The sequence below is a fragment of the Trichoplusia ni genome, chromosome 23 (assembly GCF_003590095.1).
Source record: "Trichoplusia ni isolate ovarian cell line Hi5 chromosome 23, tn1, whole genome shotgun sequence".
NCBI lineage: Eukaryota > Metazoa > Arthropoda > Insecta > Lepidoptera > Noctuidae > Trichoplusia > Trichoplusia ni.
Window position 1 is genome coordinate 3,239,690 of NC_039500.1, and position 122,541 is coordinate 3,362,230.

The 122,541-nt window shown below is 37.5% G+C and overlaps 11 protein-coding genes and 1 long non-coding RNA gene across 17 annotated transcripts; 7 read left to right on the forward strand and 5 right to left on the reverse strand.

Moving 5' to 3' along the window:
- Window positions 1-13,787: 13,787 nt before the first annotated feature.
- On the reverse strand, window positions 13,788-24,705 carry LOC113504916 (intraflagellar transport protein 46 homolog). The gene is made up of 7 exons (XM_026887431.1): window positions 22,793-24,705; window positions 20,887-21,025; window positions 19,056-19,224; window positions 16,078-16,244; window positions 14,853-14,956; window positions 14,377-14,489; window positions 13,788-14,104 (listed from the first exon to the last, which is right to left on the reverse strand). Exons 1-7 carry the CDS (start codon window positions 23,072-23,074, stop codon window positions 13,834-13,836), a joined length of 1,245 nt encoding a protein of 414 aa, XP_026743232.1. The 5' UTR covers window positions 23,075-24,705; the 3' UTR covers window positions 13,788-13,833.
- Window positions 24,706-24,774: 69 nt separating this feature from the next.
- LOC113504913 lies at window positions 24,775-31,616 on the reverse strand. The gene is made up of 2 exons (XM_026887426.1): window positions 31,444-31,616; window positions 24,775-31,287 (listed from the first exon to the last, which is right to left on the reverse strand). Exon 2 carries the CDS (start codon window positions 31,177-31,179, stop codon window positions 25,888-25,890), a length of 5,292 nt encoding a protein of 1,763 aa, XP_026743227.1. The 5' UTR covers window positions 31,180-31,287; window positions 31,444-31,616; the 3' UTR covers window positions 24,775-25,887.
- A 6,969-nt stretch (window positions 31,617-38,585) lies between these two features.
- LOC113504922 (molybdopterin synthase catalytic subunit) lies at window positions 38,586-54,489 on the forward strand. The gene is made up of 5 exons (XM_026887438.1): window positions 38,586-38,728; window positions 48,497-48,672; window positions 52,965-53,234; window positions 53,620-53,849; window positions 54,177-54,489. Exons 1-5 carry the CDS (start codon window positions 38,601-38,603, stop codon window positions 54,285-54,287), a joined length of 915 nt encoding a protein of 304 aa, XP_026743239.1. The 5' UTR covers window positions 38,586-38,600; the 3' UTR covers window positions 54,288-54,489.
- Window positions 45,570-48,294, reverse strand: LOC113504920. The gene is made up of 2 exons (XM_026887436.1): window positions 47,313-48,294; window positions 45,570-47,044 (listed from the first exon to the last, which is right to left on the reverse strand). The coding sequence occupies exon 2, from the start codon at window positions 47,035-47,037 to the stop codon at window positions 45,643-45,645; it is 1,395 nt and encodes a 464-aa protein (XP_026743237.1). The 5' UTR covers window positions 47,038-47,044; window positions 47,313-48,294; the 3' UTR covers window positions 45,570-45,642.
- A 266-nt stretch (window positions 54,490-54,755) lies between the features above and the next one.
- LOC113504919 (protein sel-1 homolog 1) lies at window positions 54,756-64,054 on the reverse strand. 2 transcript variants are annotated; one of them, XM_026887434.1, is made up of 14 exons: window positions 63,497-64,054; window positions 62,554-62,675; window positions 62,012-62,102; window positions 61,246-61,469; window positions 60,614-60,809; window positions 60,014-60,162; window positions 59,338-59,463; window positions 58,908-59,030; window positions 58,472-58,577; window positions 57,992-58,140; window positions 57,141-57,306; window positions 56,428-56,593; window positions 55,672-55,876; window positions 54,756-54,974 (listed from the first exon to the last, which is right to left on the reverse strand). In XM_026887434.1, exons 1-14 carry the CDS (start codon window positions 63,759-63,761, stop codon window positions 54,825-54,827), a joined length of 2,238 nt encoding a protein of 745 aa, XP_026743235.1. In that variant the 5' UTR covers window positions 63,762-64,054; the 3' UTR covers window positions 54,756-54,824. The 2 variants fall into 2 exon arrangements, with proteins under 2 accessions (XP_026743235.1, XP_026743236.1); XM_026887435.1 differs by having other exon boundaries at window positions 54,756-54,962; window positions 63,497-64,053.
- Window positions 64,055-64,162: 108 nt separating this feature from the next.
- Window positions 64,163-76,305, forward strand: LOC113504918 (alanine--tRNA ligase, mitochondrial). Its single transcript, XM_026887433.1, has 14 exons — window positions 64,163-64,791; window positions 65,717-65,890; window positions 66,107-66,252; window positions 66,818-66,973; window positions 67,446-67,590; window positions 68,095-68,228; window positions 69,244-69,547; window positions 69,686-70,488; window positions 70,815-70,964; window positions 71,319-71,445; window positions 71,828-72,039; window positions 72,733-73,018; window positions 73,516-73,644; window positions 75,627-76,305. The coding sequence occupies exons 1-14, from the start codon at window positions 64,600-64,602 to the stop codon at window positions 75,753-75,755; spliced, it is 3,087 nt and encodes a 1,028-aa protein (XP_026743234.1). The 5' UTR covers window positions 64,163-64,599; the 3' UTR covers window positions 75,756-76,305.
- Window positions 76,306-77,223: 918 nt separating this feature from the next.
- LOC113504921 (protein CLP1 homolog) lies at window positions 77,224-82,767 on the reverse strand. The gene is made up of 9 exons (XM_026887437.1): window positions 82,510-82,767; window positions 82,205-82,366; window positions 81,208-81,427; window positions 80,716-80,886; window positions 80,400-80,488; window positions 80,115-80,216; window positions 79,703-79,834; window positions 78,801-78,982; window positions 77,224-78,415 (listed from the first exon to the last, which is right to left on the reverse strand). The coding sequence occupies exons 1-9, from the start codon at window positions 82,600-82,602 to the stop codon at window positions 78,304-78,306; spliced, it is 1,263 nt and encodes a 420-aa protein (XP_026743238.1). The 5' UTR covers window positions 82,603-82,767; the 3' UTR covers window positions 77,224-78,303.
- A 362-nt stretch (window positions 82,768-83,129) lies between these two features.
- LOC113504924 (transcription termination factor 2) lies at window positions 83,130-98,634 on the forward strand. Of its 3 annotated transcripts, XM_026887439.1 has the most exons (19): window positions 83,131-83,373; window positions 83,902-84,012; window positions 84,275-84,352; window positions 84,960-85,462; window positions 85,713-86,096; window positions 87,403-87,612; window positions 87,983-88,112; window positions 88,361-88,483; window positions 88,912-89,112; window positions 89,799-89,918; window positions 90,475-90,674; window positions 91,692-91,901; window positions 92,384-92,575; window positions 93,057-93,192; window positions 93,570-93,766; window positions 94,325-94,502; window positions 95,419-95,582; window positions 96,146-96,303; window positions 97,672-98,634. In XM_026887439.1, the coding sequence occupies exons 1-19, from the start codon at window positions 83,220-83,222 to the stop codon at window positions 97,823-97,825; spliced, it is 3,603 nt and encodes a 1,200-aa protein (XP_026743240.1). In that variant the 5' UTR covers window positions 83,131-83,219; the 3' UTR covers window positions 97,826-98,634. The 3 variants fall into 3 exon arrangements, with proteins under 3 accessions (XP_026743241.1, XP_026743240.1, XP_026743242.1); XM_026887440.1 differs by lacking the exon at window positions 97,672-98,634 and having other exon boundaries at window positions 83,130-83,373; window positions 96,171-96,283; XM_026887441.1 differs by lacking the exons at window positions 83,131-83,373; window positions 83,902-84,012; window positions 84,275-84,352; window positions 84,960-85,462; window positions 85,713-86,096 and adding an exon at window positions 86,622-86,848 and having other exon boundaries at window positions 97,672-98,632.
- Window positions 98,635-100,212: 1,578 nt separating this feature from the next.
- LOC113504926 lies at window positions 100,213-102,666 on the forward strand. The gene is made up of 2 exons (XM_026887445.1): window positions 100,213-100,588; window positions 101,850-102,666. The coding sequence occupies exons 1-2, from the start codon at window positions 100,486-100,488 to the stop codon at window positions 102,161-102,163; spliced, it is 417 nt and encodes a 138-aa protein (XP_026743246.1). The 5' UTR covers window positions 100,213-100,485; the 3' UTR covers window positions 102,164-102,666.
- Window positions 102,667-102,762: 96 nt separating this feature from the next.
- Window positions 102,763-107,356, forward strand: LOC113504925 (RNA-binding protein 4.1-like). Of its 3 annotated transcripts, XR_003401592.1 has the most exons (5): window positions 102,763-102,874; window positions 102,955-103,712; window positions 104,902-104,961; window positions 105,770-106,888; window positions 107,211-107,352. XR_003401592.1 is itself a non-coding variant. In XM_026887444.1 (4 exons), the coding sequence occupies exons 1-4, from the start codon at window positions 102,866-102,868 to the stop codon at window positions 107,227-107,229; spliced, it is 846 nt and encodes a 281-aa protein (XP_026743245.1). In that variant the 5' UTR covers window positions 102,763-102,865; the 3' UTR covers window positions 107,230-107,356. The 3 variants fall into 3 exon arrangements, 2 of the variants coding, with proteins under 2 accessions (XP_026743245.1, XP_026743243.1); XM_026887444.1 differs by lacking the exon at window positions 105,770-106,888 and having other exon boundaries at window positions 107,211-107,356; XM_026887442.1 differs by having other exon boundaries at window positions 105,770-107,352.
- A 4,352-nt stretch (window positions 107,357-111,708) lies between these two features.
- LOC113504887 lies at window positions 111,709-115,677 on the forward strand. The gene is made up of 2 exons (XM_026887387.1): window positions 111,709-112,622; window positions 113,161-115,677. The coding sequence occupies exon 2, from the start codon at window positions 113,165-113,167 to the stop codon at window positions 115,268-115,270; it is 2,106 nt and encodes a 701-aa protein (XP_026743188.1). The 5' UTR covers window positions 111,709-112,622; window positions 113,161-113,164; the 3' UTR covers window positions 115,271-115,677.
- Window positions 115,678-116,889: 1,212 nt separating this feature from the next.
- On the forward strand, window positions 116,890-121,341 carry LOC113504888. The gene is made up of 2 exons (XR_003401589.1): window positions 116,890-119,010; window positions 120,967-121,341. It is a non-coding gene; the product is annotated as an uncharacterized LOC113504888 (long non-coding RNA).
- Window positions 121,342-122,541: the final 1,200 nt, after the last annotated feature.

Genomic DNA, 122,541 nt, shown 5'->3' on the forward strand with positions numbered 1-122,541 from the left:
AGGTACATGAAGTGCAGCCAACGTCAAGCGGTAGTGAAATATTAGACGAACAAAATGTTATTGAACAACCAGGTTCTTCATTGGCTTCTAACAAAATCTTGACCTTGCCACAGAGGACTATTAGAGGTAAGAATAAACATTGTTGGTCAACTTCAAAGTCCACGAGGCGTAGCCGAGTCTCTGCACTGAACATTGTCAGATCTCAAAGAGGTCCGACGCGTATGTGCCGCAATATATATGACCCACTTTTATGCTTCAAACTATTTTTTACTGATGAGATAATTTCGGAAATTGTAAAATGGACAAATGCTGAGATATCATTGAAACGTCGGGAATCTATGACAGGTGCTACATTTCGTGACACGAATGAAGATGAAATCTATGCTTTCTTTGGTATTCTGGTAATGACAGCAGTGAGAAAAGATAACCACATGTCCACAGATGACCTCTTTGATCGATCTTTGTCAATGGTGTACGTCTCTGTAATGAGTCGTGATCGTTTTGATTTTTTGATACGATGTCTTAGAATGGATGACAAAAGTATACGGCCCACACTTCGAGAAAACGATGTATTTACTCCTGTTAGAAAAATATGGGATCTCTTTATCCATCAGTGCATACAAAATTACACTCCAGGGGCTCATTTGACCATAGATGAACAGTTACTTGGTTTTAGAGGACGGTGTCCGTTTAGGATGTATATCCCAAACAAGCCAAGTAAGTATGGAATAAAAATCCTCATGATGTGTGACAGTGGTACAAAGTATATGATAAATGGAATGCCTTATTTGGGAAGAGGAACACAGACCAACGGAGTACCACTCGGTGAATACTACGTGAAGGAGTTATCAAAGCCTGTGCACGGTAGTTGTCGTAATATTACGTGTGACAATTGGTTCACCTCAATCCCTTTGGCAAAAAACTTACTACAAGAACCGTATAAGTTAACCATTGTGGGAACCGTGCGATCAAACAAACGCGAGATACCGGAAGTACTGAAAAACAGTCGCTCCAGGCCAGTGGGAACATCGATTTTTGTTTTGACGGACCCCTTACTCTCGTCTCATATAAACCGAAGCCAGCTAAGATGGTATACTTATTATCATCTTGTGATGAGGATGCTTCTATCAACGAAAGTACCGGTAAACCGCAAATGGTTATGTATTATAATCAAACTAAAGGCGGAGTGGACACGCTAGACCAAATGTGTTCTGTGATGACCTGCAGTAGGAAGACGAATAGGTGGCCTATGGCATTATTGTACGGAATGATAAACATTGCCTGCATAAATTCTTTTATTATATACAGCCATAATGTCAGTAGCAAGGGAGAAAAGGTTCAAAGTCGCAAAAAATTTATGAGAAACCTTTACATGAGCCTGACGTCATCGTTTATGCGTAAGCGTTTAGAAGCTCCTACTTTGAAGAGATATTTGCGCGATAATATCTCTAATATTTTGCCAAATGAAGTGCCTGGTACATCAGATGACAGTACTGAAGAGCCAGTAACGAAAAAACGTACTTACTGTACTTACTGCCCCTCTAAAATAAGGCGAAAGGCAAATGCATCGTGCAAAAAATGCAAAAAAGTTATTTGTCGAGAGCATAATATTGATATGTGCCAAAGTTGTTTCTGACTGACTAATAAGTATAATTTGTTTCTATTATGTATAAGTTAAGCTAATTACTTATTTTATAATACAACATGACTGTTTTTAAAGTACAAAATAAGTTTATTTTTGTAAAAGAGAGAATGTTTAAAAGTTTTGTTACTTTATAGAAGAAATTTTGAGTTTTTGTTTTTTTTTAATAAATAAATAAACATAAATAAATAGTTTAATTACAATCAGAAAATATAAGAAGTATGAACAAAACTGTCACGACTATGAAAGTTGACTGGTCTCGTGGTTAATGGCCCTGACTGCTGAGTGCTTAGTGACCCTCACATCGGAATCCAACCCATGAAGGGTTCAACCCAACCAAGACAAATGTTCGTGTGATTAACATGATCATATTTTCTGTGTCTGTTTAATAACAATATTTATCAGTTATTTATTACTAATAGTACTTATAAACTTCGCTAAGTTTGCGGCGAGATGGCGTTGAGGAAATTTGTTAAATCTATACTAATATATAAAGCTGAAGAGTTTGTTTGTTTGTTTGTTTGAACGCGCTAATCTCAGGAACTACTGGTTCGAATTGAAAAATTCTTTTTGTGTTGTATAGACCATTTATCAAGGAAGGCTATAGGCTATATAACATCACGCTGCGACTAATAGGAGCGAAGATACAATCGATCACGTGGACGAAGTCGCGGGCAACAGCTAGTATTATTATATTAAACAAAGTTGCAAATGAATAAATCACTGACTGATTTTTCTTAGTTTCAAGTTTATAAACTGTTTTACATTTTACAAACAATTATATTATATCAATAGTAACTCGAGGTGATTTAATTAATATTTATGATAATTAAATGTTGTTATGATAATTATCTTGCGTGAATATGTGCATTTCCGTATCCGTTGTATGTATTTGTAGTATGACGTGAATGTTTAAGGACGCCAAATGTAAATAAACACTGATATTGTTTTACTTAGTAATTGTGCGTGATGTGGGCGCAATAGTAAAACAATGTTTGTACGTGATGTATGAAGATGTTCAGTAAATGATGAGCTATAGTCATCATATTTCAAAACAAAAACTAAAGGGTCTCTTCCAATGCTTGGCATCCTTTTTGACAATTAAAGTTCACAGTACGAATGGATTTATGGAGATGGGCTTTTGTTTTTTTTCTTTACAAATTCTTTTAAAAACGTTTCAGGTAATGATGTTTAACGAAAAAATTAAAATCGAAACTAAAAAGAGCGTAGAACCAGTTTTGGAAGATATCACTTAGCTCTCCTTAGCCCATGATCTTTGAAATTTTCCTTCAAAATCATAAGCAGTTTTGACGATCTTGAAGTAAAGATAGAGAGGACAACATTTTATTTGGCAACAGCATAGAAATACAACAGAATAAATAAAAAAAAAACAATTAAGCATAAGAATTTCAAAATGTGTACCCTGCAGCTGCACCAAGAAAGCCTCAGTAAACTAGTGCCTGGCGCTGATTTTCAACTAAGCCTGGTTTTAAACCACGGATGTCTTGAGTGCGTTAAATCCTTATTAGTGGTGTATGTTAGATGTTAAGGAGTGTATATCGAAGTCCGTGGTGTTGCAGCAGCTGTACGTGAGCGGCGAGTGCGGCGCGGCGGCGGAGTACGGCGGGGGCGGCGTGGGGGGCGTGGGCGGGGTGGGCGGCGCGCCGGGCGACGCGCTGTGCTGCGTGTGCGCCGCCGCGCCGCTGTCGCGCGCGCTGCTGCCCTGCCGACACGCCTGTCTGTGCCAGCACTGTCTGCGTGAGTAGCCACCTACAGTCATATAGATACATGCTACGTACCAGCTACATGGTTTTTATAGGGGTACAATCCTCGTGGGTCTTCTCTGCCCTGTGGAAGGTAGAGATGTGGACATCTATCGAATTAATGCACTGGAACTCTCTCTATTCCCATTCATTGTCGAGCGACCACTACCTCGATAACACATTGCTATTTAAATGTGCTCTACCTACACCCACCATACAATATCTGTTAAAAGTTTAAAACCAACCTCCTCCCATGCTCGTGGTAAATTTCTGGATCGGCAAAATCGTGTCGCCATCGACATGATAAAACAAGAAGCCCTATTTAAAGACCTTCCTCTGACTGACCTTTACTCAGGCTATGTTCAAGAGTCAAATTTTAGTAGATATCAGCGAAAAAAGGTCATGCAGCCGGGTGAACCTGTCTAACCCATTGACACCACATGCATTAAAAACTTCCGCAAAAAATTAAGTTAATCTCGAAGTTCTACTCCGAAGAGTTCAGATTCATATAACAATGACATGAGTGCAAGCCGATGGTAAACAAACAATAAAATAAATATTAATGTGAATGTCGCCAAGTTTACAGAGTCTGTTGTCTATGCGGCTTGCTACGCGCGGAGCGACGCGGCGTGTTAACAATATGCGTTCGATAAACAATTAAATTTAAACTTCTTTTCCATCGCAACGATAGCTGATATTTATAGTTTCAAAACAGATTAATGTGTAAGAAAATACGAACGAAATATATTATGTTTGACAACAGAAACATAAGATAAAAAAAGGTACTGAATTTTATGAGATCAAATGCTTATTTAACGTTCAATCAACAAACTCAGTTCATCAAGTCCGAAGTTCTGAAATAGCATACATAAAAAAAAAACAAATACAGACGATTTGAGAGTTACAGATATTTTTTTTCGGTCGCTAACACTTGTCCACGTCCATACACTAACACAAAACTTACAAGACATTTAAAGATACTTAACACTTGCTTTTGCTTATGATAACTGGCATTGCACAAAAGTTAACAGAATCTAAGTTAAAGAACTGTTCTGTCTATAATTGTATCACAAAATTCTTTCGCTTCACCATATCGTCCTTATCGCATCGCCGCCAACCTTCAGTGTGTCACCTCTCTAACTACTTAGCGTATTAGTTATTCTGATCGCTATATCCCAGAGATCACGACTTCAATACAAATGCGTTACACAGCCAATGTCAGGAGAGCCTTGGATATGGCCTTAGGTTTAGAGCTGGTAATGGGTTTGGTCCCAGGCAGTTGTAGAAGTAGATTAGTTCTTTGTGATGCATTTAAGGACGATTCGATGAATATATTGTTGGACATTTCTTGGGTTAAGAGTGGGGTAGGATGACAGTTTCTATATAAGCGGCTGAATACCGGCGGCTCGCCCCTATTCAGCTGCCATCCGTCGTGCGAGATAGACGTAAGGTTATAGTTTAGGTTCTGTCATTTCTTTTATAAAGCAAAGGTACATCATTATTTCAGTTCGTTATTATTTTGTGTTAATCGTGTGCAAATAAGTATTTGTCTCATTTATTTTTGATGATTGTTTACATAATTGTAATTTTAGTTTTAAGGTAATAAATCGTGCTTTTTAAAAAACTCTACCCGCTTCTGATTTCTAACATCAGAAGTGGGATAAAAGATTCATTCCCACTAATATCCTGACTTGATTTTAACAGTTTTATTTCAACTGCGAATCACTTAGTTGTTTTATTTTGTCGTTTTTTTTTCATACCCTCTTTTGTTTTTTTTTCTACCGTTAAGTTTGGTGTGTGTGTTCTCTTATTTTTCATGATTCATAATTTGACAATGGATAAACGGAATCGTTCCCGTTCTTCGCACCGCCGTTCGCGCGTGTCTTGTGAAAGATACTCGCGTACCCATCGCCGTACGCGGAATGGTCGTTCACGAAGTGATTCGCGTATTCGGTCACGGCATTCTCGTGATCGCTCGCGCACACGCACTCCGCGTCTCCGACGTTCGCGGAATCGGCGCACGCAAGGATGTCACTCTCGCAGCAATTCGCGGAGACGCTCGCCGCACATTAGGCGTTCCAGTGGACGGGACCGCGGTCACGGTTACGTACCACGTGGCGAGCTGGCGTCGCGCAGTGTGCGCACGCCGCCGCTGTCGCCTGTGGTCCCGCCGCCACCGAGCAATTGTGGATCCTGTAACGCTGTACTGGCGCGACTGGAGGCGCTGGAACAGAGTTCTCGTGTGCCAGCTTCGGAAGGACCAACCACAGTTGGACAAGGTACCGATCAAATTGTGGAGGCAATTCAATCACTGAAATCGGTGAGTACCCATAGTTACTATGTCTCGAACTTTGACCCCAGCATTCATGACGTAGATTCTTGGTTCCAAGAGGTCGATAGGGCCAAGTTAGTTAACAAATGGGACGATCGTGAATGCCTTTCTAGGATAGGTAATTGTCTGAAGGGAGACGCCAGGTCGTGGCTCAATGAGTGGGTGTCTAATGATCGTACGTGGAGTAATTTTAAATTAGATTTTAAACCTCTATGTGTAAAGAAAATCGATTCGGCGGGAATTTTGTATGAAGTCATGTCTTCTAACTCTGATAAGTATCAAACGTACGCCGAGTATGCGCGTAAATCCCTGCTAAGATTACGCATTGTTAAGGGCCTTAGTGACGATTTAACCACGGAAATTATTTTGAGAGGCATTGTTGACCCGCACGTAAAAGCGACTGCGACCAATGCAAACTTGAAACCCTCTGATCTAGTTAATTATTTATCCACTTTTGTAAAGCCATCAAAATTCACAGCCGCAAGTTTTCGGTCAAACGCCCAGGTTAATAACAGCGGTAAATCACAGGGTTTCAGGAAACGCCCAATAGGTCCAGCCAAATGTTTTGTGTGTGGTGATACCGGTCATAAGCAGGCTACATGCCCTAAGCAGGCGAAGCCCTCTACTTCCAAAACTACTAATTCGGATCCAAAGCCAAACGAAAAAGCGCCTAATTCTTCACTTGTTTGCTCTTACTGTAAAAAGTGTGGTCACGATATTAAGTCATGTTTTGCGAAACAACGTATTGATCAGCAGCGTAATAAAAGTAACGTTAATTTCTGTGCCGCTAGCTCGCAACGAAATGATATTGTCGTAGGAGTTATCCAGGGTATTCCAATCGATCTTTTAATTGACAGTGGCGCTATAGGCGTATCTTTGATATCTTCTTCGGTGGTTAAATATTTTACATGCACTAAGAAACCCATAAATCGCGAGATAAAGGGTGTAGGCGAGTCAATTACTCAAATAGATTCATATGTAACATTAACGATTGAGTTGGAAGGCATCTCGTTGGAGGTAGATTTATTAATTGTGCCGAGTGAGTGCATGAATGCACCTATCATAATAGGCACAGATGTGCTTAATAGGGACGGTGTTACTTACGTCCGGACCAAAAATACACAACGTATTGTTCGAAATTCAAGTCTTGTACTAGTGTCTAGTGTGGAGTCAAACGCACAACCAATGATTAATACCCCATTAACTGGGGACAATTTAGTCAAACTAAAAAGTATCTTAGACACATACTCGGAGCACATGATTTCGGGCACTGCGACGTCCACTGTTACAACTGGGTGCATGCACATTCAACTCAACAGCAGTATTCCAGTGAACTATCGACCTTACAAAATGTCATACGATGAGAAGTCGAAAGTCCGTGACATCATCCGGGATCTTATGTCCAAGGGCATTATTCGCGAGTCGGAGTCTCCCTATTCCAGTCCTATTCTGTTGGTCAAAAAGAAGGACGGCTCCGACCGCATGTGCGTTGACTTTCGAGCTCTCAATAAGATAACGGTCAAAGACCGTTACCCATTACCTTTAATCGATGACCACATTGATCGCTTGGGTAAGTGTCGCTATTTCACTGCGCTTGATATGGCTACAGGGTTTCATCAAATCCGAATTGATGATGAATCCGTCCCCTACACCGGTTTCGTGACGCCCGAGGGGCATTACGAGTACTTAAAAATGCCCTACGGCCTCACTAACGCACCAATAGTGTACCAGCGTATAATCGCTTCCACCTTGCGCAGTTTTATAGAACCTGGAAAGGTTTTGGTATACATAGACGACTGCTTAATCCTTTCAGACACTATTGATGACGGACTTCAAACCTTGAGAGAGGTTCTAGCCACTTTAACCGCGGCTGGTTTCTCAATCAACCTTAAAAAGTGTTCGTTTTTGTGTACCGAAATCGAGTACTTGGGACGTGTTATATCTAACGGGGAAGTGCGTCCCTCACCTAGTAAAGTCAAGGCCCTTGTAAACTCTGGTCCTCCACAAAACGTAAAACAAGTCCGTCAATTTTTGGGATTGGCGGGCTACTTTCGCAAATATATCCCCAATTACTCGAACAGGATGGCTTGCATAGCACGTTTGACTCGTAAGAATGTTTCGTTTTCTTGGGGACCGGAGCAAGAGCGCGTCAGACAAGAGATCATTGTTCGTTTGACTAGCGCACCCGTGTTGGCCATATTCGATCCAAGTTTGGCCACTGAGGTGCACACTGATGCGAGTAGCTTGGGCTATGGTGCCGTTCTGTTGCAAGTGCGTAAGGACGGTACTAAAAGCGTGGTCGGTTACTACAGCCAGGCGACCAAGGGTGCAGAGCCAAAGTACCATTCATACGAGCTCGAGACCCTGGCTGTGGTAAAGGCTCTAAAACATTTTAGACATTATTTAATAGGATCTCATTTTACCGTAATTACTGATTGTAATGCTTTAAAAGCTACTCAGAATAAAAAAGACCTGGTTCCACGTGTGGCAAGATGGTGGATTTATCTTCAAGATTTTAATTTTACAATTTCGTATAGAAAAGGTGCCATGTTGCCGCATGCGGATTACCTAAGCCGTAACCCTGTAAATAACATTGATAGGCCGCGTAACTGGGCTCAAATCGCTCAAGCCGGGGACGAGGAAACACGCAACATGATTCAGGCGTTGGAGCGAGGAGAATTAGACGCTTCACGATATCTAGTACGAAATGAGGTGCTTTATTATCAGTACAGTCGTGTTGGAGAGGAGACGCGACTTCTTTGCTATATACCGAAGGGACAACGCCTGAGTCTCTTGCGTGTATTCCACGATGAACATAGCCATATAGGTGCCGATAAAACCTTAGAATTAATACTGAGACATTTCTGGTTTCCCGGACTTAGGGCATTTGTTAAAAAGTACATTCGTCACTGTGTAACTTGTTTAGCGCATAAACGAGTCCCTCGCGCGCCACTTCAACCTATTTCCTCTTGGCCTAAACCTGATGTCCCATTTGACACTCTCCATATTGATGCACTTGGCCCTCTGCCTGTATCTAAGGGCTTCAAACATGTAATGCTGGTCATTGATGCGTTCAGTAAATATTGCTTACTTACGCCTATTTGCTCCCAAGATTTAGAAGCACTGAAACATGTCTGTCAGAATGTCATATCATTGTTCGGTACTCCTCGTCTGATAATATCCGACAGAGGCCGAATGTTTGAGTCCGCAAGCTTTAAGTCGTGGACGCAATCTCTAGGCATTTCACTTCACCATATAACACCCGAGATGCACCGCTCCAATGGACAAGTGGAGCGATATGTTCGCACCGTCTTGAATATGCTGAGGATCGAAGTAGCTTACAAAAAAACTGAATGGGCTGAGGAGTTGTGGCGTCTTCAACTAATCCTTAATCTGACACAACAAAAGACCACAAAAACTTCGGCTCTGAACCTCTTAATCGGCCATGAGAACGCTACACCAGCAATTCGAGTCCTTGTGCGAGATGTCGCACTTAGTCCTGCCTCAGAAAATCGTGAATCGAGAAGAGAGATCGTCAGACAAAGGACGGCCGAACGGCTAGCTAGAAACCAAGCGGCCATGGACTCTCAAGTTAACCGGGATAGGCGTCCCCCTCGTGTGTTTCAGGAAGGAGACCTGGTCTTTGTAATCAAGTATGCCCAGTCCACGGGGAAGCTTGATCATGGCATGCGCGGGCCCTATAGAGTGGTTCGTGTTTTGCCTCATGGGCGCTACGAGTTGCGCCTGGTGGCCGGTTCCTATGGCAAAACAACCTTTGCCGCTGCGCAGTACATGGTGCCTTGGGAAGGCGAGTGGACACCTGAGTCGTGTGCTGGTTTCTTCGAGGGTAAGCTGGTGCCGTTGACCAACTTGTGTGATACCCTTGAAGAGATGTCCTGGGGCAATGTTGCCTTTTGGACTCTATGGAGATGCCTACTATTCATGGGATTAGTAGTGTTGTTTGGCCTTTTGTCGGTGTGGTGCATCCATTGGGTGTACCCACGACCTCTGGAAGCTGGTCGGCTTTGCAAACCGATCAGTCGCTGTGAGATGTGCGCTCATAGCGTTCTTTATTAAGCATGCTAGTCATAGTTATTTTCAGTTATTTTAGTACCTAAGTTGTCTGAACGTTGGTGTTTACTAGAGCTGGAGTTATTTATTTACAAACTACAAGTAAAGATGATTAACTGGGCTACTAAATAACGACGTTCAAACCCTCTAATTCTATTGGTTATTCTAACACTAACACGAATTAACCCGCATGAGAACAACATGGGCTGGTGCCCTTGATGGTTAGTAATAGATTTACTTCATCCACAGACAATGACAATGATGATGGTGATAGCTTAGTTGAAGACCAGCTACTCCAGTTAGAGTCGCCTACACCAGAACCAGTACCAGGGCCCTCATCAAGACCAGATCACCTGGAACCAGAGGCTTCTCGAGGACTTGACATGCCCGATCTGAATTAAAGCCTGGCACCTTCTGGTTTACCTGACGAGGACGTCAGGATGTCAGGAAAGGCCGTGTTGGACATTTCTTGGGTTAAGAGTGGGGTAGGATGACAGTTTCTATATAAGCGGCTGAATACCGGCGGCTCGCCCCTATTCAGCTGCCATCCGTCGTGCGAGATAGACGTAAGGTTATAGTTTAGGTTCTGTCATTTCTTTTATAAAGCAAAGGTACATCATTATTTCAGTTCGTTATTATTTTGTGTTAATCGTGTGCAAATAAGTATTTGTCTCATTTATTTTTGATGATTGTTTACATAATTGTAATTTTAGTTTTAAGGTAATAAATCGTGCTTTTTAAAAAACTCTACCCGCTTCTGATTTCTAACAATATTATATTTAATTAGGAATTATAAATACCCTCGACAGTAAAAACATTCACCCCTCCACAACTTTTTAATGTCCCGACTGATTTTTATGATTAATTTGATAAATAAATCATACAAAATAAACTAAATTGAATTCGCTCAATCCGTTCGATAGCTATGATGACACACAAGAAAAACTTTTTGCGTTTTTTTGCGTTGGGGTTTAATACTATCCATTTATGGATACTGAACCTGGAAATTAGTTGCAAGTATAAAATTTTCGAAAACTTTTGAAAATAACTTCTTTTAATTTTCAGTTATGTGGATGTGTTTTTCCCCTTAAGCTAAAAATATTACGATAACTTATGATTAGACGCTATCTTTCCAAAAAATAAACATTGCATTTATTTTCCTAATTGCGGGGAGATCATAAAATACATTTTTTTTACTCTTACAACAAAAGCTATACTAACCTCGATTTTTTAACCCCTTCCAGCTAAACTGGACAAGTGCCCGATCTGCCGCAGCGTGATCACGAGCTACTTCTGCATCCGCAACGACGACGAGCGCGACCTCTCCGAGCTGAAGCAGCAGCGCTTCTTCAACCGGAGACTCTTCAACCTCTTCCACTACCATTAGCGAGGGCAGACACCTGTATGTATACTATATCCTTCTAAGTAGAGGCGTGTAAAGTAACACTAATAAGTCTGGAATATCAGTCAGCGACCAGGCTAGCTGTATAGGCAACAAAAAATACAAATGTCGTAAATGAGTTTTGAACATAGGTTTAAGGGAGATTACCCATTTAAACAGTTGGGAGGTAGTGACGAAAACATGAAAAAAATATGCTCTCTCTCATTAAATTTAATCAAGCCAGACCAGGAAAGACACTGCATTGATTTACTCATTATGGAAAAACTACATTGCCGTGGAGTTTATGAAAGGCGATAATCCCTTACTTTGTTTCGACGTTTCGACTCGACGTAGTTGGATAGGAAAGATCAGCCAGCTTAAAAAATGACATGTTGACGTGAAAACGTCTATCAGTTAATTAATAATTTTCTACTTCTGGAAAAAGCCTCTCTTATATCCACACGAAGATTTCTTACCATAGGTACTATTAAATCAGCAAGACGATATTTGATAAGTTTTCTCGTTTTCCAGATATGATGAAAGTGACAGGCGGCGCACACGACGCGAATACTAACAATGTCATTGTGACTTGCCACTTTGGTACCAGACAGTGTGATAAATCTAATCGTAAAAACGACTGACAAATACAAATCGTAAAGTGAAGAAAGTACGTAAAAAAAGTTTTTTCAAAGTGAGTTTAAAAGACACGGTTTCCACGAGACTGTTAAGTTAATGTGAATTTATTTTTTAATGTACCAACTGACGTACCACAGAGTATTAAATTGATGGAGTGCTTATGGAAAGTGACGCTGTGCGTTTTATTTAAGTGAATCCTAATGTGAGTGGTTGAGAGAGAGCTGGAGAGCGCTTATAATCTTAAGTAGAATGAAATTATGTTTATGCATATCATTAACGGTTTTCTTGGTCAGTGAAAAGAGACCGATTAAGCTATAACACATTTTGTGTAAGTGTTAGAAACATCATTTTAGCACCAAGCTTTCTGCTTTGAGATTATAATCTACATACCGCGACACTGCCATACAACCACCTATTCAGCACATTATTTATTCTGTAACTAGTAATATTCAAGCACTCCATGAACTTCATACTCCGTGTTATAACCCCATACTGACCGCACATTGCTTCACTTTGAAATTACCCTTTAATTAACACGAATAAGGTTGATTTTTGTAAAGCCATGCGGTTTTTGTTTGAAAATGTGTGGGGTAAAGCCATGTTCAATGGATGCGAGAGTTATGTATGTAAGTGTGGGTGCAAATTATGAAACTGTGATAAAGATGCTTTGTGAATTTGCTAATATGTAAATATTAAGGTATTGTAAATTATATAGAGTGACGACGCCGGCCCTATGAGCGTGACTGTAGGCTGTAACGTAGATTAGTACTAAGGGACTGGTTATTTATTATTAAAGGGCTTAAAATAGTAGATAAATTAAAAAAAATGAAATTAGTAAAATATTAAAGAATGTCTTGTATGTATGTAGTTCATAGGTGTGAGGCAAAACTCCTAAATTCAAGTTGCTCTCAACCTTAAACTTATACACAATAAGATTTAAATTGCTTTGAAAGTTTAACTTGATAAATAAAAAGTCCCTCTTACCCTAATTTTAGGTGACATAATAATTTAAAAAAGTATTTACCTTTTTCCCTAATTTTTTGTAGTTATTTTTTTAGATTTTAGTTATTGAACATACATTTATCAATACTTTAAGATAAGCACTTATTATGTCTTGTGTTTGTTCATTCGTCATCTCTCACAAAGGGAATAAAATTTTTATTCATGTTTTTAGAGAAATTATTACTAGTTTATATTTTAATAATAAATTGTTTGTCACCGAAATTCAATTATTATTGTAAATGTCTACGTTCTTAGGGCCGAGAGCTACTAGTAAATGGGTTGTCAATTCGATACAATTATTTGGGCCTCTTTGAAAATTAGATAATTTATTAAAACTAAATTTTTTGTTAAGAAAGTTACAAAAAATATTATATGTTTGGTTTTTTACATTTTCTTTGTTTAAAAAAGTTTTATTTAAAATGTTTTAGGCTGTAAAATAGTAATATATATATGAATAAATGTATAGTGAAAACCAAAGGGGCCCAAAGTTATCTGAATGACGGCACTCAAGTCTTTTTAGTATATCCTACGCATATAAGAGCTATCCAATATCCAAGGTAAGTCAAAAGAACCTAGTTATACAGTCGCGTAGAGAATGTAATATAATTGTGAATAAAATGTGATTAAATATTTTTCTATGGCTCGCGTGTAAAGTAGATGTATAATTAGTCCTGTGTAGTCTTCCAGGTACCTTAATGTAGATCTCATTTGAGTTACAATAAATATAATTTACATGATCTTGGTTTTTCTTTTTCGTTTTTATATTTAGTTTTTTTCTGCTGCTTAGACAAGTGCATGTGTGTTAACCAGAGCTGTGTGAGAGATGTACAAAAATTACTATTAATTTTCAATAGTCCATGTCAAGATACTTTAAGGTGTCTGTCATAATATCATACACTTGCAGAAATACAGCGGACTGGCACTAGCGCAGACTACAATTAAAACAATAAAACAACGAAATAAAAAATAAACTCCATTTATAATTAACATTAAATCTTAACAAAGTTCACGCATTACTATCACTTCTCTCCTTCTGCCTCTCAGCATACAACTGTGAGTTCTTCACAGCTGAGTACAGACTGAACAGTAGGTGCAACGCTTGTATCCTGTCGTTGAGGGTGTCTCCAGCTATGGGAATGTCGAACAGTCCGCAGACCAGGTCCACGTATTGTGATAAGGAACAGTCCAGTGTGGCTGGAGGGAATCCGACCTCGTTTAATGTTTCCTCCATCGATTCTGGCCATTCCTCCATAAGACTGTCTATGTCTGGCATTTTACTGGAATCAAAATAAGGAAATGGTAAGTAAGGATCAAATGAGTTATAAAGGTATTCGAATTTGAGATTTTTGAACATATTAAACTTAGTTGATTCATTTTTATTGGACTCGGAGTCTAGGAAATTATCTGAAACGCAAATATACACTCAGAAAAAAATGTCCAAAGAAAGAGCTAAATTCTTCGTTTTTATTACGCCTGCAAATGATTTATTAATTTATAAAACACGAAAAAATCCATTGCAGCCCTTTATTAACCTGTTTTCGTCACATACCTGGTATAAGCGACGGTGGGCGCTGGCTTCGACAGATGCAGTTCGCTCACATCTTTTATCCACCGCTCGATCGCCTTCGAGTTCTTCTCAGCATTCTCAATCTTCTTTGTCAACTGAAAACACATAATCATATGTCTACATATACCTATTAATGAATAAATATTTATATTGTTTTTTAATATGTTTCTTAATTCGGAATAAATAACGTTTCCTTCATTTATTAAATCATTATCAATTGACAAATTCCATTCTCACTTTGGGAACTAAATCTGTGGGTCCAATTATTGATGTTACTACCCTTATCAAATGAATCCCAAAACATTTCCCACTTCATAAGTCGCAATACAATCAGAAAATGGATGTGTTAACATCAGGCCATGTCTCCCTCAATTTTGTTTAGCTTTAATCTTAACACTCTTATGTATTTCTAAAGCTTTATACTTCGTCCCTCGGTAAAACATAAGGTATGTACTAACAACAGTGGCCTTAGCGCTGCTGGTCTTGGAGATGGCCCTCAGCTGCAGATGCAGCAGCGCCGAGTCGCTCTGCTCCGCCGCCGGCTCGTCCAGCACGGTCAGACCTGGTAACAAGACATATACTACGATAAAACCAGACCAGCGTGAGGTGGTTCCATGTGGCCCAGGATAGAAAATCCTTTGGGAGATCTGGGGAGACCTTTGCCCAGGAGTGGGACAAAGTGGTCTAGATAAAAAACAAGAAGTTGGGAACGAATATTAAATGATTTATATGTGATATTATTGTATTGTATATTTGTAGTTGTATATGTATATGTCTTATCTCATGTTATACACCTTTTTCCCTAAATTATAAATAAATAATTTACATAAGTTAGTTTACATCATTATGGCTTAGGATACGTTGTTTATGTAAATCATTAAAATCGATATCGTTTAGTAACATTTTAAGCTAAACTTTTCTTTCAAATTTATTAAATGACTGAAAAAAACAAAAGTTCAATATACCTCAAAAAGTATTACATAATATTTCAGATGAAGTACCATAGATGAGGCCAGAATAAAGTTGAAAACAGAACTTCTGAAATAAGACCACTATTCCAATTTGCTATCATAACAAACTTATCGCATATGGTCCTGCACATGCTGCGATTGCACGTCGGCTTCGCTTTGATGATGTCATCTTTATCATGTGAAACTAACCTACATAATTACGATGTGCTAAGTTTAATACTCAGTTATGAATCAAATAAAATCAATCAAATCTTTTTACTGAAAACTTCTGACTAATGACACTTCTTCGAGCGCTAACGATCATCAAATTTTATAAATGGGCTTTAAATTATTGAATTCTATTATAAGGTTCATGGCTTTATAGACCGACTTCCTAAACAGACTAAGTCTGAAAGAGGACGCGAAATATAGGAAACTGTTTTGTAACGTATTTTGAGGAGAGGTCTATGTTCAGCAGTGGACAGCGGCAGACGTGCTGGTAGCAAAGTTGAACTATCGATAATCATTATTACTGGTCTTCCCTCGGGTCACATCAGAGCTTGTAATAACTACCGCACATTGGAGATTTGATCCTGGTTGCAAATCGAACCTTTTCAGTCAGGATTTTACTCACTGCACCAAAAGTGCTTAACTTAATTTATTTATTTACTTCTGAAGTAAATAAACGTGTTTTTTTGTGTCGAGAAGAAATGCAATTATCGTTTATAATTACCTAAATTATCAATATGCTCTAAGACATGATCGGGTAGCGGCGCGGCGCGGACGTTGCAGGCGGGCGTCGTGACCTTGATGAAGGCGTCGATGTCGCCCACCGCCGGCACGTACTCCGGGACAAACGGCTGCAGCTTCAGCTCGATGTCTATCTTCTGAGGAGTGTACCTGGAGGTAGAAGTACAAGAAAATACGGTTAACGTTAACAAAGAGTGTCGTTACACTTTTTGTAAGTCCAGAACGGCTGAACTGATTTTGACTGAAAATTGCTAAAAAAATGTCGTTTTAGTTAAGCTATTTTAAGTCCAGAACCGGCTTTAATTCGGCGGGAAGGTAGCTTAGAACCAGGCGAACCATAGCTTAGAACCATATCTCGACGAAATGCGAAAGATAATGCGCGTCTTCTTCGTCTTAACTCCATCCTTATGTCTGATTTGGGCCTTATAACAAGTAAGAGGTGTGTCATGTAAGAGTATGACAAAAATCTTTCAAGACCAAGAAGTACCTTTGAAAATTTAAGAGTATCTACAAAAAAATGATACAAAAACTTATTGTTTGGCGGCTAATAAAATATTACGACTTACATAAATAATTATTAATTAACAATTTCAGCGAATAGACACAGAAACGTCGCACATTTATAACCGCGATCCATTACGTTAAACTCGACTCTTATGTAAAAGTCACAATTGAAAGCGATCTGAAAGCTTACGTGATTCAAAAGTGTCGCACCAGACAATAGGTACAGATCTTATCTGGTGGATATTTCTCTTGACCTGCCACTTAGTATACGACTCAGTTAAATAATCCCACAGCTCTCTGAGAACTGAGTTTAATGTCCTGACGGCCAATGACACGTGCGAAACTTCAAACTTGATTTTTTTTATACATGTATATTTTTTATGTGTGTTCTTTCAGTACGTGTTATTAAATCGTTGCTGTAATTCTATTGGGTCTACAATCATTGACGACCGTCGATTATCAGGCTTCTTTACCCAGATGGTAAAAACGGAACCTTATAACTGAAGCTTTGCTGTCTGTGCGTCTGTGCGTCCATCTTCAGGCCGTAACTTATAAACTGTGGTAGGTTGAACAAATAATGTGAAAATTTCAAGTGTCCAGCTTTCGTATTTTTTGAGATGCTGCCAGGTGGCAGACAGAAGGACAAACAGTAAACGGTACAACTTAAAAATTGATTTATTATTCAAGAATGAGAGTCAATACAGCGTATTCAACACGCAATTACAGATTAAAAATCTCATACTGCCTACTGGCGTACAGAACAAGCAGTTACATGAAACCTTACATGTACAATTGCTTCCTCTGCGTCAATAATTACAGGGACATTTTATTTTTCATCACTGTGAGTCAGTTACTGAGCAATTTTATTTCTAATAAGACTCAGTTACATAATATGATCACCTAGTTGACAAATCACATCAAGAATTTGTAAAATGGCAAATGGTACGATTACTACATACACAAGTTTAAAACCGGGTTTTCTATTGACGTTAAAAATAGTAAAACTGCCACTTGTCTAATATAACTGCGTAGTCAAAAACAACACAAACATTCAAAACTATTTAAAACAAAGGATATATAATTAGCTGAACTACTTCTATTTGTATTCAGCCTTGGAAGCCGATACTAAAATCACACCTAGGCCGTGAAAATGCCCCGTTAGCTAATCAGGTCACTGCTATCCTATATCTCGGACTCAAGTCCCAAGCGTGGGCGAACACCCACGCGAAGCCTTGCACTTACCTACTGCAACGAACCCATATTATCACAAGAGCTAAAAGCAACTTTATTACAAAGAAATAGAGCTGATTTTCGAGTCGTTCATTGCAGAAGATGTAGCCGTTTCAATGGGGCCAATTCAATCTAATTTTATTCACGTAACTAAATTAATAGAACACTTTCTAATAAGCCGCTTATTAATATTATATTTCAATAAGATATCGTGTGTCTCGGAAGTTGTTATAAGAGGAATATTGATCTTATTTGCAAGTAATTGTGAGCGGAAATCGCGACATTCTTTTTTTTTAAGATGTCGCAACAAGTGTATTAGGTGACTGTTTTATTCATATCGAATAGGATTCGTAACTTTGACGAAATAAAAACATATTGGATGGAAAATGTCATTTTGGAATATCGTAATTTTTGAAGAGAGAGACAAAGCATTTAAGTGACCGGATTTTTGTATAGATGACTGAGATTTCCGCAATTTTAAGCGGATAGTAGTGCTTTAAAGACATTTATTCGACAACAAACATGACCAGGCGAGAAAAATCATAATATTAATAAAACCAGCAGGTTGGTTATTCCAGATCGAAATATTTGGAATCCAGGTTTCCTCATGACGTTTTATATAATTACATTTTGCCTGCGTTGTGATCGAACCCGCACCTAATGCATAGAAACGCAAGGCTAGCACAAAATTTAAATACAAATATCATGAGGTGTCCAAAAAATTGCGGACAATGTCGAAATCGACTCTATACTTGTCATTTTCAAACTTCTGAGCGATTCGCATGACCGTTAATGTTTGTACAGATGACTAGGTGTCACATGTCGACTGGAACTGAGCCACTAGAGAATGTAATTTATTTTATCACTCGAAGAAATTATCCATTATTTGGACCATAGTAATCAGTCGTCGTTAAGTCCGATCTAAGATTCAATTAAATTTCTATACTCTATTCGTTTAAGCACTTAAAAGGTAAACAATCTTAAAATAGATTTAAAATTTGGTGTGTCTTTTTACAAACGCAATAAATAAATAAACGAGAGACTTGTTTCAGTTGTCAATTAGATTTGGCAATCTTTAGTGCTGTTTTCAGTTGCGTTTTATTTTTATACTTAAATACGCACTTTTGAAATATAATTGATCTGGGCCTTACCAGAGGAACGGTATTCCGTCATTTTACTTTGTATATACTTACACTAAACATAAGCTAAGATAATCATAGCACTTACTTCATAATATACTGAAAGATGTTATCCATATCGGGAGACACCTTCAGATCCTGGAAGTGCTTGGGGTCGTAAGCTCCTTCCGCGGGGATGACGACACCGCCTCCTCGCTTGCGGCCGCTGCCCAGCAAGGGATCCATGCGCTCCGGCTCCAAGTCACCAGAGTCACTATCTGAAACATTAAGAACTAGGTTAGGAAAGTCGGCGTCAGCGTGCTGCTAAGGTGTTCGTTTCGCCGTTTCTTCTCTCGCAGAAAAAGCACTTAGGAAGCAGTAAAGGGCGGATCTGGGTGCTGTCCAATGTATTTTGACGTTAAAAAGTGCAGCTGAGTCGCCTTATTTGAATAGTCTTTGGTTTTGAGTATTCAGGAGTTGAGACAAAGTAACAAACTTACAGACCAATTCTAACCTTAGCACGATTGAAGCATGTCAAGATAGTCAACGTTATCTATTTGAGCTAGAAGGACCGAATTATCAAAATATTTTTGCCTTTGACAGACCTCATTTGATATCCTAAAGCGACAGGATGAAATAATCGTCTATATTTGGGGAAAAAATTCTAAAGTATAATGCAGGCAAAAATAATTTAATCTACAAACTTGCTTGCACAGAGTTGAGAATATGGGTATATGAACATATGACAGGGTTTTTGAACATAAGTAGACTAGTATCTAACAAATCTACTTATGTTCAAAAACCTCTAACTAACCAGATCCAAAGGGCTTGTCGGATTTAGGTAAGTAGAGCATAAACTGGTATTGTTGAGTTCGTCTCAGTTTCCGACAAACCGCAAACCGCACTGATTTGTTACAGAATTCTTATTTGTATACCGCATATAGGAGTGAAGGATTTTACCAAAAATTTATGCAAAAATTGCAATTAGACAGCGACAGCTGATGGACTTTGTTTAAAACTGTCAATTTTATCTAGGTGGCATTGAAGAGAAATAAATTTGGAGATACATACATTTGATAGTCCAACTGTAATCATATCTATAAAAAATAATTTAAGAGTTTAGGAGACAAATTAGTACCACGAAGAATTAAAGCTATAAAAGGTTAAGTACCCAAAATCAGCTTTTCAATGCCCTCCAGACATTCTCAGACATTCAGAGACATCCAGACTCCCGTGTAAAGTCTGAACGATTAATCTTTGAAAAAGGATAAATATACTTTATTCTCCAGTTCTAACTGATAAAAAAATATAATATCAAACGAAATGCATAAAGCTCTAGGGAATTCAAATGCTAATACGCAAAAGTAGGTCCCTTTTTGCTAAGCCCATTAAGATTTTAATGCTTCTATAAATATTGTTGCTTCTACAGATGATGTTCCGATAGCGTTTGTAAGCGATTTCGCCACGATCTGGTGTAAACAGGATTGTTCGACAGATGAAAATAGACTACCATTAAACTTTGGGAAATTGTTTGGAGAAATTGTAAATATGAGCGTCCATCAGACTCAAGAGTACTTCACAACGGGAACTTCAGATTAGGTTTCGTAGACAATATCGAGATGCAATTTGATTTTGCAACCTAGGAGCGTGGGCTCTATCAGTACCCACAGACACAGCGGCGTAAAAACCGAATTAGTTCGCACTTAATAGGTACCTTTTGACATCGATATTACAAAATATCTTAAGAATGAGAAACTTAATTTACTCAAATATGTGTATGCTATACATATAGAATTAAACGCAATACAGACAAGATCCATTTTTCCCGTCGTACAAATATATTATCTGGTCTATCTGTAACTATGATTTTCTTTTCACACTTTTACAATAAATATCATATCACTAGCTAAACTAAATTATAGCTAAATATTTAAGCAAACCTGAATTAGAAGAATCATCTCGCTTGGAGACAGGCCTGGCTCTGCCGCTGCTGGTCTCCTTCATCAGCTCCGTGCGGTTCGGCTTCGGCACTTCGGCGGGCACCGGCTTCTCCGAGACCTGGGACTTCCTGTCGGGAGACTAAGTCACAAAATACTATGTTACAAAACATATTAGGTCATTCTAGTGCCAGAGAGTTTATCTATTTGACCTCCGCCATGATCAATAAAGAGTTTTGAGTATTAGCCTTTGAATAGCAGTAAGTTCATGGAGATAACTCCCAATCATAAAATCTGTTTTACTGTCTTTGACGTTCCGCCGTCCCAGTATTTATGAGGTTAAAACGGTTTTCCTTCCTCAAAGGAACATTAAACCATTTTTAACTTTACCAGGAATTATAACGCTGATCATTGAACCCAATTCCAAAATTGTCTATGTTTACACTAGGTATAAACAAAGGAGTAGCCAGCAGGTGGCGCCACGCGAGCTATGGCGGAGCGGCAATATGGCCGCTATTCTAGTGGCTGTCTAGCTGAATTCCTTGGATGCCATGGCGCAAATAAATGCATGACGCTTGTCTACGGTACAAATAACTTCCTAGAAGTGAAAACTAAAGTATTGGATCGTAACTAGAGCGGGAAATCGGTCTTGTTAATGATAATTTATAATTATAATGTTAATCATTTATTTTTATAAGATCATTATCTAAGTATCTCTAGCAAGTTGATGTAAAAAGACCAAGCTTCAATGGAGGCAGGTTCACTTTATTGTTTGTTATTTTTTTACCATAAGTACAGGTTTCTCTTACGAATATTAAAAAATAACTTTAATACATCTTTCCAGATAAACTGTGCTTGGAAACAATGATCTTTCGAATTTCAATTCAAATTTTCTTTAGTACTACATAGGTAGACGTGTTTATTTTGTAAACGTTTCTAAGACAAAAGCTTATAGAGACGACGTCACAACACGCGGAAAGAAAATAATCCATAAATAAACATCACAGTCGACTTACCATTTAAACATACATTGTCGAGTATTATAAACAGATTGGCAGAGAACTTTCTAACTTCCTACATTATTCTTAGAGAAATATACAATTCTATGATACATAAATGCAAAATATTTCCTATTGATTTTCAACCTACTTCAAAAAAGAGGTAGTTCTTAATTATTCACGTGTATTGTTTATGTTTGTTACTTTGGAGCTTCGGACTTGACGTACCGATTTTGTTAATTCTTTTTAAAATTTTAAAAATTTACGTTTCAATATGTAGCTATGATTGGCCCCATAAGTTCCATCGAGTTTGGCCTAGTAGTTTTTATTTGAAGTCTGTTGTATGTTTTTGTTGTTAAATAATATGTATTACATCCTACAAATATTAACTATACCACTACCATCGCGGCATCATAAAGCTACAAGAAGGCAATAAGCTCATTCAAATGAAACTAGACGCACTAGAGAAGTAGAGACGTATTGTTTTGAAGAGTGCCTAAAAAGGCTAACTCGAAATAAAAACCTTTTTTGATTGAAAAAGTAAAGGAGTTAGTCAATCACAATCTAATTAAAAAAATAAAGTGTCATTTCTGGTTACAAAGTTTGTTAGATATCTCTATTGTTTATATGTAGCGAGAAATACCTAACCATTTGGTAGAATTCAACAATATTATTTTAATGCCAATTGACCTACTAAGATTAAATTAAAATTGTTAGTACCAATGATTAAAGAATGCAGACCGAGAATACGAAACGTAAACAAATTGCATAACCTATTTTTATCGATTTAAATTATTTGCACTCGGTTACTGGGTCGAGTGTTTTTGTGTTTACATTATAGAATCTACACATTTAAACCGGATTTAGGATACTAATGATTACAAAATACATCAAAATATAACTATATTTACCTGATCTTCACCAGAGCCATTTTCCAAAAACTTGTCGGCGTCGGAATCCGTTTCACTATCGGAATCGAAGTCATGCCTCGCCGTGTGCCTCACCGGGGGATTGAACTTGGACATCGTCGCTTTGACCACTTCCTCCTCACTGGAAGGACTCTCTATCTCTCGTGCGTTCACCACGTTAACCGTCTCGTCATACATCACTCGTGCATACTCGTTAGCGGCCCCCTGATCGCTACGATCGCTACTCAGTAAAAACGTTTGGCAGTGTTTGTCACAGGTCGCCATGGCAACGACACAGAACCTCCTCGCTTGGAAACTCGTTGAGGAAAGGCGGGAGTCCCATGGATGGCATTTTTTTGTCAAAATAGTAGTGGCACAGCCTGGTACTGATTAGGACGACATAAAATACATATTTCACACATTTATCAACGTATGCAGGGGCCAATATTTTGAATACATCTGCCGGGGCCCGTCGCAGCGTTCGCGTGCAGTTTAATGGTAATTTTATTCTCCCATTGGCACTATCGTGGCGCAGTGTAATGATACATACATAATTAGAGTAGAATACTCACGTACCGTGTAGTAGTAGTCAAGTAGATTAGAAATCCAACCTAACACTGATCTATAAATTAGCAAAACGGTGATAACTTTTTAATTAGCGCAAGAGTACTACACATGTAAGGCGTGATTTTACGACCACGAAATAACATTCCGCAGTTTCACTGATCTCATCAATAAACGCTCATAGAGTTAATGTTTTTGGGGCCTTGTTAATTCGGCAGCGTCCTCAACATTCTTAAAGGAAAGTTTGGGGTTAGAAATGGTTGTGCCAGAAAATGCAGGTGTCTCCTACATAAACAAATGTCGACCTGTTTGGCTTTGTTTCAACTTTCTTCGGTTTGTTTTAGTTCAGTCCTGGCACGGGTAAGGGGACAAGTTTAATTTTCCCCAGACAGGGTATTGTTATCAGAATTACTTTGGCGAGTTAAAAACCCGTCGACACAAAAGAAAAGTCTAGAAATTGGGTTAAAATAAACAACATTCTACTAATTAAGATGACGAAATAATGTATTGTTAGGATACCGAATTGAAAAAAGCTACAAAAACGTATTTTTTTCCAAAACTTCACAGCGTGTGAGATTTTTTGTAAATGCATCCGTAAAGCATGCAACCTAGTGTGGGGCATGTCTTTCTTTTTATAGCGGTTCATTCATCCTTGACCGGCTTAAACCCTAAGTTATTTATACAAAAACAAGATTTTAGGCCAATACCGACACACTGCTTGCCGAAACGAGTTAAAAGCTTTCTTCGAAACTAAAATGTACTCTGCATACTTCAAAGAACTGCTAATTATTAGCAAAACGTTGTGTTTAACGTATCCTGCTTCCTTATAGCGTTGTTCTAACATCCTTGTGTAGGAAGCTTTAGGTCTACGAGAAATATTAAAATAGCAGCCATCATTGGTCCACTGATTAAGATCACGTCTCCCGACCGTGATAGCTGACGACATTAGTTAACGAAGTAGGTATTGTTCCAAATCTTCTCAGATTGGAATAGCGTGAAAAGGCTAAATGTATTTGTGAAGTAAAAATAAAATGACAATCGCGAGGTTACACCATGATATCTCATTAAGATTTGAATTTATTAAGTTGGCGTTGCAGTTACAAAAAATTATAGCAAAACTCGTTCATAAGCAAAAATATTATTTGAAATATTGGTTATATACCAGCCGGCTAGACTGAAAGTTCAGTGAACAGACAGAGATAATCGTAAGTTATATTTTATCAGCATAACATTAAAGAACATGCTAAGCTCAGGAAAATCTAGATCTAGTCTCCGCTGCTGTTATAGCACGAAGCACAGTAAATCGTCTACAAAATGTACATTAATTTAATTTTATAGTCCGCCAATACCAGATAAAAATAGACAGTATTTAAATCAATTGAGGAAGCATTGACAAAGACATAAAAATAATAACACAAGTATAAAAATGACAACTTTATTAACTAAAATAATTACTCATTTCTATATCATACAAAAATAACTGACAACAACCCGTGCATGGAGGACCGTATTCATTCACATTCAACAATTTAATGTCACGGCTGAAATTAAACCCTAATGTAGAGAAACCCAGAGATCGGTACGTAAGAATCTTGCAATGTCAAACTTAAATCAATAGTAATCATTATAAAAGCTGGTCAAATATAAAAAGTGTTTTCACAAACTTGCATCAGTCGATGCGAGGCGGATGTCAAGACGTATAAACATGAATCCCAGTTTTGTGTTGCTATTGCTATTCTACAAACAGTCTCATCTCGTCTCATTAAACACACGATAAACATAATTAAATCTAAACACCAAATTCTAGATCAAGTTTTCACAAATATATCTACAAAAATATCATTACGTGTACTTATATTTTCCGAAAAATATTTGCGTAAATTTATACATACAAAATAAATATCTGGGGACTATAAATACAACAGTTTAAACATGCGAAAAATATATACTATTTCTTTTCATTATTTCGAAATCTGTGTCTAGATATAACTTTATAATTCGAACTATAGAGCACACTTGCTTTATTATGGCCAGCATAATATGAAAGTGCTGAGTTATGATTATAAAGATTGAAATATTACGCGATCTCGTTATACATTGTCACATGATTAGAGAATTCAATTTTTATCACATTTTGCAGTCTTGGAGTAGACACCTTATAGTGGCCTGGATAATTAATCAGGGAAAAAGAACGTTAAAAATACACGACATACTAAAATAAGACATTATAATGAAGACTTCCTTAGGGGAACCTTTGAACATGGCAGAATACATTAACATGATTCAAATAAAACGATAAAAATAAAGATAGGAAAGTTATTTGAAAAGTTGGCAAGGGAAAGAGTATTCACTGTGAAAGGTATCCAAGCCACTAACTTACAGGGTATAACAAACAACAGATAAACGTAGTACACTAATATGATTTGGCACAATATCGCAGAGACTAGTCTCAACTTAGGCTACCTATCTCATGATAAGCACAAAAGCAAGTCTCGGAGTATCCGCCTAGATCACAGACTCACAGGGGAATTTGTTCAGCCAACCTTATTGATGAGCTCATCGAATATGGCCGTTAGCTCCTCGTTCGCTTTCGTCTTCTGCGTGAGAGACTCCTCTAGCGACGCAATATGGAGTTCCTTCCTCTTAATCATGGCGTTAAGCTTCAATATCTCCACCTCATGCAACTTGCTCATCTTCTCTAACTCATGATTGGCATGATTTAGTTTAGAAGTCGCGTGTTGTTTTAGTAACTCGTAATTTTTCTGCATTTTTGACAGGTTTTCCTCAAAGTTGGTAATGGATTTCATGTAGGCGTCTTCGTTCGCCTTGCAGTTGAGTAAGATTTGTTTACTCTTCTCATACTTGCTGTGCAGGTCATTGAAGGACCCCTCCATGCTGGCTAAATGGGCGATTTGTTCGTCCCTCTCATTGATTAACTTAATTTTTTCCTCAGCGTTCTTCTTTTCTGTTTGCGCTTTTTCGGCGATCAATGTTGCTATCGTTCTTTCATATTCTTCGACAACTGCGGCCATGCTTTTATTCATTTTTGTCTTCTCTGCGAGCCTATCGTTTAAGTCATTGATCTTCTTCAACCTGTCTTTATTTTCTACTTCTAAACTTTTTAAGTGTGTTTCTAATGTAGTTAATCTTTCTTTTAATTCTTTGCTTTCGTTTCTGAGAGTGTAAACATGAATTTCCTTTTCTGCTAATAGTTCTCTAAGCTGCGCGAGGGCTATTTCTGCTTCAGTTTGCTCTCTGCTCACTTGAACTGGGGTTTCGTGCAGGGAACTATTACCGCTCAGTGACAAGAGTCTGTCGATAACAGCCATGGCAGGAGAGGTGAATGTGATAGAACGCCTGTTTGATCTGTTAGGAGTTATTGTTTTGTTTCTCGGTGTAACTGGGTTGACGGCGGGAGGTACTACCATCATTGGTTTAGATACTGTGATGTTAAGATCTTCATTGTAGTCTTCGCTCATGTTCATGTCTAAATCTTGAGTAACGTTCAAGTTAGACGGTCCAGCGATGGGAGATACTACTTCTGGTTGTGGTGGTATCACAGGTTTAGTAGGAGTACTTTGCTTCTTCTGTAACTTCCCTAAAGCCGCAACGACAGAATCGGTTGCAACCGACGACATACGCTTAGCAAACAAGGGGTCAAACTTTAAGAACAAGCTTTCTTTACCGCTGTCAGCTATTGTGTTACTCTGATTTTGGTTTAATAGAAACTCGAAAGCCTCGGCATCAATGAACAGTTCACCTGAGTCAACGTTTTCTGCATTTTTGCGAGCTGGCAGGTCATGGAATTGCATCATGTCTATATTTTCATCTTCAAAATCTGACAATTTGGCTTCACTGTTCAGATCTTCCGACTCAAGGAAGGGACCTTCAATGGTATCTTCATCTTCTGTATTAATATCTCTTGAGGTTGCATTTCTACCTTCAGTAGATTTCGATGAAACAGTGGTGTTACTTAAATTTTCAAAAGCTTCTTTCTCGATGTGTTCTGTTTCTATTTTATCATTTGCCAAAACAGCATGAGTTGTATCTAAGTTATTTTCATTACTTTTTTCTTCTATAGATATTTTCGGAGAATAAGTTACATCTTTATTAATTTCACAAGAATTTTCTACTTCAGAACCGGGCGGTGGAGACTGACGCATTTTAGATTTTGTTACAAAAGGATTAAAGTCCATGTCATCAATTTCGGGCAAGTTGAAGACGTTCCTGGTGTGGATACTCTCACTGGACGAGGTTCCTGCTGAGAAGTAAGTAGACTGTTCTGACGACGAAGTTGTTTTCAACTCCTTAGACAGCGCTGTTTCCGATTCAGTACTTTCTATAGCTTCCACAGCAGGTGCCAATTCAATTTTATCTTCATGTTCAACTGTCAACTCTGATTGTAGTATTTCTTTAGTGGCATTTTGCTTGTCTTCTAGGACAATTTTGTCTTCTTCAATAGTGTCATTTTTTGTATCTAAGGCAACGTTGGTGACTGGTTCGAGAATCACGTCGCCGGAGGCAAATTTTTCAGGAACCTTTTCAGCTGTATTTTCTTTAGCTGTACTATCATATGTTGAGTTAAATTTCCTCTTATGAGCAACAGGTTTTTTTCTTTCAGGTTGTGACTTCCTTCTGTTGGCCATTTCTTTTTTCGGCATAGGCTTTTCGACAATTTTAGGAGTGGTTTTAATTTCTGTCACTTTTGCAGGCGTGTCTAGCGGCGGGGACATCCTGATATTAGTTTTTGTTGCAAATGGGTCATCAATTTCATCGAAATTAAAGTTGTAGCCTTTGGAAGAAATCGGAGGAGATGGAGGTGGAGTACGTTTCGCTTTACTTATATACTCGTCTTCAAGCTTTTTAATCACATCTATATCTTCAGGTTTCACTTCAGCAACATTTTCAGCAATAACTGACACGAACGGACTGTCGTTTTCAGAAAGTACAATTTCTTCTTCTGTAGCTTTGACATCATTCTTGTCACTCTCACTTACATCTGTAGGTACTTTAATAGCTTCGTCTGGAACAGTATCAGGCTGAATTTCTGTACCTACATTTGGTTGTACTTCTGCACTCATATTTTCTAAAACAACCGGCGAATCAATAGAATGAGTTTCAGTTACAGGCAAAGCTGTTTCTTCATTCGATGTTTCAATAGGCAACTCAGTAGGAACTATATCTGCTGTCACGTTAGATTCTTCACTTATCGGAGCAGTCACAACATCAGATATAAGTTCTGGAACCTCATTGTTCCCAGCATCTGATATTATCTCAGGACATGGCGCTTGAGACTCTTCCTGTTCAAAACCTATTTGCTCTGGCAACGCATCTCCTACTTGTGGAAGTTCATGGGAAGTATTTTGTTCTACATTTTCTGCATTAGACATAGTAATTGTCTGATTAATGATGTCAGGTAATGGTTTTGATTCCATACTTTCATTGATATCCATAGGCACAACTTCATCTGGATTTTTAATGATATTTAGTTCATTAGGTGTGTCATTAGCGTTGACGGACTCTGTAACATTATTCATAATGTTTAATGCTTCTACAGCTTTTGAGACATCACCTTGCTCCTGATTTATACTTTGGGTATTCGAAATGGGAAGGACCTCTGGTAAGTCATCTAGCTCTTTGTTTTGTAGTTCATTGGATATTGGTTTTTCGTTGCTTACATCTGATTGTATAACTTCTTGAATTAGATCTGCTTCAGAGTGAATATCCTCCATTTGATTTTGTTTATTACCATTATCTATTACTGCTATTTCAGGTAATGCCACTACAGGTGACACATTTTCAACAGTAATATTAACATTTTCATCCAATTTCACCTCTTCAATTATACCACTTTGTGTCTCATGAGATTCTGTTTTCGCTTGAATATGGTCCACAAGGTCCAGTGGCAAATTGCAAGGAGCAGGGACTTCAACTGCAGCACTATCAGGAACATCTTTGTCAATGTCATCTTCGTCAGGTAATGGAATGTCAACAGGTAAATCAGTCAGTATTTCAATAGGACTAGTTACAATATCATCAGTAGATAATGGCTTTGTTATGGCTTCATCTAAAGGTGCAGGACTAGAATTCGTGGGTTCTATAGTTTCAGAAACATGTGTGGTATTTTCGACAGTTTCTTTCATTTCATTAGCCTGCTGTACAAGTTCAGTCACTGAGATGGGTGTTGGGGTTTCATCCTTGATAATTGTAGAATCAAGAATTTGGGCAGCACTTTCTGACTGAACTAGAATATTTTCGAATGTCTGAGTGGCATCAGTGTCTGTCTTAGATTCTGTATGCTCTGATGGAGCAATAACATTTATGGTTTGATCTGGAATAACTGGTTTCACACATTCACTTGTTTCTGATGTTGTAACATCAAGCTCCTTAGGTTTTACACTCTCAGTAGATACCATGTCATTACTTGTAGCAGTTTCAATTTTATCCACTGTTGTATTTGTTATTTCAGGAGCCAATTCACCAGTTAAGTTAAGATTAGTGTCAGTAGTTTCAAGTTGGCTACCACCAGATGTGTTATTCAAAGTTTGTGAAATTAAATCTTCTGGTGTAATAGAAAGTGTTGCATCTAGAATATCCTGGGTTGTGTTCAGTATAATTTGCTTAAGTCTAGAAGCACTTACATTATTATTTGGTTTATTTACTTCTGGTGTTGTATTAGTCTGGTCTACTTCATCAACTTTAGGTGTTTCATCTTTGTCTTCAATCACCATTGTGGAATTCTTAGTAAATGTTGTCTCGCAGTCAACAAACTCGCTGTCAGATTCGGCAGCTATAGTGTAGTCAGTTTTATTTGCTTGTATGTCAGTCATTGTCCTATCCCTAATAGAGTCATTATAAGAAATATCCATATATTCAGTTGTGGAGTCCAAATCATCTTGTTTTTCTGTCTTCAATACTTCCACTATGTTTTTCTTCACTTGAGGTTGTGCATAAAATAATTTGTGTATCGGAATCCTCTCTTGACTGAAAAGAATAGTTGTTTCATCTTTCCACTGTAACTCCTTCTCAAGGTCATCATTAAACACTATGCTGTCTCTGTTTGGGCTGCTCCTCTTTGTGGGACTTGTTTCTTTCTTCCGATGAGCAGCTAGTGGTGTTGATGCCTGCATAGCTTGTGATTCACCCTCATTCACTTTTGAAGATCCTTCCACAGGGCTGAGTATTTCAGATTTAATTGCATCATCACTCTCAGTAGGTGGTATAGGGCTTTGAGAGGATCTGAACATGTTAAGAACACTTTTAAGCCCCCTCATTATAGGAGAACCATCACTCTTAGGAACATCTTTAGTTGGTGTTGTTGCTTCCGGAGTGTGGACTGCAGATGATGATGAGCTTGGCAGAGACAGATTCTCATCAATATCACTGGGCCCACTAACTGTCACAGTAATATCTTGTGTGATGGTGGCATCGTGGGGCCTCAGTGACAATGAACTCCGGCTATTTTCTACAAACTGTTCAGTAGGACGCGTTTGAAGTGGTAATGTTTTAAGAGATTTTATTACACTGTCACTTTTTGTCATTGTGGAATTCAGTGAGCGTGATAAGTTATTGTTCTCACTGACTGTGACATTTAGGGAACCACCGCTTAGCTCTAGAGGTTTGTTGTCTAGACAGTCGGCTGTGCAGCTTCTAGTCATAGGTGATGAAGCAGGAGTTATAGAGTACCTGAGTTTCATGTTAAGCTCCGACACGTCCAGCTCTTCATAGCCCTTCTCTGTGAAGGGCAACACATTGTTGTGATGTAAACTGTTCTCTTTGTTATCGAAATCACTGTCAATATCCATCGGCTCCACGTGGTGAGCCATCTTTTAAGTCCACTAAGCCAAACACTTGGATTTTCACTCGTCACACACTACACGAAGATTCAGTCACTATGGTGCCCGCACTCGATAGTCAATCCTCGACGCGTCAATCTGGAGTCAGATACAAAGAAAAAAATCAGTCCAATGTTTACAGTTAGCCGATTTCAGATAGTTTCACTTAGATTTCTAATACGTAGTATAGGCGGCGACGCGCGTATGTATGTCATTTAAAAACAAAAATGTCGGTGATGTGAACACGCAACTCACTCTGAAAATCTATTTTTATCCTTTTTGTGCTGCACGAAAGACGACGTTCATTTTATGTAACGCGCGCGCCCGAGGGAATCTTGCCAATATGCGATGCAGAGCTGTTGAACCCAACCAAACACAAATACACCGCCCGCTCCGAGACCGTTTGAAATCCGGTAACTTTTTTATAATTTGAAATGTCAGTTTAGAAACGGGGGTGTTCACACGGTCGTACGTTTTACATACTTTTCACAGTATATTCTCGATATTTCAAAGTAACAGATACTCTCGATAGGGATAAAAATTAAAAACTGCAAATAATTATGAAAATATTGTTATCTACACATAAAAAAACACTGTTACCTTAGAAATAGAGGGAGATAAATTTAACAGCTGTAAATACTCCAGTAATCGTAGTAGTAATTTAATTAAAAACTATTATTTTTTAATAAATAACATAAAAAAAAATATTAATTTACTACCCGATTTATTTAATCTCCTGTAGCAATAGTCGATGCTGGATTAAGAGAACGCGGGGCCCGTAGCGAATTCGACTAACGTATACCCGTTAACCGAATTTGCCAAGTTGGTTTACTTTAATTCTCAAATTATAATTATGAGCCCTGCGTGGATGCACAGGGCCCTCCTATTCGCGGGGAATTTGCTACTTTACTTTTATAGAATATTATAATAAATCAACTTCGTTAAGTACGTACTTGACGAAGTTGTTTATTATAAGATTATGACTTAGAAATGTACAAAGATAAAGGTCTGTAGAAGAAATACAGAAAGCATTTATTATTTAATGTATTTCTGAGAATGTATTCAACCTCTGTTATACAAACATTACAAAGGAAACTCGTGCGTAGTTGGCTCAGTCCCCTATTACTAAGTTTTATTTATTTGCATGTTATTGGCACTCGCCAATAGACATTAAAACTTACGAATAAAATTGATGATAATGATGTGCCATTATTTATCACGTTGCTTATAACAGTATATGAATAATTAATTAAGATACTCGTTAATAAAAAAGCTGTTATCAACATACGTAGTAAAATCCGAGCGTGCATATACCTCCTTACCTTATGTCAAACTTGAAAGCGTGTGTTTGCGAAACTAGTTACATACAATTCTTGCTAGTTGCTTTGTACAATTATGAAGACTCTAAATAATCTGAAGAAGGATATTAATTCTTTAATGGATACAAAATTGAAATAAAATAAGATTTCTCATAATTTTCCTGTTAAATGTGATTCGTATTAAAAAAATATTTTATTAATGAAACATTCTCTTCAAATTTAGGACTACTGTCGCCGTCAGTTTGATAGCCGGAAACTGCATAGTTTTTGTTGTTGTAAATACTTGCTGATTTGTTCAGTTAAATAAAAATCTCGTGCTCAAAAATGCATTTGTAAGTGACATACGCTATCTCAGAGTTTTATTTTGAAAAGCAATTGGCCTATTGTGCAGTAGGTTAGTATTGGGAGGCTGCCAGCCTGAAATCCAAACATCCAAACTCCCTCAAAGGAGGCAGAAGTTTACATTATAGCGCTGGCATTTTTTTTTCCCGAGGCCATCATTGTTGATCGTTTTTATCACTTAAATATCATACCTATTGGTTTTGACTTTTATGCATATTCTGTTATATGGAACTGTTACTTGAAACCTAGTTTTTACACCGCATACAGTGCTTCTCAAGTAACTTAATTATTAGAATAATAAAAACACACACCCTTTGCGTTCATATTACTCTAATTTTCTAAAACATCTCTATATAATGATATCTTATGATGATATTAAAGTTATTAATATGTGTCTGTTTAATTACGTACTTATTACTAACATACTTAAAGTGCGATTAAAGCATTGTTTATTAATTAGAAATTGAGTTGCTCAAATTAATACTGTTTGATTAATGCTCAATACTGTCTGTAACTAAACAATTTTACTTCACGGATGCAGTTACAACAACTATTTCAATTTGACAGTAAATTAATTAGTTTAATTTAAACCCATTACGTATTGGTGTCGCTACACTGAGGGTCCCGTACAAAGCAAATAGTTGAATCGTCTAGATATTATGACGACCTCCGTGGTCGAGTGGCGTACTCACCGGTTTCAAGGTGTCGCTAGCTCTGAGGTCCCGGGTTCGATCCCCGGTCGGGTCAATGTAAAAATCCACATTTCTACATTGTCTCGGTTCTGGGTGTTTGTGGTACCTTCGTTGTATCTGAATTCCATAACACAAGTGCTTAAGCAAGTTACTTTGGGTTCAGAACAATGTATGTGATGTTGTCCGCATTTATTTATTTATTTATTATGGTTCATGAGATACACCGTGTGGTAAAAGACCTACGGATAGACGGCCAAACGCTATCAGCTGAGCCTTAGTAAAAGGATACACAGATGATGTATTTCTGTCTCTGATACGACAAAAAAATCAATAAAAGCTGATAAGCAACGGTTAAGGTCATACATAAGTGAGTTGACAAAAAAAAAAAGCCGATATGTATTTTACCCGAAAGGAGTGTCGCAAGTCCGACTCGCGCCTCATCGTTTATTACCCTTTGGGCCCGGAACTCTAAAGACAGTCGGAAACGAGTTTTTAATAAAATGCGATACCGAGCAAATGTAATTTGTATGTCAATTGAACGATAACGTGACGACACAGTACTGAGTAGACCGACTGATAAGACTTTACTATCAAGTTAAAAAGCAAGGCAAACAAAATAATTGCATAATCGTGACCAAGCTATATGCAGTATGTTATCTTGTCTCGTAAATGTAAAATTTTCTAAAACTCTAAATTGAGGTTCTCTCGAATGTTCTCTCTAAATTACGGATAGGTAGATTTCATATATTTTTTGGATATCTTATGTTTTTTCGTTAGGTCCCCCTTTAAAAAGCATTTTTTTTTTCTGTAACCAAAAAAAAGACTCCCGCATTAAGGAATTGATTCTTTGGGTCGCGGGGTTTTTCCACAAACATTCATGTCACATGCACAAAGACACCCAGATTTAAGGACAAGAATTCGAGGATCACACAAATGCTTATCCTACGCGGGGAAAGAACCCGTCGGGCTCAGTGGGTTTGTCGTGGTAACCTCAACAACTGGGCCATCCGTCAAAGTGCTATTATAGTGATGACATTCAGTTTATTGTCTAAATTAGAACTTCTGAAATATTTCGTTAACTCACAATACTCGCATATTAGAAGGAAGACAATTTTATTAAAATACCAATCCCTTGCTTCACTATCTTACGCAAAATATGACAAACAGATAGATATTCTATCGTATTATAACTATCGTGAGCATGACAAGTGCAACTCGTAATCAATATTTATAATGCACTTTTAAGCTTTCTGAATGATAATTGTAAAAAGTATTATTGTTGTGTCTCATTAAATGTAATTTAGATAAGCTTTGATAAGTGTTTACTGCGGAAGAGGTTACTACTGTAGAGAATGTTTTCAGAATGAGATAAAAATAAAGATAAAGTACATAAGGGATAGACATAGATAAATTTGAACAATCAGCAAAAAATGTCTAGAAACTCTATCAGACTTCTGAGACTCCCTAGAATGCTCCTAAAATATGCATAAACAATAGGTTAGTATTGCCATAAGGTAAATTAGATATTGTAGATAGATATTTAAATTTGATTTTATTCATCAATTGTCGCTTCTGACCGTACGAGCCATTTATTTTCTATAGGCACTTGTTTTTAATCCCACAGGCAGTATACTCATGATTTGATGTGTCTACGGTGGATAAAAATTGTACCTTGAAACACACATATGGTCAGTACTAAAAAAAAAAAACTGGTTGTTATAATATGGCTGTATACCTAAAAAGGTATCTTAAGTTATTGTCGAAGAATCCGAGTAAACAATTTCTGTGTAACTTTCCAAACAAGTCATTAATGTTTATGCCTAAAATCGAAACTAAAAAAACAAAACGACACACCTCAAAAATTGTAGAATTAATTTTGTTTCAGAATATACATGGGTAATAACCACTTGTGCAAATATCATTTCATTAAATTAATTTGTGTTTCAAACTACTTTTTACTTATTTATAATTTGAACATGACTTTTCATTTTCACGTGGTATTTTATAATAATACAACAACACAATCAAAATAAAACAGATGTCGGCATCAATTCATAAGCCTATAATGAATTTTCTTTTTTTCTTCTTTTTAACCCACAACGCAAAAAGTGGGGTTCATAAGTTTGTCGTGTCTAACTATCTCTCTGTGACATCATACAAACAGCTCCTGAACGGATAGAACGATTTTAATTCAGTTTTTTTTTTAATAATATGTTTATGTGCGAGTATTCTTAGACGTGACAGATAAAAATCGGCCATCGTGACCAAGCTATATGCAGTATGTTATCTTGTCTCGTAAATGTAAAATTTTCTAAAAACTCTAAATTGAGGTTCTCTCGAATGTTCTCTCTAAATTACGGATAGGTAGATTTCATATATTTTTTGGATATCTTATGTTTTTTCGTTAGGTCCCCCTTTAAAAAGCATTTTTTTTTTTCTGTAACCAAAAAAAAGACTCCCGCATTAAGGAATTGATTCTTTGGGTCGCGGGGTTTTTCCACAAACATTCATGTCACATGCACAAAGACACCCAGATTTAAGGACAAGAATTCGAGGATCACACAATGCTTATCCTACGCGGGGAAAGAACCCGTCGGGCTCAGTGGGTTTGTCGTGGTAACCTCAACAACTGGGCCATCCGTCAAAGTGCTATTATAGTGATGACATTCAGTTTATTGTCTAAATTAGAACTTCTGAAATATTTCGTTAACTCACAATACTCGCATATTAGAAGGAAGACAATTTTATTAAAATACCAATCCCTTGCTTCACTATCTTACGCAAAATATGACAAACAGATAGATATTCTATCGTATTATAACTATCGTGAGCATGACAAGTGCAACTCGTAATCAATATTTATAATGCACTTTTAAGCTTTCTGAATGATAATTGTAAAAAGTATTATTGTTGTGTCTCATTAAATGTAATTTAGATAAGCTTTGATAAGTGTTTACTGCGGAAGAGGTTACTACTGTAGAGAATGTTTTCAGAATGAGATAAAAATAAAGATAAAGTACATAAGGGATAGACATAGATAAATTTGAACAATCAGCAAAAAATGTCTAGAAACTCTATCAGACTTCTGAGACTCCCTAGAATGCTCCTAAAATATGCATAAACAATAGGTTAGTATTGCCATAAGGTAAATTAGATATTGTAGATAGATATTTAAATTTGATTTTATTCATCAATTGTCGCTTCTGACCGTACGAGCCATTTATTTTCTATAGGCACTTGTTTTTAATCCCACAGGCAGTATACTCATGATTTGATGTGTCTACGGTGGATAAAAATTGTACCTTGAAACACACATATGGTCAGTACTAAAAAAAAAAAACTGGTTGTTATAATATGGCTGTATACCTAAAAAGGTATCTTAAGTTATTGTCGAAGAATCCGAGTAAACAATTTCTGTGTAACTTTCCAAACAAGTCATTAATGTTTATGCCTAAAATCGAAACTAAAAAAACAAAACGACACACCTCAAAAATTGTAGAATTAATTTTGTTTCAGAATATACATGGGTAATAACCACTTGTGCAAATATCATTTCATTAAATTAATTTGTGTTTCAAACTACTTTTTACTTATTTATAATTTGAACATGACTTTTCATTTTCACGTGGTATTTTATAATAATACAACAACACAATCAAAATAAAACAGATGTCGGCATCAATTCATAAGCCTATAATGAATTTTCTTTTTTTCTTCTTTTTAACCCACAACGCAAAAAGTGGGGTTCATAAGTTTGTCGTGTCTAACTATCTCTCTGTGACATCATACAAACAGCTCCTGAACGGATAGAACGATTTTAATTCAGTTTTTTTTTTAATAATATGTTTATGTGCGAGTATTCTTAGACGTGACAGATAAAAATCGGCCAAGCCGTTAAGAAATTGTGTGGGGGGGGGGGTGAAAGTTTTGACTCAGGGCTCATTGCTTCTGTAAAATTATGGTACAGCCGACGTACCGCTTTCTATGCGCAACTTGGTGGGGCACTGCCGAGCCCCCTGAATTACAATAGCAAGACAACAATCTTAATTAATGTTAAAGACACTTTAAAGGTCTACAATGAAATGATAATTAGAAACATTTGAACTTCGCCTTCCGAGATTCCGGGTTTTTTATATCTCGTATTAAAAAGAACTTAATGTCCAAGTTGGAACTACTGTGTCATATTCACAATTAAGATATTCAACATTATAACATTAATAGCCTTGACGCGAACGTTCTCATTACCGGCGACCACAACGCATGTTACGTAGTTTGCGTAATTCGCATACTCGTTGCGTCATTATTAACTTGATAAGCTGAATGATGACTGTCGTCAAGTAAGCGTATTGCCGGGGTTTTTGGAAATGACCTACTATGTAATATTTGTATTTTGTTGTTTATTTTTCCGTACACAAAAGCTAAGAAAAGATCTGTAATTCTATGGTTCCGCTGTGTGTCCCTTGGACCGTCTGTCACCACGCAGTATGTCATAATCCATTATAGATAAATAATTGATATCTTCAACGATGATGTAGTTCTGTTGTTTTAACAACAAATAATAAACATCAAACGGTTGTACGGAACACTCAATGCCGCCAGACAGACTTGCACTTGACCGGTTTTAATGTAACGATGCCTGCATAGCTACGTATTGATATAGGTCGTCTCGAAATTGACAAAGGCTTGCTAACACGTAAGCGCGGTAATACTATCTATCGTGTCTTAAGGGTGTACGCTTTCTAGAAAGTCGTCTAGATTCAGTATCTCACCATGTGCTTTGAATTTAAACAAATAATTATCTTTATCTCAAGTCTTCACAATCCGCATGATGTGAAACGTGATCTCTTTGTGAATATGTTTTATAAATAAGACTACCATTCAAAGTTCTGATTAAAAAGCAGCTAGATATAGACCAAATAATTTAAGATCTATCTATAACTACTAAAAACTCAGTCAAAACTATTTCACCTTGTACGTGGCCTCATAGAACTATAACCGAAATGTACCTTGGCGAAGCTAGAACTTTATACAATTGTTATCAGTTATTTATTATCCTTTTATGTTGTCCAAGGTCGTGAGGCTGGAGTACGAGGCGTACGAGCCGATGGCGCTCAAGTCCATGAAGGCGATCTGCGAGGAGGTCCGCGACAAATGGGCCGCCATACACAATATAGCGATATACCACAGGTTTGTACCACCAGTTACCATCAAATACATAATTCTGCATGTTTCATTCACTTGACTGCACGGATACCCGAGTGGTAAAGGTCCCTAATTTAAAACCACTATGCGCGATGTGTCACGATTTCGATCCCCGCGATGGATAAACATTTTTGAGATTCACGAATGCTTGCTTTTTTAATAAATAACATCTACCTAATTGAACTGGAACTTGAAACGAAATGTAAAAACCTCTTTTCCAGGGCACACTAGGTTAAAAATAAGTATTTAGTGGGTTTCCCATTTCGATGACTGGTACTCACTTATTCAAAGAACTTTACCATGACAAACATATATTTTAATGCGGTCTCATACTCGTTATGGCATACAACAGGTTTCGACATACCTACCTATAATAACAGCATGACAAGCACATTTTGACTTTAGACTTTGATCTCAAAACCAAGAGGAAAAGACGAAAATAATCATTTCTTAAGGTCAGAAACACTGGAAACAAACTAGGCTTGTTTTTTATATTTTTATAGACATACAATGACAAGCATTTTATTCGCATGTTTCAAAATTGATGTGGTTTCAAGTTATGTCAATAGAGGCTTGTTGAAACAGCTTCTTTCTGTCACGTTTATGTTGGTGACGGAACAATATTATTAGCATGCATGGCGAAACATCTCGTGTAGCATCTTGCGACTGCGTATAATATAGAAATAAACAAAAAGACAGCACCCTGTATATACGAAGTAAGTACCAATAATAAGCACTTTATGTATACAGGGTGCTGTTTATTTGCTTTTTTATTTGAGGTTGAAAAAGTGTTGCTCAACAATGTTATTAACATTTAACTAAGAAAGGAGTAATGATACAGTTTTGGGAAATGGGAATATTAATTTTAAAACCATTGTTTTACGATTCAAATTCGTTTGATTTTTATTCAAAGTTATAAACTATAATTATTACAGGAATCAAAAGAGTAGGATTACAGATTTTCGGTGCTTCTCCTAATATCATCATCGGCCTAGCCTTTTCCCAACTATGTTGGGGTCGGCTACCAGTCCAACCGGTTTCAGCTAAGTACCAGTGTTTTACAAGGAGCGACTGCCTATCTGACCTCCTCAACCCAGTTACCTGGGCAACACGATACCCCTTGGTTAGACTTGCTGTCAGACTTTTTGAAGCTTCTGACTACCTGTAACGACTGCCAAAGATGTAGGAATAACAGCCGGGACCCACAATTTAACGTGCCATCCGAAACACGGAGGAACTCGTTATACAAAGATGGTCACCCATCTACGGACCAACCGCGTCAAGCATAGCTTAACCTGTGATCGAATCACTTACGCAGTTATAGCTTAGCCACGAGCTCCTCCAGTTTAATCCTCCGCCAGTTTAATATAATTAATATGTACAGTTCACTTATTACCAATATGTATATATTTTACTAGTAATGCCAACCTAAGCGGAAATGTAAGATTATCAATCAAATTTACCTTAGGACTTATTTGCGTCACACTGTTTGTCTCTCACGTTTACGAATACATTTGCATTTAATTAACAATATTAAGTTGTAAATAATAGTGACGGAGAACTATTTAATTGCAATTAAATTAGATGCAGTTTCCGGACTTGAAATTTATAAGATTTAATATTATACTTAATTATAGCACCCCCTCATATATAGTTCGGAAGGCACTTTAATTTGTAGGGCCCGGCTGTTATTTATTCATCTTTGACAGTGGTTATGTGTAGTCAGAAGCTAGAATAGAAAGTCTGATTAGATTACCAGTCTAATTAGCAGGTATCAATTTGTCCAGGTAACTGGGTTGAGGAGGTCAGATAATCAGTCGCTCCTTGTAAAACACTGGTACTTAGCTGAATGCGGCTAGACATGAAGCCGAAAAAGGCTAGGGCGACGATGGGCAGTAAAACTGATCTTTGCCAGTCGTTATCCACCGTAAGGAATTCAAGAAACCTGAGAACTTTTCAAGAATGATGTAAAACCACGTGACAAAAATAATTTGAAATACCATCGAAACAAAACTAGACTTTATTAATTCGTAAAAGAGTTCATTTTCGTTTGAATCAATGAAATCAGCTGTTTACCCAAATTACTAATGTACAACACTGTAATAACTGCTTAAGTGGTTAACTTGTTACGAATCAACGCGTTATCTTACTGTCCAAGGTTATATTCATTTATCAATCATTATGTTATTTATTCACTTAATATTCTTATTGCATATTCTCGAATGTTCCGTTTGTATTGGAAATATTGTACTACAGGTCACTGACCTGAATTGACCTAATATTTATTTATTTATTTTTGCATAGCCATTGCATTATTGTATTGGCTAATCGTTGACTCGTCGCCTTTCAAACTCCTGTAGAAAACAAGACAGGACAGACTTATTCTTTAAAACACACTTTCTTTTGTTTTAAATGAATTTGTGAAATATTACGTTAATTTTAAAACATCAAGCGCGGATCCACCGTAGTGGGCCTGGATTCCCTCCCTTATTCGCTTGTGACGTCATATTTTCATATTCGACAATAACATATTATGACATGTATTCCCATTCGCAAGACCAGTCTTGATGCGTGGAAATAAATAAAAAATATGTTGTTCTTTTGTTCATAAGTTAAGATTGTTTATGAGCGAGTTAAAAATCTGATCAATACTGATTCAATTATATTACATTTTTATGGTAACTACGGTGAGAAAATTAATTATTAAATGATGCAACGGCAAACTCGCGAGTCGAACTGCTGCGTCAGCTCATGATGAAGGACTCCGATTGTGGAAACTAGTCGGGCAATCCCGATAAATACGCGTGACTAGACAGTTGCATCATTTCATATTATATTAGATTTGTTTCAAGTTATTGTATCGTGACCTCAAATAACCCCGATTTTATTATTGTTCAGTGATGCGTAAGAAACACACTAATTTAAGTATTCAATTTACTTAATAATAACAACATTAAACGTTCAAATTATGCAATCGATAATATCCTGCCTTTAATTAGTTAAATTAACTAAACATCTATACTTCTATACTAATATATAAAGCTGAAGAGTTTGTTTGTTTGTTTGAAAGCGCTAATCTCAGGAACTACTGGTTCAAATTGAAAAAACATTTTTGTATTGAATAGACCATTCATCGAGGAAGGTTTTAGGCTATACCATCACGGTGCGACTTATAGTAGCGAAGATACAATAGAAAATACAGGGCAGGTATAAGTCATAACGTATATCTTCTAACGCGGGCAACAACTAGTTATTTCATAATATTACAAATTATTTAGTCAGAACTAATATCTCTTTACCTTGAGCTGTCGCAGAGGCTTGCTATCGTCCATCTTATTAGCATATTACATAATTATATTAAGTATACATGAGGATAGACCCTAGTTCATACTGTACATAGTTGACTGCTTCATACCTAGGTGCTAACGCTAGCACGTATGACGTATTTTTGCTGCCGTTACAATAAATACTAAAAATAATAAGATCAAGTTTTCAATTCATATGCAAAAGAGGGGAGACATGTCTACTAGTTATTAGACTTGCGCCCCAATTCTGCTATTTACGCACAATAATTGGACATTCAGTACCTACGGGGCGGAACACTCAAAGTCAATACAATGATATTCCATTATTGTGTTGGCAAAATGCTAAAGAGAATAGGAAGAGTCTAAATTTAATCTGATTGCCATTCATTCAAAGGCCATTGTAAATACTGTAAATAGTAGTTGGTACTGTAAATAGTAAATAGTAGTCGTGAGCTTTACTACAATTTCAACTTTTCGTCTAATATTTTCTTTAAATAACTATAGACTTCATTTAGGTAAAACTTTTTTATATTTATAGTCGCCAATATTAATTTGTCGCTGTAGTCGATGTTATAATTAACATTTATTGTGCAACTTACAAATTCGAATGGCAATTACTACAATAAAATGCATTAGTAATTGTTTGGTTATGGTAAATAAAAAATAGAACGTTTTTTTTTAATGTGTCGATGTTAAAAACTTGTATATTAAATATTTTTCATTAAAAAACCATTCCATTACATTAAAGTAAAGATTTCATTTCCGATATATCGCAGAAAATAACAAAAAAATACTCACAATGTACTTACTCATCGCACGATTCCAGCACCAACGGTAATAGCTCTTAATTCAGCAGAAAATTACATACATCCTCCTATAATAGTTATTGTAATTTGAACTTTATGTGAAGGGAATCAAGTTCAAAGTTTAATGAGGTCCTTCTGCTTGGTAATGACGAATAGACTGCATATGAAATGACCTTGATTCCTCGTTTCTCTTCATAAGTACTGGTTGATATTATAGGTATTTATAATACGCTGTTGTCGTATGCAGATTGCAAACCATACTTACTTTATGCTATTATGACACTAATGGATATTTGGTTGATGCTACATATCTATATCTATACTTCTATACTAATATATAAAGCTGAAGAGTTTGTTTGTTTGTTTGAACGCGCTAATCTCAGGAACTACTGTTCCAAATTGAAAAAAATATTTTGTGTTGAATAGACCATTTATCGAGGAAGGCTTTAGGCTATACACCATCACGCTGCGGCTAATAGGAGCGAAGATACAATGGAAAATGTGAAAAAAAACAGGGCAAGTATAAAATTATAAATCATAACTTATATCTTCTACCCACGAGTACGGAGTCACGGGCAACAGCTAGTGCATGATATTTATGTAGAGGCAAATTATTGTGTTCTTAGGTACCAGGGCCCCTATTCTGCTATTTTACAATGACCAATGAATGAATCGCAATTGAATTAAAATTTAAATAATTCCTATTCTCGTATTTTGCCAATACAATAATTGGAACTCAATTGCATTGGTACCTTGAGTGTACCACCTCGCACTGAATTTCCAATTATTTTGTAGAAAAATGCTTAAGAGAATACGAAAATTATATTTTTAAACCAAATTTCATTCATTCATTGGTCATTGTAAAGAGCAGAATAGGGTAGTTGACAGTGAGCAAATATTTTGAAGATTTCTATTTTTTATGGTAGCTTAATATTTGTAAATGTGAAAAAACGATCACATTGATTAAATAAATCATGATTATTTAATATTTTTGAGAAATAACATTCCAGAAATACTGTCATTAGTCACGTGATAACGAACGCCTATTTTCGCGCGCCAACGGCGCTTGACGTCACGTGTTGCAACACAAAACAAACTTGACATTTGACAATATCCATTTTAAAAGATAATTTGTAAAAACTTGTTATCCACTCAACCAAACAGTTCTTTGTTTACCATATCGTGACAGTTTGGCGTGTTTTTTAGCCATAATGTCAAATAGTTCATAAAAACATAAAATATAATATGTTACAGATTGAATTTTACTGAAATATTCATATTTCAGCTAAATTAAACCATAGGGCACACGATGAATTAGTCAACTACCCTATTGGGGCCCAGGTTTATAGATCCACGTGTTTAAGTGGCATTCTTTTCTGGTATCGAAAAGAGATACTGCTCCATACGGTGTATTGCGCTGTCACGCTTTCACATAATAATGTTAGGTAGTTTAGGAAGAGGTGGATATCAGTAAAATCTGATAATTTTATCATGGCAATAATCATATCAAAAGTAAATAAATATGTTAACTGTAGTCACTTCTTTTATACCTATCCAATATAGGCACATAAATAATAAACGCTGCATTCGCTGGCCAAAGGCTTGGTTTAAAAAAAAAATAACTTTAGTTTAGAACGTTATTTAAAAATATACATAGATGTGTACCTACTTGCCTTGCCTTGAATGGTCGACGCTTCGCTGTTGTGCGACAAAGATGAATTATTTTCCGCGCGCAGCCCCTCTCTTTTACCCGAGGTGACGAGGTGTTTACCTGGGCGTACGCGGTTCGCGCGATATTGCACTCGCAAATAAAATTTCGAAAACAGTTCACACTACTTTATTTAGTCAGTTGGTTCAGTCCTTTGTTTATTATTTCTATTATTTATTAAACAGTTTGTCTGTGGACATGGGGACTAACTAATCAATTTATTAAACAACAAGCTGTTGCCCGCGACTTGTCCACGTGGGTAGAAGATATAAGTTATGATTTATACCTGCCCTGTTTTTTTTTCACATTTTCCATTGTATCTTTGCTCTTATTAGTCGCAGCGTGATGGTTTATAGCCTAAAGCCTTCCTCGATGAATGTTCTATTCAACACAAAAAGAATTTTTCAATTTGGACCAGTAGTTCCTGAGATTAGCGCGTTCAAACAAACAAACAAACTCTTCAGCTTTATATATTAGTATAGATTTAGCTTATTCTATCTTAAAACTAACAATATATTGACCTTTGACAAACATGTATTCAACGAAAGGACGCTACTCACATGCTTGCCAAAAGGTAAGTCTTTAAAGTTTTACAAAAAGCTCTTTTATTATTAATATTTCTTATATTATTGGTGGGCAGGCTGTTAACTAAGTAAGGTATCCATTTACTAAGTGTTTACACTTTATGAGCTAATTTTGCATAAATAATTTCTCCATATTTTGGGTAAAATAGCGCAAAAGGTCTCCGCACCCCACGACTACTAATGAGACTTCTTAAGTTACCCACATAATTTTATACTGGCTCTACGGTTGAAATAAATATTTTATAATGACTTATTAAATTGAGAAATCGAAATTAGGATTAGAGAAGTAGGCAATTAAGGGTGTTTCTTATTTAAAATATAAGCAATATCTTGTAGTGAGGCAAATATTAAAAAAAAAACAACAACTACGCAACTATGTACCTTTTTTTGTTAACATTTTCAATTATTAATTTAAATGAAAAACCTTTTTTGTTACAAAATAGAACAATATATTTTAGAAGATATTAAAAATTATGCGTCAGGTAGTGACGAAACGTTACGGTGTGTCATCTTCCATTAACTCACATTTCACAAAGCAACTAGTAACGGCAGTTGGCTTTTCATCATCATCATCGTCATCGTCATCATCATCATCACCATCTGTATGACTGTCAACATCGGAGTCTTCATTCTGAATAATCAATTCTTCTGTTAAAGCATCAACCACGCGATCACTTCGTTTGTACTCCTCTTCAATATTTCTTACTTTTTCGCATAACTCACTCCACTCGCTTGCACCCATTAATTCCAAATTTTCTTTAATTAATTCAGTCACTCCTTTGATGGTCCAAGTAACGTTCTTCCTGGATACGTACCCTTTAATCTCAACCCATGCCATCTCAATCGGATTCAGATCTTTGTGATACGGAGGTAGTTGTATTACGTCATGGTTATATTCAGACAATATTTTGCCTATTCTGAATTTCTTGTGCTTGCCCTTGTTTGATTTTATAAGGTCGTATAGCTGAGGTTTCAACATATCCTCACTATATTCAATGCCTTTTTCTGTTAACCACTCCTGAAGTTCCGATATTTTGGCATTTGATGTTGGTGCTTGTTTGTTATGGTAGTAAGCGTTGTCAACTACCACAACGGAATTACGTGGCAGATTTGGAATTAACTGAGTTCGCAGCCATTTCTCATAGTTTTCTAAGTTCATATTGTCGTTGTAATCGCCTGTCTTAATACCTGCTACAAATGTGAGTAATGCATTTGGAATAAAACCTGTCTCAGACGCGGCATGAACAATGACTACCCGCTCTCTTTTTGAAATAGGTTTTTTAATACTGTTAGTCGACTCATCTGACGAGGCTGCGGGAGTTGAATGAGAAGAATCTATATATGATTCACCCGTATATACTATAAGCCTTCCTTCATGTCTATACCGGCTCATTCGTTTTAAATATTCGATTCTTTTTAATCGAATATTTGAGGTCTCTATCAGCACTGGCCTATTAATTTCCGTATTCTTCCATTTGAACCCTAAAATCTCAATAATTCTCCTCAAACTTCGTTCGGAACCTTGAAAATTTATATCTTGCTGCAGTTTTCTTCGCAATTTTTCTACAGTGGGCAATTCATTCTCGGTGATATGAAAATTGTGTATACACCTTCTAATTACTCCCTGTTCAAAGTCATCAACACCCGTGACAGGTTTTGCTCTCGGTCGCTTTTTTCCTGGTGTTCTAAATGTAGACATAAACCCATCTTCGCGACTTTCTTTTATAATACGTCTCACAGTTGCAACAGATGTGTTGGTAGCCTCGGCTGTTCTTTTTTGAACTTGTTTTAAATTGCTGACTCCTTCTTTAGCCTCCTTTTGCATAAAACAGTGTACATGGTAAACCAGTTTTCTGGCTTGTCCATTTAAAACAGTGTTTTTCCTTGACATCTTATACCTAAAAATAATTTAAATTAACATGAATTGTACAAAATAAAAACTTATAGCACATTTTGCTACAAGGCGGGAAAGTTTATTATTGCATTCGAGGCGCGATACTCATACGAGCGACGAGCATGATAAGTAACGAAGAACAGTTATAACAAATGCCCGCGTGTATCAATAAACGTTCCCTTCCGAAGACATAAAATAGTTTTGCCATAATTACAAACTATCAAATTCTTATTAATAATAAATTCACATAAAATATTTAAATTGTAACTTACCATATAATTAAAACATTGCCGTTTAAAGTTGGTGTCAAATTAACTGTTCGGAAGTGTACGCGTCGTGGGGTACGTACAACTGCAGCAAAGAACGAATCACGACTGACGGCTATGACGCGATCACGCGATGCGCTGCGGGCCAATCACTGCACTCAGTTCGCCCTGCGCCTCACATACCGCAAAAGGGACCCAAAAACGAACTTCTGCGCAGGTGAAGGTCAGCGCTCAATATTCGCGCCGGTCATTGTACCACAAGCCCGTGGGATCGAAATCGCAGCACCTCATGTTTATGGCACACGCGGCGAAAAACTAATCTTGTTTAGGATTTTAAAAATAGTTAAAACGAGTAGAATAAGTAATGGGTTCGCAGTTACTGTAAAATAGAATTTTAAGTTTATACTGGCAACTTTATATTGTATTCTATTGGCTATATTTTAATTTGAATTCTCAGAGATTTTTACCAGTGTTTTACAAGGAGGAAGAAATTGTGACATGCAAAAAATATTATTGGTCTAATGTTTGAACTTTATTAGTGGAGGATTAAATGAAATAAAGGACCGCGTTCGTTCGAATGAAACCAAAAATAGTCTACGTCATAATAGCCAGCGATTTTTTTTATATTTGTTGACGGTTGCCTACATAATAGCTAAAAAAATGTGTTCAAACATAAGTACTTATATGACATGGAACCCAATAGTCGCTAAAAATACAATATTTGGTATCCCACTGTTAATATTAGCTGCCAAGTCTTTCCTGTTTAATAAATATGCTATTTTATAGTGGCAGCCGTTATTTAGTTATCATAGATCTTATGTTTTGTAGCTCATTATAATATAATTGTCGCTAAAATATTTAAGAAATACCAAATTGTTTCTTTGGAACCATGAACCAATTTGCCTATATCTGATAAGTGGGCAGAGGACCATTCCTATATACATTATAGAGGGTTGAGCTTTGACCATAAGCTTGCACAAATAATCTAGATTCTATAATTTAAAATCCAGTTTTCCCATATAAATTTCCCTCTACAGTTTCTATGCTATCAAGAAAATTTATAAAGAAAATAACGGGACTCACTGCAATGGATTCGATTCAACAACCTCATGCTTACAAATACATGATGAAACCGCAAATCCATCTCAATGACCTACTCACCTATTCATTTTAAACATTATTGTCTGCAGGTTAGGCATAGTCCCTTGCAGGGAATCATCAGTGGTGATCGCGGTCAGCAGCCCCCACCGCCGAGATTCCCTCGACGCCGTCTCCTACTGCATCGAGCGCCTCAAAGCCAGCGTGCCCATCTGGAAGAAGGAGGTGTACGAGGGCGACGCGCCCGTCTGGAAGGAGAATGTCGAATGTGCGTGGTCAAGCAAAAATAACTCTTGTAACGGTCAGAGAGTAGGCTGATTGTGTAGTTAGCGCTTTTTCAGCCTACCACCATCTTTTAAAGTGTTATTATTATTAAAGTTGTGGATAAGAGACATCGCTCTATGCCTAATAGCGCGTTGTCACTCTTCCACAATAATATTACTTTGACAGATGGCGCTAGGTATTCAGGGTCTTTTTTGAGTATAGATAGTTTTGATTATCAAATTTGATTTGGAGTCCCTTTGCGATAAGATTGATTGAGTATTGGTCACCTTGCTAGAACACTGCTGGTTGGTGATTATAGCTGTATTAAATCATGATTGTCATTATAGATAGTGACGATACTTCTTTAGATCCTTTAAATGTCAAAGGTCCATAGATAGGATTGAAAATTATCTGTTCATAAAAAAGGCCCTTATATAAAAATATCGAATTTCTTGTTTAAAGCCCATAGTAAGTTTATTTTCTGCTTATGAGTTGCAATTCTTGTGGTGATCTTAAAATTGGCTGGTTTCATTGATCCATTGTTTACTTTACTGCATGCAATTTTTTAAACTGTTGAATATTTATAGTTATTTTGGTTTATAGGTTGTTTAGCTAAGCTATCGAATTGTATTTATTTATATCATGTTTTAGATAATATTTATTTATATAGGATACTTATTTAGAATTATTGGACACTCTTGAGTGATAAAACTAAAATGCCTTTGGAAGATTTGAGGAGAAATTGGAAGAGATTTGTTAATTACTTGGAAAATATACGATCTTACAATAAATTTAAAGAAAGGCTGTGAGGTGGATTTTATAAAAGGGTATATTAGGAAATATAGTAAGAATACATAGTTATATATGTTTTTAGGTATTTTTAAATAATTATATTTATTAAATAAATCTGTGACAAAAATCCGTGTTTCGGAAGGCACGTTAGATTGTGGGCCCCGGCTGTTATTCTTACATCGTTGACAGTCGTAACAGGTAGTCAGAAGCTTGAAAAGTCTGACAACCAGTCTAACCAAGGTCGCCCAGGTAACTGGGTTCAGGAGGTCAGATAGGCAGTCGCTCCTTGTAAAACACTGGCACTTAGCTGAAACCGGTTAGACTGGTAGCCGACCCCAACATAGTTGGGAAAAGGCTAGGCCGATGATGATGATTTATTAAATAAATATGTCGGTCGCGTTTGTTTCTTCATTTTGTAGTATCAAACCTTTAAACACCGTAGGTCACCGGTACCGATAGACAAAATTCTTATTGCTTGGCAATAAATATGTAAATAAACATAGACTTTGCAGTTAACATTATTCACCTAAATAAATAGTGCACTGGACTATTCTAGATAGACTTTCAATATGTATGATAAGCGATACGAGATGTTGATGGTACTTTAAGACGAATCTGAGTGTCTTATCAGTCAGTATCATTATCGGAAGGCCAGTTACGTCACCTTAGTACGACGTGGGGTAAATGTTAGATAAGAGAGTTACTAAAATATATTTACATGATGATTTATTATTAATGGTCGTTCATAATTTAGACCTCCTATATCTTTTTCGAGTATAATTATTTTTAGATAGAATATTCTTTACTGCACACCACATAAGTACAGGATTGGTTGATAGTTACATGCTGCCACAATGGCAGATCAAAGCATGATAATCTAATTGCTCTATGTCTAGTAGTCTCTAAGTCTAGTAAGGGCCAATATACTACTTAACTAACTAATTGGGTTAAATATCACCGGTATGAACACGCTCTCTGTGCAGTCAAAACTCCTAAGTCCTACCAGCTTAAATGATAAAGTTGGAGACAAAAAGGCAGACACGTACAAATTAGACGATGATAAGATTCTTTTTCATCCCGATTTGTAGTTTCATTCATAATAATGATTTTTAAATCTTTTGAATGGAACTTACGCATGGCATCACGAATGTGTTACGTCACAAGCCTCCTCACTTTAAGTTGACTCAGTTTATGTCTCTATTTCTTTTGTTCAGAAAAAGGTAAATTTACGTTACCATATTTCTAAATTATCTATCTGACGGATTAAATGGGGTAACTCTTTATACCCAGTCATCATCATTATTAGAGGTGGAAACATCATCCCTGTAAGTTAGACGTCCATGCGTTGCCAGTAGAAGTCTCCGTACCCTTGAAATAACACTGTGTAGTTAGTCCATTGCCACGCATTAATAGTCCGTTGTAACTTTGTCAGTCAGCCAAGATATTCGTCTTGCGATTTAATGACGTAGTTTATCGCATGTTTGCCCGTTCATTGGCAAAATGTTATTGTTTTTACTGGTTGTAGGATTCTGCATGTAGACATAAGTTTATAGTAAAACAGTTCTGATTAAAAGTTTACATACAATATCTGTTGAGTATGTGGGTAGATATGCTCAGTCGCCAAATTAACTTGAAATTCTTCTAATTCATTATTCTAAATCACGAATCGCCTTTTATTCTAAATACTGAATCATCTTTTTATATAAATCCTAGCTGACCCAGCAAACGTTGTTTTGCCTAATAAATTATTTCTAGTTGTATGTATTTTTTAATGCCACATTATAAAAGAATAAAAACAAACAATTTCGTCCAAATTTTTTTTTTTTTACTGTGAGCAACCCTTAACACTTAGGGTTATGAAAAATAGATGTCAGTCGATTCTCAGACCTACTGAATACGCATATAACCAGATACTTCTTATTCATTATTCAAAATCATGAATCACCTTTTATAGATAAAGATATATGAATGATTTAATGGAAGAAAACTTAGCGTGCATCAATATGATCTAGAGGAATGCAGATGGAGTCTTCTGAAAAGCTTGAAAGAAGGTTCTATAAGCTTCTGTTATGCGTTTTATGTGATAGCAGCTGCTTCAGAGATCTATAAGAAGTTTGACGCTGAAGGATAGAAGCAAATTCATATAACGCAGTTCAATTAGGACTTATATATGTTACTAGTATTTAGTATACTTTAACACAGTAAACATATTTTATGATCTGTATGTTTTGTAGATTTTATATTATATTTATTTATACATATGTTTATATTTTATCGCCAATGTGTGTGTTGTTAAAAAGTTTGGGTGTTGCAATTTATTTGTTGTATTTTTTACATTTTGTTTGGCAAATAGTTGTAAGTAAACAATGCAGTAATCAAAAATAAAATATACTATTGTTTTTAGTCGTTTTCATTGATAACCGTACCGAATGGATAATGTGGTGGGTCTTGGGGTCAATGGGGTAACGTACTGTGCAGTTGACCTGTTATAACTTGACCCAAATATACATTGTTGCAGCTCTTGTGGGTCCGGTCATATGAAAATGAGTCCTAATTGTAAAGAAATAAGGACGAAAAATTAATGTCACTTGCAACGCATAACAATACTGTTTGAAGTTTTTCTTATATTAAGTTCTTCTTTATATTATAAAAGATTTCCAGTATAGATTGAATTCTAGTGCCTACCTATTGTAAGAATATCCTTTCAAATAAATAAATATTCTATAAAATAAAATAAAACTCAACTAAATCTCAACAGACCAGCTTCGTAAACAGAAATGAGTCACTTTTTACAATTTATATCTAGTATAATAAAATTCCCTTAAGTACAGCAGTTTAGTACTCAATTGATCTTATTCTTAGTACTCAACATTTATAATGAAGTAATAAAGACTTAACTAGTAACTACTTCAGTCTATTATTGGAATTTGAACCTTATGCTCATTCTTTTAGAGTGTAAAACAGTTAAAAGCCAAGTAAACTATAAATAATCAAGAAAAAAAATTATAATTAAGTATAGCAATTTATGTTAATCGCAGAGTATTATGATGACATATGTGCAGAGTCTGTTGTTATTTCAAGGTCTATTAAATGTAGGTTGTTTTGCGTCTTGCATCAAGAGCGTACGTCAGAAACTATTATAATATTATTTGCTTAAAAAAGGTTTCCTCTCGCCTATTTATCGAGATCGCCCGACTAGTTTCAGACTCCATCCAATTAGTAATTATCTGACACGGCGGCGGTTAAGCGAGTCGAACGCTCGCATCCCTGCCGGGATGGTTGGGTCCGAAACTAGTCGGACAATCCTGATAAATACGCCTGAGAAAACTACTCTTAAACATTAACGAATCTACCTCACAAGAGTTATCATAATAATACATTGCATTGATTGGAAACAGAGAAACTACTTTCTTACCTCATGGATAAATAATGAAACAGCCTATATTATAAAAACTACTTTCAACATATTACACAGACACATAATAAATCCACACAAAATTGCAGGCACAGTACCAGACTTGCGGCCTATACCCATCCCGGAGCCGAACCCCGCTCCCCCGGTGGACAAGACCCTCGTCCAGATCAACGTGACCAGCGAGGAGTTGCAGCAGAGAATCCAGAACTTCATGGAGAGGAAGCGGGAGCAAGTCAACATCAGCAATATACATGACTTCATACCGGACGCTGGCAACACTGATGCGGGAGACACGGAGACTTGTGCTAGAGTTAGGACGCAGTTTGTTAGGAGAAGCGATTCGAAAGGACATTTGAAAAGTAAGATTTCGTCATATTTCAGTCAGTCAGACGTTTATTATTCCAGTCAGATTTTTAACTACGCTACAAAAAAAGTGTATGTAAGAAAATCGTTATATTCAGTCTGTAGAAAGAGTTAAAGCCTCCTTCGATATTTAACTGCGGTACTATAGAAAGTTTAATTTGTAGAAAAGATAAGAATTTAGTATTGACGTTTTAATTTAATAAGCATAGACCATTTTGAAGATATAAGTTGATTATTTAAAAACCGTCTTACGAATAAAACGTTACTACAGTCTATTCAAATAATTCAGTACCTATCATTTACAGCACTCGAAATCCTTTTTAGTATGTCTGCAAAAGCCACTTATACATCCTTTAAAATTACCTAGTTTTTTTTTTCTAGTAAGAAAAGTCCACAACGAATGGGGTCCCCAAACGGTGTCTACAGCTCATTTTGAACCAGAGACAACGGAAGCAAGTGGCCTACCGTCCTCCATAGCCGAGCGAGTGGTGGCCATAGAGAATTACCTCAACATTGGCCCCGTGTCCAAAGACATTTTCAAACGGCTGAAGGAAATGGAAGATAAGATTGCGTATTTACAAGCTGTGTCGCCGGAGTATGCTCAGTTTTGGGTAAGTACTTTATAACTGTTTTTATGTTCAGCCCACTTTTGGGCAAGATATGTCTTATAGTAGGCCATTTGTGTTGTATAACATAGAGTTAGCCACATTTTATACCAAATTTTTCTATTTGAAATTGAATTGAAACCTCACCCGAAAAGGATGTTTCAATTGTGAAATATTTTGGTAGAAAATCATATGGTATCCCTAACTTTTTCAATTAAATAGCCCAGTCACTACCCAAAAGGTACGAAATTATTCTCAATACTTATCCTATCATCAGCTTGTTTCCTACTCACAATTAGAGATAACTGCAACATTATTATACACTCTTCACAGAAATCTTCAAAAGACAAAGATGATATAAAGCAAGAGAAATTAGTGGACTACGCTTTCTCAGCGGATGACATCGCAAGGAAGATTGAACAGCTGGAAAAGGGAATGATGTGATCATGAAATTTAATTTGAAGACATGATGTTAGACTTTTCCTAAAGTTATAGCAGTCGTGGAAGAGCGAGACAGCATACTAAAATGCATAGAGCAGCATCTCTTTTCCACAACTGCAATAAAAGTACTGTTAAAGGTGGTGAAGCCCTTTAGTGTTATTGTATACAATACTTATTTAAGTAATAAATATCAGCTTTTATTGCATATTTTGTTTTCTTTATTGAAACTCCACAGATGACTATTTTAACTACATCTATTGGTATTCAAGAAATTTTAAGGTGAAATTACTCACTTGAAACTACTAATGACAAGACAAAATTTACGTAGCTTTAAAGTCTATTTTTGAGTGTTTTAAAACTTCACACAGTTCATCGCCAAATACAAATCGGACGTACATTTTTACCTCTACCTTCACTAACACAAAGCCCGCAATCATGCAAACAGCGTAGATTAAAAATAAAAACGTTGCATTAAGATTAAATAAACATCACATTTTATTTACACGAGGGTTCACATCACTTATATACACAGTATATAGTCTAGTGCGCGGGCTGCGGGCCGGGCCTGCGCAGGTACACGACCAGGCCCAGCGCGCCCAGCAGCGCCGTGATGAGGTACAGGTCCCAGTTGGACACCAGCGGCGACTCCCCGGACAGGAAGATCACGGCCAGCGGGCTCTGGAAGAAGGACTGATATTTATTGTTACTTTATATGGTCGGTGAAAAAATTTCCATTTTTTCAGTCTTCGGTTTTTTTTTTATAAAACTAGCTGAGATTCCGTCCGCGTGTCCATAGTATTCCATTTTGTGGGGGTTTATATTCTGAATAAGCCAAAAACAAAAATTGTAATTTTATTCAAAATTATTGGTTTTTGAATCGTGAGCGGACCATAATGCAAAAGTATGTTTAAAAGAAAGTGAATTAATTAATTGCGAGTGATCTTACATTAAATTAAATATTAATTTATAAACAATGTTAAACAACAAAGACACAATCGTAGCGCCAATACAATTTCACTTACGTCAGCAACTAGTCAGGCGATCCCGACAGAAACGCATGGGTAAATTAAATAAATAAATGGCAGGGGCTCCGCCCGATACAAATCGAAAATAATCCCGTTGGAACATTAAATATATATAGCTATAACGGCGGTCATGGGTTCGATTCCCACCCAGGACATTTTTATTAGATGAACACGATCATTTGTTGTGTCTGGGTGTAATTTATCAATAAAATGATGTACAAGTTTAGAAATATACAAATAAGTTTATCAGTTGTCTAGTGCTCATAATACAAGCTTTGCTTCGTTTGATACTAGATGGCGTTGTGTGAAAGTTTCGCACAAAGTTTCGCGATTGTAATATGAGTAGGCTTAGCTAATCTTACGTCAAGTATATTCTGCAGCGCGGTGGCCGCGTTGAGGCGGGCGAGCGCGAGCGCGGCGGGCAGGCGCGCGTCGGCCGACGAGTCCGCCGCCAGGTCGTAGCAGCGCTTGGCGAGGTGCGCGTCCTGCGCCAGCCCCAGCCCGCGCTCGTGCATGTAGCCCAGGTTGAACGTCGCCTGCGCGTTGTGCAGCTGCTCTGATGCTATCCTGTTGGTGGTTAACACATGTGGTTTGGGTATTACAGAGTTTGATAGGGAATTAAAATTTGTTTTTTTTTTTTCGTTTTACTTATTTCGTCGTTTTAACTTAATTGAGGATTCTCAATTCTACTGCACCTATACATATTTCGTTCGTTTGTGATCGCCGATATTCTTGCGCTCCGCCGCTAGTTCGACGTGAATACACACAAACATCTCACGCGTTAGATATAGCTGTGAGCGCGCGCGGGCTAATCGCTAGGTTGCCCGCTGCTTAGACCGCATGTGCGTTTCGTACGCGAAAACTTGGATATTATCCCATGCGTTGACACGCGGGCGTGGTCACGAAATATCAAATATTTCGTGACCGCGCCCGCGTGTCAACTAGAACAAGTACTAAATCAATTCTAAGATTTTTGTATGGATCGTAAAAGTAGTACGTAACTCTTTGCAGATTTGATGAGTGAAATTCAACTGAAAGCTTTTCACTTACAATTCTTACGATGGGTCAAAAGGTTATTCTTATGTCAGACAAGAGCGTATAATGATACAATATCGTACCTGTAGTGGTAGGCGGCGGCCTCGAGGTCCTGCGGGGTCCCGAGCCCGTAGTAGTGGTAGTCGCCGAGCTTGACGCGCGCCGCGCCGCAGCCCTGCGCCGCGCCGCGGGACCACAGCTGCAGCGCGCGGGACCAGCGCTCGCTGCCCGGGAACAGCCGCACCTCGCCTGGGGGCCGGGAGGGCAGGGCACGCTTAGTATGGGACTAGCGGGAAACTAGCCGCGAGGATACATTGAAGCTAGCCAGAAAATACCAGGAGTCTAAATTGAAGCTAGCATAGTAAAACTAGTCGGAAAATAGTCAAAACTAGTTAGAGTCTAGATTGAAACTCGACAAATACCTATATCCTTTTAGACGGAAACAAGTGGGATATCTCAATAAAAAATCAAAATCAAAAGATTTTATTCTAATATACCGTTTAGCAGGAGCTCTTAAAACGTTACAATAACGAACCTAGATGCACGCTTCCAAAATTAAATTTCTATGTCTACTAATCGGCGTATACGTCAAGCAATATAAAAACATGTAAACCTGTACTTAATAGGCATTAATATGAGAAACTATGCTATTCCTGTTTTGCTTTGCCCAAAATATATGTAATGCTATTATTGGTATACCAAAGAAATAAACCTCCATAATTATTAAAGCAACAACCCTTTACCCAAATCGGTTATCTAGGTAATCACACATGGTTGCCCCTCTCAGCACACTCACCATTATCGAGTAAGAAGGCAGCATTAGTCTGTGCCAGCTCGTACCCTCGCTCGGCCAGCGCCAGGTACTGCAGCAGCGAGGAGTCGGAGTCCCGCGCGCGCCAGGCCGCGTGGGCCAGCATCAGGCGCGAGCCCCACGACCCACGCTCGCACACGTTCTTGAACAGCTGGTAATGTATATTGTAGATTAAGTGAGGCATTTTTGGTGGGTATAGTTTTGTTTGACGGAGTAGAACATGTTCTTTAGTCGGTAGATAATCATCGGCCTAGCCTTTTCCCAACTATGTTGGGGCCGAACTCGTTATGACAAACACGGTCACCCATCTACAGACCAACCGCGTCAGGCGTAGCTTAACCTGTGATCCATTCACTTACGCGGTTATAGCTTAGCCACGAGCTCCTAATATTTAAAAATTAATGTTCTTAGTCGGTATATAATAGTAAAAATAGCTCATCAAGTACGACACTGAGGTTTTTGTATCTACTTGGCTGAAGATCTACCAAAGTGGAATGGTTATATGCTCCCCGTCTTAACTACTTTCAAAAACTACTCTATCTCGCCATCAACATAAAACCAGACAGCGAGATACTTTCGGGTAATCTAATAATCTCGGTTAACGTTACAATTGTGTTTATCCAAGTTTTTTTCCCAAGTATATTGGTATCGGCTTCCAGTCTCACCGGATACAGCTAATTACTAGTAACGACTGTCAAACATGTGTGTTTATAACAGTCGAGACCCACAGTTTAACATGCCTTCCTAAACAAGTAAACACGGAGAAACTCTTAATGACACAGATGATACCGTCCGTACCAAGTCTTACTTAACCTGTGATCGCTACTAGTACTGACCTCGACGGCGGTGGTACAGGACCTCATGACTCCGAGTCCCTGCGCGTGCATCTGTCCGAGGTGGTACAGGGCCAGCACGTGGCCTGTCTGCGAGGCCAGGGAGAAGTACTTGTTGGCTTGCTTGAAATCGCGACGGACGCCGATACCGCCTGCGGAACAAATAAACAGGGGTAAGTAGAGATGATTTAGGTATTTTTTGAATATTGTTAATTTATTTCAATCAAGTGTGAATTAGACTCGTGCAAAGAAGATAATATGTAATTTGTGGGTAACCTAATTTACGACTTTTAAAACGTTATAATAACTGTAGGTGCACTGAAGGTACAGTGAAACATAACACTTTTAGCGACTCTGACACATACCAAACATTAACATCTTTTGGATTGCTCTTAGCGTTCTGAATATCTACACTTCTTAGTGTACGATTGTATGCAATTCAATTCAAAGTCAACAACTAGTTTTTCAAGTGTTATTGCTTACCAAAGTACATAAACCCGAGATGCAGTTGTCCCTCCACCCATCCTTGGTTCGCAGCCATCGTGAAGTACTTGAAGGCAGCTGACGTATCCTTAGGGACACCGCGACCCTAAATGAGAAATTACTTAATTTAAACTACAATAAGCACTTTCACATTAAATCGAATTTACTATTTGTAGTCAGGACGTCATCCGAATAGGTTGGGTGAATTACGACTGTGTATGAAGGATTGCAACGTATTGCCAAACACCTTTGGTTCAGGTTTAGTCAGTAAAAGTCTGACACCACCCGTTCCCTCCACCGAGGGAGCGGGTGTCCTTGAGGATTCCCCCGCCTTACCGAAAAAGAAGGTAAAAAGATAAGGTTTTGATGAAATTATTCTGTCGAAATTAAAGGTAAAAGGTTTAATATTCAGAATATTTGTCGCAGATTAGTTTACCTGTAGATACATGATGCCCAGTCCGCTCTGCCCCACCGGGCTGTTCTGTTCTGCTGCCTTACGGAAGTACCTCAGCGCTGTCTCGTTGTCAGCCTTGATGCCGTCACCGCCTTCTAGGTAAATCTAGAGGCAAAAAGTTTATGAAACTAAATTCGACCGGTTAGTGATGAAAACATCGTTCAAAACACGGATGAGGCTCTTATTTTAGACTGCAGTGGTGGTAAATATTTTTTTCGAAACTAACGTGCTAGAAAGAAGAATCAAAAACAACTAAAGAAACATTAATGACAGACTTCGAATTCTTTGCCTATTACAAAACTAGTCGGCTATTTTGCAACTATCGGTATGAAAATGTATTTTATCACGTATTTAATACGATTTCGTCTCGGGATTGAATTTTCATAAATTATTTTGAGCTATTTTTGAGTACCTTTCCAAGGAAAGCATGTGCGACCGAGTTCCCAGCTTTAGCTGCCTGTTGGAAGTAATGCAACGCGCGTCCGATGTCCAGCGTGACGCCGCGACCGCCCTGGAAGTGGAGCTGGCCTAGACCGATCTGTAAATACATAGAATAAAATAAGTAAATAAAGAAGATTTTGTTTTGCTAAGTACCTACAGTAAAACACACATCTAATAAGGCACTGTTGACTGTGTTATATTCAAATCTCGATCGAGTGGAAAATGAGTTCTCTTCCCTTCCAGGAGAGCTGCAGTAGAGAGTTTGTGATCGAGTATGTGTTACACACACATACTCAATCACAAACTCCCTACTGCGACTTTGAGTTATTGAATACGAGTATGCTTGCACACAAACACACAAAGGTCCAGTGCGCGCGTTTGAGTAGGTGAGTGCGTGATCGTGTCTTGTGTTGGTGAGATTGTGTCTGCATGTGTATGAGCATTTGCACGCTTACAAGCAGCTTAGAATTGAATTAGCTTTTCGGGTTGAAACGCTAATCAATTAAAAATAAAATTATTATACACTTTTGTTACTGTTAATGTAAATGTATCCGACATAGCCCCATGTCCTACTCTCCGACTAAAACCACCTCGAGGCACTGCTTAATCCAGAGCCACGGGACTCTGTCAGTCTGTCCGGTAGCTACCTGCGCCTGCACGTCCCCCTTCTCAGCCAGCAGCTGGTAGTACTCGATGAGGTCGGTGTCGAGCGTGCCGGGCCCGCCGCCCTCCGCCTCGTCGATGAGCCGCGTGCGTTGTATGGCAGGACCGCCGCTGAATGTCACCTGACTTGCCACTGTATGGAGAGGGGGTAGTTTGGTTATAATATTTTATATTTGTTGATAGGTTTAGAGATCAAAAAGAGAGGGAAAATAGTTCGTGGAAAATTCGCGAGAAACTCAGTATAGTAGGTATTTATGATTTTTAAATAAGTTTGAACCCGTCACCCCTCCCTACCCTTCCGATATAAAAACTAAATCGCTACCGTATTGTTACACCACTAAAGCAGGAGTTTGAAATCTTTAACAAACGTTAAGACTAACTCACAATCTCACCCTCGGCTTATGTTGAAATCAAAAACTATTCGCCTCAAACCATTGTAAACTGTTTGATGAGGTTTTTATTAAAGCATAGTCATTTATTTACATTGATAGATATAGATACCTCTTAAATCTTAAAACAATTCCCTATCCAACACCACTTCGTACTATTATCCAGTTAAACCTCAGTATTACATAATCCGGTACCTTTGGAAGCCACCTTCATATACAGGTCCATGGCTTTGGGACAGGAGCTGGGCACGGTGTTGCCGCTCCAGTAGCGGTACGCGAGCGCCATCTGTGCGTAGTCACTGTCTCCTAGAGCACCCATCGTGTAGTGAACCAGGGCCTTAGCCTGGGACACCGGGACTGCGATACCGGTTGCGTAGAGGAAGCCCATACCCTGGGGAATGTTTAGCATGTTAAAGAGGAATTTGAATTTATTGCGCGAATTTCTCTTGTTGAAAAGTAACTGGAATTTATGTTGTTAGTTTGCGCGATTATTTCTTGGACGCTACAACTAAGTTCTAAAGAGTTAGTGAATTAGAAGTTTTATTTGAGGATAACTTCGGACTTTCGTAATGTATTTTGGATAGAAGAGTTATGGATTATAATTAATGATGTAGGCTCTGAATACAGTCTAGTCTGTTAAGGAGAATCTCAATTTAATCTGGTCAATATTTTGTTTGAAATAGGTGAATTGGTTTTAAATTAACTATTTCCTCTAGGTTAATAGACACTTAAAATAATGGAACCATAAAACAGGCGTATCAAGAAATCTTAACACAAAAAGAGGAAATTTTATAATAATGAAGATGTTTCAGGAAGAAAATACTTACAGCATGAGCATCAGCATTTCCCTCTTCGGCGAGCACTTCAAATATCTTCTTAGCCTTCTCCAGGTCCAGCTCTACACCTTCCCCGAACAGGTAGGACCAGGCTAACTTGATCTTAGCCGGCACGTAGCCGGTATCAGCGGCCTGTTTGATCTGCAGGATGGCGCCGCGCAGGTCCGGGGAGCGACGGTTTAACTTCGCCATGGCAACATCGTAGAGCTCCTTAGCTGTGCGTTTTATAGTTGTGGTTAGTTGTTAGATATTGTGTAAATGTAATACTCTGTGGTTGAATTTTATCACTTATTTGCATTCGACATAGGCTTACAGCTATGCACATTTGCGGATCTTGTAGGGCACAGCAAATCACTTAATTCTCTACTTGAGTTTTGCTATATTTAAGCTCTAGTATAAGGAATAATCACAAAATTTTCTTATTCTGAGTGTCACTTTCTGAACTTTGATAAAATCACGATTGCAAGTGATGTTCACTGGTTCAATTTGAATCGTATACCTTTAAATCAGGACAAAATTAATTCAATTTGCTAAATAAAAACTGCTGTATACATGCCATCATGCTTTTTTATTAGTTTTTATTACTGATACATAATAACAATGGGATTCTTTTTGAATTCCAATGTTATCTTGGAATGCTGACAGAAAAAGTAGATAGTAGACTATTCCTTTTCGCTGACAAATGACAGAAAATCAAATGTTTAACTAAGAAATAAAATATTTGTCTATAAAGAGAGAAATTGTATAATTTCTTTACCTTCTTTCAACTCAGGAGACAACTCCGCTTCTTCTTCTTCTGGTAAAGGAGGCAGCGTGTCCAAGATGTCCTGGGGATTTTCTTCCATTTTCTGGAGAATGAAACAGAATTTTAGGAAGAACTTTTCTTCAGTCTCTTTAAATGATAATTTTAAGATGAATTTACTAGTTTTAAATCTATTGTAGCTATCTATAATAGCATGAACAGTGTTATCAGTCAGACTGATTTCAGTCTGTAATAAACAGATTAAATTAAATAACCTTGATCTAAAAAGCAATTAGCCAGAATTACTTGGAAATTGACAGACTATGTGACAGTTTTATTATAATTTAAATAATTTTTTTAGGACATGAAGTCTTGCAGTGGCTTAAATTATAAAGGGAAGCTTTAAATTAAGAAAGAAATGTGATAAAAATCCTTTATACCTCCTTGCTTTGACTTAGACAGAAGAGCAATATTTTAAATTGATAAATCTATTAGTGACAGACTCAGTAAATTCTCAGGTATCCAAGTATTATTGGGCAATATAAAACCTTACATACCTCAGCATCATTTTCAGTGCTTTCCCCAGACTTGGGGTCATTGATCCATGCTGTCTCCGAGTGCCTCAGGAAACTCTTCTTGAGGAGCTTTAAAGTATACTCCATTTGATCTAAATGACTATCTGTAATGTAAAGATCTTTCTTTAATTTTATGGCTATTTTTTATGAAACAATCTATACTAATATATAAAAGCTGAAGAGTTTGTTTGAATGCGCTAATCTCAGGAACTACGGGTTCAAATTGAAAAATTCTTTTTGTGTTGAATGACCATTCATCGAGGAAGGTTTTAAGCTATAAGCCATCACGCTGCGACTAATAGGAGCGAAGATACAATGGAAAATATGGAAAAAACTGGGCAGGTATAAATCATAACTTATATCTTCCAACCATGTGGACGAAGTCGCAGGCAACAGCTAGTGTTAGAATAAAATGCAATCTACTGGAGTAAGTTAGCTGTAGCATAGAAAGGCCATTGTTCTCTTTCCAGTTGAATACAAATGGAAAAATGTAAAAAACAAAATTGATTGTATATATTTGGAATTAATGTTATTAGGCTAATAAATGAGCACATTGATAATTATATTTAAAAACTTGTCAATAAAGTTACCTTAACTAGCCTTTGCAAACTTCTGTTCTTTACTTGTATAAGCCCAATTTTAAATGCTATCATGTCAAAAATAGGTAATATAAGTTAAGTTGCTAATTCCTGTCTAATAGCATGATAAACTAAAGACAGAAGGTTCATATTAATTTAAGAATACATTAGGAATGCTATTTACAACATATAGCATTACAATCAACAGATAGCAACACATTGGATATCTAATTACCCATTATACGCCACTAAGAGATAATTAATATTGTATAAATATGAACAATTTAGAAAACAAGCAGCACTCAAGAGGTTGATTGACAAATAAAAAAATCCTATTGTAACTTTACCTTTATTGATTTCTTCTTCCTTTGGTACATCTTTAGAACTCCTGAGGGCTTCTGTATACTCCTGGAGGTTCACAATTTCCCTGTTCATAGCATCTTTTAGCTCTTTGAAGTACTCCGCACTGACCCGATCGTATTTACTGTCCGTGCCTTCCGCTGGCTCCTCTTCCTCATCTTTCTCAGTTTTCTTACGCGCTTCGGGACCCAATAACTCAGCGGACGACAGTATAACACATAAACACAAGATATACAGTTGAAACCGCTTCATTTTTTCAATTTTAAAACACGCATTTGACCAAAAGACTTACGTGTCCCAACTCCACTCCTATAATAACACTATTTTTATAACTTGACTTCTGTTTGTTGTGAAATAGAATTGTTAATTATTACCTCTAGAAAACGTACACGTGTACAATATTTATTTAGGCAACGCGTTCTGCTCGTATGAAATAAATTAATTACATTATTTTGCTCGAAATTTCCCGTTTCAGTGTAATCTTTTTAGCTGTCAAAAATCGGCTGTCATGTAAATTGTAAATCAGAAATCATCGATTGATTAAAATCTAAAGTGTTGTGATTTCTGCTTTTCACTAAAATTATAAAACGTAAAATAAATTAATTCTTACGTTAAATATTTTTATGACAACCTTAAAATAGAATATTTAATGCATTTATTCTAATTCAACAGAATAAACCTAAAGTGTGCCTTTGTCGCTAAAGCGTTTTGAACTTTGTTGTAGTACCTACCTGATGTAGATTTAACAAAATTATATTTCACGGTTATTCTTTAGAAAAGCATTGAATTTCGCAAACACAGGACTCATCAACACTTCAATTTGAAGATTTATTTTAAAAGTTTAAATCTAGGAAACTTAATTGTACTTGGCTGGGTAGAAAGTAAACGATACCTTTGTGCTGTCATTGTCAAATTTATAACGTCAATGGTATTTATGACAGGTGTCAGCAATAGCCGAAATTGTGCAAATTTTATTGAAAGTCCAGAACTGTTGATCGTTTCAAAGTATATTTGTAAATAAGATTTAATACGATATTGAATTCAATTTAAAGTTTCTTTTCCACTGTTTGTAACTGTGGCATAACCTAAAATGCTGCGGGCACCGGTGAAAAGACATATTTCACACAAACCCTGGATTCGTTTAAAGTCTAGCAGCAGTTTCATAAGAAACACTTTTATAGACTATTTTGTGGAGAACCATGGCCATACGCGTATTAAATCTAGCTCTGTGGTGCCCCTGTATGACCCCAGTGTGCCTTTCGTCAATGCTGGTATGAACCAGGTAAGATAACTTATAAACTATAATATATGTTTACAAATGTAATCTTTGAGCCGCTGCGTTGATTGCCAAACGTAATTTATGCAACAATTTCGTCTCACCTTTATATACTTTACTATTAAATAAATACAAAATAGTTAGCGAAGCTAAAAAAATATCTACTTACCTACCAAATGAAGAAAATGCTACTTAAGCTTAAATGGGCCTCTAACTTTTTCGTAGATATTTCTTATGCTAAGCACAAGGACAGTTTGTAATCCTCTTATAAAAACTAATCAATCAAATAGTCATGAAGTAAAGAGATATATTTACATAAATATATTGCTTGAGACACACATCATACTGATATTCAAATTTGTTTACATAACTTGTATCAAAATAAAAATGTTTGCAAATCACATTAACAGAAACATTATACAAATTGATATGTAGAATAAAACAAACTTCTAAGTATCACAGATAAAATAGTATTAAGAAAAAAAAAAACAGTTTAATAATATTGTAAAGAAAAATGATTGGGAAAAGCCCAAAAACATGATTAAAGAGTATGTCAGTTGATTTACAAACTAAATTACTGAGAGTTCTGACCAAGAATTTGAACACAAAGCTTTATTTGAAATCAGTTGAATGTTTAAAAAAAATATTATCTAAATTATGGTTTCGTTTTATCTAGCCTCTTGTATCCCCCTAATCCTTACACAATGCTCATGGCCATCTATTCCTAATAAAAAAAACAATAAATTCCTTCTTATCTGCAATCTACTCACCACTTTGCATGCTTTGGTATTTGGTAAACATTTGCTTGTCTCGAAAGGGACAAAATGTATGTGGCACTAATTTATACCGACAAACTCTATGTACCTACATTTTACCCAAATAAAGAATTATTATTTTCTTATTTGCACATGCAATCTTTTTTGATTTTCAGTTCAAAGGAGTGTTCCTTGGTAAGGTGGCGGCTCCCTGTGCCAGGGCAGTGAACTCTCAGAAGTGTGTGAGGGTGGGCGGCAAGCACAATGACTTGGACGTAGTGGGGACAGACGGACACCATCACACATTCTTTGAAATGCTCGGGAACTGGTCCTTTGGTGATTATTATAAGGTTGGTTTAAATATTGTAAAAGCAATGAAGAAAGAAATCAATATAGAATTAAATGATAATAGAAAAAATGTTTCTGTAGTTTGTAACCATTATTATTTTTGTAATTCTTAATGAAGTTTTAATATTTATTACCGTGTAGGCTATTTCAGCAAACTTGTTTTTTTTATTATTATTAGTAAAGGTAATAAAAATCAAATTTTAATCATATTATTTCAGAAAGAGGCATGTAAAATGGCATGGGACTTACTACTGGGTCCATATCGTCTGAAACCTGAGCGCCTGCTGGTGACATACTTCTCTGGTGATGCTGCGATGGGTCTCAAGCCGGATCTGGAGTGTAGAGATATTTGGAGAGAAATAGGGTAACTGTTATTTAAGAATTTTCACTGAAAATAGTTTCTGAATTGATTGACAACAAAGTAATCCATGACTTATCGACTACTCACATTTACAGCCTATGTTCGTTGAAAATGGTTTTGTATGTCGACGTTCACGCATTCGTTTAGCTTTTTCATGCATACGCGTACTACTTCGTATAAGGTCGTTTGTTTCAATCGTGTCGTATTTTTTCTTAAGGGATTAAGATATAGTAGTTACTGATGTTCTTTATACACTCTTTACCAATGACTGTCCGTTAATCCTCCAGAGGGTGTAAGAGAATTTCAGTTAAAAACAGTATTTAATTTTGACAAAACGTAATGTGTTCAATACAAAAGCATTATACGAAATATTCATAGAAAACACCCAGGCTAGTAACAAAAACATGTTACAAAGCAAAATATTTACAGGGCTTTTTTTAATAAAAATCAACATAATGAATGATATTTCAAAAATAATTTACTTATAACTTCACAAAGCAACATCTAAAAAAAGACTATTTGAATCTTGAGTAATTTTATTATCCATATGGTTTTCCTTTGTTTCCAGTGTCCCAGACAGCAGGTTAAAAGCCAAACCCGCTAAGGATAATTTCTGGGAGATGGGCGCGACCGGTCCGTGCGGGCCCTGCACAGAGATACACTACGTCAACCACGACGGCTCGCTCACCGAGATATGGAACCTCGTGTTTATACAGTGTAACAGGTAACCCAAGAACCCACCACCAATTTCCTCACCAAACGAAACTAAGAACTTCTTCATTGCGCTTTCATTTGAGTTGCCAAAGTAAAATTGCAAAAATTCAGTTGTTCTTCCCCGCTTTCAACCTCCAAAACTTTGAAACGGCTTTACCGACGAAAAGATAGACATACAGACGACAAACAGGATACCCTCCATTTTTTGCGACGGGGCCCCGTCGCAATAAACCCCGCGGGGTTTGACAATATCATGCCTAAAATAGTGTAGTACCACTTTTTTTAGCCTATGGGCAAAGTTATAAAAGAAAAGAAAAAGTTATGCTAAAAAGTAATAATTGATAAATTATCTCCACATATATTAATAAAAAAAAAAATACTGTAATATTTTAAGGGGGCTTGGAAAACGGCCTTATTTGAAATGAACACTTGATTTGAATTACGATAAGTTGATCATGATGAATATTATTTGCCTCATACAGAGACGTCGATGGCAAAGTGAAGAGCCTGGACAAGTTCCACGTGGACACCGGCATGGGGCTGGAGCGCATGGCGGCCATACTGCAACACGTGCCCTCCAACTACGAGACCGACTTGTTTCAGCCGCTCATCACCGCTATAGAGAAGGTACTGTCACATCATTTATATTGGCTTCGGAGTTTATTTTCATTGCAGTGGCTGATTTTTTATGGTCAAATATGCTTATCTGATCTTACATGGATTTACTGTATGTCTATTTTTATGTAATGTGATTTTTAAATAGAAGGACTAAACGGGCATTTGGCAAGGTGAGGGTAAAAAAAAATGATTTTCATTACTAAGGGAATTCGATAAAATTTTACGTAACCACGTGCCACAAGCGATACAGTGGCACTTAAATGTGTAATTTAATTAGTGTTTACAGTTATTTTGGGCCAAATTCGTAGTTATTCCAATTTGAAAGTAAAAAACATTCAACTTTTCCACATCCAGGGCAATATCATCTGTAAGGGTGCCAAATTAAATCTATGAGGAATTAATGGCGTAGCGCCACTACCATATCTCCTACTGCCCTAATTAGAACACCTCACAACTACCATAAAATGGTAGTACGGTTTAAAGTACCCTGAATAACAGGCCTGATATTGGCAGAACAGCAAAGACGTGATGGATTATACGCGCAGCTACCGCGCGGACGCCGAGCTGGACTGCGAGTACCGGCGTCTGGCGGACCACGCGCGGATGATCAGCGTGTGTCTGGCTGATGGCGTGTTCCCAGCTTCCAGGTACTTAGGTTATAGGCAGCATGACCTTGCTGGAAAACTTACTTTAAGAAGGTGGAATTTTAACTATATCCCCGACCCGTGAGTCATATGTGTGTGAGATCTTTTCTAGTGATTAACTATTTTGTCTTTCGGCGGAATTGCGAAGTAATTAAATACATAATAAAGATAGGTAAAGGCAAAGATGTGATAAGTTAGTCGCTCCAAGCCTGAGACAGATTGCTAGCCTGTCCGGATAAAGCAAGAAAAGTAAATGAATTACAGAAATTAATAAGCATTACTTCGAATTCTATAGTCCGATTTTTAATTCGAGGCAGAAAAATGACAATTGCAACTGTCATTTATACAAAAAAGGGTGACCCGCTACAAGTGATGTTTGGAAATCTTACTACGACGATGACATTTAGTCATGTTTTATTTTATTATGTATCAAAAATTTAATATTTCTATTAATTGAGCTTTTATAATTGTAAGTTGATATTAAATTTGTTTTTCATCCAACCACTGCATAATGTCAGAATGCATCCAGTTTGGAGTTGGATGCGCTCGACTTTTCTTGCATGGTAAGGTGCTTCATCTTATACCAGCACCGCATTTGGCTTTAATTTTATAAATTTAAATTAATATTACTTTTTTACATTTAAAAACAGTCACCTCTTTTGATTAATTGTCGTAAATATATTTTTTTTATACAGAGTTAATTTGATATCTGAATAAAAAAATGTAAGCTCGACTAACTTTTGATTGTAATAAGTCGATTCTAAGACATCACTATTTATTTGGAGTTAAAAACCTGCCACACTGGAAATGTCATTTTACTGCCTCGAATTAAAAATCGGACTATAATTGCTATACATGTATTTTTTTGTAGTATACAAACTCCAAGCACGTGTTTCTCAGCCTAAACATATTGAACTTAATCTTTAACGAGTAATGTCTAGCTGATTTAGCATTTACCGGCTGCTTTTACTAGCTTTGCTAATCTACGCTCCACTACTACTTGAATTATTTCTTGCAGCCTAAACTTAAAACAAATCATGAGGAAGACGTTCAAGATATCGACAGACGTGTTCCAAAACCCTCAACTGCTGAGCATCTTGTACGACGTAGTCACAGAGACCCTCGGTCCAACGTACCCTGAGCTGGTCGCCAAGGAATCTCAAGCCAAAATGATCATAGAGCATGAGGCTCAAGCATATGCGAAGATGCGAGCAGGCATGAGGAAGAAGTGGAAGGAGCTGGTGGCCAAGTACCCTGAGGTGCAGACCTTGAATGAGGTGGAGCTTCCAGGGTTCGTGCAAGGATATAAGGAGTTTAAGGAGGTAAGATTATGTAGTTGGAAAAAGCTGAGGAGATTTTTTTTCTTTAATGGAGAATATTTTGGTTTCGACTGTATGTCGAGTTGAGGGGAGTAGAGTAGAGCAGAATGTCCTAAATATTCCTTTTCTTTTCTATCCCAGACTATGGCCAAACAAAAAACAAACGTAATACCAGGAGAATTGGTCTTCAAGTTGTACGACACGCACGGCTTCCACGAGGACATCATCCAGCGCATGGCGGACTTCAACGACATGACCATAGACAAACCAGGCTTCTGGAAACTCCTCACCAAACACAAGAACAGACACAAGACGGCTCACAAGGAACAGGCGACCACCTCCAGCAAGGTCATGTTCAACGAAGCCATCAAAACTCTCTTCGAAAACGGACACACATGTACAAACGATTCATACAAATATGATTACACAGCCAACGGAAAAACAGTACAATTCAAACCTCTAAAGACTCAACTCATAGGCATACTAAACCAAGATCTAACTTGGATAGACTACCTCGAAGCAGGCGAAACTCAGCCTTATTACTTAATTACAAAAGATACAAATTTCTACTGCGAGGAGGGCGGACAGGTCGCAGACGAGGGCATGATATACGTCAGCAAGAACATCGCTTTACAAGTCGACAGTGTGTTCAAAATCCGTGATTTCGTTTTCCATAAGGGCTATTTCGCCGTGGGAGATGGCAACGCGTATCTCAACGCTAACAGTGACGTGACCTTGGAAATTGATGAGGAGAAGCGTCTGAAGGTCATGAGGAATCACACCGGAGTTCATTTGTTGAATGCGGCTGTTCGGAGGGTGTTGCCCAAGAGTGTGGTGTGCGCGGTGGGGTCCAGTGCCACGGATAAAGGTCTCAGTTTGAATCTGATGGTGTACGGACAGAAGATGACGCAGAATGTGCTCATGGATGTACAGAATTTAATTAGGTGAGTGGTATTTAACTTTCCTTGTTATAAAATATGCCATGATTTGTTTACTATTTATTTTAGAAACTCATTGGACTTTAACCTAGAGTGTGCCAGAAGTCGACTTTTATTGATGTACAATTCTTCCCATTAAACAACTCATGGTCTTAAAGCAGATAATTATGTAAATTTGCCTACTTTAATAATGAGTTCTCTAATCATAATTAAGCTCACAAATAGATACCGAAAACTCGAACTTTTTTATTTATAAATAACGCAACTAAAGACGTCAATGAGATAATTTTATAACGACCGAGGATTGTACCATATATTTTATTTTTATACAGGGAATCAATAAAGTGCGACGCGCCGATAGAGACCCGCGTGCTGGACAGCGTGTCCCTGTCGCAGGAGGCGGGCGTGGTCACCGTCCCCGGCGAGACCTACCCCGAGCATGGCCTGCGCCTGGTCACCGCGCAGCCGCCGCTACTGTCCAAGTAAGCTTCCACATAGTACAAAACTAGCTGTCCTAATACCGTTCCTCCTGTTACAAGTACCAAATTACAATCAAAAGTCATTTATTCAAATAAGGCTACTAAGAAGCCGCCCAATTTCACCTATAGATGTGAATCTAACTTTAACATTTGACTGCATGGGTAACCAAGTGGTAAAGGTCAACACACCAAACGGTAAACCCACTTATAAATGAAAGACGAACCTGAAATAAATGTACAGATTATTTACCATTACATTCATGAATAAAACTAAAAAAAAACCATTTTCTTATAAAACAGCTGTCTATCTAGCACGATATCAAACACATTTCTTTACACTCTTCTCTGTGACTACAGGGAGTTATGCTGCGGTACGCACGTGCCTTCCACCGGTGTCCTTGAAGAGTTCTGCGTGACGCTCGTCAAGGGAGCCGGGAGCAACTCCCCCACCATCCATGCCCTCACAGGGGATGATGCTAAACAGGTAACTTAAACACAGATAGAATGTCTGCAGAATCATTATAAATAGTACCAGCCTATATGCACAACCTCTTCGTGAACTGGGAGAGAATGCCTCTGGTGTTAAGTTCGCCATTATACTTATTTGGGTAAGAAATATTAAAAATATAAATATACGTCGTGCTGGGTACAAACCATTTCTCATCAGTAGTGTCTTAGATATGAGAACAATACTGCTGAAGGAAATATAGCTCTTAAATGTTATGCTGACTTAGCTATTGTGAATTGTAATTTGTAGACAAATAGCCGTGTCAAAACGACAATTAGTTTATCGTACATGATACGACTGGACAACAAGCGCATTGACTATCTATCACATATCTTAATTTTAACCATTTTCCACCCAGGCTCGCGAACTATTCTGCCGGGCCGAGAAGCTTGACCAAGTGATAGATCTGATAGACCCTGAGCGCAAGAAGGAGGAGGTGTCGAACATCAAGCGGGAGTTGTCGCAGCTGTGCGGGGCGGGCGGCGCGCCCTACGGGGAGTACGCGCAGTGTCTGGCGCTACTCGACAGCTTCGCCAAGAGGGAGGTCAATAAGAACGATGTGGCACTACAGTGAGTAACTTTTTGAGGGATTTTTTAATTCATCCGTTCTTTCCACTTTTGAGATTGTTTTTTGTGAAGCAAGGTTTCAGAAGTGTTTGCTGTTTTTTATCCTTACTTCAAACTCTTCATGAATGCGAAAGTCATTCGTCTGTTTGTCTCCCAGACTTACACGTGATTGATTGTTACCAATGTCTAGAGTCCGAGAAAGGAAAAAAGGACTGTAAGAGACAAAAAATCATAATTTTGCAGAGCTCATTTTAAAAGTCTTAGTACTCCCATTGAGCCTAAATATTATTTCCCACCGTCCGTAATATTTTTTCTCATCTTCTTACGGGAATCTATATCTATACTAATCTATACTTCTATATCTATACTAATATATAAAGCTGAAGAGTTTGTTTGTTTGTTTGTTTGAACGCGCTAAACTCAGGAACTACTGGTCCAAATTGAAAAAATCTTTTTGTGTTGAAAAGACCATTCAACGAGGAAGGCTTTAGGCTATAAACCATCACGCTGCGACTAATAGGAGCGAAGATACAATGGAAAATGTGAAAAGAAACAGGGCAGGTATATGTAAATCATAACTTATATCTTCTACCCACGGAGTCGCGGGCAACAGCTAGTATGAGAAATAACACATAACGTGTACTGTGTTGAACTATGTTGCTATCATTTTCCTACAAATGAAAATTTGTCTGACAGAGCGATAGCAGAAGCTGAAGTCAGCAACGTGATAAGCGAGGCCGCGTCAGAAGGCCGTCGCTTCGTAGTTCACTTCCTGCGCTGCTCGTACCTGCTGCAGGCGGCCGGCGTGAGGCGAGCGCTTGCCCCCGCGCACAGTGGGCTTGCTGGGCCGGGCCCTGCCCACAGTGGGCTGGCCGGGCCGGGCCCCGCGCACAGTGGGCTGGCCTCACCGCCCCCGTCCCTGGCCACGCTGGTGCTGGGCTGCGCGGGCGGGGTCGTGGTCGCCGTCTGCACTGTGCCACAGGTAACACACTGATACAGGCTTGTGCCGGACAGCAAGTACGTATTGCACGCGCGCTTCAAAGACATGTCAAGACTGATGCCTGCCTTCCTCGTACTCCTCGTAAGAGGATGAAAAAAAAGAACAAAATATTCTTGCACTGATTAAGATATAATAGCCTATAACTGTCGCACCGTTAGACAGCGAGAGACTGCTGTTAGACGGACTGCTTCTTATAATACGCTGAGCTTTCACTATTTATTTCAATGTTTGAAGATTAATTCGACCGAAGAAAATCAACAACATTTTCACGTCAACATGTTCAATGTGTTTCCCAAAGAAAGAATATTATATAAAAAAAGCGTAGTTAGTAGTCACCCATTTATAACCAACCTAATAACTTTAAAAACTTCGTAATTTTTTACACAAATTGTTTATTTTTTCCCCCGTAATCCCCTATTTCCCAAGTTCCAATTACCAGCCTACTCTAGTTCAATATGTAACCCAGTCTATCTCCCTAGGACATGGTAACAGAGTCGTTCTCAGCGCGCCGCTGGCTCAGCTGCATCGCGCCCGTGTTCCAGGCGGACGTGTTACCGCCTGCGAAGGATACCTCACCCCTCACGTACGCTGAGATGACTGAGACCAAGGTACATACTGAAAAAGAAAAAATCTATGAAAAAAATATATTATCATTATTTTATATTATCATTATTTACCCACGAGCGCCTTGTTTATGGATCTAACTAAAGCATTTGATTACGTAGATTTAAAAATATTAGAATTTAAATTGGAAAACCTTGGAATAAGGGGTAATGTCTTAAACCTAATAAAATCTTACTTAAATAACAGGAAACAAATTACTAAAATAAAAAAGATCTGCCCTATTACTAAAATCGAGGTAACATACTTATCTTCGCCAAAACTTATAAAATATGGAGTACCACAAGGCAGTGTACTTGGGCCTTTATTATTCCTAATATATATTAATGACATGCCCCAAGTTACGCCACATCCAATGACTTTGTTTGCCGATGATAGCACTGTTTTGTTCAACAAGCAAAGTCAAGTAGGTTTAAAAATTGAAATTGAACAGAGTTTAACCAATATAATTAACTCGCTAAGAGATAATAATCTTCAAATTAATTTAGAAAAAACTAACATTATTTCTTTTAAACAGAGAATAAAGTACCCGGACCTTGACGTACGTTACGAAAATAAAAGAATTAAAGAAATCGTGCAATCAAAATTTTTGGGCCTATGGCTGGATGAAGGAATGACATGGCGTTAACATACTGAACAAATTATAAAAAGAATTAACCAATATCACTATGCATTACATAATTTAAGCAAAATTGCAAACCGCGAAACAGTTCTAACTGCTTACCATGCATATGTGTCCTCGTCGTTACGCTATGGCATAATTTTTTGGGGAAACTCTTCAGATCGAGAGCTAGTTTTTAAAGCCCAAAAAAAATGTTTGCGAGCAGTGTGCAAGCTGCAGGTTACTGATAGTTGTCGGCCGTACTTGATAAACCTTAAATTATTAACTCTTCCATCTATATATATACATGAAGTAGCTGTGTTTGTAAGGAGAAATTTTAACCTATTTGAAACCATTAATTCCAAACGCCACAAATACACACTTCGCATAAAACCACATAAAACAGCTCTATTCTCAAAGAGTATATTAGGTATGGCTCCAAGAATTTTTAATAATCCACCTTTACTCATCAAAAAGACTGAAAATTTTAACAACTTTAAGAAACTACTCTTAGAATTTTTAATTGAGAAGGCTTACTACTCGGTCAATGAATATTTAAACGACAAATTTTGAAAAAATATCATCCTTTTAAAATGTATAGAATAATATCCGATTTATTTAAATAACTTTCTTTAATATATAATAATTTTGATAAGATTTTGATAAAAAATTCAAAATAATAATATGATGATTATTATACTATAATATACTGTAATATAGTATAAATTAATGATAACACATATGTTATAAGGCCGCATGTATTAATATAGTATAAATTAATGATAATACATATGTTATAAGGCTGCATGTATTAATTTGATTATTACAGTCAAACCATATTTGTATACCTTCTAAGGTGAAACATAGTGCAACTAAAATGTAATTTTCCACCAAGTGTACCACCTATGTTTAACAAATAAATAAATTTGAATTTTGAATTTTTGAATTTGGCCTTATTCTGAACAACATGACTAAGATCTTTACTGATCTAAACTAATTTGGGGATAAGGAAAGGGCTTGTGACGTAATGATTCCGCCTCTTTGACATGTTAATTAAATTATAATTTAGGATAAAAAATGTCACACACGCCTTACATAGTGAGGGAACCGGCGTCAGAGATGTTTTCTGTAGTTCCTTTATATTTGGAAGCCGCATTATTCCATACCTACACAAGTTACTCAAATGCCTTTCAGCAATAGGGATACTAATCAATCTGTGATGTTAGACAAGTGTGAAATAACAAATAAAATTGCTTGTATCTGAAGTGAAAACAATCAAACTGTATTGTGTTCATGTCAAACTAACATCTGAAGTCAAGTACCTATACTCAACATGTCTACTCATTCTAAAATATGATTTATTTCTAGGTGAGCCTAATAAACTGCGAACAACTAGTCCAGGACGCGATGCGCGTCGCCATCAAATACGCGAAGTCTCACACCAAGGAGGCCCGAAACGAAGACGCACAGACTACCATGAATATACAACAGAACTGATTAAATAATAATACTAATATACGTAAACGTATCATGATGAATAAACAAATCGATTAAACGTTTAAATCGATTTATGATGCTATTCGATTAACAATCGTTTACTAATGCCTTATACATTACCTGTGGGTTTTAAATGAAGATATCGATTTTATTGTTTGTGTACTTTATGTTAAAGATTTTGAATACAAACAGTCGTGTACTACAATGTTGAAAACGATTGAATCGATTAACTTTATCGATAAAAGCTTAACGAATTGTATTTAGATATTCATATAGCTTCATCCGTATCATTTGAACTTATAAGACCTCTGTTCGCCGGCAATTTGATTCAAACAACCACAAGGCATTGCGAATTTAAACTTTAATACCTTTAAATAAGGTTGATTTTCAAAGTTTTCGACTGTACGAATCTGAAGTCGGATTTTTATAGGTAAGGTGCTTTACAACTTGTATTATTTATTGATAGCATAATATTCAAAGGTTTAGTTTTTAACCAATATTCTTCTTTTATTTGTTTTATCATGTAGAACTATTGTATTATGCAAAATATTTTTCTATTTTTTATAAATTTTATAATCAAATAACGTAACGAATTTTATTTTGATTCAAATTACAACACAAACAAAATAATATAATAATATATAAATAATTTGTAAAATTATTCTTAATTTTGATATTATTCGAATTTGATTTGTATATCGTGAATTTTAATTTTTAATACTCTATAATACAATTTAAAATTTGGCTTAGGCCGCGTTCCTATCGTATTTAGCCGCAGACGTACTGTTGGCTAAGGTTATGCATTGTGTGTGTTTCAATACACCTTCCCTTTATCACACAGCAAGCAAGGTCCCTTTATCACCAAATCGGCCAATTTTACTAGCTCATTACACCCTATAGTTGATGCGCCGTATGACAATAAGCGTTTCAGATTCTAATATTCGTTGTTATGCAAATTCATTTCAAGTAGTGGTTTCTTAGGTTTACGCGAATGTTAGACATTGAAAGAAAACTGACCATGATACCTGCAAAGGTGTCGAAACGTCGGGAACTAAAGTCTAAAAATTAATCGCGATAAAATCCGTAAAAGTAGTTTTATTTCAATTACTTCAAGTGATCAAAAATCTGTCCGATTTCCTTTACTTTAGGAGTAATTCGATATTTCAAAGCAATCGAAAACTTTCGTTTGGCAACACTACGATTGTCTATCAAGCGTATTCACATATCATACGGCGTATCAAGTATACAGGTCTAAAGGCGTTCGTGACCAAAAATCAAATTGTGTAAAAAAACAATGAATTAGGGTCTAATTGCATCCTAGACATAGTCATAGTAACGTAAATCGTTTTAATGTTTGCCTGAGTCTGTCACCTACATAGGTAAGTTTTTGAATGAAATTCAAAATGAATAGTTGTCTTCCTGTAAATACATATTAGCTACCTCTATTTTTGTAAATAAAACCATTTGAAAATATTATCTTTTTTGTTTTATTATTAATTATTAGCAATTGTACAAGTTAACTCGTAATTTTAAGAATACCTTCTTATTCAGTCAAAATATTTGAAATTCCTAAGATTAGGTAGAAAAGTATTTATTATCAGTAAGGTATTTAACTGAATAAATATAATCAATTCGTCAGATAATTCTCTAAAAATATTGGATACACGCAATTAAGATGGCGAAATGTATGGAAGTGGGAGCTGGTGACGTCAATTGCTAGTGAAAAGTTTGCTAGTAAATGACGTCACTCTGATTTGAAACCACTTTTTCAAATCTTTTTTTTCTTGAAAATCTATCTGACGGACTAACTATATTTATTTAGTCAAATACTCTACTATTTAGTCTAATCTAAATATATTTACAGTCTGTTTGAGATCCTTAGGGATCGTATCACGTACGGTACAGGTAAGCCGGCCCCCCTTGCTACACAAACTCATGCTTTTTCTCCACACGTGAACATATGCATAGAACAATGATAAATTTGATAAGTACAAAGAATATACAGTATTATATTGTAATGTAAATATCTAAGGATTATATGGGTGATATAATTTGTAAGTTAAATAATATACTTCATCACTACAAAATTGAATCGCTTATTATAGCACTCCTGTGAGGCGTTTTTTTAATTGTAAGAATGTTTTATTCACACGTATTTATTGAGATGGATTCGCCCGCGTGACGCCGGGTCTCTTTTCCTAGTAAGGACTTCAGTTGGCTCCAACACTCATCGAACAATCCCGATAAATACCGAAGCGTAATTAAACCGTACTTTAACAAAGATTCAAATTTCGGATCACTTTTCAAAAGTAATTACTACAACTACTTTTATATATTAAATCTCTACATAATTTCTGTTGGTATACATCAGCACTACATTAAACTAATCAGATAAATGTAATAAAATAGTCACATCTAATTAAGTCCAAGTCCAATCACGTGTAGAGTCACTTTTAGCACAAGTTTACTTCCTGTGTAGCGAGATGTTGGTGTAGCGCCACCCCCACGGCTGGGAGTGGGCGTGGGCGGGGGGGCCGTGCAGCGAGGACTAGTGGTTGTCCATGTATTGTAGGTCGGAGAGCAGCAGGACCGTGCTGGGCAGAGGCCGCGGCTGCGGCGACAGGATCGTCAGCGTCTGTCGCTCAGGGTCTACGGCAGTACTGAGGAATTGATAAAGATATTAAAATCAAGGTTGCCAACAGCTTCGTCACAAATCGAAAATGATTTTTAGGGAATATTAAATTGGGATAAAACTGCCAGTTTGGTATCCAGGTTATATTCGTTTAAAGGTTTTACGTGAAGATTACCAAACATTCATCTATGTTTACAAACTTTTGCGCTAGCTTCGCGTTTATGTCTCATTTTTTAACAACAAGAAATTTTGGTGGTGATATCGAATCATATTAAAGAAGCTATTTATGATAGATAAGCCGTCAAGAATGTTTATTTTAATTGAGGGAAAGTGTTTTTTTTTTTCACGTGATTTCAGGACATTATATTTGCAAACTTATTATATTGATAGAGATAATATGTAAGTGTACATACACGCAGACGAAGCCCGCGAGGTTGGTGTGCAGCACGTCGTCGTCGGGCGCGGCCGCGAAGCTGACGGCCAGCAGGCGGTGCTGCAGCGCGGGCGAGGCCCACACCGCCACCAGCTTCGTGAGCGCGTCCTCCGCGCGCATGCCCAGCGGCATGCACGAGTCCGGCAGCGACGGCGCGCCCACCTGCACGCAGCGACCACATACACCTGTGTAGCTAATCTTACAGGTACCGGCACGGATCTTGAGTACCTGCGCTCGAGAAATTTTTTGGGTACCTTTTGCGGTATGAAGTGAGGCGCGGGGCGGACTAATAATGATAATAATGCAGTGATTGGTTCGTAGCGCATCGCGTCATAACCAGCCCGCGTGATTCGTTGTTGCATGCACCTCAAGACGGCTCAAGATTGGCATTTTTTTTGTCATGAATTTACGATGCGCATAACGATCCCCACTCTTCCGCCGAGCGCTCAAGATCCATGCCGGTAACTATACATGACCACGTAAGGTGACACAGAGGGTCGATGACATAGTAAAGGTCGGGACAGGACCATGGAAAATGGCACGAAAAAAGGTAGCCGTATGGCCAGCAGTTGCAGGATAAAGACTGTGGATTATGATGACGATGATGATGATGACGCCAACCAAAACTAAAATCTATCAGCAAAATGTTAATTGTTTAACTTTCGCGTTTATTCAAACAGCCATGAGTAGAATTGCGAAAAAAGTTTGTATATGAACGTGATAAATGTAATAATAATAAATATCACTCTAGGGTACTCCAACAAATACAAGAGAACACAAACTGCGGAAATAATACTCGTACTTTCTTCATAGATTTTGGCCGCAATGCAACACAGATGCAAAAACATTTTCAAGTCTGAAGCCAAGTTTTAAAATTCTTACCTTATATATCTTGAGATCTGTGAACTTGACATCGAAGGAATGCGGGTAGTAAGGCGTCCGCTTGCCGTAGAAGTACTCGCGGATGCGGGCGTCACGTGACTCCGCCCGCTGGGTCGATGATCTTTCTACAACCTGGACGAAGAACATTTTTTCTTTAAATTGCAAACAAATAACAATTTTATAAACGATATAAAGCATCGCCTTCAGGGAATACTAAAATTGATTGTTTGTCTGCCAAAATGACGATAGCAAACTGTTTTTTTTTTGTTGCAAAAATTACGTTAGGCAAAGGTGAATTCTTATTCATGAATTAGCATGAGAAAGAGCATGCCGGGTAAATAGAGTACTAGGAATTTCATAAAGTTTCGATGTTTAGTGTGTAAATATTCATTGTGTAATTAAATATACTAACGCCGCCACTCTTTGGTAGGTAGACAACTTTGACGAACTTCGGCATGTCTCGTTTGAGCTCGTTGTATAGCCTCTCGTTATCAAGCACCAGTATCACGTCGACCTGCAAACAAACAGATTAATAAGCAATACAATTTACAGATACAACAATTTAACAATGTTTTTTTTTATAATTGGAGTCTTTTTTACCTCGTTTTTTCTACATAATGAGTTATTTTTTGCGTTGATTTTTCTATCTATGCGATTATTAACATTATAATAAAAATAGATAACTAATAACATGTACCTCAAACGCTTGCGCGGCATGTGTGAGCACTTTGTATCCGGCCCCTTTGATCCAGCCGCAAGTGTTGATAATAACACCTGACGTTGATGCTGCAAAAATAAGACAACATGATTAATATCGTCCTTTCATACTAATGACTCAAATTTTGCAGCCTCATCCAAAAACAAACAGTGGCAGGAAAGTTAGCTGCATTAAAAAGTTTTTTCTCCCTGGCAACAATAAACCATGCTAGTATTGCCATGGGCCAAATATCAATCATTTTGTTTAGCGTCAATTATTAGGTCTTCAGTATTGAAAACATTGTCTATCTACCGACCCTTTTTATTATTCTCGCATCTCTCGGCAATAACCTCAGCGAGCCTGGACACTATAGTGTTGTACAGCTCCAGGTTCTCTCCGGGAGAGCTGTGTCCAAAGTGGTAAACTAATGGAGCTTGCTGGCTGAAGCCCTCCTCGATGCTGGCGGGTCGCTCCACTAGCAGAGCTCCTGAAAAGTTTCGTTCATTTGGTTCAATTATTTTGTAGCTTATTTTTTGTCTTTCATAATTTGATAGGAAGAATAGTGTTGGAGTTAAGTTATTAGCCTCAAGCTTATGCAGCATGAGCGGTGTTGCGTGTAAAACATGGTTTGTTTTCGATAATTTATAAAGTCGCGACAGCTTATGAATAAACTTGATTAAAAAATAATTTTATCAAAAATTACGTAGATGTATATTTTTTAAAGATCTTTTTGTTTTTCCGTGAAAGTACCATAGTGTTTCGCAAATACAAAGAAATATCTACAATATTAGCTGTTATTCCAACTAACCAATGGTCCCAGGTACACTAATATGTCCTTGTCCGACATCCAGGTCAACATATATTGGTCTGCGGCCCATCCTCACTGCATAGTTCAGCAGGATACGAGTCAGAGTGGACTTGCCCACATCTCCAGGTCCAACCACCATCGTGACTGGTCCTCGTGTGGACTCCTGCTCTGCTGATACCCTTTGCTGTTCAAGAGCTGCATGTACATTTAGGTATACAACCTGGAAATAATGAAATACAATTAAAACTTGACTGCACAGATAGCTGTCAAGTGGAGGGCACAACACCAAGACCACGGTAAGCAACACGTCAATGGTTCAGACCACATATAATTTATGAATAAGTATGTATATTCTCAGTCTGGTAGCCTTTGTTCATGCAGCTTTTCTGGACCTACCTGTGACACAAGGACGAAATTTAACACAGCAGGAGTAAAAATAAAGGTAAGCATAATGGATTAAATGATCAAATATATAATTTTGAGCCATAATTTTAATTTTTCTGTTCCTTCTTAACCTCAGATTAATAATTATGGAACCATCTTACAGTAAAATAATTATGTTATTTTTTAATCATTGCATACATTATTCAATATCCTCTTATGATTTTTTTTATGATTCAGCAGCAACTTATAATTATGATGTGATAAGTTAAGTTTTCTAACAGATTGAGATAAGATAATGAAATTCTCTCGCAACATAGTTAGCATATAAGTTATAACAAGACATGCAAAAAAAGCAATTTATTACTTCTACAATAAAACACTTTACACTCTTTGTGTGGGATAGTACTTTTTGATATTATGGTTAAAAATTATAATTTTTTTGTCAAGTTTTAAATCAACTTCAAAAAGTTTCATTTGCTAGAAACCTAACTACTTTGATTGTTTAGTTCTATGTTATGATATATCAAAGATAATGAATACAACAGATCATTTATATTAACAAAGAGGTGGTTTTTTAATTAAAATTTACTATTATCTTTGTATCAATTCTTACCATAGGTGTTTCTTTTGCCACATAGCTGACTTCAGTCCTGCCCCTCAGCTCTACTGTACAGCCGTGCCATGTGAACACAGCGACCTTAGCGCCGGTGTGGAACTCATAGGGCTTCCCTTTCACCAGCTCAGTGCCAAACAACTCCGCATAACCACTTTTGACCTGTATACAGTAAACACAAGAAACTTAACCTTAAAAACCGCTTCTCATTGATAAATAACCCTGCAATATGCTGATATATGTTGAAATCCGGCAACATATTGTCTGTTAACACGTTTAAACTTGACAGTTTCAAGGAACATTACCTCCAATACAACTTTTTCGTTCTTCGATTCAACTTCAAATCGTAACTCCGAATCGGGGTCCAGTTTAAACTCTTGTAATTGAACCTCAGTCATTTTCTGTTTGCAGTGCCTTCAACTATTATGTAAGAAATAAGAATTATTCTATTTCTGAACAGATGTTTGATTACAATCCAATTTAACTCATCGACAAATGCAGTGAGAGCACTGTGTAGTATTTTCAAAACACGAAACACGAATTATCGAAAAGTCCAGTTTAGTTTTCTGCAATCTTTAGCATAGAAGGTTAGATACTCATAAGGTTCAAACTTTACATCATGCTTAAATACGTAGATGTAGCTACTGGAACGAATGGTTTGTTTGACGTTAAAAACATTGTGTTATTGCTCTATTAATACTAATCGATTTTCTGAAAACATGTTTGCTTTTTACACTTAGATAGTTTTCCATGAAAAGTTTTTGCGATTATTATATTGTCATATCCAAATAATTGATTAAGAAAAAAAAATTAAAGTTGAACGACCATAAATGCAGCAGAAAATTAATAAGCTATTAAAGTCAACATTTTGAGCAGGGCCGTGACGGCAATAACAAAACGTCAAAACGACAATTCACTTTCAAAAATTGTTTTGAATAGGTGGTCTCTATTTATATTTTTCAGTTTTGAAAATTAATGTTTTGTGAAACAAAATAGATTTATTTAGTGAGACAGAATGGAGAATTCATTCTTTGAATATCGTGACAGAACGACAGCTGATAGCGACTCTGATACAGAATTTATTGACGATAGTATAGCAGAAGACACTTCTGCAAAGAAAAAAAATCACACAGTTTTTGTTGCTGAATCAGAAGAATCCACTACCGATGGTACGTATGCTTAATACCTTGTAAAGTTTAATTTAAATATATGAATTTGGATCCCAAACCTTAGCTATGTATAAAATTCTCTGCTGTGCTATTACAATGTGGCTCATCAATACAAAATGAAAAGTAATCTTTATTACGAGAGAGATCTATACAGTTGAGTACACCCTTTGCACATAAAGAGTGTAGATTGAAGTGATAGTAACATATGAATAAACAATTAGCCAAATAGAGAATTGTAAAATACCAAAAACAGAAATCTAGCATGAGGTTAATATTTTAATTAATGTTTTATGACCTGACTACCTTCAGCACTTTAATAAGTATATAATGACACAAAACTAAAAATAATTTGTTTACTATTCATAAAAAATCATTGCGTTATTTTCTTAGTTATTTTAAAATAATTGTGAATAAATTGAAAGGTTCTGTGGATTGCTAAATCAATATTAAGTTCTGAAAACAATTTTCTATAGTTCTATCAGGAAATCATAAGTTACATTGTATAATAACGAAAATAAATATGTTTAGATGAAAGTGGTTCTGAAGAGGAAGAATCACCAAAACCTAAATCAGCAACCAAATCAGTTGTGAAACGGAGCAGTGTTGCTGACAGCCATGTTATATCTAGCAGTGAGGATGGTGAGTATACTGAACTACAGCTGTTATGGTACTTAACAATTGCACCCCAATGACCCAAGAACATAATTAAAATATTGTCAAAAGATAGGATATATAGGATAAAAACATTTTTGAAGTTTTGCAATTTTAAGGCCTAAATATTAAAAAAAAAGCTTTCTTCTACTTGTTGTTATTCCTCAATACTCAAATTTGGTACAACCTTTTAAATGACTTACAATCCCATCACACTACTTACATTACGATTTTATATCATTTTATGTAGAAGCCAGCAAAAGGGGCAGCATTCGGAGACAATCGGAGTCACCCAACAAAGTAGTATTAAGCTCTTCAGATGAAGAAGGTAATAAAACTAAATTTATAATAAGAGAATTAAGAAATTTACTCATCAACACAATAAGAAAAACATTAAATATCCATTATGTTATAGACATAAAAGCTTCCTTTTGTATTTTAAAATAATCTTTAACTGACATAATTGAACCATGAATGCAAAGCAGGGCTGTTGCCACAGGCAAAGCTAAACAAAGTATGTGAAGTGCTATCCCACTTTCTTCTATTGCAACTGCAACAGTTTTTCTTTAAGATTTCATAATAACTGTGCTTCATGTCTCTCACTCTGCTAAGGTGTCAAATATTTGTGATGCAAAATATTCCCACATTTGCTGAACGAAACTATTTTCGTTATCATTATTATCAACCATTTGTGTTGTAATACAGGGCAAAGGACTCCCTTCTATGTATTTGGGTCTAAATTCTGTGCTTTGAAGTTAAAGGTGAGAAGAAGGCACATGCACATCTCACTCTTAACTGAGAGGTTAATTGATTTTGAGGCATTTTCCGTGGGTATAGCAATTTCTTTATCCTTGCCTCTAAGGATACTAATTGGCTGAAACTACATAATAATATTATTCTATTATTATATTATTAACCACAACAAAACTTCACAGAACAAGTATCCCCAGAAATAATCCCAAAACGACGACCGCCAATGAGGAAGGAATCTAAAGAAAGCATCGGACCCGGCATTGGACGGAAAACCAAAAAACGTATAATGCAGATTGACTCAGATACTGAAGACTCTATAATCATTGAACATGACAAGCATAAGAAACTATTATGTATGAAGGATACTCCACTGAAAATCGTTACCGCAAAAGAACAAAACACAGGAGAAAATTCAGCAGAATCTTCTAAAACAAGTAATAAAAATGTGATGAGGTTTTCAGACAGTGATGATGATCAAAATGATGAAAGTAATGATGCTGATAAGACTACCCCATTGCAGTATGATGGGAGTGACAGTGGTGGAGAAAGTGATGCTAATAGCACAGATGATGAAGGTCCTGATGAGGACCAGATGGTGATGTCCAGGGCTACTCGCATGAGTATCATGGGTATCATACCGAAAGACAATGAAAGTGATGATTCAGATTATATACAATCTGATGATGTAAGTATCCTGGAAAAATTGTTATTGTACCTTGCCCATATGTTTTAAGTGTGTATGTTCCTAAGCTCCTAAACGGCTGGACCAATTTGAGTGCCGTAAAGGAGCTTGGCAGAACGAAGTTTGCCGATTAACATTGTCATCATTTTACGGTTTTATTTTGTGTTTTTGTCTTTCTCCCTCACACTTTCATTCTTACACTCATCAATTTGTGCAACCAAGCAGTCAGATCTAATAAAAGACTCCTTTTCAGAGCCCTCGAAACTCAAACCAGGGCTCCACAGTGAGCTTAACAGACCTGCCAGAGACCAGCGAGCCAGGAACACCTGTGAAGCCGCAGGAAGACGCTGACTCCTCAAAACTAACCTGCTCCCCCTTCTCAAGTCCCCTCCATGACATCACTAACAACTCGCGAAATAACGAGTCAATTAGTGCAAGAAAATCCTTAGAAAATAAGGACGAATGTGTAATAGTAACTGATACAGGGAATAATAAGCCTATTACCCTAAAGGATAAAGTGCTAAATAAGTTGATAGCGAATAGAGCGAAGGAGAATTTCATACAGTATGACGATGACGTCACGATTATAGACAATAAGCCAGAGATTATAGCGCTCAGCAGTGATGATGACGATGATGTAAGTATTGCAGTAATTCCTTTTTATCTAGACCTTCTAAGAAACAATTTCCTTGTCTGTCAGTTTCTTTTTCTAATGTACCTCTGACTGTAGGCAGGTTTAACAATTTTTCCAAACTAAGTTTATTTAAATGGAAATGTTGTTTTGTATCACAATGTCTCTTTAATATTAAATGAAGTAGTGTGTGTAAATAAAATAATAAAATTATGGTGCATATATTGGATCCATCATAATGGATTCAATTTCTCTCGTATTTTAAGTAAGATTGCTTTATTCAATCGTAACAATTCTTTTTATTTTTGTAAAATGTATTTAGTTGATCTAAAGTGATACCCTAATATTAATATATTCACTAATTACCTACCTACGAATTCCATCTTCGGTTTAAAATGTAGCCTCGTTATTATTTATCTATACTATATTTTTGGTTTACATATTATTTTATATTTTCCTTATGTAAATATTAATTTAGTTTATTTAACCTGTGATTGCATCATTTTAAAAGTTGCGAAAAGAGGGTAGTTAGAGAAATAAGTACGCGATGGCTATATCCGTAGCAGTTTAAATGTGTCATGGTTGCAAGCCGCTGGACGGAAAAGAAGAAGGAATATAAAGAAACGTGATAATTATAATTATAAAATAACATATTTTAGTGTAATTGTGACTTTATTGAAGTGTTATAGTGTTATTTGTTTAAAACTTGTCTAGTTAGAAGTTTAAATGTTAGAAAAATGCCTCGAAGTCCGAAACCAGTAAGTAGACAAAATGCGTGTCCTTTCACATGTTTCATTAATTTTATTACAAACTTGCATATTTACAACAATGTATCTACGAAATTGAATCATAAATCTTTATAAATTGAATAGTTGTAAATTCTGAAAATTGACTCTTATTAGCAAAGTTTATGCTTTCCGAAAGTTAGTGTAGCAGTTATAAAGAAATGAAATGAAATCATTTATTCTGTAAGGAGGATATATCATCACTTTTACATGTCTTCTTTTTTTTTGAGAACCCTGGAGTCGACTAATATTGACTAATAGACTATAATTATTTACCATTCACATATAGAGAAAAACACAGAAATGTTTTACTGCTCACTACATCTTTATTCGTCATTATTAAAAAGTCATACGCGGGCGTTGAAACTTCTACGATATGTCTGTAGGTTAGAATTGGTTACCTCAACCACTCGGCTATCCGTGCAATCCAGATTTCGAGGCTATTGCATTGAAATTGATCCAAAATCCACTGTAATTTGTGCCGTCTTATTACCCCACATACTTTATACAACATTATAAATTACCAGGTTGGAGAAGTCAAGAAGTCTCCAAACCCGAGAAAGTCGCCCAAGCCTAAGGTCCCTAAGGATGAGCCTCAGACAGTGTCCAATTCCATCAAGCAGTACCTCGCTCCCCCGAGCTACCCCAACCAAGAAGTGGTGTACGTCAAGAAACATGTCCGAGAGAACGAGTTGATGAAACTCGAAACGTTGAAGGCTGACCTGAAGAATATTAGAGTGAGTTAAAATTAACAAACACTATTTTTTTATATATAATAAATGTCTGATTAAAAAAAACATAAGACTAGACTAGACGTCGCTGTGGGAGTGAGATGGCGCATTACACCTTGTTAAGCGGCTTCTCTCTTTTGCCTTTTTAGAGGTTTAATTTCAACGATGTGCGTGTAATTACTCCCTATAGAGGTATAGCCTCTCCCCTTTTCTTTCCTCTTCTAATTACATCAATCTGTATTCCAAAATAGCATTCTGCATTATACTACCGTACAATCACGAACGTAGTTTCTCAGTCTTGTTACTGGTCTAAATTAAAAAACTAAGAAAGCTTCTTAGATTAAACCCGTAACAAAATCTATGTTGTACGTGACAGTACCTCCTCGAGGAGATGGATGTAGACTCGCTGCCGGACGGCGGGCGCATGCTCATCACGCGCCTCTCCAACCTGGAGGAGCAGGTCCGCCACCAGGGGGACAAGGTCGCCAACATGGTCGTCGAGCCAGGTACTGAACCCTCACTGATACTATTAAAGATTTCGTCTTATCGAAGGTTTCGAACAAAAAAGCTGAGAAGAAACATGTCTATCACAAAAAAGTGTAAAGAAAACGTTCATAATATTAAATGAATGACGTATTCGATAGAAAGTATTTACTTCGTGCTTTATAATTGTGTTTAACTTATAACATTTAATTCTTTTTATATCATATCCGCCTTTTTTGTAACAGTTACCTTTATGTTTTGACCGTTTTAGATAATCCAACAGCGGCGGACATTGCGAGAGACGGTTTCGACGCTAAAGACAAGAAGGGTCTGACTTGGGACGAGATTCAGAAAGCCAGTAATGCTGTCCAGCCACGCATGTTCGGGAAACAGGGTGAGTGCTCCAACACACTATTTAAGAATATGGCTAAAACGTTATGAAAAGATGTGCCTCGTCAGCTCATGATTGAGGATTTCTGATAAATACGCGTGAGTAAACTGTTGCGTCGAAAGTTACTATTAAAATAGTAATGGTTTTAGAATTATTTCTGAAGGACTGACTATGAAGTCTTTATGTACACTTTTGCTTAATACGTCTGGTTTTCGGATTTAATTTTCATACAAAGATCCCTGAGGTGTAAACAAACATGGATGTTGACATTAATAGTAACTGTGAAGAGGCTGGCACCTGAGGAAAGTTTCATCAGGACGTCGTAAATTCAGTTCTAAGTCATTTGAGATAGATTTTATTTTTGTCTCGCTGGTTTCATTATACCTACCTAAAAAAAGATGGGTACTCAAAAATGAATATTTGTACAATAGCCATGGCGACCCACATGGCCGAGCGCAACCTGATCCTGGACCGGCTGCGCGACCTGTACGAGTCGCTGGCGTCGCGGCCGGCGGACAGCTCGCAGGCGCGGGCGCCGCGCGGCCTGGCCAGCTCCCTCATGCCGCACCAGCTGCACGCGCTGGCCTGGCTGCGCTGGCGGGAGACGCAGCGCCCGCGGGCAGGGATACTCGGTATGGATACGTGGATAATATATCTATCCCTACTAATATTATAAATGCGAAAGTAACTCTGTCTGTCTGTTACGCTTTCACGTCTAAACCACTGAACTGATTTTAATGAAATTTGGTACAGAGATAGAGTTGACCTTGAGAAAGAACATAGGACAGTTTTTATCCCGGACTTTTGAAGAGTTCTCTTGGAAACGCGATATAACTGACTCGACGCGGGCGAAGCCGCGGGCGAGAAGCTAGTACACAATATAAGCTTGATTTTAGCCAAAATATTGCCTGCGTGAAAATAGGGTCGGATGTGATCAAAGATCTGACCATAATACATGAAAATCGATTAGGTGTTTAAGCCTCAAAGCGTAATATACTGGGTTATAATATTCGTTTAGACTGATCAATGATGCAGTTTCACGAATCATTTTCAAGCATAAGGTTGCGTTTCCATCAGAAATGTGAGAGGATGCGTAGCGATCCCTCGCCGTCTGTTAAGAACCATTAGAACCGCTTCATTTCCTTCGCTTCGGTCAGCACAGCTCTGGTGGTAACTCAGCGGACATCCTCGCACGGCACATTTCCACCGCACATCTCTTTTGGAAACGCAGCCTTAACCTATTACTAACAGAAGATAACCAGCTAATAATCGATCTGATATTCTTACTCTATGTATTTTTTCGTTTTATCTCCACTAGCTGATGACATGGGTCTGGGCAAGACCATTACGATGATAGCTCTGATCGTGAGCGACAAGGAGGACCGCATCGATGATGACGATGAAGATTCCGATGATGATTACCCAGCGAAGGGCAAGCGTGAGTAAACACTACTCGTAAATTTATTGTTTAGTATGGATTGTTTATTTTCATGTATTTTATTTTCCTTTAAAAACAGCCTTAGCAGAGCCTTTTAGAGCCCGAAAAAAAGACACAAGAAAATAGCTATAATTAAAGAAAAATCTGTCACTCAAACAATCAAAATATCGCAAATACTTGTAATTACTTGTATATAATTAATAAACAATTTTGCTTTGCATTCGGTATTTGCCCTCTGTAACTCGAATACCTGTATTGTAGAAAGTCTGATTATAAAGCAGGTTTTTCAAAAAAATCTAGACTGAATTGTGTCTGAGGCAGTACTCCATAATCCTTCAAATTCGATAATCCATTCCCTTGTAAACCGTTTGCCGTATTACTGCCTTATTTTGTTAAAGCGGGTGAATCCTTAATAATCCTTATGGACGCCCACTCCTTCGGGGGAGGAAATGGGTAGTGTCAGACTCTTACTGACTAAACCTGAACTGTCGTGCTCCGTCATCCGCGTTTCATGGGTCTAGTGTAACGTCGCCTGGTTGCCCCCCCCTGCCCGCAGTGCTGCGCGGCGGCACGCTGGTGGTGTGCCCCGCGTCGCTGATGCAGCAGTGGGCGGGCGAGGTGGCCAAGCACTGCCGGCCGCACGCGCTGGCCGTGGAGCTGCACCATGGCGCCGCGCGCGCCGCGCAGCCCGCCCGCCTCGCGCAGCACGACCTCGTGCTCACCACATACAACATCATGCAGAGGGATAATGAGAAGGTAACGGACTTGTATATGCCATGGAAAGCTGAGTATAGGTCACCACTGCAAAGTCACTGTGCGACGTGATACGACGTGTGACCGACGAATACTTGTTCGGAATCTGAGTGCGTTTGTGTAAGTAACTTGAATGTTGTCACAACAAGGATTAAAGTGGAGGGTAGGCGATTACTGTTTGGTTGTTTATTAGTTACCAAAAGCTGGCTTGCCTACTGGCTGGCATTCCCAGCTAAAAAAAACTCACTTTTTGGCCTTAAAGTTAACGTTATGCTAAAACATTCCCTTTAAGGGAAGGGACCTCTTGCCGGCAGTGGTACATTTATAAGCTGATATTATTTCATATTATAATACCTCAACCGGCAAATTTCCATGGCGGACAAATGAAGTGACGCTTACGTAAATATACTGTAAAGATGTAATTTGACAGTATCATCTCGGGTTTTGTAATTTGTGACAAGTCTCAAATATTTGAGTACAAATATAGTGATTAAATTTCGCGTGGCTTGTCATTCGTCCACCTGTCGTTGCACTCCCGGTATCGCTATCGGAGCTTTTGGCACGAGCCCAGTCAGAACAGAACAAACATTAAATAATTAGGTCGACTTACTGCTCAGTGCATCAATCTTGAAGCCTTTCCAGATGCGCTTAATATATTTTATGATTTTGATGACAAGCATACTAATAGTCGACAATCTATTCTCCCATTTAAAAAGTTTTTGTTTTTGGCAATGGCATGTTTCTCAGTAAAGAATAATTCGTTGATTAATTCAATTCTTTCGACGAGACACTAATAGGAACTAAACCCTTCCCCATTCGGTTTTCTGTTATAACAAAAGAAATATTAGCCATCGAGCTTAAGCAACGCTTACGCTTAGTACGGTGATCAATTTGATAAGTGATAATTTTGTTGTTACTATTTTTTTTCTTTAGCCTCTTTGTACGGTATCCGTACCGTATCCGCCTCTTTGTAGTCACGCGAGTCTAACAGTCTAACACCTCACCTCCCTGGGCACCCAGAACGGCGTGCTGATGCGCGTGCGCTGGCGGCGCGTGATCCTGGACGAGGCGCACATCGTCCGCAACCACAAGTCGGCGACGTGCGCGGCCGTGTCGGCGCTGCGGGCCGCGCGCCGCTGGTGCCTCACGGGCACGCCCGTGCAGAACAAGGACCTGGACCTGTTCGCGCTGCTCAAGTTCCTCAAGTGCTCGCCCTTTGATGATCTCACTGTGAGTCGCTACGCTACTGTATATATGATAGTTTTTTCAGAGTGAAACGTTTTTAATGTTACCCCAAGTCGAAGGCACAGCACGGGGATATTTCAGACTTCCAACTAAAGACACCCAGGGCCTTAGTCCTTTGAACTCCTCCTCGAAGTTTTTTTTTTATTTATTTCTATCTATAAAAAAATCTCAAAACTGGAACACGAAATTTTATATGGTATTAATAAATTAATCATTTCTCTTATCGTGGGCGGACAAGTAGAGATTCGAGAGACCCTTGTACCTCTTCTGTTTCATGTTATATTTGTGTACATAAACTATAAGATCAATAAATTACGTTTAGAATTGTAGATATTTCTTTAGAAATAAGCAGCACTCTTGTACATCATATTTGTAATGTTGTGTTTTGTTTTTTTATTAAATAAATAAGAGTCCATGATAATCTTATTTATTGCTATTGTATGTATAAAACGTATACATCCCCACAGATGTGGAAGAAATGGATCGACAACAAGTCCCTAGGCGGTCAGGAGCGCCTGAACACGATCATGCAGTGCCTGCTGCTGCGGCGCACGAAGGTGCAGCTGCAGCAGCGCGGCCAGCTCGCGTGTCTGCCGCAGAGGACCGCGCACCAGCGGGAGGTCACGCTGTCGCAGGCCGAGATGAATGTCTACCAGAAGGTACCTTGGTACTTTAAGGAACTTTGGGTTTCGGTTGGGACCGAAAACAAAGTCTTGCAGGATAGCAATAGCAAAGTGGTTGAAGTCACTAAATGCAAGGTACCGCGAATTCGATCCCTGCTTGTCTTGTTAGTGCTTGCAATTTAAAAAGTTGTGAAACCCGCGACACAAGCATTAAATTCATAACGCGGGAAAGTGGAGTGTCTGTTACTTGTTCACGGCTAAACTGTTAAACCAAGTTGCATGAGAATTAGTGTGGATGAAGCTTGTATCTAAGCTAAGCTTATACAAAATACGCATACTCATATGCACTAAAACGATAAGTATAATTTACTTGAAGTGAAGCTGCGTAGCTAGTGGTTCTATAAGAATAACGTAAAGCCATCGCAGGATACATAAAAATCGAAAAAGCGATGCTTGTTTCGTGACGGGTACAGTGTGTGCAAGAACTTGTGCCTAAACAAGTTGTTCTTCTTAACAGGTGCTAGTATTCTCCAAGACACTGTTCGCACAGTTTCTCCACCAGCGCGCGGAGAAGAACGCAGATGCAAACTTTACCGCGCCCGCCAAGGACAGCGCTTACGCCAAGATGCATAAGAAGATGATCGCTTTACAAGGTAATACTTAACTAAAACCATTAAATAATGCTTAACACCTATGAGAATTATTGCGTTTCAAGTTATTTTTTCGCGAACTATGACAACAGCAGCAGCATAAAGTGGGTTCAGGGTGTCGCAAGTTGGAAATCGTAGATGCACCTGACGGAAGCCTCTGGCCAGCAGTGTGATACTATAAATTACTAAAAAAAAACCTAACTGCTTTTTTTAGCTGATCAACCTTATTATGATCGTAAGCTAACTACGCCAAAGCAAAAATTTTGCTCGGTGTGACGTCAACTACTGGTGTACTTTACGTTAACAAATGAAAATGCTTAGCAGCAATAAAAAATGGTATATTAGTTTACCAATACTTATCATTCCACATTCCTACGCAGGAGCAAAGCCAGTGAAGTCCCACGAGATCCTGGTCCTGCTGCTGCGGCTGCGGCAGGTGTGCTGCCACTGCGGCCTCATCGCGGCCATGCTGGACGAGGACGCCGCGCCCGACACGCAGGACGACCCCGCCGGGCAGGACCTGCTGGCCGAGCTCAACAAGCTGTCCATAGAGGACGGCAACAAGAGCAAGAGGAAGGTATGGCGGTTCTGGAGATTATTATGGCATTTGCAAAATGTTTTATCACGTTCTTAGTCCAAAGTTTTTATTCTAAGGACGACGTTCTTCAGGCACTTATGTTACAGTAATGGCATAAGGTGCATGGTTCTAAAATCTCATGCGTAAGAAGACGAAATGGTGCGAAATTCCATAAGGTACTTTAAAAAAATAATGTCTGCGATTAGCGAGGGCTAGCAATCAACCCTGCATATCGATTATCGAGTCTTATATCGTGTGAGTCAAAAGCAATACACTTTTCCGATTCTTTCCGAATTGTTTCCGAACCAAACCCCTTTCAGTAGGAAAATACCTGACTTAGTAGTAGACAGTATAGTAACACTGTCTATAAATTTGTAAGGCGTTTTTGGGATAGTCACCAACGTTAAAAAACGTCCAACGTTCATCTAAAACTTGCTTAACTCTTGTGCACGTTACTTGTGTGTGCGTGTGTAAGAGAGAGAGAGATAAAAGAATTCAGTCTCTCTCCCACACAACAATATCCTTCAGAATCGACTAAGTAGAAATTATCTCATACAGAGCAGGATGTCTGACGCGGACGAGGATGACGAGGGTCCCGCTCAGGAGGGCACCACAGCGGCCGAGGCCATCCGCTCCGTCCTGTCGCCCAACAACCCCGTGTTCCAGCTCACCAGGATGTCCTCCAAGATCAAAGCCGTCATGGACTGTCTGCACAACGAGGTGTTCTCAAAGAAAGGTGGGTGTTGTTAAGGTTTTGTATTGTTATATAGTCATACCAGCCTATGTGACTATAGTTCCTTAAAAAATAATATATTCGATTCAGCGCCATCTAGTATCAAATAACGTTAAGCTTGCTTTATGTGTAGTAGATTTATAAATAGAATTACTGTTTCTTAAAACATACAAACAATAAATAAATTACATATTATACCCAGACACAACAAAATATGATCTCGTTCATAACACAAACCTTTGTCCTGGGTGAATCGGAGTCTCCATCTCTAGTTTAACAGTCATGACTATTATTTCTATTATTTACTAGAACAGGTGAGATATGATGCTACTTTATGAAGCCATTCTTAAATTTTTAGGACTAGAATCTTGTTCATTTGACATCTGCTTACAATTAAGTATATGTTTTGTGAGTAGTTGTTCCTAGTGAGGAACCTAATGCCTATTGGTCGAAAAGTTAATATCGAAACATGTTCATATCGCAATGGCTACTACAAGCTTTTCGGTTGCCTGAAAAAAAGAACACTAATTATTACCACCAGCTATTAGTGTCTTATAGAAGAGCAAAGGCCTCCCTCCATTTCTTCCATTTATTACGGTCTTACAGACTTAAAAGGCTAGCAGAGGCCAATTTCGTGCGAAATAGTTGATGTTACCAAGTTTGCCCGCCACCTTCTTCTGGGTCTTTTTTTTTGGTTAGGCGGGGGAATCCTGATCTACACCCACCTACTCGGGGGAGGAAGCGGGTAGTGTCAGACTCTTACTGACTAAACCTGAACTGCCGTACAGCGTCCCCTTATTTAGTAGGTGCGCGGCAATGCATAGCATTTCAACACGCACACCTTTTGGGCCTGCCGTTATTAATTATTTTGTCTAAAAATGAGACTTCTTTACAATATATGTCGTGTGTCGTATCCCAGGCGACAAGGCAGTGGTAGTATCTCAGTGGACGTCAGTCCTGCGCCTGGTGGAGAGCGAGCTGCAGGCGGCGCGCGTGCGCAGCGTGACGCTGAGCGGGAGCGTGCCCGTGCCCGCGCGACCGCCGCTCATCAACGCGCTCAATGATCCCAACTCCGATGTCAAGGTAATGCGAAATCTCTACATGATTATATTCACAAAAAAATGCTCTCGTTAGGTATTCAAAAATACCGACTTCCTCAACAAGGATTTGCCCTGTATCACGTCAGTTTGGTTGTGTTTACCCCACACAACCAAACTCTGAATAAGCACTCGTAGATTACACAAAATTCCTGTTCAACGTGTTGTTCGAACCCGTGACACAGTAAGCACAGTGAGTTACACATGGTTACTAATGCTAATGTAAGCGAGATCACGCTATATCGCGTAGAACGACTCCACATAGAGCGCCATTTTACTTCAAAACTGCTACAGTTTACTTCAAAATAAAATAAGAGTCAAAACTATAGCATCTACTATGAGTTGGTGATACCAAATTGCAGAATACAAAACGTTGGTTTCCCCACGGTGTATTTAATCAAGCTCCAATTGTCCAAAGAATAATTTAAAAAGCACAAACAATAACTAGAAATTTCATATTTATTCCCTGCATTGAGATCGAACCTTCAGCTTGCACAAAGCTACCACAATACTCCTTACTTCCTAATAACCATCACCACACGTCCCCAGGTGATGCTGCTGTCTCTATGCGCGGGCGGCGTGGGGCTGAACCTGTGCGGCGCCAACCACCTGCTGCTGCTGGACCCGCACTGGAACCCGCAGCTGGAGGAGCAGGCGCAGGACCGCATCTACCGCGTGGGGCAGAAGAAGGACGTCAATATATACAGGTAGGCTGACCTATCTCCGGTTGGGTTCCGGAACTAGTCGGACAATCCCGTTCAATACGCGAGAGTAAACTGTTGAATCATTTAAAAGTGAATAATTCTCACGACAGTTACTAATAAAAAAGCTAAGATGGTCGCCGCTGAGACGCTCATACACAAAAGCTCTAATGAACTTCATAGCTTACGTAATTTTCTGTCACTAAGTCGAAATCTTAAGACTTAAAACGACATATAAAACTAGTTTCTGGAATTAAATTCAGACTCTGTGGTACACAAACGTTCAAATCACATGCTCAAGACTCCCAGACTCAGATCAAGCATTCATAGACCACTGAAATGCTTGTCCAACTCGGGAATCAAACCCGCGTAACTTCACGTGCAGTGGATTTGTTGTGGACGTACACCACCCGGTAATCTTTGAAGTCAAAAAAAAAAAAATAATTGTTGTGAAATGTGGTGACATAAAATATCCAAAAAAAAAATTATACTCGAAAATGACCCACTTATGGAACAAGAACTAAACAGTGTAGTGTTTGCCGTAAATAAACTGCAGGCAACGCATTCTTCTACATCCGTCGAAGTACGGTAGCAACAAAATAATTTCAAAACAGGACATACAACAGTTTTTTATAATTCAAACATTCGGTACTTAGCTTTTTAGTTAGCATAATGGTTTTTTTTTTGTTTGGGAAAATGCGTTTTTGACTGGCTTGATAAAACATTAATTTCATTTTACTTTAGACGAAAAAAAATCTCTCAATATTTGAATTACTATAAACATACGACCCACATTACTTTAGGAATTTGGCGTAAAATAAAACGAAGTTAAGAGTACTGTCTCTTATTCACAAAAATCATAGTGTCCGCACATATATTGTCACCCGTTACAAATGAAAGTCATTGTAATAGCGCGCCGGCGTCGCTGCCAACACGTTATCATGCCAGATATCCCCGTCGCCGGGAAACATGCACGCACACAATTACCCCATTTATTTACATACATATTACATGCAACGCCCACTGCACGCACTGTACAACAAACTAAAATGTACAATAAAAGCTGTGAAGACTACCAAAATTGAGCTTTTCCTCTGACAGAACTTTGTACATCTACATAATATTCAATTTATAAACGTTTATTTATATATCATAAAAGCTAATTATATTAGTTTGTCATTTTGGAAAATCGCCGAAGTCGGATTCAGAAAAAGGCCTTCTCTTCCCCATCCTTTACCCACCTATATTTTTGTAGCACAAAATAATATAAACATCGCCCTACCTTCAATACTAAAACATTGTAAATAATAAAAAACGAGATAACAATAAATTCAAATGTCTTCTATATTGTTTTTATGAATATCATTTCTCCAGATTCATGTGCGTGGACACAGTGGAGCAATCCATCAGAAAGCTTCAGGAAGCCAAGCTGGAGCTAGCTGAGAACGTCCTAACCGGAGCCAAGAACACCAACAACTCCAAGCTTACCATCGAAGATCTCAGGGTGCTGTTCAATATGGGATCGTAGGCCACGAAGGAGAATTGTCTAAGAAGTTTGTATAATGACCTCTTATGGTACTAGAAAGATATAAAGAAAGTCAGTTTTAACTCTCAAAAGAAAATTGTGATCATATGAACTCTGGCCGTTATGGAGAGAGGTGCTGCTACGTGCAGTGTATTGCGCCATATTGCTCCCACAAGCTCATGGTCTATGTATCACTTGTTATGTAAAGACAGATACTATAGAAAAACTTGAACCAGTTTCAATGACTCGTGAAATATAATATTCTCCTTTAAATAACATACATTCCAGATCATTTTAGGACATGTAAATAATGGTCCATTGTCAGAACACTAAGATTTTAATTGTTAAATTAAGCAAGAAGTTAAACAAAATAGTCAGATCCAAACAAAAACGAATGCCTAATTAGTTTTGTGCCCGTGGGGATTCGTTATAGACCTTCAGTTAGATATCAAAGTCATAATTAAGGTTTTAATACTCGACAAATGCAATAAAGACTGAACATTGTAGTTTTTTAATAATAAAAAAAAACGACTCCCTCTCTGTGGAAATTCATTGTAATTGCGCGGGGGTTTCATAGATTCAAGACATATGCGCTAAGACACGGAACTTTAACCCTTTGAACTAAATAATATAAGTAAATCTTAAAAATGACTAGGATCCTGGCAAAAGTATTTGTGTGCTAAATATGTTTAAAATTAATCCGATCAGTTTATATGACAATTCTCAGTTTAGAAATATATATTCGCCATATTGATATTACTTCACTTCTATGGTTTTACAATTTAAATATTTTGGTGGACAAAATAAACTATACTGTTTAATTTTGACATTTCTTGCTTTAAAACATTATCATTTAATTACCAATTCCCTATCTAACTATTAATACTTTAATAATAAAATTATTTTAATTTCTCTATACTTTAATCCTAATTGTAAATAATTATGTCTTTAAAATATATAGGTATGTTATCCAAAAGTATGTATGCGCAAATCAATGTTTACAGAAGACTTCCTTCTTAGCGAAAACAACTTGCCAAAATAAATAAGCATTAGAAATAAATCCAAAGGAATGTTACAGTAAGGGAGGTACACACTATGGTGAAATAAATGAACACTGGTGAAGATTTATATTATCTTTATTATTTAAGAAGGCCATTATCAATATTGTATGTATCGAAAGATTTGTTAATTAGATGTATTTTATTTTTATTCTACAAAATATATTTCGATAGATGGCAGATATTGAATAAAAATGAGGTAAAACAATTGAATATTTGTTTTAAATACATCTTTAGTGTTAATGAATCGTGATCGTCCTTTTTAGTCATAATAAAGCTTTTTTAGCCATATGCCATAATAAAACTACCAGAATTTCATACAGCCATAGTGTGAATCGACCTTTTTACTCAGCGGAAGTCTCAATCGCCTTTAACTGAAACCGCAATTTTCTAATTCATTTGACATTCAATTTCTATGAGCCAATGTTATGAATAATGTGAAATATAGGTTTAGTTGATATTTTACGAACACAAATATTTTATAAGAATTGTTTTAATAAATGATTATTATAATTTTATCAAGGTTTCATTCTAAAATCCTTCAGTGACTTTTTAATGAATAAATTAACTTTTAATATTTGTTAATATAACACTACCGTGCTATTTATTATACGGATAATACCCAAAGAAATATTTTTTGTAAATTCGGCATCTTATACCTTAGAAAATTTATTTCGACTTGAAAAGTTCAAACATCAAACGGTTTAAATTTGATGAACTGTATGTACACGCACCGCCTTGACGTTCACGGCCTCATCAAAAGCGATAGTTTAATTCAATAAAAGTGATCTATTTCTACCACATCTTCAATATAAAATGTAATCTATGATCTTTGAAGTCCAAATATTTACATTGGCCATTGAATGTGGAATAATTGGTTAGGATAAATCGGTTCACTCAATGATATGTTTATTGTCTGAAAGCCGGCTGAGGGCTGACCGGTTCGCTATAAAAATATATTCGTTTATTTTAATACTGGCTTTTTTTTCTTTCCAATGTTTTTGCAAATGTAAACACTGTGATTATTTTAATCTAGTTTACCCTTAAAGAGTTGCGAGATAGTTGCTTCGCCAACGGTGATAACAAATATATATTTTTAATAACTAGGGAATTACTGAATTACTTAGTAATCGAATATTACTATTAAAACTATCTGTAAGCTAGTTAAAATACTAAGGTGGAATTTAAAGGGGTAATACAGCAAGCTATGATAGATGTTAGCAATACTGCAGAGCTAAATTTTAAAATTGCGTTGACGAAACAGCGACAAAATTATCATTCATCATCATGAGAGTTTTGTTATTTGAAGGAAAGTCTTTGCTCTGAGCAAAGACTTTCCTTCAAATAACAAAACTCTTAGTCACACACCCCTGAACCCAAGGAAGGAAAACGACGATCATTCACAAAAATTACTTCAAAAAATATCACTCATGACGGCAAGATCATTCACCGTCGCAGACATAACACACAGAGTTATCTAAAAATAAAATAGGAATCACGGCCGAGCACAGCGGCAGACGAATTATTACCATTTCACAGTCGGCAAACGTTTCGAGTGCTGCGAATGTTTTTTTATAATAAAACTTGTATTTATTTATTTAAATTATGAGTATTGAACGCAGATCGTGCGTGAACCAGGCGCCGCACGTCACTAAGCGCCTAATGGCTATAATAGTGTTGTTAACAGGCCTGCTCTGCCTGTTCGGAGGTAAGACGGACATTTTTATTTACTAACACACGGACGGTCGTCGTAAATTATAATAAGGGGCGTAACACTTGTGCCGGTAAATGTACTCAATAAATAAATTATAAGAATGCTGCTGTTATGTCAATTACGACACATTTAGTAAAGTTTATTTTTGAATAGAGTGTAGCCATTAAACATGCTGTATATTCGTGTCACATTCTTCAGGGTACAACACGTACTTTTTCTGACATCATGTCTGAATCAGCGGCTCGCTAATATTCTTATAAAATGTTAATTGGGTACTTTTTAATGCCCCTAGCTCAAATTGATCGAAATTCCTTTTACAATAAAACATTAATTAACGTTTAAACCAGGAGTTCCCAATCAGTGGTCCGAGAATGATTGGGCTGATGGGGTGTAACGGGGTGCTGAGTGTGCAGTGTGCAAATCATATAACTAATGGACGTTCACGGATAGCCTAATAAATTCTGAATAGAAGGAAAGTTCGCAAACGTATAGGGCGGTTCCCATTTGGTTCCCTTAACTTTTAAACACACATAAAAGCCGTAGTGACCAAAAAAAATTACTATAACAGCCATGCCACAGTCACTGCTGGGCCTCAGACCTCTCCCCGTATTGGGAAGGTTTTACATTTGTTTGTCTCTTAGGTACGTATTTGTGCGTCCTCATTGTCGCCAGTCTGACTCCTACTTGCCCGGGTTTTTCGGCGGTTCAAGAATATTTTAATTTACGCCTACATTATGATCCCTGCTAACAAGAACAATATAAAAAGTGGTCCCTGGCCAAGAAAAGGTTGAGAACCACTGATATAAACAAATACCAACTCACTGAACTTTACTACTTGTAATAAATCATGTCGGTAGGGCATTTAACTCTAATTAAACACATTAATCTGTTTAATGGTGTTATTAAACTGATTTTAATATAGGTATTACATACTGCAGTACCTGTAGTTATAAACAGATTTTTAGCACCTACTTTTTAACTTGATTCTATGTTACTTGCTCATAATAGGCCTTTGAATAGCCTATTTACCTTTATTGCACCTATTTTGGACCTACCTAAACACACTGATAAGGTTTATATAAATAGATACGTATAATAATATACGTTGTACAATGTAATATACTTACCCATTACTTATGTACCTACTTAATAATAACTAATCACTTACCTAAACCTAGATTTTAGTTCAGAGCATGCCTCTCTAAATTATTTATTTTCTTCATTTTTTACATAGCCCGTATGGTGTCTTTTGCAGGTTACCTGCTGGGTCGGATGGCACGCGCCACACCGAGAAAGAGCAACGACCTCCTGACATACAACCTCACAATTATAACGGACAATCTATATAAAAAAGCTAAAAGAATACCGCCAAAACTTGTTCACCAAAACGATTCAGATAAAGTACAGAATAAATTGTTAGACATATTCAACTGCAGCATACCACAGTTTTGTGGCACTCTTAATAAATATAATCTGGCAGAGTTCGTCAGGAATTCCATCAATTTCCAAGTGACTAAATTAATGAGATCCGTTAATAACGCGTCCTTGTATTTAGACAGTCTTAGCTGACATTAGAAATAGAATGTGTGGTTAGCTCGGTTGTAATTTTAATATTTAATTAATACCTACCTACATCTTGTGATTTCTTTTAATTATGAATGTTTACTATGTAAGTATTATATTAGAACAATGAAAGTAACTAAGGTATTTTTAAGAGCGTATCCATTTAAGTGCTTGTTTTAAATATAAATTTTGTTATTCAGGTTTTGCAGATAAATTAAATTCTCCCGCATTTTTGTAACTTTCAGCTCTGTAATGCGTATGTTTTCTAAAAAAACATCATTATTCAATGCATATCTATTGAAAACCGTAATTTTAAATTTAATTTTAAGAACAATGTTATTATTATTTATTTGTGCAATAATTAAAAGTTGTGATTAAAAGTAAATGTGTTTTATTAACTTGTATGTAAGCGGTGTTTGATCCATTGTTTAGCACGGCTTTTTATTGGTCAATACAGACTGCTAGCGTTTGGTTACCAGTAACATGAAATGTCACAATATATTTCTTATCTGTGCCGGTATTACGGACCAATGAAAAGAGAGTGTTTCATGTGACGTTTGATGCCGGCGTCGGGTGAGGTCAGCGTCATCCGCCGACTTTCAAGTTCCGGTCCGCCATTTTAGTCGGGACGTAGAATTATAGCGGTGCGTAAAAAGATTAGTGGTGAATTTAATACATTGGAAAGTGAAATAAGTGAGATATTAGACAATGGTGCCGGTGAGTGATAGAATAAGTGCCGCTTTAACAAAAGGTGTGGTTATTTTTACGGGTGTTCATGTAATTTCGTTTCGTTCCAGCAAACCAAGGTGTTCGTCGGCAGCCTGCCGCAGGGCTCCAAACCAGAGGAACTACGCAAATTGTTTGAGCGATTTGGTGTAGTCACAGAATGCGACATAATGAACAGATGTGGCTTCGTGCACATGCAATCCGAAGAACAAGCTTCGTCGGCAATTCGCGCGCTCAACAACACAACATTCAACGGTGGCGTCATCTCAGTAGAGCGAGGCCGTATCAAGGAGCGCGGTCAGCGCGGCGGTCCCGGCGGCGGCCGCGGTGGCGGCATGAGAGGAGGCATGCGCGGGGGCATGGACAGACGCGGCGGTGGACCCATGCGCGGCGGGCCTCCGCCCCGCGATTCCCCTTACTCGCGTGAGCGTCCATCGCACCCGCGCGGGCCTCCGCCTGGCGCCCCGCCACAGATGGCCCCTCGCCCGATGCCCTACGAGCGGGCGGAGCGGCCACCGCCACCTGCGTATGACGACCGCTACAACGGTTACGGCGGCGAGGACCGTCGCGGCTTCGCATTGATGGAGCGCGGGTCTCGGGACCCGTTCGCAGCGGCGGCCCCCATGTACGCGGAGGAGCGGCGCTACGACGAGCTGCCTCCCATGTACGCGGACGACCGGCGCGCGCCCATGTACGCGGACGAGCGCGACCTGATGGACCGGCGCGCGCCCATGCGAGCCGCGCCGCAGCCGCTGCCCTACGAGCGCGCGCTGCCGCCGCGCCCACAGCCCATGCCCAACGGGGACATGTTCAGCAGGCGCTCACCCATGTAAGTTACATTATCACCATTGTCTCTAACAACAGTCTCCTGTTTTATTTGCTTTAGATTCATATATCACATTTCTCATAAAGATACTTGAGTCATGAGAATGGCATTTGTTTTGATACATCATTCTATATCAGCATTCTTTGCAATGACTCATACAAGTTATCATTCTCATGACTTCCCAAAATGTTTATTCTTAGAATTGATCTTAACTTTAAATGATATTGATATTTTCATCATGACATTAATTATAATGATATTGATCAGGTTTATGCCATCCAATGTTATTGTGATTACCTCCTGGTCTTGTTCACATCCACACATGACAGTGGAAACGAAATCTTAATATAGTGTAGAAAGATTTGAACTTAATAACATGCCTAGGTAAGTTTAAAGTCAGTGAGTACCTGACAACAATCCTGTAAGTGCAATGTATAAAATTTTCTGTATTATGACACAAAATTGCATGATCTTACTTTAACATAGTAAAAGTAATAAGTTCAGTTCAAAAGTCTTTATTTCTCTCATATAAAATTAAATTAAGTACATGCCCCGCAAAACCGCTTACACAGTTTGACTGCGGTAGTAGTAAGTAGTAGTCAAGTAGTCCTTTATCCTCTCAAAACATAGAATTTCAGTTCTCAGAAGTATATAATAAATATTTTTTTCATATTAAACCATAAAAAAATTCCATTTACAGTGTTTAGTTTTGCTTGCTTTATCTTTAGTTATCCTAATCTGTATCAAAGCCAGTGCATTTAATCAATTCTATATGCATTGAATTTCATTATTCATAATCTAATATTATTTGTATAAAACAATATGATCTAAAAACATGTCTGTCAAGAATGTGGATTTCTAAATCTAATTTCTTTTCTATAATGTTTAAGAAAAGGAATTAAAATTAAACATTTGTGCTTCTCTTACATAGGGAAGGGATTGAACCCCCAACATGGCCTATATGATTGGTTTTGGCATGCTGACCTCAACCACTTGGCATCTGTGTAGTCAATGCAATTTGAAATCATTTTCCTTAGGAAGGTTATGTATTAAAGTGATAATTGTGTGGTAAACCTAAAAGCTGTTTACCAACTGATAATGTGTAAGGTTTTCTTAATACCTCAATCCTGCTATTCCAGTTTCTTTTAAGTGTTCCAAATGTATATTAATAGTATGATATGATTGTTCACAGGCGTGGAGCGGCCCCCGGCGGCTACGACAGGGACCCCTACCAGTACCCCCCCATGGGCCGGTAAGATCCTGTTCATTATAACTATCTCAGTAACAGTTAGCATGGAGTATACAGACATTACTAGATCACTTGTTTTCCTGTCTGTTTGTTATCTAATTCTCTAAATAACAGTTATGTTCTATGCATTGCATTCCATATGTTTCCCTAAAAAGTACAGTGGTCTTAGTCCAATATTATTATTAGATCTCTTTAGTTTTAGTAATCAATCTATTATAGTGATGCTTACAACTTACAGATAGAGTTCTTTAATTTAACAAACAGGAAAACTGTCTCTATAATAAATACATTTTATTTGCTTGTTTTTAGAGGTGACTTGTCTATGTAACTTTATGATTGCCTAATTAGTTGAGTATCATTTTGAGTTCTTTTGTAATTTTAAGTGCCCTTTAGCTGTGTACTCCTTGTGAACTGTTACTTACTCGTGAGTTATGATATAGTCACCATTAAATTGGTTCTATCTCGCGGTGCAAATAAGTTCCACTTGTCAAACATTTTTCAAACGTTGTCAAATACTTTCAATGCAGCTAAATTACTGCTGGACTCATAAAAAAAGGTGATAACGCTTTTGTTATAATATCAATGTTGCATCGACGCTCGCTCTCGGGAATCCGTGGAACGCCTCTTAGGTTGTAGTGAATTCGTTGTAAATAAATATATCGTTGTTTGTACGTACAAGACGGTTTTGTATTTTATTTTAAGTATGATTTAGTATGCGTTGTGTATTAGAGGCGGATCGAGTCGGTATTCACTATGAGCTAAGGCGTCGGCGAGGCGAGGGCGACGCGTGACGTGTGTTGTTTGTGCGTAGCGGCGGCGGGGCGGCGCGCGGTAGAGAGCTGGGCGGCATGGGCCCGCGCCGCTACTAGCGGCCGCGCACTGCGCTAGGCTAGGCGGTAGGATACCACGCGACACGAACAAATACAGTACAGTACCTAGTGCCGGCCCCGGTCAAATCCGCGACCGCGATCCGCGAGTGTTGCGAGCGAGCGTGCGACCGTGTCGGACACGTAGCTTGTAAGTCCAGTTCGAGTGAAAAATTATGTGAATCACTTTATAATGTAATAAATGAGAGATATATTGACGGAACGTTTTCATTTTACCTGCTCTTTGACGATATGCTCCATTGTAACATAAGATCGAAATAGTTTTGTATAATTGATTGGATTGATTTCGTTAATTATAAGTTTTACTGTTAAGGTGCATTTTGTTTAAGATGTATATTAATTTCTTTTAGATTAAATTCCTTAAACGAAAATACCATTTACTTTAATTACTCCTTCCGGCACTAAACTCTTCATGCATGACATCCTCAGACATCTTTGGCTTGAATACTGCTTGTCCTTGGTTGCGGTACTTCTGTTAAAATTTATGGTTTCATTACAGGATGCCCATATATCGCACGGGCTGACAGATACGTTAACATTCATAGATTGAGTGAGGGCAGTGATCTCTAAAGGGGTGCGTTCAGTTTCACTAAACGATCTTCATAAAACTCTTTGATAAGATAACAATAATACATCTTAAAATACAATTTCGTAACGTTGCGTTTAGGATATTTTAAACCCCGTCTTAAACCAGCACTTTAAAAAAGCACATAGATATACCAGTTATTGATTGCGTCCACGTAATTTTGAGAACGCACCCCGCCTGCCTCCAAGGCTAGCATACGTGATCACAGCACCCTAGCCCGGGCGGAGCGGTGCCGCGTATTGCGACATCCTCGGCTCTGTTAACACACATGTCTAACGTTGTCGAGCGGCGACACACATGCCACAAAGTGCGTGCGAGTCCTTTCAGATAGTTAGATGCGGCATGACGATGACGAGCTTACGGCGGCGATGCGTAGTCGATGCTAAAGCGACGGCGTTACGCTGTATACGTTAGGCGACAACGACAGAAGACACAGGAATACGAAAATTTACAAATCGTAAGTACGGCTGTAAGACGTTGACGGCGTGCGTTAGAGCCACGAGCTCGCAAGTTGATCTACCGAACCCATGTGCAGAATAGCGAACATTCCTACAACGTTGCACATCACTATTAAATATCTCGAGTATGTTTTGTTTCGGGCACTCATGCTACATACGGCTGGCGACAGGTTATGATAGTCGAGCCAATTAATGCGTAATACACGTTAAAAACCATCTTCAGTTTGATGTGCGTAACGTAAACTATCACTTGTACACTAACGTCAAAATAACATCGCCGTTATGTTGCTATGAATCTCATATAATTTCTGTGTTCAACAGGCTCTGGGCGCCTGGCTGAAGAAGATCACACTGGGAACCAACAGGAAGAAACTTTATTTTGTATGATACTGGCCTGCTCGCCCTCTGTGGGGCGTAGGAGACATGTCACATTGTGTGTTGATAAATAAAACGAACTGTCAAATTCATTTGTTTCATTTAACTTAAAGAAACCTTCTCAAAAACAATTATTCCTTACAGCATTCATACTTCCTACAACGATAAAATAAATAGTAACTGGTATTCGTTGGGCACTATTTAGTATTAACTGAAGTTCATAAAGATGCCTAACTCAATATCTTAAAAGAAAATTATTTTTGAAGTACAAAAAATGACATGGAAAATAGACTTCTCATAAAAAAAATCGAAACACTTTCGTTTTTATTGTTTTTGTCCTAATTTTTTACAAAAGAGAAATAATTCCATTAAAAAGAAAACATTATCGTGTAGCTGGCAGTTTGGTCATTACAGTAAGAAGAAAAAAATCAAAATTCGAAATTAGAATTTCATTTGTTTATCCTATAAATGAAATTAATCACTGTTTTGAGACAAATGTGTATTTAGGGTTGGTTGTTGTCTTTAAACCTCATTGTTTCTTATTTCATTTACTGTGACTTAGGGACGTCTGAATTTTTTTTTTTCTAAAACATGGATACTTCGCCCGCAGAACCCGCCCAAGTGGTGGCATTACTGGATTCTAGACTTAGTCAGCGTGTTGTGGCTGCAAGATTGCATCTAAGCTTATCATCTGTTCATAGAATCTACAAACGCTATCGGGAAACTGGTTCGTTCACGTGCCGTTCAGCATCTGGCAGGAATCGGGTCACTTCTGAGCGAGGTGATCGATTTATTGTAACAACTTCTTTACGAAATCGACGCCTTAACGCTTTTCAACTGCAGCAGCAGCTTCGCCTTGTACGAAGAGAAGCTGTAAGTGACTCTACAATAAGAAGGTTGAAGGAACGCGGATGAGCACCGCATAAGCCAGCGAATGGGCCGAAATTAACTGCAGACCATCGAAGAGCGCGCCTTAACTTTGCACGCGAGCACCTAACTTGGTCATACCTTCAGTGGAGCAAAGTACTGTTTTCTGATGAGTGTAAAATTATGCTGTATGGTAACGACGGAAGGAAGAAGGTCTACAGAAGAGATGGAGAACGCATTGCACAATGCTGCATTGAAGAAAAGGTCAGCTATGCTGGCGATTCGTGGACGGTTTGGGGAGGAATCAGCGCCGACGGTAAGACAGAACTTGTCTTTGTGTCTGGGCCACGGCTGCCTGCACTAAACTCTCATCGTTACATCAAACAGTGTCTTGAACCTCATGTGATGCCCGATGCACATTTTATTGGCAACGACTTCATAAACATGCACGACAATGCTAGAGCTCACACCGCGGCCGTCGTACGAGATTATCTTACCGAAGTCGGTATCTTCATTATGGTATGGCCAGCAAGAAGCCCGGACATGAATTGAACATCTATGGGATGAATTAAAGAGACGAATTCGAGCAAGAGATCCAGCCCCAGAAACACTTAGCCAGCTGCAATATGCAATCCAAGAGGAATGGGATAATATACCACAACATGTGATCGTGACTCTCATCCGATCGATGAAGAACCGTATGGAAGCAGTAATAAGAGCTCGCGGAGGGAATACAAGTTATTAAATAAACGTTTCTTATTTTTTCATTCATTTACGCGTGTTGTTTTACCCATTTCCTTCATATTCCATACAGGGTAAAAATTACTCATTATACAAAATACGAATCCTATGAAGACTTAATTTGAATTCAGAACATTAACATTAGGATTTAAAAACCTCATACTACTCACTATTAAATGACAGTTTACATTTATTCCTAAATATACACATTTTTCTGATAATCCTTATCAAATCATAAACTGCGAGGCGTTTGATGAGAAGTGTATATAGTCAGTATCAGCACCAACAATGTTAATAAGATCCCATTTTAAAATCTTATATAAGGAATATTCGAGGTTTACCATGTATATGAGAAGCTTTTTCTCACCAATATTAATCCACTTTTTCAAAGCGTTAGGGTGCTTACACACGTTATTTTAGGACCGAAATAATTTTAAAATTTATAATCTTGGAATTGGGGACGGGACAATACTTATAAATTTTTGGAGGCACTGTATTTTTACCATAGCAATCCGCTGATAGTTTCAACAAGGCGAAGTGATTGCTGCGGCTAAGGGTGCGTCGGGGTCACGTTACCAGATTTGTCTCTGCAAACTAGCGTCGTGCGTCGCGTCGAGCGGACGCATAAGGCTGCACCTTAAGGCATTTTAGAAACTATCAGCATTCAGCTATTTGTGACATCAGATAAGAAAGAGCGCTACAAAATAAAAGATTAGGATACTAAATATAAGGAAATAACAATTCTGATTTGTTGCGATTTTTAAAAAATACTGCCTTAAGAAAAATGCAGTCCAGTAATTTTTTCCACCTTGGTAACACTGTTTATAAACGTTAATATTGTTATTGTTTGTTTGATTCGTTTTGTAGTCGCACGCATTTATGATATTATCATTGATAGCGGTAATAATAGTGTTAAAAATGGAAAACCTTAGCTGTGAAAGTTGCTCAAGTGGTGTCTGTGTACAGAAAATAAAAACAGGTGCGTTTCTAAAACTGTCTTTCAGCGAGAAAAAACAATTTATTGTGACTGGCCGTTGCAAACCTTTTTTGAACCTAAAGCAAACAGAAGGAAAAGTCAATAGGAAATTTAATGTTAAACAATATGAATCATTTAGTTGGCTGACGGGTTGCACTCATAGTAATCGCTTGTTTTGTTTCCCGTGTTTGTTATTTTCGAGTAATAAAACCGTATGGAATGACGCCGGTTACAGCAATATTCATAATTTTCTTTCCGCGGCAAAAAAACACGAGCTCTCGGAAGACCATTTAAATTCGTCTCTTAGCTATGCAACCTTTGGAAAAAATCTTGCTGAACTATGTTTAAACTCACCAAAACGAACCGAAATTGATAAACATAACGTGGAAGTCGACCGGAAACGAAATATTTATCGGCGATTTATTGATATTGTTTGCTTTTTGAGTAAACAAGAACTCTCTTTTAGTGGGAATGACGAAAATACTTCGAATTATTTGGAGATGGTCAACTTGCTTGCGAATTATGACGGGGTTTTAAATGAGGATTTACAAAATAGTTCTAGTTCTTTAACCGGTTTGTCTTATCAAAATAATAAAATTCAGAATGACCTAGTCTCAAGTGTAGCTTCAGTAATTATTGAAACAATAAAACAACAAATCGCTGAAACTGATTTCGTTGCCGTGATGGTAGATGAAACACCAGACGAGAGCGGTAGAGAGCAACTAGCAGTTATTTTAAGATATTTTAACAAGTCACAAGTGAACGATCGTTTTATTAAATATATTGACGTAAGTTCTAACCAGGGACCGGCCGGATACTCATTGAAAGGGTTTTTGAAGGGGTTTTTTTAAGCGCTTCAAGAAAAAACCCTTTGACATATGTTACACCTTCGAACGGATTACTGGAACCCTGTTCCGAACAGGTTACCCTTTACTACCCTGTAACACTGTAACAGGGTAACCCACTCCAACCTAAGACAATGTAATATGCACTCTTTATCATAGACATTAGTTTGAAAATAGTATAACCACGAGCGCACGTGACATCTTACCGCCCAGCGGCGCCATTGTTGCATTTACCGAGCGACTTGTAAACATGGAATAAAAATCATTGTAGATATGACCTTACAGTTTAATTTTGCTGGTCGCACATTTCAAACGTTGTGATATATATTTTTCGTGTCTATACTTGTACACCAGGGTCGATAATTTTTAAAACCAAAAAAAAAATAGTAGGATGAAACCCATTAGAAAAGTAGGGGAATATTATAAAAATGAAAGGAAAAATAATTTACGGGCGATCTGAGGTCGGGAAGGGGGTGGGAGTGACGTTTGAAGAGTAAAAAACGGTTTTTCTCGATTTCCGGCAAAAGTAAAATTCGTATCAAAAAAAGTCAAATGGCAAAGTTGTAGGTAATAAAAAGATCTAAAACTTTTGTGTTCACATTTTTTTCACATAACCTCAAAATTTATGTGAAAGATCCAAAAAACCAAGATTTTGGTTTTTTATTTTTATCTTTTACAAAAATTTATTTTTGTAACGAAATTTGGTGAAAGCTTACTTTTTTTGTGTCCCAAATACGCTGTAATTTATTTGATTAAAAATATTTATTTTTTCACCTTATTTTGAATTAATATAAAAAAACACTCTAATTTTCAATCGAAAATTCACCCGTCAAATCTTCTCAGAAAATGCAAAAAATGAAAAAAAACTTGATTTTTTTTTAAATTATTATAAATAATTTCATCTAAAAAAATTGATTTGAGGTTTTAGGCTAGGTATATAAAATTACGCTGCAACTAATAGGAGCGAAGATTTAATGGAAAATGCGGCAAATACGGGGAAAAATATTAATCTTCGAGGGCTTTCGTTCAAAAATTCCTAACTTATATCTTCTAACCACGCGGACGAAGTCGCGGGCAACAGCTCTGCCGTCCTAAGAAAGAAGGGCACAACTAACATTTTTATCTAAATCGAGTTAAATACATATTCGGAATCAGGAAAAAAAGGCCTATCTGCCTAATTTTTTGTATATTTCTAACAATAAAACAAACAGAGATAGCATAAGCATAAAGGGCACAACTGTACCATTTTTTAAGATTTTGTAAAGAGAAAGGTCACATTGTGATATATGTCTCCTACTTCACATTTATGTCTTTAATATATTTAGTTGAAAAGGCATAATTGGCGCACATTAAATATGAAGGGCTTATGTGGCAATTGTGCTATTTTTTTAAACCAACACCTTAGCAAGAAGTGTAGAAAGAAAGTCACAACTGGCGATTGTGTCTTTACTATTTAACCTACTCCTTAATATTTTGTATAAAAATAGGCACACTGGCAGTTATGCCTTTACTACTTACCCTACTTCTTAATATTTTGTAAAAAAATAGACACACTGGCAGTTATGCCTTTACTACTTACCCTACTTCTTAATATTTTGTAAAAAAATAGACACACTGGCAGTTATGCCTTTACTACTTACCCTACTTCTTAATATTTTGTAAAAAAATAGACACACTGGCAGTTATGCCTTTACTACTTACCCTACTTCTTAATATTTTGTAAAAAAATAGACACACTGGCAGTTATGCCTTTACTACTTACCCTACTCCTTAATATTTTGTAAAAAAAATAGACACACTGGCAGTTATGCCTTTACTACTTAACATCTCTACAGAGAAATGAGGTGAGGGGAGCGAGGTATGAGTGAGCTTACGCCAGTTGTGCCCGGCGTGTCGAGACGAATCCACGCGAGTCAGTGCCGCGCTCTGGTAAGATTATTTTTGTTACGTATTTCTATCGCCCATTCTATAATATAAAGTCTATCAACCTAGTAATTTAAATAACTTCATATTTTCTTTGTTTAATTAATCTTAGAAGGGTTAGTATAATAATAGCGAAATACAAATGTCGAAGCTGCGCCGCCGCGCCGGAGGGTCGCGTGCGCGATAGTCAAAAAACGACCGTTATTTCTGCTTATTATTGTGTGGGTAGATGTCGTTAACTAAACGCTATTAGTTCACGACATCTACCCACAGTTTAAATTTCACCCAGACCCAAACCCAGACGTCTGGGTTTTTTGATACAGGGTGTAGTTTTAGATATACTGGGTGTAAAAAAGTTAAAAGGGATAATTATAAGTTTTAAACCGCTATCGCAATGTTTGTGTATTTTAGTTTTTTTAGCAACGTAGCCATAATAAAGAAATTGAATTGATTCTTTTTGGGGAAGCTGGGGATATGTCTGTTATGCAGATAGCGTCGCTTTGCGGAAGTTAGCATGTAATAAATAATCTTTATTTATTTTCAGCAATATGTCATCAAGAAGCGCAAGATTAATCAATGCTGCTTTACGCAAAACAGACTGTGATGAACAGATCTTAGATGAACCTGTTCCATCCACAAGTGGGATACAAAACTATCGAGATCAAGCAGCAAGTGAGGAAGATTGTCATGATTTTGATTCTGATGATTCTGTAATCGATAAAGATTACAAATTACCTGAAAAACCGAACCGAAACATTAGTAGCAGTGACTCAGAAAACGACATTATACCGTGTTCACAAATAATTCGGCACACAACGATTGAAGCATCACCGGAAGAATCATCAGACCCAGAAACAAACGAAGAACAAATAACGAAAAAAGGCAATATAAGGAAGCGGAAAACATATAACATTAGCTTAAAAGAGCGAAAGAGAATAAAGAATGAAGAAAGAATAGGCACTAAATATTTTGTAAAACCTGGTTGTCGTGAAAACATCTGCAAAAAAAAGTGCTCAGAGCGTTTTCCAGATGAGATTCGCAAAAAAATTAATGTCAATTTTTGGAAATTGTCATGGACGGAACAGAAATACTTTTTTATATGTCATACCAGCACAAAAAAACCAGATAGACCTAAAAACAGAGAAAACGATGTCAATGAAGGTAAACATTACACACGATCGAAGACTATAACATACTTTTTGGTAAATGAAAACGGCGAGAAAATTTCAGTTTGCAAAACTTTTTTCCTCACTACACTAGGCTATAACCAAAATAACTGTAAGGCAGTAAGAAACGCTCTTGAAAGTGATTATAAGCCCGAATTATATCCAAAACCTCTTGTTGATGGACGTGGACGCAACCCGAATCCTCAAAAACTAGATTCTGTTAAAGTCACGGAACATATAATGTCATTTAATCCTGCAGTATCTCACTATAGACGTGAGCACGCCCCTAACAAAAAGTATTTGCCTTCAGACCTTAATATACGTATAATGTATGACCACTACTGTGAAACCGATCCTGAAATAAAAGTATCTTATGGATTTTACAGAAAACTTGTAAGAGAACTTAATATCTCATTTACTAAATTAGGACAAGAAGAGTGTGAGCTATGTGAAAAATTTATTATACACAACCCTCGTCGGGAAATGATTAGGCATAGAAATTGCAAAGATTGTAAAGACTACGAAGCACACCATGACAGATATATATTAGCTCGCCAAAAATATGAAAATGATGCTGACAATCAAACACAGAAGAAAAATGACACAGACACTCTAATTTTTGCCGTAGATCTAGAAAAAGTTATAATGTTACCCCGCATGGAAGAGTTCAAAACTGTGATGTTTTGCCCGCGGCTTATTGTTTTTAACCAAAGTTTTGTGCCAATTGGTGAAAAACATATACATGAATTAGGTCTAACTTTTGCAGCTTTATGGCATGAAGGATTATCTGGAAGAAAAAAAGAGGATATCGTGAGTTGCTTCAGGGCCTTTTTTATGCAAAATAGAGACCTTAAGCATATCATTTTGTGGCTCGATAACTGTGCAGCACAAAATAAAAATTGGACCCTGTATTCTTATCTGATATATTTGGTAAATTCTACAGAAGTTAACTTTGAAACTATTACTTTACGCTACTTGGAAACTGGTCACACATTCATGGCTGCAGATGAATTCCACCACAGAGTAGAGAAATCTCTCAAAACAAAAAAGCGTGTTTATGACTTTGACGACTTTTGTAATGCTGTATCTAATACTGGCTCTCGCACCATGGTAAAGAAGATGGAAGTTCAAGACTTTTACGATTTTGAAGACTGTTCTTCGACATTTAAATTAAAAAATTCTAACCCGAGAGCTTATTTAAATAATATTACTGAGACAAATTTTCGAAGAGGATCTAATTCACTTTTTTACAAGAGTAGCCATGGTACTCAAGAATACTTCCAGCTAGATTTTCTTAAGATAAAAAATATTAAACAAGGGATACCACATCCAAGACAGAAGCTTGTTCCAAGGGGTATCACGAGTGAAAGGAAATCAGCTATACTCACAAAGCTTGGTCCACTTATGCCCACTACCAGAAAGGTTTTTTGGGAAACATTACCTGTAAATGATCAGTCACTCGATTTGATTCAAAACTTTGAAGACTAAAATTAAAGAAGACTGATTTTATTATACTCACTTTAGTGAAGTTTTTAAGTAGTATTAAGAATAATTGATATGTAAGCAAAGTGCCTTGATGTTTCTCATTTTAAAGTTGTTGGCGTGGCGTATTTGGTTGTTTGTGCCTTTTAAACGTAATATTATTGTTTCTAACTTATTTTTTATGTTAAGATAAAATAAATTAAGATAATTATCTATTATATGCATAAAATTTAAAATTTAAAATGGTCATGGTCTTATATGTAGTATATAAATGCATGTATTGACATTCACAAAATTTCGAAAAACATAGTTTAGTAATGTAATTTTCAATAAAAACTAAAAAAAAAATCAAACTTGATTTTTTCAATATTTGCAAAATGTTAGTTGTGACCTTCTTTCTTATGACGGCAGAATAGAGGCGAATACCTACTTAGCAAGCGACTTCGGTAGTTTTTGACTTTTTCGTAAATAATTTCCTTAATTCCATAGGCGTAGCAGTGATTTGTATCTTTGAACTCCAGCCCTCGATACCTATAAGCTATGATAAAACCGCAGGAAAAACAGGTAGGTACAGGCGTCGTTTTTCCTGCGCTTGTATGGGTGAGCTATCCAAAGTTTGAACCGATTATTAATTAGGTATATTTTGTTAAAATGTTTGTGTCGAAACTTTACTAACTAACAAAGACAAACTCATCAAAGCTAAGCTTATGCGTATGAAAGGGTATTTTTCATTGCGAGGATTGAATCCCTACAGCAGGCAGTACTTATAAGTATAAAAAACAATGGCACTATTATATAGTATGTCCGTAATAAATTTTATTTTTTATTTTTATTTTTTGTAATAAAAACTATCCTATGTCCTTTCTCAAGTTTCAAACTATGTCTGTACCAAATTTCACACAAATCGGTTCAGTAGTTTAGGCGTGAAGAAAAGACAGACAGACAGACAGAAAGACAGACAGACAGAGTTACTTTCGCATTTATAATATTACTAGCTTTTGCCCGCGACTTCGTTCGCGTGGAACAGTGACTTCCGGCAGATTTTTGGTTTTACTCACATAGTTCCCGATCTCGCGGGATTTTTCAACATCGACACCATTGCGCGTAGTACTAATAGAATTATCTATACTCCGTTAGAGCATTTTCTTTGTAGTAAAACTTTTATTATATTAATATTATTTTTTTTTACACCTTTTTACTGTTTATTTACATTTTTCTGATGGATTTTCCGATGAATTAAAACAATAACATGAACCGAACACGTGTAATGACACCATTGCGCGGGTATATTTTGTTAAAATGTTTGTGTCGAAACTTTACTAACTAACAAAGACAAACTCATCAAAGCTAAGCTTATGCGTATGAAAGGGTATTTTTCATTGCGAGGATTGAATCCCTACAGCAGGCAGTACTTATAAGTATACAAAGGTTTGCAGAATTTCTCAACATCTACTAATTATAATAAAACAGATTGCCTCCTCGCTAAAAGTGTTTAAAAGCTGAAGAGCTAGTTGACGATCCCTTACAAACCAATCAGCAAATCATTTTAGCTGTTCACACGTATTTTTTCGGTTACGTTTGTTCTCTCTCCTTTTACATGTAGTAGGTAGAGATGTACAGTAGTACAACATAAATTACCAGTACATAAGCTCGAAAGTTTGTTACCTTTTTACTCTCAAACGGCTTGAAGAATTTCATAATTTAACGGTAAATCCGCAGGAGAAAAAAACTTATCTCTTTCACGCCCTATTTCTTAGCATCTTTTTAAAAATATAACGTTTAGTTTAGTAGAGTTCTTAAAAGACGATGGAGAATATCGATATTATGTGTTGGCACAATATGCCTCAGTGTAATAATTATAGTTAAGCAAAAACATGATTAGTTTAGGGCATTATTTTAAATGGGAGATTCTCATGTATCGAATAGGTTACGGTAGTAACAGAACGATGTCTTCCTTTTAAATATTCAGATTCCTTTCGCCACATGTAAAGGATTTTTGTAATACATATATGTACTTAGTTTACAGTTTTTTTATACATATATATATAACTAATTACATAAATAAGTTTCCTGAGCAATAATCGAATTTGCGACCCATCGACTCTACCTGACTACTAACTGTTTAAAAACATCCTGTAGGACCTAAGTGAAAAAGTGATTAGGTTGAATTGAATTATACTTCATACAGATTAAAGAAAATGTAATATATTCTTGCTCTATTATTTGTTTTGACGACATATTATAGAGAGCCATTGCGCTACAGGATTACAAAAACAGAACAGCCAGATCATATTCCATAAGAGTTAAATTTCACAAAGAATTAATACTTTTCTATAGCTAATTTACTTATATTGAGGAGTAACAAATACCACTGTGTTTCTAACTGTTGCTTACAGCAGAGTTCGAATCACAACCTCTTAAGGAAGTTAAAATCTCAACACGATACTCATTTAGGTCAAGCGGTTTATGGTAGAGACATTTCGAGTGCTACATCTAGGTCAAGCTTCGTCTAACTAACCCGAAAATTCTATCAGACTTAGAAGAGAAAATGTGCTATTAAAGATATTTCTATTTAAGTCAGAACACTTCGGAGTATTTTGAGCTATTCTGTTAAACCTAACCTACATACGTCTTTAACCTAAACTAGACACATTCCAGACTCTCTCAGACTCAGCTTCAGCAGTTACCGATTACATGATATGTATTTACAATTTTTCTACTTCACGAGTAAGCTGTCAAAATATTTATTCTATTCAACACAACAGATTAGTCCATATGTTCCTTGTTAAAATAAACTGGAAAATTTGCTGTAAATATTTCTAACAGTATATTTTATTTTACCCCCAATTTATTGCTTTACCAGCTGATTTGTTGCCTCCTAAGTATAATATTTCATACTAGTCAAACTCCTCTAAACTTTCGACATTATCAAATACCACTAATGTAAAGTGGTTTAACTTTACGGACATTAAATGAAAATTTTGAAGTACTTAAATTATCACTAGTCTCAGTTATCAGAGTGCAACTTATGAAAAACTTATAACTAGTTGGGCGGGCGGCGCTTGTTGGTTGCACTGCATTATCAGGAAGCTGAGGTGAGAGTCCAGCGCAGCCCTGGCGCCGCTTGCAACGTGAGTCAGCAGCAGTCAGCAGCGAGCAGGCCATCCCGCGGGGCGTAAGGCGTGCGGCGGCGGCGCGGGGCGGTTGCAGCGCCCCAGGCAACGCCGCGTGGCGAGGCGTGCGACATACTAGTGTCGAATGTGAGTCGTGTGCAGTGTAGCACGCGCCGCCCGCGGCCGCACATCGCTCATCGCGCTACGCCGCCGCCTCCCCGCTCTGCCGCACCACGCGTCCGCTGGGCGCGTCGCGCGGGCCGCGGGCCAGGCCCGCGAGCCTGCTGCTTCTGGCCGCGTGGCTAGCGGCCGTCGCTGCCGAGCTCGCTTGTCCTCAAGACCCTCCCGCCGCTCAGATCGCGTGCGCCTCTTGCCGCTCCTACGAGAACGCGCGAGAACACAGCTTGAGAGTGATACGCGAGAGCTTGCTGGCCAAGCTCGGCTTCACGCAGGCCCCCAATACGACGGGGCGGGAGCTGCCTCAGGTGCCAGCAGACATGATGGAGCGGTTCGAGCGTCGGAAGCCGCCGCCGGGCGTGCAGGCCGACTCACCAGTCCCCACCAGGACCTTCGTCACTCATACGGAGCAGGACGACTTCCTCGCAAGAACCGACAATGTCCTCATCTTTGCACGTTAGTATCTAACGAAAAATTAAGTTCCTATCCAATAATACCTAATAGTTATTTAGTGATCAGTTAATAATTATAATACAATATCGACATACCTAGAACTAAGTTCGATGCCCCTAGTCTAGATAGAAACTACAGCCCATTTGCAGGTTTTAGTTACATTCTTAGAATAAATTATAGAAAGCTTTATAATTTGAGAAAACTAATAAGCCGCGTATGTGATATAAATTGTGTGTATTTGTAAACCAGATAAAAGGTCGGTAGCTGTGCAAAAATAATTGTAGAGACGTTTTACAAAAGATAGTGGAGCTCAGTTCTCAAGTGCAGAATTTTGGCGGCTGAACTCGTGGACAGCTATCGGCATGGTCTGCGAAGTTCATTGACAGGCACGTGTGCAGCCTATAAGTGAGTAAGGCACTTCGTGGTCGCGTCACGCACAGCAAATTTTAATTAGCCAATGATTGCTTCAACTTCAACGCGTAGATATATTCTGCTCCATTGTCTATAGAGTACGACAAGTTGAGATTGCTATCGCGATGGTCTCCGACAACTTTTGAATAATAAAATTTGCAACGGTCAATGTAAGCGCCTATTGAACATTTTGGGTACATTATTTAAGTACTCTAATGTAAGCAAACTCGAAGCTTTATTCGCTATCGTGAGTAAAATTAAAAATTCAGTAGGTTCAATTTTATTTTGGGTGTGATATAAATAGGATGAAGTTTTTCTATTTTCAAAAGTAAATAAATGTAGAAATTAACAGACGTTGTAAGGGAGAAATTGTTGTAATGCGAAATGGGGCTATCAAAGTTCAGGCTAGTATGTAATCTGGTAACGTGAGCGAGGGGCTTCGACCGCTGACGATAACGTTAACTCCAGTGCTTCTTGCGTATAGCTTATGATTAATTGAAACATTATAACTAAAATTTAATTGATGGCTACAGACAGTTTCATTTAAGCATTGGTGTATATGATGGTAAAGGTCATGTCGCCGAAATGCACTAAATAATAATGAGTGGCATACGCAATTAATCAAAAACAGAATTTTCTATTCTAGGAGCAAACACCAAAGATTTCGCACGGTATTTAATATTTTAGGCTGGAACTGAGCATGATGTAGATTAGGATTTTGTATCTGTATGTTGTTAATTTTAGTTTCAAGCTTCTGACTCCAATAATAACCCTCGTCTGTTAGTACATACACTCTCACTTGGACAAATTATTTATAAACCATCTGGTCGTATAATTAATGCTACTGTTTAATAATAATAATGTGTGACATTGTGTTTTCAATTGGTGTTAAAACTTGGTTCTTCTGAACAGCTGTTATTTCCAAGATTATTTATTATGTGTCGACTCAAAGTAATAGGTATGTTCCTAAGTTATTTATAGCACATTCAAGCTGATAAAGCCATCACTGGTCTTCTTGGTTGTGCATTCAGAAGTGACAGACAAGATGCAACCTTTAGTGCTTTATTGATAGTTATACTTACTTATGCTACTTTTAAAGATGTATGTGGTGTGAGAGTGTGATTTGGAGATGGAAAGACTGCGTTTTATATGTTAATATTATCTATTGGGTTAAAGTGCGTGGCCGCCACCACAAAACTCTACACCCAATTTATAACACTAACAAATAAAACAAAAGTGGACGGGCAAGTGACAGATAAAAGTAAAAATACGGAAATATTTGAATAAAGGTATTTGTAGAATGGCATCTATTACTTGTAGGTACATTTCATTATGAAAACGGCTGATATAAACTTACATGCCGCTTCCTAATTATGCCAGAATTAAATGATCCATTGTTAATCAAAGAAGCAGGCATAATTTAAAGGCCAATTACAATGTATTACAATAAATGCAAACCCGAGAAGCTAAATAATTTAAAGAAAACTTGCATTTGTCAAAAAAATAAGTCCGGCTGACGATAAAAATATATATTTTCTTATTGTTTAGATTATTATTCGGCGATATCACATCTGCCCTTAAGCTGATCGCAATTGCCAATCGCGGATTTGACGTAGAGTAGGTGAGTACTTGAGTAGGCGTTCGACGTCTCTCTGTCTGTCATTCGCGCTGCCCGAGGAACACTGCCCTCGACTCATATAATCGACGTGCAAACGCACCGCCTCCGTTTAACTGAATGACACAATTCCTGACACATTACCTAATCTCGACAACGTACGTTACGGCGATTTTGGGAGTTCAGGGTTCCCGATCTGTTAGCCCAAATTGTACTCCAATTTATTCCGGATGATACTTAAGGCTACCAGTTATTCTTCAAAGACAAAAGAGGACTATGCCTATTGGGGACACCTCTATAAAAAAAACGCACCTACGGTTCTTACCTCTCAGGTGGTGTGGAAAGAGGACCTGATACATCTACAAAACTATGTATTAAGATATGGTAGTCGGTACCAAAAACTTTCGCTCTTATGGGTAATTGATTTCCCCTTGACCCACAGACAACATCCTGCCAAACCGATTACAACAATCGATAAATCAGTTATCGCATCACTGCATCTACGAACATTATTAAGATATATTGTCAAAATTAGTATAACGTTCCCAAAACGTAACATAGTCAAATATCCATTAATTTAATGTACAATGTGCTTGTCATTTTTATAAATAATCATTCCTTATCAAGAAAAGCAAGGACGCGACACTGTTACGAGTTATAATTTTAATACACACTTATATTCTTACAGTTTCTGCATTATTACCCGTTTATCATTAATTTTTCCTTATAGTAACCAAGGAATTCCTTATCATAAATATTAAGAGATAAAGTAATGAAAGATCTTCATAAATGTTAAGAACGGGGTCCTAATTGAGAGCGCGGTTGGCAACAAATCTGCTGCTCAGCAACTCAGCTGAGTGCGAGCGCACGCCGCACCTATTTTAAAGCTAAGAATAGGATGCGAAAAAAAACTAAAATGTATCATATTTTTCATTAACCTAGAGTGAAAATCATAAGATTTAAAAACACAAATTTCGAAGACCATAACTAAACTGCCGCAATTGAACTGCGCCAGAGGATTCTGCAAATATGACAAATTTTGCTCCCTAAAAAGGACCAACAAAAGTATTTGTGGGTCTACAAATCTACAGTCTTATAGCAACTTTGATTTTAATACAGTTGTACTTTTGTGTGTCATGTGTGGGTTCATTCAATTTAATCATAACGTGACCTAAAAGTTACTTATCGTTTATCACTACATGGTATCACTGAAAAAATTAGTCTTATATCTGCAATATAAAGCATATATTTGCAGTGCGTCTGTCTGTAGGGAGAGACTCGGGAGTGTCTCGCGCGCGTCTGACCAGTGCGTGTCGCCGAGACGGCCATTTGCAGCGATCGATTGTTTTGGCTGCTCGCAGTCACCTTAATTGCTCGTGAGTCAAGATGACTTAAGTGCTTTTGTATGGAATGATCAGTACTAGACTTTGTATAATATATTACTCTTATAATGTTGACTGTTCAGGCGGTTTAACTTGGTTTGTTCTAGTGCAACAAAAAAACCAGAC

What these genes read in the sequence shown, in the direction of transcription:
- LOC113504925 (XM_026887442.1), top strand. An exon ending in TTCAGCAGGCGCTCACCCAT is followed by an intron (nt 103,713 to 104,901) that starts GTAAGTTACATT and finishes GATTGTTCACAG; the next exon opens with GCGTGGAGCGGCCCCCGGCG. An exon ending in CAGTACCCCCCCATGGGCCG is followed by an intron (nt 104,962 to 105,769) that starts GTAAGATCCTGT and finishes GTTTGTGCGTAG; the next exon opens with CGGCGGCGGGGCGGCGCGCG.
- LOC113504913 (XM_026887426.1), bottom strand. Translation starts at nt 31,179, where the DNA reads ATGGCTCACCACGTGGAGCCGATGGATATTGACAGTGATTTCGATAAC.
- LOC113504921 (XM_026887437.1), bottom strand. Translation starts at nt 82,602, where the DNA reads ATGACTGAGGTTCAATTACAAGAGTTTAAACTGGACCCCGATTCGGAG. An exon ending in ACGAAAAAGTTGTATTGGAG is followed by an intron (nt 82,367 to 82,509) that starts GTAATGTTCCTT and finishes TACTGTATACAG; the next exon opens with GTCAAAAGTGGTTATGCGGA. An exon ending in ATGCGAGAATAATAAAAAGG is followed by an intron (nt 80,489 to 80,715) that starts GTCGGTAGATAG and finishes TTATTTTTGCAG; the next exon opens with CATCAACGTCAGGTGTTATT.
- LOC113504920 (XM_026887436.1), bottom strand. Translation starts at nt 47,037, where the DNA reads ATGTCAAGGAAAAACACTGTTTTAAATGGACAAGCCAGAAAACTGGTT.
- LOC113504924 (XM_026887439.1), top strand. Translation starts at nt 83,220, where the DNA reads ATGGAGAATTCATTCTTTGAATATCGTGACAGAACGACAGCTGATAGC. An exon ending in AGATGAATGTCTACCAGAAG is followed by an intron (nt 92,576 to 93,056) that starts GTACCTTGGTAC and finishes TCTTCTTAACAG; the next exon opens with GTGCTAGTATTCTCCAAGAC. An exon ending in ATCCCAACTCCGATGTCAAG is followed by an intron (nt 95,583 to 96,145) that starts GTAATGCGAAAT and finishes ACACGTCCCCAG; the next exon opens with GTGATGCTGCTGTCTCTATG.
- LOC113504926 (XM_026887445.1), top strand. Translation starts at nt 100,486, where the DNA reads ATGAGTATTGAACGCAGATCGTGCGTGAACCAGGCGCCGCACGTCACT. An exon ending in CCTGCTCTGCCTGTTCGGAG is followed by an intron (nt 100,589 to 101,849) that starts GTAAGACGGACA and finishes TGTCTTTTGCAG; the next exon opens with GTTACCTGCTGGGTCGGATG.
- LOC113504918 (XM_026887433.1), top strand. Translation starts at nt 64,600, where the DNA reads ATGCTGCGGGCACCGGTGAAAAGACATATTTCACACAAACCCTGGATT. An exon ending in CCTTTGGTGATTATTATAAG is followed by an intron (nt 65,891 to 66,106) that starts GTTGGTTTAAAT and finishes ATATTATTTCAG; the next exon opens with AAAGAGGCATGTAAAATGGC. An exon ending in CAGGGGATGATGCTAAACAG is followed by an intron (nt 71,446 to 71,827) that starts GTAACTTAAACA and finishes TTTTCCACCCAG; the next exon opens with GCTCGCGAACTATTCTGCCG.
- LOC113504916 (XM_026887431.1), bottom strand. Translation starts at nt 23,074, where the DNA reads ATGGCGACCTGTGACAAACACTGCCAAACGTTTTTACTGAGTAGCGAT. An exon ending in ATCTTTCAGTATATTATGAA is followed by an intron (nt 16,245 to 19,055) that starts GTAAGTGCTATG and finishes TTCTACCTCCAG; the next exon opens with GTACACTCCTCAGAAGATAG. An exon ending in CCCACCGTCGCTTATACCAG is followed by an intron (nt 14,105 to 14,376) that starts GTATGTGACGAA and finishes TTTTGATTCCAG; the next exon opens with TAAAATGCCAGACATAGACA.
- LOC113504919 (XM_026887434.1), bottom strand. Translation starts at nt 63,761, where the DNA reads ATGAAGCGGTTTCAACTGTATATCTTGTGTTTATGTGTTATACTGTCG. An exon ending in CCTGTACCACCGCCGTCGAG is followed by an intron (nt 57,307 to 57,991) that starts GTCAGTACTAGT and finishes ATACATTACCAG; the next exon opens with CTGTTCAAGAACGTGTGCGA. An exon ending in CGCTGCAGAATATACTTGAC is followed by an intron (nt 54,975 to 55,671) that starts GTAAGATTAGCT and finishes AATAAATATCAG; the next exon opens with TCCTTCTTCCAGAGCCCGCT.
- LOC113504887 (XM_026887387.1), top strand. Translation starts at nt 113,165, where the DNA reads ATGTCATCAAGAAGCGCAAGATTAATCAATGCTGCTTTACGCAAAACA.
- LOC113504922 (XM_026887438.1), top strand. Translation starts at nt 38,601, where the DNA reads ATGTTGTCCAAGGTCGTGAGGCTGGAGTACGAGGCGTACGAGCCGATG. An exon ending in TTCGAAAGGACATTTGAAAA is followed by an intron (nt 53,235 to 53,619) that starts GTAAGATTTCGT and finishes TTTTTTTTCTAG; the next exon opens with TAAGAAAAGTCCACAACGAA. An exon ending in CGGAGTATGCTCAGTTTTGG is followed by an intron (nt 53,850 to 54,176) that starts GTAAGTACTTTA and finishes CACTCTTCACAG; the next exon opens with AAATCTTCAAAAGACAAAGA.